The sequence below is a fragment of the Gavia stellata genome, chromosome 4 (assembly GCF_030936135.1).
Source record: "Gavia stellata isolate bGavSte3 chromosome 4, bGavSte3.hap2, whole genome shotgun sequence".
In the NCBI taxonomy this organism is placed as follows: domain Eukaryota; kingdom Metazoa; phylum Chordata; class Aves; order Gaviiformes; family Gaviidae; genus Gavia; species Gavia stellata.
Genome location: NC_082597.1, coordinates 42,461,905 through 42,587,222, shown reverse-complemented (window position 1 = coordinate 42,587,222; position 125,318 = coordinate 42,461,905). Strand labels below are relative to the sequence as shown.

General features: G+C 40.1%; 1 protein-coding gene across 8 annotated transcripts; it reads left to right on the top strand.

Annotated features, from left to right (window-relative positions):
- The first annotated feature begins 10,386 nt into the window (after positions 1-10,386).
- On the top strand, positions 10,387-109,444 carry KCNC2 (potassium voltage-gated channel subfamily C member 2). 8 transcript variants are annotated; one of them, XM_059816635.1, is made up of 5 exons: positions 10,387-11,022; positions 99,980-100,910; positions 101,237-101,365; positions 103,291-103,461; positions 107,365-107,501. In XM_059816635.1, exons 1-5 carry the CDS (start codon positions 10,387-10,389, stop codon positions 107,499-107,501), a joined length of 2,004 nt encoding a protein of 667 aa, XP_059672618.1. The 8 variants fall into 8 exon arrangements, with proteins under 8 accessions (XP_059672618.1, XP_059672620.1, XP_059672623.1 ...); XM_059816637.1 differs by lacking the exons at positions 101,237-101,365; positions 107,365-107,501 and adding an exon at positions 109,335-109,444 and having other exon boundaries at positions 103,294-103,461; XM_059816640.1 differs by lacking the exons at positions 101,237-101,365; positions 107,365-107,501 and adding an exon at positions 108,196-108,257 and having other exon boundaries at positions 103,294-103,461.
- Positions 109,445-125,318: the final 15,874 nt, after the last annotated feature.

The window sequence follows — 125,318 nt, the reverse complement described above, 5'->3', positions numbered from 1 at the left end:
GCTTTCCCAGACCCACGTGGTGTGCTCAGCGAGAGCGTCCCTTAGCAGCATCTGCAGCAACAGCAGCCCCTGAGCCTACACCTTCGCCCCATTGCTCCAAACTAGCCTTTTTTTTCCTCTAAGGAAGACATAGAGCAACTACAGCATTGCGGTTCAAAACAAATTGGAAAAAGATCTCAAGGGTATCAAACGTTGCTGAAATGTTTATAAGATTAGCATGGGCATGGCATGTTGTTTGACAACTCAGTGTAACTGTCAATGTGACCAACATGGTTTTACTCTGCGCTTCAGTATATAAGCTGACTTGTTCAAAGGCATGCGGAGACTCAAGAAATCAACTTGTAGTTTTACAACCTTACGTTATTTTCCTTATACTGAGATTGGCTACTAACTGAGAGTTAGTTAGGCTGTTTCTGCTGAGACTTCTCTACCTCAGTACGACCTTGCACAGCTCTTAAAGGCTCACTGGCACCTTGCCTCTGAGGAGGAAATGCTGATGATACTACCCGTGATGGATCTGGTATTTCCCATCTGGCTCTCCCCCATCAGGTAGGGTCATGGTCCGGTTTACAGATTATAGCAGAAATCCATGCCAGCACCTCTAACTTTTGCAAGCAAGACTGAAGCACAAGCAGAGGAGATGCAGTGTTTTTCTCTTGAGAATACTGTTCTGTTTCCATGGCAGTAGACGGCTCAGTCCAGATTTGGGAAATCTTGTCTCCAAAGTAGCATGAAAAAAATTAGGAGAGAAAAACTTGACTGCAGCTGAATGGAGGCAGTCAAAATTAATCAAGCTTGCATCCACTGAGATTGGGTCTGCTATATGAGACTGCAGATGCTATGAAGAAACTGCTTTGCTTCCTGCACAGCTAAGGTATCTGATTTAAAATCTGCCTGCCTCAGAGTGAGACTCTATGGGAGACTTCTGCCATTTGCACTCTAGGAGTTGCCCTTCTGACAGGTAAACTATAACTACTCACAGTGGGAAGACAAAACTATTGCAAAACATAATTATTAAACTTTGAATCAATAGTAGAGAATGAACTATTGTTACAAAATATCTTCTATACACGGATAATCAATTAAATGGCTGTTGCTGCAGGGATGCCTCAAAGATCATCAGTGCAAACATCTTCACAAGACAACCTATTAAAGCAGATCCCTTCCTTTCTTGGAGTACGTGTGTTAGGGTCTCTTACTAAAAATTAATGAAAATAATGGAGTTTGTTAGCCACAGAAAGGAGGAAAATGATAGATGACGTAGGTTTCCAGTTAAACTTTGGTGGAACGCAGAAACTAGGTGGAACAATGCCAGTCATCCGAAAACCCTAGCAGTCCTCTTAGTCTGTTTTCATTGATTTTGATGGCATGTGAGGGAGGGTTTGCTGACTTCCTCAAATAAATCACCATCATATGTGGGTTATGTATCAGACTTGAACTGATTTTTAGGAGAAGATCAGTAAAAGCTAGCATTAAGTAAAACATAAAACTGCTTCCAGAAAATTTAATAAGTGGACCTATTCTTTTAAAAACACAGACTAGCTGCTCAATAACAGTTTGAATATCAATTGAGGTAGTAGACAGACTTTGTGCTGGATGATAGATAATATAATTTACCAAAATAAAAATGTAAAGGTCTCTTACCCCCCCAACCCAGGAGTCAAATTATGTCCAACTGAATTTGATCACTTCAGAGACTTAGGAACTAAAGATTGCTTTAAGTTTCTTTGTAAGGTTGTTTAGTGGTACTTGTACAGTGCCCCTGTAAACTGGCTGTTTCTTAATACTGTCTTTGCCAATGAAATGAAAATGGCAGATGTTTCAGAGCAAACTATGCTATAGATCTGGGTTTTTTTGTTGGGTTTCTTTTTGCTTTTCTGAACAGACTGCTAAAATAGATAATAAGGCACTTCTGTTTAGACAGATTTAGTTCTTTCAGGGCACACTCTTCTGTAGCTGAAGAAAACTATTTGTCTTGGAAATTCTAGGTGATTGTTGATTATTTATATTATGGGAGCACTTAAGACTTGCAACAAGATGAGTACCTCATTATGCTGACACACAATTTTTATTATTGATGTGTTGCCCAAAAACTTCAGTCAAAATGAATGAGATAGATAGATAAAGAATAGAAAATTGCAGAAAAGTTGGGAATAGCATTTCCCAAAATTTTCATGAGGCTTGTATTCCTCTGCGAGCCACCTCCCAGCAGTCCTGCTGCCCAGACCTTGCTGTTTGCACTGAATGTGCTCAGTCAATATGATCGCATTTGAAGGAACGGGTGGGATAGCTCACATGACTGGAACGCTCTCATGGATGGCTATGCTCTTTTTAGGAAAGACAGGCCAGCAAGGCGAGGTGGTGGAGTTGCTCGTTATGTGAGAGAGCAACTGGAATGTATCGAGCTCTCCCTGGGGGCGGATGAAGAGCAAGTTGAGAGCTTGTGGGTAAGGATTAAGGGGCAGGCTAATATGGGAGGCACTGTTGTAGGTGTTTATTACAGGCTGCCTGATCAGGATGGGGAAGCTGATGAGGCCTTCTACAGACAGCTGAGAGTCGCCTCACAATCACGAGCCTTGGTTCTCATGGGGGACTTCAATCACCCTGATACCTGCTGGGAAGGCTACACAGCCAGGCATGTACAGTCCAGGAGGTTTCTCCAGTGTATTGATGATAACTTTTTGACCCAGGTGGTGGAGGAGGAGCCAACAAGGAGAGGTGTACTACTGGACCTGGTACTGACAAACAAAGAGGGACTGGCGGAGGACATTAAGGTTGGGGGCAGCCTTGGCTGTAGCGATCATGAGAAGATAGAGTTTAGGATCATGTGCAGTATGCACAAAATAACAAATAGGATTGCAACCTTGGACTTCAGGAGGGCTAACTTTGATCTCCTCAAGGAAATGCTTGGAAAGCCATGGGTTAGGGCTCTAGAGGGTAGGGGGGCCTCAAGAGAGCTGGGTGATATTCAAGTCCCACTTCCTCCAAGCTCAGGATCGGTGTATCCCTAAGAGCAAGAAATCAGGCAAGGGAAGCAGAAGGACTTCAAGGTTGAGCAAGGAGCTTCTGAAAAAGCTCAAGTGGAAGGAGGAAGTTTACAGTATGTGGAAGAAGGGACTGACCACTTGGGGAGATTACAAGAATGCTGTCAGAGTATGTAGGGATGAAATGAGGAAAGCCAAGGCCTCCTTGGAATTAAACCTAGCAAGGGAATGTCAAGGTCAACAGGAAGGCAACATCAGAGGCAAAAGGAAAACTAGAGAAAATGTGGGCCTGCTGTTGAACGAGACAGGTGCCATGGTGACAGAAGATGCAGAGAAGGCGGAGTTACTGAATGCCTTCTTTGCTTCAGTCTTTACTGCTCCGGCCAGCCCTCAGGAGTCCCAGACTTTGGAGGTAACAGAGAAAGTCTGGAGGAAGGAAGACTTTCCCTTGGTTGAGGAGGATCAAGTTAGAGACCAACTAAGTAAACTGGACATGCAGAAGTTCCAAGGGGAAGTCATGTCTGACCAGCCTGATAGCCTTCTACGATGGCATGGCTGGATGGATAGGTGAGGGGAGGGCAGTGGATGTTGTCTACCTTGACTTCAGCAAGGCTTTCGACACCGTCTCCCACATCATCCTCATAGACAAGCTTAGGAAGTGTGGGTTAGATGAACGGACAGTGGGGTGGATTGAAAACTGGCTGATAGATAGAGCTCAGAGGGTTGTGATTAGTGGCACAGAGTCTAGTTGGAGGTGTGTAACAAGTGGTGTTCCCCAGGGGTCAGGACTGGGTCCAGTCCTGTTCAATATATCCATCAGTGACCTGGATGAAGGGACAGAGTGTGCCCTCAGCAAGTTTGCTGATGACACAAAACTGGGAGGAGTGGCTGACACATGGGAAGACTGCGCTGCCATTCAGCGTGACCTGGACGGGCTGGAGAGTTGGGCAGAGAGGAACCTTATGAAATTCAACAAAGGCAAGTGTAGGGTACTGCACCTGGGGCGGAATAACCCCATGCATCAGTACAGGTCAGGGGCTGACCTGCTGGAGAGCCGCTCTGTGGAAAGGGACCTGGGAGTCCTGGGGGACAACAGGATGACCATGAGCCACCAATGTGCCCTTGTGGCCAAGAAGGCCAATGGCATCCTGGGGTGCATCAAGAAGAGTGTGGCTAGCAGGTCGAGGGAGGTTATCCTCCCCCTCTACTCTGCCCCAGTGAGGCCGAATCTGGAGTACTGTGTCCAGTTCTGGGCTCCCCGGTTCAAGAAGGACAGGGAGCTGCTGGAGAGGGTACAGCAAAGGGCTACAAAGATGATTAGGGGACTGGAACATGTTTCTTATGAGGAAAGGCTGAGGGGCTTGGGTCTTTTTAGTCTGGAGAAGAGAAGACTGAGGGGGGATCTTCTTAATGCTTATAAATACTTGAGGGGTGTGTGCCAGGAGGATGGGGCCAGTCTTTTTTCAGGGGTGCCCAGTGACAGGATGAGAGGTAACGGGCACAAACTTGGTCACAGGAAGTTCCATCTAAACATGAGGAGGACCTTCTTTACTTTGAGGGTGGCAGAGCACTGGAACAAGCTGCTCAGAGAGGTTGTGGAGTCTCCTTCTCTGGAGATACTGAAAACTCGCCTGGATGCATTCCTGTGCAATCTGCTCTAAGGGAACCTGCTCTGGCGGTGGGGGGGACACTAGATGATGTCCAGAGGTCCCTTCCAACCCCTATCATTCTGTGATTCTGTGAATGTGTTTTGCTGCAGCGGCAATGCTAAGCAGGTTGCTGAACTTGCATGCGCCAGTGCTAAGGGGAGCTTTGGAAAACAGGGAAAAGTGGAAGGAATTTGGAAGAGGAGCAGAAAAGAGATGGAGAAGATGTCTCTGGACGGAGCTGGGACATGGAACGGGACAGGCTTGAGTTCCTCTGTGGGGCAGAATCTGAGGGACACCCTGTGGAAGGAGCCCAGCTCCACCTCAGCCCCCAAAAGAGAATTGGCAGATTCTGTGCTGGAATTGCCTGAATCTGGAAACGTAAAAGAAATGGTGTAGCTTGTGGTATCAGAAGCTTGAGAAGAAGGGTGTTGCTTTGAAATCTTTCGAGCACCTGTGGGAGGACTGGAGAACAGAGAAGACGACGAGAACATACAGGTTGGTGTGCTCCAGGGTCTCAACTTACAGAAGAAGGGAACATGAGGATTTCCAAGGGCAAGTGCAACTGTTCGGCTCAGAGCAGAGACAGGAGCTGTGTGTGATACAGGGCTGTGGCTGGAGTTAACGCAAGGTAAAACGGGCCAGTCCCACCTCTACAGCAATGTCACTTCACATTGCCCTTCCCAACACTCCTTCCTTTTGAAAAGAGAAACTTGAAGCCTATTTTAATGTACGTAAAACTGTACACTTAACCATCTCCTCCCCACTGCTAGGGAAGGCCATGACTTAACCATGTAGCATGGGTTGGGCTGTGGATTAGGCAACGCAATTAGTGCTCACCTGTTTTTTTCTGCTGTGTTATTTGTCTTCTCAGGAGACCCCAATCTTGGGTTCCCTAGTTTTTCTTTCCTTGATGAATATAAAGTACAAGGAACTTTTCCAGTTTTTCATTTTTCAATGAGAGAATACCACATGCCCCAGAATTTCACACAGAATTGAAGATCTGGGGTGGGGGAAGGCAGATGAAGCACACCTGTGTGCATGCAATGCCTTGTACAGGGGACTCCTGCCTGCTACTGTGGGACTAACAGTAGACTGAGTTCATGACAGCATTCACATTTTGTCCATCTGTCTTGTCCAATCTTAGTTTTATTTATATTTTTCTACAGTAAGACCTTTTTGCACCAATTCTGTGTTATTGATCAAACCAAGCTTATATTTCAGCTGCATTAACTAAAAATGCAATCGTGCTTCGGAATTTAAAAATAATGATGACTTTCTGCTGGCTTTGTTTCCATCCTTGTCCAATGTAACTACAACATGGCTCCTTACAGTTGAATTTCACAGACGTTTACTTAATCTATTAATTCATTTTTTTCAATTTCAGACTGGGATTCTGACTTATCGTCAATGTACTTCAGTATAATGTGGCTGTCGTGTTCTGCAAGATCTGTAATGAATTAGTATATGTAATTGTAAATAGTAGAGATGATTATAAATAATAAGGGAGAACAGAAAAATACGTGAAAGAAACAAGTAGAAGCTTAATAAAATGTTAATGGCAGTGGATATTTAAAATAATTAATTCATTTACTTAATCATCAACTAAACTGATATAAATTGATCATATTTTGCCTGTGTTGCACCGTTTTCAATTATAATTTTCCATTATAAAATCGATTATTTTTTTTTGTTTCCCAATTACAACATCATATGAAAAATATGAAATGGTGACCTGCACTAGAAAAACTTGGTGGCATCTGCCTCTCATGTCCTCCTCAGGAAGACAGATGGTAGCTGGGCAGGTTAACCTTCCCAGGGACCCGCTAGTCAACAGGGACAGAGCTCCTCCGAAAGGTGATTCAGAGTATGACTGTAACTGGGGTACGCTGCACTTGTCCTCAAATTTGTTTTTCTTTTCCACAAGTTCTTTCTTCCATTTACTCTTTTCTTGTTAGACAGCTGGTAACCCAATGACTTTGCATTGCAGCGCTCAAGCTTGCAAGAAGAACGATTGCTCATAGTAAGTAAAAATGTTAATTTGGCCTGGGTTTCTGATAGCGGTCTTCACATCTAATTTTATTGCTTTGTTGGTTAAAACAATAACATGGGACCTTTCCTTTTGTAATACCTATCCAGCAGGGAAAATTGGTTGTGCATTGCTCAGTGTCACTCAGTTCCTCAAAGAAAGTTCCAAATCCTAAGGTACAGAAATGTTTCCACTTAACTTTTACATGAGTATGTTTGAGAGTAGGTGTAAATAGTTTTTGGTGGTTTTTTCCATTTGCAGATCTATTTCATCATAAAACTTGCTCAGGAGGCGCATTTCTTTCTCTTACGTATGTCTCATGCTTCCACTTTTATTGGAAGCACTGAGGAGTGCAAAAATTCAGGTCAGTCTCTTGTAGAGGGAAAATTAATTCATAAATGATACTACAGTTGCCTATGTAGAATATTGTCATTCAAGAAAATGTTGGTTCTGGAAAGTCGATGTCTAATTTAATTTCATCCTTTATTGAGAAGTCTGCCATATGCTGAAAATACAAGGAAGAGTGACACACAGGGAAATTAATAGCATTATATTTAGTAACAGACATGTTGTAGAATAGGGATATTTTGACATGACTGAAGGACTATTATATTCTGGAAGAGACCATTCTTTTCTTACCAATTGGAAAAATTATTTTGGTGGCTTATTCTTCAGGCAATAAAAGACCCTGTGTGCTTAGGAAGCCTGAAGCGTAAACAGATTTCTCATAATACATGCCTTTTTCACGGCATTGGCATTATAGGGTATGACTGTAATGTTTTTGTTTATGAGGTGCCATCCTTGTTAGGTTTCTTAGGTTGTTGGGTGGGTTGTGGGTTTTTTTTTTGAGGGGTGGGGTTTGGGGGCTTTTGTGTTTGGTGGTGGTGGTTTGGTTTGGTTTTTTTTTTGTTTGTGGTGGTTTGAGGGTTTTTTTTGTGGAGGGGAGTGCTTGTCTTGTAACTTGAGCACAGATGTGGGACTTGAGCAGACAGTGACAGTTCAGAGGGAAGTCCTGGTATTCTGTGATGATACAGTTTGTCTAGTGTTTTGGCAGCTACTGCCACCCCATGGTTTTCCATAATGGATGAATGCTGCAGAGCTTTAATACGTTGCATTTCTCCAGAAACTTCTCGTAGGTCAGAGAGAAGACAATGAATATTCATTTTGTCTTACTCCCTCCTTCGCTCTGTCCCCTTCTCAGAAAAATCCCCTCTGCAAAGAAAAGCAAGTATGGCATGAGCAGAGTTACTTTGGTTTAGGATGGGTGAGTCCTTTCCACTGGATTTACAACTATGTAATTGAATATTAATTTTGGCTCCCGGGAGTTTTCACTAACTGATTATTTCTGCTTTGGCAGGATATATTTTGCCTTTTTTTTTTTTTTTTTTGGAACTTCAAAACATACATCTGGAGAAAGCTTTTGAAACCCATTTCTTAAACTCCCAAAGCAGCAGCAACTTTGTGTTTACATCATGGATGCCACATACAGACAGATCTGGGTTAAACCAATCTGGTCTAAGCATAGTGTCCTCTGAGCATTGCTTCCAGCAGACCTTTGCCCTCCCAACACCAGCAAGTGCCCAGCCAAAGGCTCTGATGTGGAAGAGGGACGTTTCAGATACCATTATTCCACTCATTACCCTACTTCATGCCAGGGAATACCCTTGGGGTGGAGGAAGATTTTTTTTTTCTTTTGAGGAAGCGGCAAGAGGGATCACCTCTCTTTCTGTATATCTTCTCTCCGGGGCTAGAAGCTTCTTTCCCTTTGACCAACCCAGCTGCTATCAGGCATCAGTAAAATGGGCTGTAGAAAATAACTCAGCTAGCTTGGAGGCAGAGACTTTGGCATAGTCATTGGTCTTCCTTATACGTTATTGGGGACTCTCAACTTCCATCCCCCCCCCGCCGCCCACAACCTCCAATGTACGAAGTGTACTGCGTATGAAGTGTACCCACTGGACTGTATCTGTTTTTTCCAGCTGACATAAAAGCTGGATCCCCTCTCCTTGAGCCCTCCCTCCCCGATCCCCGGAGGCCGGGGCTGCTCCAGCTGCTGGCCGGCGCCGGAGCCGGCTGCGGGGGCTCCCGGGGCGCTCCCCGGCACCGTGCGCGTCCCCTTCCCCGCACGTCGAGGCTGCTGCGGGCACTGCTTGACCCAGAGCTGCCGGCACCGACCTGCCAGCTGAAGGACCCTCTCCCGGGTTCTCTACCTCCCTCCTCGCCGCAGTCACCTGTAGGCGCTGCATTCCTCCGAAAAATAGCTGTTCTCAGCCCCGATCTCTTCCCGCCTGTTTTCCTGAAGTGAACCAAATTTACATGTAGCGGGAGCGTTGGTGGTGTTGCCTTTTTCGGAGAGATGTGTTTGTTTTCGCTATCGCCTCCCTCGGCCCCACGGGACTGGGAGTGGGGGGCTGGAGGGGTAAGGAGGGACGGCTGCCCGGCCCCCGCCCCGGGGAGGAGCTTCAGCCCCAAATGAGGTGCGCTTTCACCTTTGGGTTCGTCTTCCCGAAGAGGCGCGGGGGTTACGGCAGCATCGCTCCCCGAGGTGCCCCGACCCGCCGCCCATGGCTCTGCTTCCCGCCTGCGATGCTCGCGCGCACTCCCGGCGTGGAACGGCGGCGTCTCCCATGTGAAATGAAGGGAGCGGGATCTCCGAGCGGGCGGCGGGAGCCGCTTTTGCGCGTTTCGCAGTTGAGCGTGGAGGGAGGTAAAACAGCTACCTGAAGGCGGAAAAAAACCCAACAAGAAGTAGTTCTCGCCCGGCAGAGAGGCGCGGAGAGCGGCTGGGAATCGGCGTCCGCCGTCACGCACAACCGGAGCCCGCCTGAGCGGAGGAGCCCCTTTCTCTCCTCTGGCAAAGGTAGCGGAGGGGCGGCGGGGAGGGAGAGGGGCTGGCGGGAGGGAGCGGGGAGGAGCCCGCGGCAGCCCGGCGCTGGTTTCACCGGCTCTTCCCCGAGATGCACGCTCGTCTTCAGTATTTGCCTGAGAAAGTAGCGAGCCGGGCTCCACACCGACAGCGACAGCCTTTCCCGGGGTGTGCCTGCTGCCTGAGCTGCGGGGGAGCGTGGTGTTTCTTCCCCCAAAAGCAATCCCGCCCTCCCAAAATAGGGGCGGGAGGCGAGACAAGCCCCTAATCCCTCTCTTTTCCCCCCCTCGTTAAGCTGTTAGGATAATAAAAGATAGATGCCCCTTAAATAATTAACCGCACACTTTCTGGTCCATCAGCTCGGCTCACGCAGCGCCGCGAGGGCGGAGGGGGTGGGGACGGCGGCGGATCCGCACGCGGGAGAAGCAGCAGTGCCGTTTCGGCAGCCTGCTTTCGGGGGCAGCGCGGAGAGAGCCCGCAGCTTTGCTCAGGGCGGGGGGCCGGGCGGGAGAGCCCTCCGCGGGAGGAGCGCGGCGGAGCTGCCCGGCGGTGGGTGGCGCGGGGCCGGGGGCGGGCCGGGAGCGCTCTCCCGGCGGTGCGGGGCGGCGGGATCGCGGCGGGAGGTGGGGGGGATGGAGGGAGCTGGGGCGGGCGGGGAGCGGCCCCCCCGCCGTGATGCCTGGGGGGCTGCTCCTTGATTTCTTCTTTCTGCTTGCGTTTAAGGCAGAAGCTCGTCCCCCCGCGGACCTGCCCGCGACCGGCTGTCCCCCCCGCCCAGCGACCGGCCCCCCCCCCCCCCCCCCCCGCCCCTTCCCCGCTGCCGCCTCCCGCGCCCTCCCCAGTCATGTCCGACCCGGAGCGATGGGGAAGCTCGAGGACAACGAGAGGGTGATCCTCAACGTGGGGGGCACGCGGCACGAGACCTACCGCAGCACCCTGAAGACCCTGCCGGGGACCCGCCTGGCCCTGCTCGCCTGCGAGTCCCAGAGCGAGTCCCCGGGCGGCGAGGAGCCGCCGCCGCCCCCCAACCCGCCGCCGCCGCCGCCGGCGGGCGGCTGCCCGGAGCCCGGCAGCGGCTGCAGCCCCCGGGGCAGCGGCGGCGCCAGCGAGTTCTTCTTCGACCGGCACCCGGGGGTCTTCGCCTATGTGCTCAACTACTACCGCACCGGCAAGCTGCACTGCCCCGCCGACGTCTGCGGGCCGCTCTTCGAGGAGGAGCTGGCCTTCTGGGGCATCGACGAGACCGACGTGGAGCCCTGCTGCTGGATGACCTACCGCCAGCACCGCGACGCCGAGGAGGCCCTCGACATCTTCGAGGCGCCCGACCTGCTGACGGGCGAGCCGCCCCCCGACGGCGACGAGGACGACCTGGCCGCCAAGAGGCTGGGCATCGAGGACGTGGGGGTGACGGCCGAGGGCAAGGGCGGGCGCTGGAGGCGGCTGCAGCCCCGCGTCTGGGCGCTCTTCGAGGACCCCTACTCCTCGCGGGCCGCCAGGGTAAGCGCCGCCGGACGGCGCTCCCGCCCGGGGCGGCTGGGGAGGCCGAGGGGCTGCCAGGGGCGCGCGTGCCAGGGTCCCATGCCTGGGGGGCAGGTGTGCGGGGCGCCAAGGGCCAGCTCGTCCCTCTTGGGGTGGGCGTGCAGAGGGCATGCTTCGGTGGGCCGCTCCACGGGGGTGACATCGGCCCCTGTGGGGCAGCGGCGCTTGTGCCCTCTGCCTCTGCGGGCAGTGTTGGGCAGTGAGGGAGCCCCGCCGTGCCGGCGTCCCCCCGTGGGAGTGTGAGTGGGGTGAGGTGGGACCTGTGCCCCGAGGAGCCTACGAGGGAGCCACGCTCGCCCCGCTGGCCTGGGTGGGGGTGTGGAGGTGCCACTTGCTGAGGTACCCGTTTGCGGGTGTGGGGAGGAACAGCCCCAAGGTGCCCTCGTCCTTTCTGAGTGCCTGCATGGAGGTGTCTCAGGGGCCGGGGCAGCTGGCCCCACCGGGACGCCATCATCTCTTCCCCCAGCTTTCGGAGGTCTCAGGTTTGGGGTGAGGTGGTGACAGCGATGCAGGAGAGCGACCTCAGCCCTTTCCCAGCTTCGCGCTCTCTGCGCTGGGAGGTGATCAGAGTTCAGCAAAGTAAGTGTGACAGGGGGTCACCCTGGCTCTCCCTCCATCGATTTCTCAGGGTGACCCTCACTGGCTCTGTGACTGAGGGTGTGGGTACAAGGCAGTAAACGATCGTACTAAGTCTCCGTTATTAGATAAGGATTTTAGCTTTTGATGCTGACTACTTTCTACTTTGATGATTTGGATTTTAGTTCCATCTTTTAGTTGCTGTTAGTGCCAGTGCAGGTTTGCTTTCTAACCCAGGGCTTTGGAGCAAACAAAAGGTTGTAATTCCTTTGAGAGAAATATACAGCGGTGCCTCAAATTTAGCAACGAGAAAAGCAACCACCAGCAAATCCTCCCTGCAATAGAAGAAAAAGAACTTGTAATTGGAAATGTTTGATTATAAAACGGTAATAAGTGTTTTGCAGTATATTTACCAGGATTCCCATGAAGTGTTCAGAGCTAAGCCTCATCCTGCAGAAAGTGCAGTTACGGTGGGTGTCATCTCCTGCTCAGTTCCACCGATTTCACTGGCAGTCTCATAGATGTGACCATAAGCATGTGGTTAAGTGACTTCCTGAACTGTACCCTATGGCCTGATGCAGTTTCTGTGAAAGTTAGCAACTCCTATGAGCTTAGTGAGGTAAGTTAAACAGAAAGTAAAAGTCCTTGTAGTTATTACTGTCACTTGCTGAATGGCAGTGTTGTTTATGTTTTTGAAGGTTGCCCACCAATACGTTGTCCCTTGACAGCTGGCTCCAGCTGATACTTGAAATACCTTTTTAATAAAGGATCAGTTCTGAAGAAAAACTACCAGAAGTGTCTATCTTTGCTCATCAATGACATACCCACGTTATTCGCATCTTAGCTGTCTGAATCCTAAAGAAAATTTGGCTGACGGTTACCTGACGAAATAGTGGTGTGCGCGGTGATTGCGCAGCAGGTTGTCTTTCACCTACTGTTTCATGGGAAGTTTCTGACAGCGTTGAATCTGCAGCTTTTACAATAGGGAATCTTTCAGCTCTGCTGGAGAACTAAGCAGTACGGAGTAAATGTTAAATGGAAGGTACCAGAAGAAATGGGAAGGTAGGCATGCTGATTGCAATTGCGCCCTGGAGTTGTAGTTGTCACTTGGGTTTTAAGTCCACTTCAGACCACTCTTTAACAGAATCGGCAGGCACTTGCTTTCCAAATTTTCCATCTGTAGTAGACCATCCTGAACCGTCAGTGGCTCGGGTAAAGATATTTCGAGTTTGCAAAATGAATGCCATAGTTAACACTATAATAGAAAATTGCGACACAGCAATATTAATCTCTTAGAAGATAAGGTATCTGCCTTTTTATAACTTAAAAAGTGGTTTTAAACATTATATTTTGATTTAAACCCCAGGCAGCCAGTGTAAGGCAGTGTCAGAGCTGTAACAACAGTGTCTAAATCAGTGTTTTCATTTTCTTCAAGGCTGCTACTCTGTACTTTCATCTTTCAGGTAGGGAGACAACTTTGAGAATTGCTGGCAAGTTTTAAAGCATTAAGTATATTTAAGAACTAGCATGCACTTAGTAAGCACTCTTGAACACAGTAACTTAAGGTGATGATAACCTTAGTTTGGAACTGAGATGTTACTGTCAATTCAACATTTTCCCACACCTGAAACAAAGACATTGTTTTCTGAGTATTCTGGCAAATACGCTTTTGTTGTCAGCTGAAATGATGACTAACTCTAAAAACATTTGAGTGAAATCCTGGCCTTACTGAAATCAAGACAAAACTCTGTGAACATCAATCTGTGCCTCTCAGTGTTAGCTACTGACTCATACACCACTTAGGTTATGGTGAGGCTGCTTAGTGGTAAACTTTCTTAATAACTGTGGTAATTTTTTTTTTTTAGCATTACTGCCTGATATAACTTCAGCAGTATCTTATCTGGGAAGTACGATGATTATAAAAATGGCATATTTTCTATTAATGAAATAGTATTTAATATTTGTGATTTTCTTTATCTTAAACTGTGATCTCTAAAAATAGAAATTTATAGAAATTCAAATATAAGTTGCCATGGTAACCTATTGGGGGATAGTGCATGCACAAGATTATTCTAGCAAGACCATCCAGTGATGTTATATAAATAGTGGAACTAGTTTGTTGACAAGAAGGTTTACTTTATCTGAGGTTCTAAAAAAAAAAAAAAAATTTCAACTATTAGTGTATGCACTTTGATATTCAGATAGCAACATCTACTAAACATGGTTTTTGTAAATATAAAATGTAATCCATATACATAAAATTGCTTTGAAACCTCTGAAACCAAAATTCCTTTGTTTCTCAAGTTCAGGAGTTAAGTCTGAATATTACTTCTGTTTTCATTTTATTGTTTTGGATTTCATGGACTGTGAAATGAAATTAAAGAGTACAGCGGTACTCCTTTCACTCCAGGCTTAACAGAGCAGTCATTCACAAACTGCTGTTTGACGGAATGCCGTTACGTAGATATGGAAAGCTCCTGGCATAAGATACTGCCATAGGAGGGAAAGCATTGGGCAACTAAATCTTTCTATGTGTTGGTTTAAGCATCTCGGAAACAGACTCTTAACCTTTTTCTTAACTGAATCATACATGTGTATTGTGAGTTTGGCTAGTTAATACCTGTAAATGACTTTGGTATCCTTTGGTGGCTCGTAAGTGCAAAGTACTCATTATGCTTTGGTAAGGTGCAAAGATACGTCTAAATAGTTTGTAAGAAAGTACAAGAGACATAATTAAGCACTGAGTTTAAAAGAGTGTCTGCAGATGCCAAGCAGGACCTAGAATGTCAGTGCTAGTCTCAGATATTATATTTCGAATTAATTAAGCTTTTAAGGCCTTTTACTTTTGAATAATAATTGAAACATGATGCTGTTTAAAGAAGTAATTAGTATTTGTCATTGATTTTTCCTAAGGATTATGGATTACTCATGTACTTAGTGCAGGAGCTCAAAAACAGCCCTGGGATTCATGAAGTTCATAGCTATATATCCTTCACTTTCTGAGAAGACTGTAGATCTGTTCGTGGATAAGGGGACAGCGCCTGTGAAGTTGGGTAGCTCAGCAGCGCGGGAATCAGTGTGGCCCAGGCCACTTGTGCAGGCACTGCCTGCAACACCCTTGCCATTTTCAGCAGCTGAAGGCAAGTTACACAACTCCTTTGCTGTATGGTCTTTATCTGTAGGAAAGATCATATTTACTTGGTTTACAAGGGAAGGATAAAAACTAATTAGCAAGTGTTTGTAAAGTTTGCTGTAAGTAAGTATTCACTGAAATGCAAATAAAACCACGAAAGCCTTGCAGTCTAGCCATCAAGATACTTATGCCTTGCAAGTGTTCTTAAAAAATACTGATCTTACGCTGCTGCATCATGACATGAGGAGCTGGACTTGAGCAGTGAGTGGTATTGTTGGATGGAAATACGAAGTTCCCATCTACTGCTTTACATGAAGTTACATTGTCAGAGATTCCTTTCAGTGTCTCGTAACATCTATACCAGCTTTGAACATTCGGTGAGGTTGGTTGTAGGAAGAATCAGCTGAAATGAGTGAGATGGGAGATGGAGAAAATATGATTTTATAGATCTCCTTGAAAGACTAAGGCTACAGAAATCATATTGGAGAGCATTCTTATCAAAGATAATGTATGTCTTTATTTGGTGGCTTGTTTATGTTTTCTCCAGGTACCTAGATACCTGTCTTGTACTATGGTGAATGACTGGAGTGGGTTATATTTTTAGGGCTTTGGCTGTTCGTGATGCAAGACATTTTATTTTTGTTGGAAGCAACACTGCTGGGATAGTCTGAGATACCGTGAATGGAGTGGTGAAGATAACGTTAATCTCAGAATGTATGTTTGTAGATTAATAGTGAATAGCAAAGTTTATTTGCTTTCTTAACAAACAGAAGGGCCCTTTAATTTATAAGTAGAAATCTTTACTCTGTGTTTTATTCAACAAGGAAAGTGAGTATACTTTAGATTTTACCATTTAATAATTTTTGAGTTATGCAGACATATTCTATCTGAAAATGATACAAAGACAATAGTACAGGTTGATAAACTGCAAAGAGGGTATTCCTTTTGCCATGTTGGTAAAGTGCTGAATTTATTTTTAAGTGGGAAAAGAGTCCATTCGGCTAAATGCTTCAAGCAGAATGACTAGTTTTCACCAGTTTAATCTATGGGAGCTGTTGTTTTTAAAGAAACAGCAAGATTCCTTCCTAATGAAAAAATCGTAATGCATGACTTTTACAGATATTCATACACTCTGTAGCTTCATGTGTACATGGGCTGACTAAATCGCATTGTAAGTAATTTTTATTAATTTACTTCTGTCATGCTGGCTTTTAAAAGTCTTAATTGGAAATTGTAGCTTAATACTTGATGTATTCAGCATAAACTAGCTTGATCTACCTTAAATGTAGATGGTCTCTGATGGTACTGACATATCGGTGAGGTAAAATCAGCAAGATTTCTGCCTCCCGAACTTGTGCGTTTTCTCTACAGCTGTTCTGCCTGATGCTGCGAGTGTTTCCATGGAAACAAGCCAGCTCTTGGCTTCCTCTTCCCATTGAAAACAGCCTTCTTGCTGTCACTTATTCAACTGGGAAAAGCATTTTGTTGTGGCTCTGACATAAATGCCACAGAGATGATCTGTCCTATCATTTCAGAAATAGATGCTGTTACGTATGTGCACATGCATACAGCCAGGTTCGTCTTCCAATGACTCTAAGATGATTCGGTTAATGGACTTAGGCTGAATTTGCTTTGGTGTAACTGGAAGTGGAAATTAGCTTAGCTTAACATACGCAGCCCAAGATAATAGTGGTGTGAGAAGCTTTTTTGGTTGAGAAATCTGGGAGATCACATTCCCTTCCTTTGTGTAGTTAATACGCAAGAAGTATCCTGTCACGTTTGTTTACAGTGGTAAAATTCTTAAATGTTTTACTTTGGGGATGAGAACTTATCTTCAAACTGATTAAGATGGTGGTGGGAGGAATAGCTCACAACTTCTGTATGGATTGTATGAATATTGTATGAATATTGTATGGATTTAAATGCTACCGTCGTGTGAGGTATCACATTATCATGCCATTGTCACATGATGCAGTCAGGATATGAAAAAAGTGACGTAAGAAAACTCGTATCTTCGAGGTTCCTATATTCCTAAAGTGTCTGGTACTTAGTCCAAGGTAAATGTATCAATCAATACCCTGTGGAGAAGTCAGCATTTTTGCTTGTTTTGGTGAATTTGTGTTGAGTCATAATCAAAGAAGTTCAGAACTCAGACTAATCCCAAATCCTTGATTAGTTTCCTTCGCTGGAGGAACTTTAAGATGTTTTAAGGGAAGTTTGTGTAAAACTTGCTTGTTCTTTTCTCCCTCAGTGATCATTGTCAGAAAGTGATTCTTCTCTTCCTATGAAGTTACCTTGCAATTGGGGTAGAGGGATCAGAGAAGAGGAAAGGCATCCCTATATAAATTTTTTAATATTTTAATAATCTCTTATGAAGTGCTGTCCAGTAGTTTTAAGATGGAAGAGACAAATTCTTCTCATTATCAAGTGCTGTTTCAGCGCTCTTCATTTCTCCAGAGACTCCTCCTGCTCGTCCTGTGCTTCAGACTCTTGGCTCATCTTGGGGAAACATGGTTTCTTGCAGCTACAACTGGAAAGAAAGGGTTTATGCTCTCTGTATTTAGCACTCGATGGGGATAGTACGTTCCCTTTTAATTCTCTTTACTAAACTCTTCTTTAGACCTCACTTCTGGCAACAGGATTTACATAACCTTATTGATTCAGTGTAGAAACTTGTGGGGATTTCTGCAGGTTCTTTTTTCTGTGAGTAAAGTAGTTAGGCAAATAAAATCTAGATATGGTAATATTTGGAATATCAAACTATTGGTTATCATTCTGCTTAGTATATTTCTTAGTGTGATACGGTTCGTTTACACACACTCATTCTTTCACAAGCACACACCCTTTCCAGTATAAATTAGTAATTGCATAGGAATGAAAATCTGTTTTGTAAAGCAATGCTGAGCAACGCTATTCAAGATTTCTATGTGGAGGGCAAATAGGGGAGCTACGTCCACTCTTATTAAGTGCACTGTTATTTCCAAAGAGCCTTTCTCCTGGTGCAAGGGCTGAAGCATGAGGATATTTCACACATCAGAAATACTTTAAAGTGGTGAACACAATATACAATTGTGGAAATGTGTGCAGACATACTGGTGTAAACTTAGCATTGACAATATTTATCAACATGATAAAAGGGATTCAAGTTGTAGTGATGACCCGGCACATTTTTTTCCCTATCCTGACATGCACATGTATATGTTGATATAACTAAATGGTAGTTTTGTCAGAGAGCGCTGTACAAGTAGCTGTAGAGAACAAACATGAAATCACGCTTCTTTTTTTTTTTTAGTTCTACAAATGTGCTTAATTAACATCTTTGTTGGTACTTTATGATGACTAAAGCACTTTTGAAGTAAAAACTCCACTTCCGTCTGTTAATCAGGAGTGTTAAAAATAGAATGCCATCAAATCTCATGAAATACAATTTCTTGTGATTTGCTTTACAGAATTTTTGACTGAAGTGGTGACTTGAAGCTTAAAAACCAAATTATCCAATTATATATTATAACCATGTGTTGTTCCCTCCCTCCCCCCCTCCCCTCCTGCCTTTAAGTTGAAAAATCTGAGATATTGCTGTGGTTTTGGTCTTTTTACCTGTAGGTTAATTATTACAGTGGTGTAATAATTCAGACCTTTCTTATTACAGACAGCCTTTTGTAGTTTCTTAGTGTTTCTAGGTGAACCTTAGATACCGGGTCTTTGATATGCTCCTGCAAAATGCTGTAAACAGAGAACAGTCTCTGACCCCAAGGCTGAATAATGTGGTAAAGTTCATTAATATGAGTTAAATATACCACACAATATGATCTAGTCTTATTTCTGAAATAAGTATCGTTTCTTAAGTGTTTACATTTTCATTAGTGTATAGGATACAAAATTTATATTTTTTTACTGTGCCTAGTCTTTGAAAAAGGGGAAGTATCCCTTGAAGTCTGTGGGTTTGGTTTTGATAATTTGTGGAGTACTAGCTGTATAACAGTAATCTTCTTTTTAACTGTTTAATCCTTATCCTAAGAGAAATGATTGTTCTTTAGGAATGACTTCAGAAATCAAATGCTGAAACTCAGTTAATGGCTGAGAAAATTCTCTTTCAGTGAATTGCACTGGAGAAGATAAAGTTCAACAGAGTGAAAAAGAAGGCTACAGTACAGTGCTGTGAAATGCTGCGTACATGGTGTTGCAATATTAAGGAGTGCATGCTGAGTTCCTGATGATTTTGCAAGGGGACTGTGTTGGTGCCTACTGCAGCACTAAGTGAGAGTGCTTAACCGTCCCAAATGGCATCCTGCTGGTGGGTGCTCTTAAGTAGAGGGAAGAATAATATCTTCTCATCATATTTCTGCTGGCCTAATTAATTTCTCAGATCATAAACATTCACAAAATATATTAGACTTTTATAGGCTGTCTACTATGAGATTGAGGGTAATCAAGTATGTAGTAATTAGTGTCTTATATAAAGCCTGTGCAATCACAGATTTCAAAATTTTTTTAAAGTAGTGGTAAAAATTATTACAGGTCAATGTAAAGGATGTTTTTAAAGTATACGAATGTGTGGGTATAAAATTTCTTCAGTTCTTAGACAATAACAAAGGGCTTGTCCTCAATAGTTATTATTCTTAAATAGGTACTCAAAAATTCTCTGTACTTTTCAGGCGAACTGTCTATTTTATCTTCTTCATTGGCACTTGGTAATTCTTTACCCATATGAATGCCAATAATTTTTAATAATTGGTTTCAGGATTATCTTAATTTTCACAGGATAATGATTGTTAGGAGCTGAAAAGGTAACTTAGATCTTTTTTTATATCATCCCAAGTGTTATGCAGGTGTTTCTCTGACAGGAATTTTACAGTTTAATCCAGATATGGGTTGGAGAAGAACCTTATTTGTCTTCCTGGTTTCTGATCACATTTGGGAAAGGAGTTTTCTTGCACTTTAAATTCTAGGTCTGATATCTACCTTCCATTTTCCATTTGAATTTTAGGATGTAATTGTTGTGCAAGCACATCTGGATTACATTTTGAATATGCTTGCATTAGTCTGGGAAATTATTTAAACAAATCAGAAAAACCTCAGTGGGAACTGAGTTTTGACCATTTGTGAGGTCAAGTTCTGGTCTTCCAACCTTCTTTTCCCTCACAATGGAAAATGAAGTCCTTTTACTTAATAATTATGATGTTTCATATTTTCATGGTTTAAAAAATAAAGTGAGTATAATAAATGACATCAACGGCTTTTTTTTGGGTAGAAGTCAAACGGGGTAGGATTTTGGTGCAGGTATTGAACGTCAGCTCTGCTGTATAACTCGCTATCTGTTCATTATCTAGTAATTCTTGATGTTAAACAAATTGATTTAAAGACCTTTAGGCCTCTTCATCCTTTGGCCAGTAAATTTTATTAATGGCTATATTTGAAACTATTTCAATATAGTTTCGAATTTGAGGATTGAGACTTTTGACAGCAGGCTGAAGTGATTTTCCTCCTTGCCTAGGTGATATACCTGTGCAGCTTTAAGAAAGTAATGGTCATGTTTGTCATTTGTTGCCAAAACAGGCATGTGGAGCTGATGTTTCAGTGACCCATTAATGGTCAACAAAATTGGTTTGATGTATTGCAGCTACAGGGTCTCCTTGGTTAGTCATTGCATGTTTTAAGTTGGTGCCTCGATAGCAGAACAAATGAGCTGGGGGAAATAAAAAAGAGAAAATATTTGATAAAAGGGAAGATTACATCTTGGTGAAAAATGAGCCGTTATAGACTGAAACAAAGAATGTAGTTTCATTATTTTAGTTTATTACAATATAGCCAGCCAAACCTTAAAACTGGCAAAGGCAGTTTGTGTTGCATGTCTGTTTTTTTTGAGTGATGTTCATTGCTTTAAGGATGGAGGATGTTGGTTTTCTTTGAACTGCAGGTTCATCTACTTATACTTCTTGTTGCAGTTGCCACTTTCTTAAAGTGAGAAAGGAATGTGTGGACGTGGCATTGTGGGACGTGGTTTGGTGGGCATTGTGGTGTTGGACTTGATGATCTTATAGGTCTTTTCCAGCCTTAGTGATTCTGTGATCTTTTCAAAATTACTTCTCTAAAGACTAGATTTATCACATTTTGGAAACAGCTACTGTAGGTAGATACAGTCTTGCAGCAGATCTCCACCTCAATCCAGGAGCTGTGACAGCTGCAAGCATGTCCCGAAACTATTTTCGGAGGCTTTCGGAGTTGGTTCTTAGTTATCGGTTTCCTCACTCTTCAGCCCCACCACACTGCATTCAGTATCTTGCACTGTCACTGAGCCAATAACTGGCCAGTTAACAGAAGTATTCTAATATTTCTGAATCAATGTCTTTTCCAATGCTTTTATAATAAAGTTAACCGTTCTGCTATGGTTTGAAGTACAACGATAGCTATAGATACCTCTTTACTGTTGATACTACATTTAGTAGCTGTGTTAGCAGCTTTTCTTTGAAAGCGTGATGGCATGCATCACTTATTGAAATGAAAACCCAGCAAAATTTCAATGATTTTGTATTCTGAACAATTTAAAGACATTTAAATTCGGTATTTGGTAGCAGAAATGTACCCATTAATCTCTAGAGAAGTGCCGATATAGTTCACGTTGGGTTTGTATTTCATTAGAGCAACCTACCTTACACTGCAATCCTGACAGATTCATGAGATGAAGGCAATGCTCTTTGAAATAATGCCTGCTTTTGTTCAAATATCAATAGTTAACTTTCTAAAGTAGTGTGCGGAAAATTATTAAACTCCTGTTTTGTGCTGCTACTGTTGTTTGTGTACTCCTTGAAAATACAAATCAGGAGGTGTGTATTAGTAATTATAATGAACAAACTTTGCAGCTCTTACTTTGTTTGTTTACTGGCAATGCTGTTTTAAAATAATAAGGTAATTGTCACAGTTTCTGATTCATACTGTGAGCAAAATGCTGCTTCGAGAAACCCAAGCCTTGTCTCTGGGTGGGAAAGTCTTGGCAATAGTGGAGGCTAAAGGAAAATGCACAACCCCTTAAATTCTTTCATTTCAGTTCCACTGTTCAGACAAGTACAGTGTGACAACTGTGTGCACTGCAGAAACGGGTCAAATTGGAATCTGAGACAAGGGATGAGGACATTTGTAGTCCTAGTGCTTTCAAATTTCTGGTGGAGTTTTTATCCATGTATATAAATATGGATGCAAATATTTTTGTGTGTGTGTATGTATATGCACACACACACACACATTTCTGAACAAATGCATATATTGGTGTTCCTAACCTGTAATTATGATAGTCAAGAAGATTTTTTTCTTTCCCCCATTTGTCCTTGAAGATTTTAATGAAGAAGGCTGCATTCCAGATATCATGACTTAATTCAGCGTTCCTCCTTTTACTTGTTTAACTCTGCTCCCAACTATTAGTTCAAGTAGAGTTTTGTAGACTGTCTGAATATCTTGCTTTATTAGGCTATGATAGGTCTATCTTACTGGTTATACATATATATTGCTATATTGGCTTATAGTAGTTTGTTAATCATATTTGATGATAGAAGTAGTGCTCCATTCTTTAAAAATTTTATCTCATGAAAAATGGGAAAAACTTGAAGCAGTTCTGTGAGTTCTGTAACTAAAGAAATCTTGCTTTTTGTGAATGTGTATCTTATGGGTGACTTTCAGGGCCAATTAAACTTTTTCCTGCACTTGGCATATTATAAAGTCATCTTTGAGTGCAGATTCGTTGCTGTCAGAAGGTTCTGAACTCACTTTGCAGCTTTTTCTCACTGAAGGATTTTGGGTCTCTCTGCCTAAATGGGTCCCTCATTTTCACAATCCTGTAGAGATTTAATTGTTTTAGAAATCTTTTGGTGTAACTTCATTATAAATGGTGAGCTGGTTCAGAGTTCTTAGGGGATTGGTAAGTCTTCTTTTTTAAAAAAAAAAAAAAAAAAGCACAACAAAACAACCCAAAAACCCCAACAAACCAAAACAAGGTGAAGTTGCTTTTCACTTGGAAGTCCTGACAACATAAGACATCTTTTCTCAAGAAAGCACTTACACTCGTTACATCAGGAAGTGTAACTCTGATGAAGTAATTGGAGCTCAAGAACAGGTTAAAAGAGCAAGCAGAGGCTGAAGGACTGTTGTGACTGGAAGGGGGTTTGACCCCAATGTAGGGAAATCCTTCCACAGTTGAGAGCTCTGCCTTTTGTGCAACAAATACTAAATCAAGATGGAAATTGTTTTACAGTGTTTTGTGCAGTCACTACTGCATTATGACACACATTATGTCATTTTAAAAATACTTAATTATTCCAAAGCAAACCAATGTTTTGTGGTGAACATTTTTTTTTTAAGGAAAACACCTGTAAAATGTAAATTAGGAGACTGTTCTTTCTGTGACTTTATTTCAAACATCCTACAACAACTAATTATATGGCTTCTATAGAGTTACACAGAATGGCTCAAAAACCTATAAAAAGGTCAACTTCTTCTGGTAAATTATATAGTCTTGCACTAGAACTGTACTGGTTTTTATATTGTAAAAAGCTATATATTCTTGATATTATTTTTATAAGACATTTCAAGAAAATCATGTCTCCCAGGGATGCAGCTTTCCCTTCTTCAGCTGTTGGTAAGGGGATATATAAAATACAGTCAGATTTGGCAATCATTTTCATCAGGTCATGTTGATAACACATACCATGATTTTTCATCTTTGAAGTGTTGCAACCTGTTTTATTACTCATTTATCTGTAATTTTTCACTTAGTCGTTTTTTTAGAAGGAAGAGAGGATCGGTTTAAGTCAAGTTCATACATCTCTGCTTCTTGAATATTGAATAAAGAGAAGCACAAAACCACAAACCCAATATTTAAATGGAAGATGCAAAAAGTCATAGTACAGTGAATGCTGTGAGTGGTGTAGGGATTGTGTTTTAGTTGGTGACTGTCAAATATAGGGCAAAGCAGAGCTTAGGTACTTTCTCAAGGAGGTTGGGGATTGTTTTCTGGTTTCTGTGCCTGAAAATTTAAGTATACATAATCATCTCATGGTCTTTTTTTTTTTTTCTTTTTTCCTCCCCTTCCATTCAGTGGTTCTATGGTGGGAGTAAACTGGGACTGTGTAGTCATTTGGATATATGCAGTAATGAGTATCAGAGGAAATCCTCATAATATATTGATAATTTTCTTTGCAGAGCAGAGTTGGAAGAGTGTATTCAGAGGAAGCGTATATCCCACACCTGAACAATATGGAAAAAAGAAAAATTTGAATTCAGTAAGAAAACATTGTCCATTTTGTGTACTGATTGAGGCAGGGTCTACATGGGAGAAGACTCTTCAGTCATGTTAGTAAAAATTGATTTATAGGATGTGAACACAAGGAAATTGAATTAAGGTGGGATTTGGCACAGATACAGTTTGTCAAAGTTTTTCCTCCAAAACTTACCATTAGCATTTCTGAAATAAAAGTTTTCCAGAATTTAATACATCTGAAAACAATGTAATTCTCAGTCTTTCTCACAGATTGCTGAATGTTTGCAAAGACATTTGGCATTCGTCCTGTGCAGTTTAATTCTGGCACAACAGAGTAGAGAGTCTTAAAATGAGAAATATTAGTCAATCTTTACAGTTGGCTCTGCTACCATTTTGATCTGCAGTATATTAGAAAGATTGTTAAATATTTTCAGTGATCTCATGTTGATTCTTGGTTGTGTTCTGTAGCTGCTTTTGAAGTGTAGATTGATGGTGAACGTTAGCCACCAGATATGGGGGGGAATGGTTGAGCTTGCTGGCTGTACTTCTAGGGGATACATTTTATCAGACTTTTAAAAAAAAAAAGAAAAAAAGGGCAAGATCCCAAAGGTATGCCCAGCATAAGCAGTACTTATGGTAGCGCTTAATTTTGTATTTCAGAAGCATTTGCATTGGTTAGTGAAAGCTAGTTGCTATTCTTTGCTTTGCTTTTTAATATGTTAATTAGTTGTGCTCAACTATATAGATGAGCAGTATTGGCTAAGCACATCGCAGTGTTCTAATTGAGTTACTGTAAATTTTGGTAAGAGATTTTTCCAAAGGAATAGGTAATACCTGTTCCTTAATTCTGAAATAACACCCATCTTTGTGTCCTGCTTCTCATGTACAAGAACTCTGAGTTCTCCCTATACAGATGAGTAAATTCTTCCTATATAGGTGAATGCATTTTCATGAGTAAGATGTTGTTTAACAGTTTATTGTGAAACAAAGCCAAACATTTTGCTAACTTGGTCAGAAGCCTGAATTGTTCTGTAAGGTGGAAGCCAAGAAGCGTGAGAGCATTGCCATCAAAACTGTTGAAGTGTTTTGAAGATCTGCTTTTACAGATCCTTGGGGGCACCAATGATGTTAATTTGATTTTTCCCTCTTCCCCCACAAATACCCCTTCCCAGTTCAGCATTACATTACTTTTACATATCAGGGAAGCTATACTGAATTATTACAGGATATTCATCAATAGTTGTGCTGGAAAAAAAAACATCTAGCTCTATCTGGCCAAGATTTGAGGATGTGCTTGAAGCACATGACAATATTGGCTGAATTAATTCCAAAAGATGGCAGTTGACAAGTGTTAAGTCTGCTGTGATCGTGGACAGGCAAGCAATTTCTTTATTCAGTTAATTGCTTTGGAACAAAATGCAGGATAAACAAGTAAGCTCAAATTCTTTTTCTACCTGAAAAGATCATTGCCTATAGTCTTGACAGGAGAAAGCTGCGTTTTTGGGATTTCTTCTGAGGCTTTTGAGGTTTGAAAAATTCTCCTCTGGTGTGTCGTTAATAGCTGCATAAGGCAGGGCTGGATTTCAGCATGATTCCTTACGCAGAGTAATGTTGGATCTTGAAACAATATACAAGATATTATTTAGAATCGAATGCACATTCCCAAGCAATAAACCAACTGTAAAGTATTTAGCAAGAGAAAAATTTATAGAATTATAGCTTTATAAATCTGACGCATATACTTTCTCTGCTGCACATGCACCATGCTGATCTTGTACGTGGTTCTGAATTTGGCAAAGCTGGTTCTGAACCAGGAGTGTAGGACAGATCTTGTTTAATGTGCACCATATAACTTTAAAAAAATATGCAGGGAATCCTGGACAAACTGAGCATTGTCAAATTGATAAGCTAAGTGGGCTAGAGGATTTGAGTGCTCCTATAAATAGGAAACCAATCTGAAAAAAATACGTTAAGACCTTGAGGAGAGAGGATCTTAAAGGAAAAATCTAATCAGGAGGTGCTGAAGAAAAATGATACTTTTGAAATGGCAATTAAATAAAAAGAAAGGATAATAATAATAAAGAGAAAAGAAAAGGCCTGTTGGGGAGGGTTTTTTGTTTGAAGACCCTCAAGTAAGGCAGGCTCAGGAAATTAGGGACTGGTGTTTCCCTGAAATGTAGGTTGTGTTGGTTGTAGTTGCTTCTGGATTTGTTTTGTTCTGCTGCCTAGGGAAGAAAAAATACATGTTAACAGTTTTGTAGGGTGACATATTTGCATTTATCACAGTCCTTGGGAATTCTTCAGCTGATTGGAATAAAGTATTGGTGAGGGGAAGGGAAAGGAGAAGGACAGGGAGAAGCCTCAATGCCCCTTCGTAAAGAGCTACACAGTCTTCTTAGGCATAATTATAGACTTGGTTCTTTAATTTACCATGAATCTCTCTGAAGCTAGATACGAATCGCAAAAATTCAGTGTACCTCTTTAAGCTTCAGAATGTGATCCTGTACATGCCTTTGCTTTTTATTTTTCTAGAGAGTCAGTAGCTCACAATCTTGACACTGCTCGTGCATAATCTCCCCATCAAATATGGTGCTTGTTCTGCAGTATTTGTAGCTTTTTAGCTAGGAGATTTTGAAGTTAAATGCCTGGAAATACGTAACCTATGTGGCATTAAGGTGTAACTGTGTTAGACAAAACACTTTGAGTTAAGTATGTACCCATATGTACCAACATTATGAATATTATAACATGGTGATTTTCAAGAAAACCAAACACTGGGGTTTTTTCAGTTCATAGGAAAGTGGAAAATAGGTCATGTTAAAGAGAAGAGGCTAATAAGAGTAACGTTTAATATTTGAAATTCAGGGAAACCACTAAGTAGCATAGAGAATTTTTTTTCTTTTATTTCTAGCTCATTAGTTTTTTACAAAATAGCCTTGAATAAAATTATCCTCAGGGAGCTGTAGTATACATCAAATCAAGGCTTTTTTCTATCTCAAATCTTCTTTAGGGCTGTTGTTGGAAGAACACTGGTACTGCAACAGTAAGAAAGTATCCTAATAAGGCTTTAAGGAACATCAAATACCAGGTGATTCTTCTACTTTTTTAAACAAAGAGAACATTTTGAAGTTATTGGAGGCTAAGAAAAATAGGTGAGCTATAGTCCATTGTGGGGCACTCTTCTGCAAAAGTTACATTTATGTGATATCAGGTAGCAGTGTTTTTTATTGTTTTGGGATAGAACCATAGAATATAGTGTCCAGAATGGCTAATGTCGTGCTCTGCAGAATGTGCTGGTTTTGGCTGGGATGGGGTTAACTTTCTTCATAGCAGCTAGTATGGGGCTGTGTTTTGGATTGTATGGGGCTGTGTTTTGGATTTGGGCTGGAAACAATGTTGATAAAGCAGGAATGTTTTAGTTACTGCTGAGCAGGGCTCACACAGCACCAAGGCCTTTTCTGCTCCTCACCCCACCCCACCAGCGAGTGGGCTGGGGGTGGACGGGAAGTTGGGAGGGAACACAGCCGGGACAGCTGACCCCAACCGACCAAAGGGATATTCCATACCATATGACATCATGCTCAGTATATAAAGCCGGGGGAGGAAGAAGAAAGGTGGGGACAGAGAAAAGGTGAAGATAACTGTAAATGATGGGTGGAACTTTTACAAGACAATGTCAAGTTTTTCTACATTTCCTGGTGCAGAGATTCCCCCCTTTTAATAAAGGAAAATAGGAATGAATTAGAAAATTAATAAACATGTTTCCTAAGCCTGTATTCCTCCTTTGATCTTATGTCATTTTCTTTGGTCAAAGGTAATGTCGAGAAGAAACTGTTCAACAAACCCCTCTTTTTTTTTTTTTTTTTCTTTAAATTTTCAGTGTAGAATGAAAAGGACTAAATTTTCCCTCAGCTGTTGTCTGGAGTACAGGAATGTGGTGGCCTCCAGAGTCCCAGGCTTGAGCTAATACAAATTTCTGGTTTTTAGTGTCTTAAAAGCTATCTGAAGCTTTGTAGTAGGGTCCTTTTTTATAGGTTTGGGTTTTTTTGTGTGACAAATTTATATTATGGCAATAAAAATGTTTTTGTGATATGTAGTGTTTATGATTTATAATACATTTTTATACTCACAGCAATGAAGAAGAGGTGGTTTGCTTTCTCATTCACTTAATGTGCCTCTCTGTAATTCTGATACTGGTTAAAGAAATCATGCCTGTAAGTAATCTAGAACTGGAAATCCTTTGCTTGACTATAGGAGTCTTTCTTACAATATTTTCAAGGGGAATTTAAGAGTGAACTGTTTCTGCTATGGATTAATACCATAAAAGAGTGCAATCATTGTCTGCGACTGTGTCATCAGTTTTCTGTCTTTAAAGATAGCACTGTTAATGCTATTAGCTAATGTTTGATATGAAGAATAAGAGACAAAAACGAGCAGAAGAACAAGTGACTTGAAATAACATAAAATGCTATGTTGCTTGACCTCTAGGATACATTTTTATTACTGGCTTTAGGACACTTATTATGTATCCATTCAATTAAGATGAAGACTCAGAAAGGGAGAGGAAGAACAGTAAAAATTGGAAATGAAGCTTGGAGATTTGTGGTACCCCTTTTCCTGAATTATAAATGATGGAAATTAAAGTGTCAGACAGTCTTGATAAACTGCTTTGTCTGTGTTCATAGTCAGATCACTTAATGAAAATTGGAATTATTTTGGAACAAACAGGAAGAAATGGAACAACCAAACATACGAAAATTGGTATGTGTGAATGATGATTTTATGACACCTTTCATCAGAGGTTCACTTTGGAATGCCTTATTGATAATTTTGTAGAAAGGAAAACTCTTCCTAGATACACACAGTCAGAGACAGTTCTAGTTCTGCACTAAATTCAGATTTTTCTTAACTTTTTTTATTCAAGTGTATGAATCATCATCATCCTTAGTTCATAAATTTGTTAATTTTTGGAACAAACTGATTTTCTTTTAGCTATTTCCTATTTTTCTAATTCACTTCTTTTTTCTCTTTATTTTTTTCCTATTTATGTTTTTCTTATCACTTGAGGACTTTCTAAATTTAAGTAGCCCAATGGCTCCTCTGTGGAAAGATTCATCAGCAAGGCTGCATTCCATAAGTGTGGGTCTTTACATCTGTAGAGCTAGTGGTAAATCTCATGAGCTTAGATATCTGATCCTGCAACACAGAATACGTGAGCAGAGTTTATACCCTTTTTTTTTTTTCCCTTTCAGTGGGTAATGTAAAAGAAAAAATAAAAATCTCTATAGACTAACAGCTTAGCACCGTTAAATATAATGAACAATATTTTTCTCTTTTCGAACACAGTTAGACTTACAAACTTAAAACTGCAGGGAGAACTGCCTCTACTTTTTTATCCTATCTGCAGATCCTTTACATCCCTATTACAGAATCCTCCACACAATTTCTGCTTGAAAAGTTCTCAAATGTTGTGGTATATAATTTTTCAGCTGGGCGGCCAGGAGGTGCAATTCAGAGCACCTAAAATTAGGAATCTGAAGTCCCCATCTTCTTAATAGTTAGAGATATAGGCCTAGATGATTAAAAATAGCTGAGAGAAATGCATACATTTGGACAGAGTAAATCCCATTTGAGTGTTTTAAGTATAATTCTGCTGTATGTGTGACTGAAAGAGGCATTTGTGCTCTCTACTTCATTGTGATACATTTGTTTTCACATAAGCTGTACTACTAAGAAATAAGCAATGTGAAAAGTGAAAAAAGAGTGAATCGTATTTGTGGCCTACATACAGAATTGGCACTGATTTAACTAAATTGTTTGCTAAAGCTGATTTACCTTAATCAGTGTAGCAAGCTTGTTTGACCATGGTTCAATCAGGTTAAGAATGCCCAGTACTCATTTAGCTTAGTTTGGCTTCCAAACCAATTTTCCCACACTTAGCAGAATGCACCAGAGGATAGCTCTGATGTAAATAAGTCAATTTGCAAACCAGTTTAGCTAAATTGGTGCAATTTCAGTGTGATTTCTGTGTAGGCCACTTGTGGTATTAAGGTGTTCAGGCTCTCATGAAATATCCTAGGAAACCACTGTTGCATGCCTAGAGCTATCAGTTTTGCTCCTGCATGCTTGATATGTCTGAGGTATGCTTGCTTTCAGTATGCAATGCTTTTCTTGAAATTAAAGTATTTGAGTGAAATCAGATTGTGACAGGAGTGTTGGGAGCTAAGAGAATTCTGAAGACAGGCAATGTAGACTGAAGCTATTTTGTGTTCGTGTTTAAATCACTGTGTAACAATAGTGATGATAAAGAGAGCAGTAGTCCACCAGGAAGAGTTGGCTAGGAAGTTGGAACATTTTTTTCTCTACAGCCTCTATTTGCAGTCATGAATTTCTGCTCCACAGATTCTACTCATGACCAAGCTTTAGTTTTTTTTTTTTTTTACAAGTAGACTCTGTAAGGTGATTAAGGAGTTGGCCACATCAAATCCAGAGTCATCATTTATGATTTCTGTCTCTCAAATCAAGGTTTACAAGCCTCTTATACACAAGAGAAGATGCCAGCCAATTTGTACCTCTGTATCTACACTCCCTGCAAAAGACTTACTTATACTAGTTTATAAATAATCCAGTGAGGTATCTAAATAAGCACAGGGAAAATAGAAACATTTATAGTGTGTGCTTGTGCCAAAAATACTTCAACTTTATTGAGACACCTATCTTTTTCTCATGGAAAATGATAGCAAGATTTTTACCTGACACTAGATCTGAAAATAGGTTTTGAAAAACTTGAAAATAATGATAAAAAGCTTCTGGAATACCCTCCAAAACCTTGAACTCAACCAGATTTTATGTTCCATATATTTTATATTCATTCAACTGTTTTTTCTTCTGAATTTGTCATGTGTTCTGATGTTGTGCCTTTTCATGTTTGTGCTCATGCAGATAAGTGCCTGTTTAATGTGCTTACGTCCTTTTCTGAGTCAGGCTGTAACATTTTCCTGTGGTGTGTATGTTTCATACATGGAAGTCCATTCAAATGCATGAAAAGCAGCTGAAATGCTGGGCAGTATTTATTACTTGGCCAGTAATAAATCTGTCCAAACTGCAGCTTAGAGGAGAGAGAAACTATTCATAAAGTTTGTTGTTGTTGGATAATTTAATATGGGGAAGGAGAAATAATGGGAAGGGGCAATGTTTTTAAGGTGTTGATTTTTTTTGATTTTTTTTTATCAGCTGTTAATACTGAAATTTCATTTTCAGTAGGAATCTCATTAAAAATTAGAAAAAAGGATAAGATAGGTTTAAATATTTTGATGTTGAGGGGAAAAAAAAAATTTCCCTGGAAAAAAACAGAAAAATGTCCATTATGGACTGATCTATATTAACATGTAGTATTACAGTGTGTTCCTCAAACTGAGAAGTCCATTATTTTTATTGCTCAAGTGACTGTCCCTGGTTAGACATTTAAGGCTTTCTGGGGAAGTAAGAAGAAAACAGGCAGAATTTAGAGCTCTCTGGAGGAGTCTTACAATAGCAGCATTAAAGGGCACCCTGGATGTCAAACACCCACAGCAAAACTGGCAGACTGCTCAGGTTGGAGAAGACTGTGTTGCGTGCTCAGGCTGCCTGAACTGTGTACCGGTACATCCGAGCCGTGTGCACTCTGACAGCAGTTCTCTGGAGAAGGTTCATTAATTTCAGAATAATAGTTGTCCTGTGAGAGGAAAAATGGAAGTCACGGCTCAGCATTTCAGCAGAAGTAAGAGATGTTCAAGGAGTTAAAAAAAGAAACCAAAAAATGGTATGCTTGGTGGTCTTGATGAGTTCGTTAAATCTCAGGCTCAAGTAGAGGCAAATTTTAGAAGAATGTAGTAGATGAGATTTCTTATATAAACATGAATATCGTCTATTAAAAGCCTGTGTAGATAGAAGTAGTGAGTATTTATGAACGTTTGTTGGGGTTTTTTGCTGGCATTATTCATTATGCAGAAATATGTCTCTTCTGCTCATTTTAGAGTTGGGACATTAGACTTAATTGATTCATAAGAAGGCAACATGGGTAATAAGCTATTATTAATATGCATAACTTACTAAGGTGAGCTTTGTTCTGGTGAATTAATAAGTGGATTGTAACAGAAATGGCCCAATTACCAGCAGAAATTTGAACAGAATTTCTTTGTAGACAAGTTATAGATAAATATTACCGATTTAGATTACTTTGAATTTTATTGAAACAAAAAAGCAAGTGGAGAAGAATGATAGAAGTTTCAACGTGAGGAATCACAATGGTTAACTTCTCCATAACAGCAACTGTTCTGAATTAATGGAGTATGACTGCATGCAGGCAAGGGAAGGACTTTTCTCTTAAAGGAAGAAGGAAGTATCATCCTTACATGTTCCACTGGAAAAAAAAACAAAAAACACTTTAAAAGGTGTCTCTGCAAGGGAAATCAGTTGCTTTTGCTTTGCTATTTGGAATGCCTACTCAAAATTTCTACTTATATGCTCCTGTAATTTGTGCCATGATGCATCTTCTTTACACTGCAAGTAAGATGTGCGTGCAAATGCTGTTGTCCAGGTGTCAATGACCTGTTGTACAAGTGCTTAGGCTTGTCCCGGGCCCTGTGAATGTCAGCCATCCTGCGGGGGCTGAGTTATCTAGTGCCAGTGGTGTGAGATTCTGCTGTCAAGTCCCACCTGGCTGGTGTGATGTCAACTTGCAGACCTGTATGAGTCTTTCTCCTCTTCTAGAGAATGTTGTAGACCTACTCATGTGTAGAGAGGGACCTTCCTTTCCCATACATGGGAGAATTGGGAATTACATCCTACATGCGCTCTCTCTCTGCACATAATACGAAGTCTTTTGCACAGCACTCAGTTTTGTCTTGGCTCTGTTGATGGAGCTAATCAGTCCCAATCCTATTTGCAAGGTTTAAACGACTGTTTCACTTTGAAAACTAAAAGCAGGAGAAATGCTATTTCAATTAAATAATTGCTTACCAAGATGAAAAAGTTATAAACTAGTCAGGAATTTAGACCAGAACTGTTCTTTGCAAGAGTAGTTACCAGTTGCAGGAAAATAAGTTTTTGAGGAGAAAAAGAGTTTGTACAACTTGCTGTCAGCCTTACGCAAGAGGAGTGTACTGGTCCTGTGTGTGTTCCCTGCAGATGTACGAGGAGCCCTTTTGCATAGTTACGACTCAAAGGGTGTGTTGTGTGAGGGAATAGCCACCAAAAAAATCCTTAATTGTATTAAACTTCTGTTCTAGTATTAAGAGAAATTTTTTTGCAGTCCTTATGCGCACTACGCTCAGTGCTGTTTCCCAATCACTGTAGCATGAGTTGAAATGAGTTAACTCAGTTCAGCAATCTGTTTGACGTGGTAATGAAGATGGACAAAGTCTGAGGTGCAGGCCTTTTGTACAGGAACATTAGCAGACACATAAGCCCACAGTGTAGGCTGGTTTTGTTATTAATATTTTTGCTCACAGGATTGTCAAGGTTAACTGCCTCCAGCAGAGGTTTTACCAGGAGCACTAAGTTCCTGATGCTGCTACGAGGTTTTCATCTGAGAGGTGCAGCAGTGTGTTTCACTGGCACTCACAAGGTTATAGAACAATTTCCGTTCAGAGCAATGCTGCTAAAAGGAGAAAGAAATGCTAAAGTAATGAAAGCACGCATCTCGAATATTTGAGGTTAAAAACTTCTTTGAATGATCAAAGCAGCAAATAATTCAATCAAAAAAGGGGGACACCCCCCCACACCCCAAAAATACCAAACCCGCCCTGGTAACTGTGTGACTGGATATGCTGATTTCTCAAATCAGCCCAGAGTTTGAGCAGTGCTGGGATTATTTTGGCAGCTATGCAGAAATGGGCACCTTGGCTTTAGTGTGATCATTCAGCTTGTGGTCTTCTGCCTGGGGCTTTGAAATATGGTCTTTCTGTCCTCTTTTCTTCACTGATTCCTCTGCCTTAGAAATTAATAATTGGCCAGGTGAATCTGGATACTGAATCCATTTGAATGTACAGTAGTGAGGGAGGTGAGGAGTGACCCACACAAGGACTTTTTGAACTGACTCTCCAGAATATGTATCATGAGGGGCTTTTTAGGGCAAAATTAATCTCATGGTTGTGTTCTATGTTAAGGAGACTTATTTCTTCAGCGGAGGAAGGGCTATAGTACCTGTGGTGAGGAAAGAGGCACGAAGGGTATTTAGAAAATGCATATCTGTGGTTGAAAGGGCAAAACAGGGCACCTCTACTCTCCCTTCTGTCTGTCCCAGGAGTAACAAGCAGTTCCAGACAGGTTTGTTGGGAGTGATAGACTGAATATGCTTCATAGCATTTCTAGTACGATGATGAACTTGCTCTCTGTTTGGTAAATCTGATTTTGCACCAGTGAATAACTGCTGTGGGTACAAACAATAGCTTTTAGACAATAGATTTTTTTTTTTTTTTTTGTAGTCGTAGTAGAGATGGTGTTTTGCTCTATATGTAATTTCAGCATGTATCCAAGGTGGCCATTCTTTTGATTGTGACCTACTGGCATTACAACTATTTAAATACCAAGCAGTCTAAAGGGGAAGTGGGAGAAGCGCTAGAGACATCTTCCAGTCCCAGGGAAACCAGGGGGGGGTCATAATGGGAAAAGGTTATTTGAAGAAGTCTGCCAAGGTGAAGGCACTTCTAGCTTATCTAACTATTTCTGATAGAAAACAGAACTTGAAACAGCATTTTGTTATGTCCATCTCTCCTACATAGAAACTCTACTTGCCATAAAACAATGGAAACTAGAATAAGCTGTTAATTTTTCTTAGTGTCTATTATATTTGGGATAGATAGAATAAGGTAAAGAAAGGAAAAGGAGATTAAAAAATGCATTTATTTAATTCACTCTTTGTTTATATCTATTTCGCTTTCTATCAATAGAATATGTTTGTATGAATAACAGTTTTCTTACTCAGATTTTCAGTGACTTCAAAGCAAATTGGCTAGTAATAATGGGAATAGAATTTGGCAAATGACTACCCCAATTCGGCAATAACATTTGTTAAGTCTGTCTTCTTTTTCTTTTTGCTGTAATATAATAGAGCTAGTAATCTGAATATATTTTCTCTTCAACGGAGAGTGATAACTACTATAACTATTAATGCAATGCCAGTCACTTAAACATGTGGTATTCAGTATGAATAATAGTCTTTCTTTTAAAACAATTTTCACTCCTACAGTAATAATTTCATTACTTACTTCATGTCATGTTATTATTAAATGGAGTATACCTAAATGCTCTTCAGAAAAGATATTGCTGACACTTTCAAATTAGTGTTAGGTCTAATTAAACTTCTGCCATAACAGATGAGGCATTTGGGGATTTCCAAATTACTATTTTTTTTAAATAGCAGATGAAGTGCCATTGGAACAGAGAGAGATAGAAACGCAAGTTGCTGAGACATGATGATTTGATCAATCACATGGAGCCTTTTTTCCTTGTGGAAGTGTTAAATGCAGAGTGCCAAGTGTCTCAGGACACAACTGAACATTAAAACTGTGACATTTGAATTTGTCTCTGGTCAGATGGAATGCCACAGAGGTTGATAAGGCAAAGTAAGAACATCTGATGTGTTGAAGCTGATGGGAGTATTGGAATGGGTAAAAGAGTAGGAGAAACCCTTTTTGTAAATCACTGTCTTCAAGCACAGAGCCTATTAAGTTTCCATTAGCAGGCAAGTAGTGTGATTCGGTCCAAACACAGGAGTGCTGAATGCCTCCTGTTGATGTAGAGGTGAATGATCTGGTCTTCCTGATAATGTGTTTTAAAATTAGTCTTAGGCCTGTGAAACGTGCCAAAAGAATACCACCAGATGTATATACTGGGAACAAATTTACTTTTTTCAACACTGAAATGTTTGAGAAGGAAACATTTGAGGAGTGAAAATGTGGATCTAGCTGCATCTGCAGCTCCGGAGTTAAGAGAAGTATCGACTGATTGTCTTTATCCTACATGCAATGACTAAAACTGCTATCATATGAGACTTTCTTTATTCCAAAAGAAGAATTAAATGATACTCTGGCTTTTTGTTGCTGAAGCTTTCCATGGCTCAGAGCTGTGGTTTTCAAAGGAGAAAAACTACATGCCAAATTGTATTGCATGCCAATAATGTTTCAACTCATTAAACTGCTTTGTGATTCCTGGTTGACAGATGTCAATAGTGAAATACATTACCTATCTCGTAAATTGCTGTAAACTGGGTTTAATGAATACTGGTGTAGTTCAGTGGAGCAACTCTTGTTTATACCACAATAAAAGCTCACTTTTTTTTCTTTACTGGATCTGTCAGAAAGCTGTTATCAGTATTTCTTGATTCATTTCAGGATTTTTTTCTCAGTATCACTGTCCTTTAATAAGTAGGAAAAAAGCCTCAGTTTTGTATGTGAGAATTCCATGGCTTTACTTTTAATAAATATTCACATCCTTAGTTTTCTGCTTGTGGATCAGACATTGAAAAGTATTTGCTTCTTTTGACTATTCAGTGGAAAATTGGCTTGGGAGAATATTTCAATTTTGTGAGGGAAAAGGAAATTATTATTTTATGTTGCACCAAAATAAAGTGCATAAGAGGCAGTTGCTTAAGAGTTTGGCATGAGGTTCTGCTGGGCATCTCTGGAAAGCTTTAGAAATGAATTTAATGTGGGATGGAAGCCAAAATGTAGTCCTGTTTATGGGACTGTGAACAATTCTAGGTTTAGTATCAACTTCCCGTTAAATGTTACTGTCACAACTGATGGAAGTATTTCCTAGACCCGATTAGGATTTTGATTTCATGCTGTTTCTTCTTATCTTGATAGCTTCTTATATAATTTTATGATAAAATAAGTCTTTTCCCACACTATTTATATTTTTTTTTTCTCCTAACTTATAGTTAGAAGTCTAAGCCACATTTCTTTTCATTTCCCTCATGCAACACAGCCCTATTTACAGTTCTGTCCCAGTCAAGAGCATGAAGGTGCTTCTAAGTCAGAGTCAAGCTAAAAGACTTGTTTATTGGCTTCATTATTTAGGCTAGAAGAAGAGCTGAGGTGATGACACACATACTAAAAATAATACATATTAGGTCACCACTGATCCCAAGAAATTCTAGCAGAATCACAGAACAGTTGAGGTAGGAAGGACCTCCTGGAGATAGTTTAGTCCAACACCCTGCTCAAGCAGGGCCACCTGGGGCTGGTTACTCAGCACTGGGTCCAATTGGGTTTTGAATATCCCAAAGGATGGAGACTCCACAACCTCTCTGGGCAACCTGTGCTAATGCTTGACCATCCTTGCGGTAAACCGCATTTTTCTTGCATTTAAATGTTGTTTCCTGTATTCTGATTTATGCCAGTTCCTCTTGTCCTGTCTCTGGGCACACCTGAGAAGAGTCTGGCCTCTGTCTTTCATTTTCACTGGTGCATGGCTGAGCTGGGTCAGCCCTAAACTTTGCTCGAATCATTATGATGTACCTGTATCAAATTGTTTGTATGGAGAGGCTTAAAGCATTAAGATACAGATCTTCTAGATTTTTCTAAGACCATATGGGAAAACAATATTCTTAGTATTCCATTTGGTGTGGTTTATTAGTGTTGCATTTTGATGAGTTTTCAGTATTTAAATTATTGCTCATTTGATTAAAAAAAGAAACAAACTGACTATACTAGAAGAAAGGTAAATTTCTCTTTCAGAGGAAACAGCACCTTCTTATTGCACATATTCTCTTCTGCTGTCTGTTAGAAGAAGTCTTTAGCTCAGTGAATAAAATTAATAGGAATTTATAAATCAATGTACTTCTACAGTGTCACTTTTGTGGCAGAAAAAATTGATAGCACAGAACAGGCCCTTAATAATGAGGGCCTAAATGGTTGCATTGTCATTTACAGGTGAATTTACTGTTAAAAATGTACAATGCAAGCACCTGGTTTTAGTTTTCAGCCCGTGGGAGAGTGGGGAATTTTACTTTTCAGCAAGGAAGCAATACAGCACAGAAAAGAAAAAGTCCAGATGTTTACTTCACAACATGGGGAAGAATCTTATTAACCTCGCCTGCCATGCAAAGGGTGAGACCATCGTTCTCCGTTAAAACTTGTGTGGCCCTCATGGGTTCATAATTGCCTGCGCTCTGACCAACGCATGTGAAATCTCCTGTTTCGCAGCAGCAAACGTTTCAATAAATCTCCATGAACTGTGAGCACAGCACACTAGCGATAGAAACCCAGCTTGGATTAATAAGTGGTGTTTGTGTTCATAGTTTCTTCAGTGCTGAGGCGTTTCCCTGTTAGTAGAAAATCTCAACAATTTGAAGCAGCCTGGACTCAGAGACTGCAGGTGGCTGTTGCCAAAGCTCATGTCTCTTGATGTCTTGTGTTTGGTGTCCTCTGTGACCTTCAGAAAATCACATTGTCTGGACAGCTTTTTTTGTGTGGCATTATCAACTCTGCCACTACTCTCCACCATTGTTCCGAAGCTACTAAAACAGTGCTTGAAAGCTCATTTAGCTATCATGGTGCTACTTGTGGCCTCAAACAATTCAGGATGTGTCAGCGCTTCCGTTTTAAGTCATGGTTTTCAGGATGTAACGTTCTTTCTGCTCTGAAATATGGTCGACAAAGTATGTTAGCAACCAGATTTGATTTTAATTAATTTGTTTTAACGGAAAGCTCTTGAGAGTGAGAGAGATTGGCTTTGGCTTGGGTTCAAAGCCTGCGTGCTTCCCACAGATTGCTGTGCTGCCTCATGCCAGCCAGCAGCCCCAGCCTTCCCAGCATCGTCTCTCCTCTGGAAGGCTTTGCATTAAGGTGAAAGAATAAAAGGCTGCTATGAGGGCCTTTCTTCTTTGAGTACTTAGGTTAAGAGCAACAGCCTTAGTTTCATCAATACTAAATGTCAAATTTGAATCTAGTTTTGTGGAAAATAAACAGTTCTGTCATTAAGACATTTAAACACAAGGTTTGCTGATTTGGCCAGTTCATGTTCTCTGCTAAAAGAAGAATATTTATTCATGAAATAGCTCTTGTATAGCTCCAACAGCATGATGAATAAAATTCATGTACTTCTTTTTCAGATAAGTAGAAATCATGTCTTGATTATTACTTAAAGGGGAAAAAAGGAGAATTAGGTAGAAGATTAGTTTCTAGTATCATGGTCTGCTCATTTTAAGCCAACAGATTTGTGTAGAGGCATGAGCCTTTTTATAAATAATTTTTTGCTGCCCTAATGGGTCATACGTGCCTTGAGGTGATTGCTCCTCGAGAAGAACGTGTACACTCAGACTGTTCAGGAGTTAAGGCAACAGGACATCAGCTTCTGCCGTTGTTGTCCTGCAAGAAGTCTGCAGACTTTGCCTGTGGAGGATAATTACGGTTCTTTTGGGAAGTAAAAATCCACTTTCTTCAGCAGCTGCAGAATATATGATTAGGTATCATGGAGCATTGCCTTGAATTATAACCAGTCTGATTGATGAGCCTGAAAATCTGGTCCTTTAAACTGCCTGCTGTTTGATTATGCCTCTCTGTCAGGATTTGGGATTACAGAAAATGGCTTCTAAGGGCAGAGGTACCAGAAGCAGATTGAAAGCTGCCCTTACACTTCAAGATATACTCCCCTGTGGCTTGTCAGGACTGTATATGCATGTATGTGTGTGCTGAGGGGAGAATGAAAATTTTCTGTTTACAAAGAAATGTAAACAAAACTAGGCATTCCTTGAGTATCTGCTCATCTGGGAGTAGTTGGGGATCTTCTGTGAAGAGGACAGCCATGGGTGGGTGTGCTTGAGGGAGTAATGCTCAGGAAGGGAGGGTGCAAGGAGAAACTTTGTTTGACCGCTGTTCTTATGCATTTCAGCTTTTTCACGGACTCTAATGGTAAAATCAATGTTGATGTAGGATGGCTTAGGCTTTGCTGGAACTAGGAGAACTCATGTTATCCAACAACAAAGATGAAAAATTTGTTTACGGTAGAGCTTGATAAATTTATGTATGGAATTGGTTGAGAAGGTTGCTAGAAATTGAACCAACTAGTATGAGTCCATGGGTGTCCAGCTTGGTGATATCCCCAAAGGAGATATGATTGGCATTGGTAGTGTTCATTTGTACCCTTTTTGTATGAATCACAGCCCACAGCTTGCTGGGATTGTCCCCTGACCTTCAGTTGTGTATCCTGTCTTCTCAGGGGTTTTTCTTTTTTTTTCTTTTTGAAGCATACAAGAGTGGCTGCAAGTAGGTAGGTAGGAGAAACTGGTGGGATCTGCTGATGCAATGAGCAGTACCGGTGTGTCATTGATCCCTAGATGGTTTGTCATGTTCACATGCTTAGAGCTGTCACTAGTTGTACTGCTAGGGGAGGATTCTCACCCAGGTTTGGATATCAGGAGTGGGTTAGTTGGTTGGTTTGTTATCATTTTAATTCCATTGCAGGATGGGGTCTGGGCCACTTCAGCTTTAGGTCTCTTCTATGACAGGAATGTAAAGTCTTCTTTTTTTGGGAAGGGGTTGATTTTGTTCTAAATAGAGTGTTGTAAAGTGCTTGTTAGCAGCAACGTGGGGTCACTTCTTTAAAAACTAAAATAAAAATCTATTGTCTACTTGCCTGCAATACTGATACTGCCTGCTTGGCCTGTGAGGGATTAGGCTTGATGACGCTGGTAACATGTTCTGTTCCTGTGAATGGGGGCTGATCGAGTGAGCCTGGCATTTCCAGCTTCTGAGTGTTTGATTTTTATGACCTAATTAACATTTTTAATGTACTTCCTTATGAGTGGAGTATGTAGTACAGAATATTGCTTTATGCAAATTGTTTTTTCAAAAATAGTGAATGGAAAAATATCTCATTCTTTTCAGTTGTAAAAAAAGCAACTTTCACATGTAGGAAATATCTACAAAGATGATACAAAAGGTTCTTTTTTCATCAGTGTGGACTATTTGTATTTTTCCTTGCGTATTTTACCTTTTTGTATCAATGTATTTATTGGGCAGTAATAACTTTGAAAGATGAAGCATTTACCTTAGGTCTTACACTTGAAGAAAACAAGCTATAAAAGCAACAGGCATCTGCTTCAACAGTTGTTCCATTAGCTACATTCCAGTCACTCATGAAATGTATCCCTCAAAAAAGTTTTTAGTCCTGAGGTCGATCTCTCTCAGAAAAGGGGATTCTCTATAAATTAAATAGATTTAATAGTCAGTCCTTTTTTAAACGTTTGCAAATTCACTTTGTGCCGAGGTAGTGCACAAATATTGCACCTTCTTACTCAGTAGGTCTTTTATTCAAACATATTAACAGATTTCTGTATTTAATGAGAAATTTTGAACTTCTGTTGCCACTACATAGGCTGCAGCTTTTCTGAAGAGGTGACTAATGATTGCTTTTTCATGTACATCAGTGAAGGAATTGTTTGCCCAAATGGTATTTATCAATTGTCTGTGAGCTATGGCAGTGTTTTATCATATAAATACATTTTCTCTTTTCAAAAGACATGAAAAACTGCTTCAGAATCTTCTGAATGGATCACTGGTCCAGGCTGTGTTTGGAAATAAAGCTGTTACCCTCAGAAAGTTTGGAATATTATCTAATTACCTACCATACTGTCTAACTTCCAACTATAAAACTCCTGGAAACCGACATCTTTCACACCGTCAGAGGTATAGCAGGCAGCATCACAGTAGCTTTTGGGCTGAAAAAGAAGTGTGCTGTGATCTGACCTGAGTTTGAACGGGTTGTACATGCAAATGTCTTGGGAAGGGTCTCGAGGTTGGTCCTTCCTTGGGGCAGAGATCAGTCTGGACACGGAGAGGGTGACCAGTTTATTGAAAGTACTTATTGTGGGCTTTTATGTATGGATGGATACAGATAGTAAACTGAGAAGTACAGTTTTCTCCTGTATTCCTTATACAATTGAAATTCTCATCAGAAGTGAGATGAAGATATTTAATTCTCTAAGTTTTGCAAACTAAAGGGTTGCTAAACTTTTCTTCTCAGCTTAGATTTCCTCCCATGGTTTTTATTTTTTACTTTACAATATTTATTCTCTTTTAAAGAGATGCTTTCTTTAGTTGCATTTTGCTCTGCTGTCTGACATTAATTCTGCCTTTTGTAGCAGTGTTTCTGCTTGAATTGGAAAAAAAAAGAAAATTCTCCAGCTTTCTTTGCCTGTTTTCCATGTGATATAATGCCTTTTGTGAGAGGCATTGGCAAGGAACTGAGGTGCAAAAAACTGTGAAATACATGAAAATCCTAAAAGCATCATATAAAAAATTGAATGTCTAAATGTATAAAGCTCACACAGCATATCATCCTACTACATTTTTAACAGTTTTTCCTGAGCAGTAGGCAGCTAGTGTTGGAAAGTTCATGAATATTTTATTCTGTGAGATGAAAAGTAACTGTGTAGCAAACATACAAGACCTACATTTTTTATTTTGTTTATTCCTTTTTTTGTTTTTTGTTTTCGTATGGGTGAATCAGCCTTTCATCTCCCACAAACCTTCTAAAATTATTCCCATCAACTTAGCGGTACTCATTGCTGAGGGCAGATCCCATCAGCTGGAGGTTACCTTAGTGAAGAACTGAGCTAAGCAGCATATCATGACTGTTTCTTTAGTCTTGGGGCAGTTTATGAAGAATAAAAAGAAAAGGGGGGGGGGGGAGTTCTGAAATGATAATGCTGAATGTCAACATTAAAATATAGTTTGAACTCTTTCTGCTGCTGGGAACTAATGTTCTGTAACCTTCTGAACTGAGGGCAGAAGCAGAAACCTGCGATGTTGGCAAATGGGCTTTTTGACAGAGCAACTGGCTGAAGAGAAACCAGCCATCCTATATGAGAGGTTTGTCCTAGTTTCGGTAGTCAGGCTGTTGTAGTTCTGCTAGAATAAAAATGGAAGAGAAATATGATTTACAGGTAGAAATAATACCTTTTCTTAGATCAGAAGGCATAGATGGAAGAAATAGGCAAGGCTTTGGCTGGGTAAACCCTTGTTCAGATGAGAAACAGAAAAAACAGAGATAGTACAGGTTGAAGACAGTTGCTGTGAATTTAATTACGTAGATCATCTAGACAATTCAGAGAAAAGGATTCTTCCTCCCTGTGGTGCAGAGCGCGCTGTTGTGGTGGATCACATTGTTTGATCTGGAGGAGGCAAACCTTAGGCTGGTAAAAATTGCTAACATACAGATTTTCCTTCAAGTCTACAGGTATGTTAGGGGGAATGCATGATCATTTTTCTCTGGGCAATTATTTTGTCGCCATGCTGGAATTTCTTTTACTGCTTGTTGACAGGCATCTGTTCAAATTATTATAATGCAGTTTTAAAATATTGTTTTATGGCTTTTTTTTCCCCCAAGGGCTCTTGAGAGCTTCTGTTGCCCTCTGCCCTTATTTTTTTTTTTAACATTTTTTTTCTCCCTTCCCCCCTTCCTTCCTTCCTTCCTCTCATAAATCTGCTTAGTTTACATCCCGCTCTCATTTTTCTATGTTAATCAGAGAGTTCTCTTTTCTGTGGCAAGATGTCAGGAAAGTTAACTGCACATGCCAGTACAAGTTCCTCAAATGCCATATCATATGCACGGTATCTAGAACAGAAGTAAAGAAATGATCTGTATGCATTGTAGTTGAAGGCAGCAGAAAGGAAAGCCTTCAGCAGCTGCCAACATATATTTAGTACAGATGCTAAAACCAGGCAATCATTCTGCAGCTGTAGTTCTGAGGTGGCCAGGAGATCTTCTGTAAAAATGGAAAAAATTCCATTTAAAAAAAATGGAAAGGCTAGTAACTGGTAATCAAATTCCAAAATGGTCCCTTGGAGCAGAACACAGATGCAGCAGGGCAGCCAAGAGCATCTGAACAATTCGTGGATGGTGGAAGTGGGCAGAAACCAATGGAAAAGAGACAGTTTACACCTGCTGAAGATTTGTCATAAGTCTGTGTTTTATTTCTGTAAATCCTAAAATGTACAATAGTATTCCAAGTGTGTTATCCCTGTAAATCAGAAGAAAGGATAAGCCAAAACACATAGAAAACATGTACAATATCCATAGCTCCTCATTTGAAACTGAGGATTTGAAACATTGTTTACTGTATACTTAAGAAAAGTTCAGGATAGTTTGTGACTTGTGTGTAATAAAATGTGTATGTTTACACATACAGCAGTTGGAGGAGAGAAGAGAAGGTTTTGTCACAGCCTGTTGAAGAGATAATATGTTGTTGAACTGTATTGGGAGCAGGAAACGCGTTGAACCTGCTGCCTTTCTTCCAATTCACATGGTCTGAAAAGAAGGCTGTACAAATGGGTCTGGGCTTGCCTCCCTTGAAGAGGCGTTTGCTTCACAGATCTGTCAATAAAGGTGAGCATTGCACTTACAAAGGTATAAAGTTACTACATATTCCCATTTGCACTCTTCCTTTTTTGTTTTTTATGTGCATACCTTTCTTGCAAGGGTGGTCGTGAGGATTAAATGCTGTGGTGTAGCAATGCAAGATGTGCTGGAACTCCCTGGGTCCTTCTTCAGGTTTTCAAGTCCTGATCGCTTTTCTTTTAGTACATAAGCTTGAAACTATTGCAAATCTTCGAAGCCTTTAGCCTTTTCTCTCGGCATACGTTTATACCAGTAGAGTATCACTGAGTATTACTTCATTACATTCATGCCCCCTAATGAACACTGACTCTGAAGGTAAAACAGATGGAATTTGTTTGCTTATGAATTATGCAAAATTAGAGTTTATTAAGTTCCTGCATTTTAATGGGCAAATGAGCTAATGGCTCTGTCGGTGGGCTGGGTACTACACAGTGTGTAGCTGCATAGATGGATACAATTGCTTCAGTGTGCTAACTATGCTTTCAAGTACACCTGTTCTGCATTGTGGTTTTCAGCTGGAAAATCTGCGTTCTGGAATCAGATTAGGTTTTGAACAAAAAAAGAGAATGGCTATAAATTTAGGTCAGAACACTTTTTCTCAGCTGAAAGAATGTACTTTTTCATGGAAGTTGATAACAGAAACAACTACTTGTTGAGAAATATAAGGACGATGAGAAAGTAAAGAGTTTCATATTGCATGCTAATGGATGATGAAAGCTGAAAATGAGAGAAATACGTGACATTTATTGGCATCACTTTAAATTTTGCAGATTGCATTTAATCAGAACCTGATTTGGCTTGAAATGGCTGTTTGTTGAAATTCCATTTTTGATGTTCTGAGAGACAGAATGTAAAGCTCCAATGACTCCTTTTTGGTTTAGAGGGAATGAACTGGAAAAGATAGGAAGCAGCAGATGACAGGTGTGTTATTTGGCCATTGCCTAACTTTTATTTACATTATTCACCCATCTCCTATGGGTTTCTCATCTTACTTTATTTTATAGCTGGACGAAGTTTGATGGAAGATTCTTTAACAAATCAACTTCCATTTTGGTTTTGAAAGACACTGCGCCAACCCAGTTTCATAATACTAGCCCAAAGGCACAAGAAAATATATTGCAGGGTATCTGGTAGTGTAGAAAAAGGCAATAATTAAGGTGAGAGAATTAGTCTTTTAAATTACTTTGAGTTTTCTTGTAAGCATGAAGAGTTTGAGGCCATGTAGGTGACTTACTAAAAAGAACCAATGTGTAAAGAGAAATAGGAATAGTACGTATTAGCAAATTAATGTTTAGCAGTTAATTAATCTTATAGCTCCTCCTCGGTGTGGGAGAGTCAAAAACTAAAAAGATGAGCCAAAGTATGCCTTTATATACACTAGTGCCAGTGCATTGACCTCAGTGTGATTGCAGAGCTGTAACAAACGCTGAAATGTGGCTGTTAAGAAGGAGCCTGAATAACAGTGTCCTTCTCTGCTAAGGGCAAAGGCAGATCCCCTTTCCTGCAGACATCAAAGATGACGTTACAGCTACCTGTGTGTTATCACTAGGATGGAGGTTATTATGACCACGGATACTAGCCGCAAGGAAGAATTATTCATCCATTTGTCATTCAGGTCTTCCAAAATGCTTTAGGAAGGTATTTAGAGTTAAGATGAAAAGCTTTGCTTTGAAATGAAATAAGGACGCTTACACATTTTTTTTTTCCTGTGGCACTGGTAAGCTGTAGGAGAAGACAAGTAACAAGCAGCTTGGGGAAGAGTGGAAACACTGAGCCACTCTGGTAGCTTCCAAAATAGTCAAGGATATCTCTTCCCTAACTCTCCATCACTACTTTGTGGTGATTACTGTTTCCTTTTGCTATTTTTATGCCAGGAAGAGTGATTTTAGGTGTTGATTTTGGTGGTTTGAAAACATTTTTTTTTCCCCTTCAAAAGGGGAGTGTTTGATTGCTGATACTGCATGATGCATAAATGATAAGCACTGATGACAGTTGCTCACTCACATTTGTCATCATTATGTAAACCGCCGTCTGTCAGAAATGGGCACCGTCCGAATAAAAAGCAGAAGAGCTCTGCTGAATACCAACTGCTAGGCTGGGCTGAGCTATGGAGGGGCTGGAAATATTGTCTGGTCGTAGACTCAACTTCTTCCTTTTGCGTTTGTTGCAGCAATTGGCTTTCAGATGAAATTGGTGTGCCTTGGCTGGTGACATGCATGCCTTGCTTCTGGTACTGTGCTCCTAAATAAACATTCAGCAGCGAAAAACTAAGCTGATGATGTAAATTGTTTCAAACATTGCCACTGACCGTGGTGGCTTTTACATCATGTTCACTGTGAACGGCAGTGCTATATTTGGGAGAAAAGTTGGACTACTTGGTTATTGCTTTTCCAACAATACAGCTCTGAAATTCTGCATCCGTCAGGCTTGGAAATAAGTAACGAAAGACTACTGTGGCCAGAATAGAAGGAAAAGACTAATGACTAGTCTGAAACAGGATGACAGAACTGTGTTCTGCTTTGCAGTATAGCATAGTTTGGAAACATTTCTCTGAAGATACAGTATTTTTGTCCAGTTAGTAAGAGATTAAGTTTGAGAAAATTCCAGTTAAATATATTAAAAATCCCTAATGATAGTTACAAATTGCTGTACAACCTCTTTGCTGTTCAGGTGCTTTTTTGCAAGTTTATCTTCTTATTTTTATGTTACAGCTAAGTAAGCACTAGTCTAAACCCAGTAGGGTAATATTCCACATTGGCCAGTATACACTAATACTGTAGTGATCTCCAGCTGAGACAGCTTCTACAGCAAAAGGGATTTGTCTTGTTCACAGCCTTTATGTTGCTGTAATGTTGAAAATTTTCAGTCAGAATTATTGATAGACTGTGAGTCTTGATTAAAAGAAAAAATCTTGAAACTTCCTTTTTTTTTTTTATTTCCTCTTGTCCTGTAAATTAGAGAATCATCGCAGAATGATGATGGCTGCCTCAACGGTGCTGCAGCACAGTGCATGAACAGGGCAGGAGACAAGCAAGGGCTAAATTTTGCATACTCTAGAGGTTTACCTCTCCATGTTGACAGTGATGCAATATGATACATCCTGCTCTTGATCACAGGCCATTTAAAATGTGATTAGTGCATTTAGTCAAAACTTAAATATAAACAGAAAATAACCATCCATATAAAAATACTTGTTGTGTGTGATTTTTTTCCCCTGGAGTAATAAATTAGCCAGTAAGAGGTTTCATGCAGTTTTGTGATGTTTATTAGCTACTGTGCCATACTGTACTTTAGAAAAAAAATTAACTCTTTTCAATTTTATGAAGCAGTAGAAGAACCTTTATTTGAACAGATTGTGGCCAGATGTCCCAGATGATGAGTGCAGGAAACAGTAATTTTAATTTTTAATGTGTTTTTAACCTTACTTCCAAAAATACTCAGCAGAATGAAAAATGTTTTTCATTGCAGTTTACACTTGGTCTCAGTTACCTGAGATTGCAGGTTTTGCATTAAGGAGTTTGGAAGTACAAGGACAGCAGTGCAGGGTACGTAGAGTTGGCCCTCTGGAGCAGAACTGAACAAATGTTTCATTATGGTGCACACAATCAGGTAGTTCCCAGTATCAACACACAGCACTTCCAACCTATACACTGGGGTCAGTTCTGTACTGCATACCAGCAAACAGCTACAGATTTTTCCCCAAGCCTGGACTCCACCTTAACCTTCTGTCTGTTTTTGACAGTAACACGAAGTCTTCCCTGTTCACTCCTGCATTATTTTATGTTTTGCTGCCAAGCCTTTCTTCTGGTTCTTCTTAATCCACCTGGAAAATCTACTTTTTCCATCTTTTGCCTTCTCTAGGAGACAGAAGGCTAGAAGTCAACTATATTTTCTTTTGCTGTACTTCCTGCAAACCCCTTTTACTCCTTTCCAAACTCAAGAAATCAGCTTCAAGCATAAAGGCCACCTGTATTTTTGTCTGTTGGTGACTTGACTCTGACACTAACCGATCGACACCATCATATTGGGTGTGATGCATCTTTAAGTAGTCTATGGCTATTGTGTCTATACTGTAATGCCTGTGCTTTGCAGTCTCTTTGGTCATCCTAGCTTGGGGCTTAAGTTCATGCTCAGCCTCAAAGTCTGTATTGTCTTTGCTTATTCGGTTTGGTTCAAGGGATTAGTCCTCTTATCTTGACATGAGAAAAGAGCCAAACTCCTAGTGGTTTTCCCTGGTTGGTGCTGTGTTTGTCTGCTTCATGGAGAACCTTCAACCAAAACATGAGCACGGTGTTTCAGACTTCGTAAGATCTTCATAAAGGGTCCAGAGTATTTCTAGCCTGTTGAAAACCATTTTCACTTGCTGTTCGCAAGGGATTTAGGATAAAAAGGTGGAAAAACCAGCTGAAAAAGACGTGTGAACCATTTGTGATCTGCTGACATAGTTAGCTGTCCTTGTGTGCCAAATATGCAAGTACCTTCACTCCAAGTGATTTTTGTCACATTTATAGTTAGGAAAAAATTATATTTCCAGTACTTTCCCAGTATCTAAAATGAACCAATAGTGTTCATTCTGTTCCAACACCTACAGTGGAGCAGCTTCTTTTGTGGTGAGTTTGTTTTCTTCTTATTCTTTTCCCTCTTAATTTTCACCTGTGAACTCATTCATAGGATTTGTTAAATCTTTCTGTAACATGGCACATTTGGTCTGACTCTAAGAAATTTTTAATTGTGCATTCGCTGGTGAGATAAAATAAGCAAGGGGAAAAATGGAAAACTGCTTTGCAGAAATGAACCTTATTACAGCTTTGAGGAAATGACACTGTAATTAAAGCTGAGACAGACATTTTATTCAAATCCCTTCTCTTCAGCTGTGCATAGCATATTGAAAATAATGTTGCGATAATTTATCATATTTAAACTCTTTAATGGACAGATTGTGGCGAGGATTTGTACTTAATTCTGGGAGAGAAAATAGAGTATTTCTGCTTCATATATTCAGACTTCTGTGAACTTTTGCACAAAGTAACTTGGAAACTGACTTTAAACTTCTATTTTGCGTCAAACTCCATGTGTACTATTTCCATGGATGTTCCTATGCAGTGAAATTCTGTCTTTTCCTCTCAAGAGCCAGAAAATTGGACTTTGGATTTTGTCATTAATACATATGATGTTCCATAATGATTAATGATTTATTTTTGCAAGAGCAGAAGTGGAAAGGAAGCAAACAGAAAGGGAAAAAAAAAGGATACAATTGACTAGGTTTCAAGTTCTTGCATTGCACCTGTGACTCTACCATCTGGAGACCTTCCAGATTTGGGAATTTGGAGGGAAAAAAAAAAGAAAAGAAAAAAAGAATATGAGTAAATATGAGCATACTTGCTCTCATTTCCTCCCATCTCAGCCATAATATGTACTACTGAGCTGGAAAAGTCATGAGATCAGACATTTTTGTTTAGTTTGCCAGCATGGGAATACTTGGAAAGAAGAGTTGCTGTCTTCTTTCTTTCCCTTGCAATTCAGTTCCAGTATGTCAATTACAGGTCAATTCTCCTTCTCATAGCTTCTCCCTCCCTCTCTTAAAAGCAGCAATATATATTTTTTAATTAGAAAAAAAAATAGAATAGACAGACAAAATATAGAATAAAAGTTTTGAAGAATGACCAAGACATGTTCCATAATTAGCTCTTCCCCTTGTTCTGGTCAACAATGCCTCAATTTTTTTCAGCCTTATTGCAGCCTTTTTTTGATGCCACCTTTTCATTTATGAGCAAAGATAATATTTTCTCTGAACACAGAAAACCAGTTCAGTTTCTCTGAACACAGTGAGAATCAAAGAAGCCCATAGGTGTAACCTTCAGTTATATCACCTGTTATTTTTCATTACAAATCCCTTTTTTTCAGTTGCTTATATTTTTGTCAAAATCACGCCATATCAGTATGTACTAAACTAATTTACAGTCCACAGAAGGGGAAATGTATCAAGCAGATCCCTTTCCCTAGCAAAGGGGAACTGTGTTTTACAAGGCTTATCCTTAAATGAGAAGCAAGTTATACGCAGGAAATAACAAATTTCATGTATACAGACAAAAAATATACAATAGTTGCAAAGATGCAAATATAAATCTTTGAAAAATCTAGCTTTTTTTTAAGAAGTGTGAATTTTGTGATGGTAAGTAAGAGGTAGTTACTTTTAGACAGGAAAAGTAATGAATACTATTTTCAGTGTCCTTTGTTGGTGTAGGGTCAGGGTTCCCAGCTATGGAAAGCATATAACTAGTGGTATGTAACCCTCTTCAATGTGGCTTGTAAAAGCTGCCTAAGCAGATAAGTGATATCTCATATTAAGTTTGAAAACCTTTGATGCAAGCCATGTAGGCTGAACTAAAATCCTTTCAGGTGAGGAGAAGGGTGACTTTCTGCCCTGTCTCCTGAATCCATACAGAGAGTTTTACTATGAGCTTTTGACTGTGAAAATTCGTGGTATATTGTCAAGTAGTATAGGTAAAATAGGGAAACAACCTTTTTTTTCCTGTGGCACACTTTGATTTTTTTTTTTAAATGCATTTTTGTTTGCAGGAAAAACAGCAAAACAACTACCACAAAATACTACTAAGCTAAAGGTATCAACTGTGAGGAACACTTTCCTAATGAATCTACTTTGCTTCAGCTTTAATCCTCTCTTGCAAGAATATTTTCGCAGATGGTTTTCAGGGAGAGCTTCCCCGGTACGGGTGCTGAGCTGGAGAGGAAAGCTGGCTGTATACCTGACCGGCAACTCTTAACAAGCTCAGATTAGTGAAAGGGTGAGCTCTTGTCATCACCTTGATCTCTAAGATGAAATATGTTGGAGCTCAACAGGTTGTTCTAAAAAAGCCTATGCATAGCAGCAGATAACTTATTTTCAATTTTTAGTGTTGGAGATGCAGAGATGTCTAAGATCATTCAGAGATAACTATTAATAGCACCATGCACAAAGAAGGTCTGTAATGCTTCAAAGGGATGCACAAAGCCTAAGGGGATGCTCAGACTTACTGCTGTGTTCAATTGCAGAAGAAAGTCATGAGGCTTGCACACTTCAAAAGTCAGGGCATGCAAAAGTTCAAGCAACCCACGCAAATTCACCTCCCCCCTTCTGCTTGTTCATTACAGTGCGTATAATTGCTCAATCAGTTTCATTTCTTCAGGGTGTTTTCCTTTAGCAGTTTAGAGATTTGATGATGTAAGCATGAACGAAGTTCTTAAATAATGTTTATTAGTATTGAGCTTTTTAGCCAAATAGATATGCAAGTTTTTTGTTTTATTGCTGCTGCTTTGCCTTTACAATCCATGTCTTTTTTGACCATGTCCTTGTCTATTAAAGATCCCTCTTGTCTATCAAAGCAAGCCTCTGTTCTCAAATGGCTGTGTGATACATAATTTACAGGTGCTTTGGTCTATTGGCAGCATTTTTGCATGCTGCCATAGCTGAAGGAAAAATTACATGTGAACAGTACCCTGTCTGCCAATATTTAAATATAATCTATTAAAAAGATTTTATTTCCATACAGAAAAGAAACATATTTCTTTGAAAACATAGTTGTAGGGATGGAATCTTAACTCTACGTGTCATGGTCTTCCAGTCCAACAAAATGACTCTGGCATGATGCAGACACATATGGGTTTAAACCCGGCGTAGTTTAAGCCCTCTCTGGAGCGTGTAAGGTGAGGTGAAAATATACTAATCAGGGCTATTATAGGTTTAAGTTCATGAGTATCAGCTTTTTCTTTGTGTTATGGAGGCTGAGGTACACATAGCGGTCAGAGCAGTTGTGTCTTGCAGTGGCTGACGTAATATGCCTTTACCTTGTCTAAGGCTCTAGCAAGGCTGCAATTAAGCCTTTGTATTATTATTGTTGTTGTTATTATTATTAAATAATAATAATACTAATATGGTTTCTGCGTTTTCAGTGAGAACACCCAGCCTCATTTAGTACACAGACCAACCTTTACCTCTGGTTTCAGTGGTGTCAATCCACATGTAGAAGCGTTCTGGATTTGAAGACTGAGGTCTCTTTTCTTTAACAAAATAAAATTAATCCATTATTAAATACGACCTCAAAAAGAAGGAATGTAATGCACTGTCTTTATCTGTACAGAGTCAGGTACTTTCAACTTAATGGCTTCAAACAGGTGCTTTTGGACATTTCTTGCAGAGTACTTTATATAAAGGGAAAGGCAATAAACTGGTTAAAATTATTACTGTAAAGGATATTTGTAATAAGGTGAAATAGTCTAAACAAATTTATAGTGACTGAATTATTTTAGGCATAAGTGGCAAGTGAAATTTGATAGATTTGACATGTACTAATTGCCTCCAGCACTTGCTGACTAACCAGTTAGTCGAGACATACACTAATGTCAAATCTGCAAATACAAGCTATATTAAAATACTTGAATTTATGTTCATGAACTATTCTTTTCCCCTGCAAACTGAGCCAATTTACTTCCAATGCCTTTATCACAGAATTGTTGGGTTTTGTTGAGACTACTGCACTTTCAGGCTCATTTTTTTTTATCGAATAGTTGTGTTGTTTTTTTCCTGTCTCCCAAAACAGAGAAATGCTAAAGCTAGTGATGAACTGGAATGTTAACAGTGAATGAGAGATAAGGCAGAACATTTTGAAAATGCTGGAATTTATATTTATGAAAAATTATTTTAGAGGAAAAAGGAAATGGTTCATAATTAAAACAAAGAAGTAAGAGTCAGGCATGGTCTTTTTTTCCAGCTCTGGCACAAACTTTAGGAAATCATTTAACGTTTTTGCATGTCTTTGTTTCCATGTCTGTAAAATGGCATGATAAAGGTGTACAGGAAAGCTAAGCTAATTCAAGGCTGCAAAGTGTTTAGAGACCTGTAGATGTGTTGGATGGAAACAACTGCAACTTATTTCAACATAAGAATTTACCTTATTTAAATTAACTTGGTTACCATGCTAATTAATTTTTTATCTAAAGCATAAAGCACACTATTGAGTGGCTCATGTGTATCAGTAATAACTTATAAAAAAATGGTGGAAGGAGCTAGAAATGAATCTTATTTTCATGTGATACAACAGAGATCACTTTGATAGTCTATGTTTAGTTTATTCCAACTCTGAAATAATTTTGAATTTCTACCAGGAATATGCAAAACTAATAATTCGCAGGCATTATCTAAAGAAAAGAAATGATCATAGATTTTCAGATAAAACAAAATCGAAATCCTGATTACTTGAACTCAAAAAGCTTATTGGGAAACCCCTGAGTTCCACTAACTTGCACAAGTTTTTGATGGATAGTCTGTCCCTTCCTGGCCATCCTACCTATTTGATTTTGGAAATGCTTTTAGAATTCTCCAGAGGTCCTGTTTTTTGGGGGAGTAGAGAACTGAAGTTCTTTGGGGGTACTTTGGTTGAGATGGTTGAAACAAAGTGTTTGGCTTTCAAATTTGAATCTGGTTTAACTTCACATTAGAGTGTGAGGTGGAAAGTAAATATTCTTCAATAGAACTGTCTTCAATTAAGTAACTTTTCTATTGAAAAACAACTTTATGTTCTAAAATATCTATCCCATTAAGATTGAGCATACAATTGTTTTTTATTTACTCTGGATTAGAACATTTATTGTCCCATGGTGAAATATTTAAGAGCCAGTCTGTGCAAATGAAACAAACAGCTCAAAATAAGTGAATAATGAATTAATGAGATGCATGTTACTTACTGAAGTGTCCCCAAGGGTTTATTGCCTTAGTGAAAAGAAAATGAAATGCTCTATATATTTTCCTGGTGGAAAATCAGCCAGTAGAAAGATACTATCTTTGCCATGAGTAATCTCCCATGGAACAAATACAAAGGAGAAAAATCTGAAGCCAAATTTGTTCTTCATCTAGGAAAAAATACTGAAAGTATCACGATTAGCCGCCTTCTAATTAAATGATAAGCTTTTACTGAGTTAGGCAAATTCTGTATATTTGAAAATTTTATCCCTAGCATATGGTTTATTATAGTTACTAATTCTGCTATGCTAAGAAATACAGATAAAGCAGGTGAAAGGAGGAAGTTATTTGAGATCCAGAAGGAAAGTCTTTTAGTGTTTTTTTTCAAGTCTGCAAGAAACCGAGGCACTTGACTGCAAGGTAATAGATATGAGGGAGGAATGAGCAACCTTTCAAAGTGCAGGCCTTCTGAATAGAAAAACACTGTGTAGATTTCAAGAAGAGGTAGTAACCAAATTGGTTCCACCTTTTCATAATCTGCGTTTATATGAAAAAGGAAGCCTCCTTCACCCCTAGCAGTAACTTTGAATGAGTTTAGGTTATATGATCCACACCCCTTACAATGTATAGAATAAGAATGAATCAGTACAGTGAATTGGCCCAGCATCGTGGTGATAAACGGGGTGAATTGTGCCAATCTTCTTATTTTTATATGAGAAAAGAAGAGTGGTTTTGAATGTCAGATGTAGGGGTTTAAGCCAGTAATCTCAGTCCTTCACAAGGCATTCCTATATGTCTGTAGTTTACTATGTCTCAACATTGTCAACTCTTAAAGGCAAAAATGATCAAGTGTATCTAAGGCTTTTCCCTAGCCATTTGTTTTATTAACGTCATACATGCTTTGCTTGTTGTTTCTTACAGTTTCTGCATTGCAACTTCAAAAGCCGTTTCAGTGTACTGGCCAGATAAAGCAATTGCTTAATAGATGCAAAAAGCTGTCTTATCAGAGCTAAGTTGCTCACTGCAACTAAGATAGAAACAAATAAAGATTCACAGGCTAAATAGGCTGTAAACAGGCTAAAGATGGTGGTTTCTGTAGCTTCCTGGCTTAATAAATGTGCAATATTTCATTGTCTCTGGTCCTTTAACTCTTAGAACTGTGGACATTTGTTTCATTTATGTAAAAATAGTTGGACTAAATGATTTACTTTCTTTTTACATCTTTAAAGCTAAGTGTGCAAAAGAGAGAAATGTCTTAAAAATTTATACTAGAAGAATTTTAATCACCTAAACCCTAGCTTTAAAAATGTTCATTTCTGTCCTGTTTAGTAGTGATTTGAAAATCATGGGTATTTAATTTGGAGAAGAATCAAAACAAGTGAACTTCAGGTTGGCTTTTCAAAATGGGAATTGGAAAAGCTGTAGTTCCTGAAAGAAAAACAAGTATTATTTGCATACAAAGGTCTTTGTCTGAATAGAACAGTTTCTATTAGCTTGTAATATATGGTTTCTTATACTGAATTTCTTTTGAAAACAATGACTTAAGGGGAAAATCTTGCAAGTTAAAATGCTTTTTAGAGACCCTGTCCTTAAAAATGGTAGATCTGAAGTGTAAGTGAAACCACACTGATTTTATGTGGTGCTACATAAAACTGTAGAAGACTATCCAAGCAGAAAGATTTGAAACACCATATGGACCATCTAGTATTAATATGCACAGAAAGTTAGCTGAATGATAATCTAAACTCATAGGCAGTTGCCTATAGCCACATTTTTTGATGTATCTCTAGAGAAATTCAGAAGAAATCCTTCAGGGGAAGACTTTCAGCTTTCTTATAAAGTTGTTTTCTTCCCCCCCCCCCCCCCCCCCCCCCCCCCCGTTTAAACATAGAAATTAAGAGAGGCAGATATCTGGGTGACAGCTGTTAGAAATAGAATGCAAGAATTTTTTATGAACGGGAGTGGGGTTATTCTTAGCAATTTATGTCAGGCTTGTAAAACATCTTTCACCTACTCATCCAGAACTATAATAAGAGTTTCACACTGAACTTGAAAGACAACAGGACTTTCAATTATCTTTCTTCCTTTTTGTTCCTAATGGATTGAACAACACCATGAACCTAGCTCAATAAACAAGGTAATTGCCAGTGCTGGAGAACCAGTGATTTCACCGTGTGTCTATTAACTTTATGGGGAAACAGGATTTGTCTGGCTTTTTAAAGTTCCAGCAACCTGGCTTCTAGTGAGAGTTACCAGCTCTTCTGGATTCTCCAGGGTGAAGATTCGTCTTAGGAAATAAACTGAAATACATACTGAATTGTTTATGGTACCTCTGAAACCCATGAAACCTTTCAGAAAGAACTTCCCCTAGAAAGTCCTCTTCTTACATTGAGTAGGGTCCCGATGGAGTCCCATACAGGACCTCGTTTGGTTGTGCTTAACCAGTAGGCCAAGCATGAACAGATTTAGTGTTAGAGTCTGTACTTAAGTGGAAAACAACGTTTAATCAGGTAGATGAAAGTCTGAAGAACCTGACTGATTTTAATCATGCTTCCCAGAAAACAAAATAAGCTGACTTTTGTCCTTAAGATCTTCAGATAGTTCATGTTCTACCCTCATTGCAACTTCCAGGAGCTATCCCTGAAGCTCTACACTTGTTTATCTGGCAGAGGCACATATGTTCATTGGAATATCACATGCATAAACGTCTTGTAAATCTCTTCATGATAGCGGTAGTGTGTTCTAATGATGATGATGATGCGCATACACACAGGTTAGAAACATAATTAAGAAAAGCTGAAATGTCTCTTGTAGCTCTGTAACTCCTAATTTCTCATTTTACATGGCTTGTGGTTGGGGACCATGCAAAATTGCTTCCTAGAGTCGTATAAATTGTCTTAACATTCTCCATGCAGGTCATTGATACGTGTTACTCCTTGTATTTAATCCTGTTGAAATGCTGATCCCAGCCAGCAATATGTGAGTGACGGGGTAGTACAGATTTAGAATAACTGGTGGTGGAAATGGTCAATGAGTATACCATTCTTCTTGCCTAGTCTAATCCATCTAAATGTTATTTGTCTGTATTTAGCTAGTGTCTGCACTCTCACCATAATCAGTGAAAAGAGTTACCACAGGATAAGACGGATCACTCTCCCGAGATACCTGTCTCTCTCCATAGGCTATGGAAGAGTAATTCTACTCTTGGTTCCTCATCCAGCATATTGCTTTCCTGAAGGCAACCCTGGTTAAGAATGATGTTTGGCAAAAGTATTTTTGTTTGTCCCAACTTCTTGAATTTTTTCCTGTATTATGTGCAATCAGATCTATATTCAAACAGCCAAGGGGATATATTAGCCCTACCAGAATTTATACTGTGAAAAATATAAACCTAGTGTATCTGTTTTGCTACTTTTGTTCTGATTTGAGCTTGGCTGTTGTGGCACTTCAGGCTTTTTGACCGAAATCCATCCTGCCCCCAGCATACCCCTGCCTGCAGACCTATCCAGGCTAGGTCAGTCACTCCAGTGTGTGCATGACTCCCCAGCTGAAAGAACTCGACATGTTTTCCACCTGAGGTGTAGACCTTGTTTTTTCAAAATAAAGCCTATCTATCTGCAGCAAGTAGGCTTTTTCCAGTTGCTTCTCAGCTGCCTGTTCTCCACACTAGTTATCTGCTAGTCACTCCGGCCTCTGCTAACCCCTCTTCAGGCACTTCCCTTCATCTTTGTTTAATGTTATTTATTTGCTGTCTCTTCTCCTCTTGTAACTGCATTGTTCACATAATACATTACAAACGTATTACAGATCATGGGTGCTCCTAAGGTAACTGTAGTGCTACTGCACTTCTGGGTACTGCAAAAACCCTACCAAAATCCTTGGTTTTCTTTTTGGTTTTTTTAAGTGCCTTGTAGCAAGAGCCTTTCAGCAGGTTTACTTTATTTTTCCTTGATGAGAACAAGAAACTCTTTTAAAATATGTGAACATTAGGATTCTGGAGAAGCTGAAATTGCTGCTACAGAGGAAAAAGGGGGTTTTACATGCTAGGAGTATGATAATTACAGCTGTGGGCAAGATTGAAATAATTCTTCCTGGCGAGCTGGATGGGTGCCTCAGGCTATGTCAAGGCTGAACAATTTCTGCCTGAATTGATCCTGGATCTGCCAGATCCTCCCAGGACTTCCAGCTTTGCATGCCTGGCTTTCCTTCTTGGGGAAACCTTCTGGAGGAGGGAAAAGAGGGAACTGTTGCGTATCTGGGTGTGGTGGGTTGACCCTGGCTGGACCCCAGGTGCCCATCAAGCTGTTCTATCACTCCCCCTCCTCAGCTGGACAGGGGAGAGAAAATATAACAAAAGGCTCGTGGGTTGAGATAAGGACAGGGAGAGATCACTCATCAACTACTGTCATGGGAAAAAGAGACTCAACTAGGGAAAACTAATTTAATTTATTACCAATAAATATCAGAGTAGGGTAATGAGAAATAAAATCAAATCTTAAAACACCTTCCCTTACACCTCCCTTCTTCCCAGGCTCAACTTCACTCCCAATTTTCTCTACCTCTTCCCCCCGAGTGGCACAGGAGGACGCGGAATGTGGATTGCAGTCAGTTCATCACACATTGTCTCTGCTTCCTCAGCGGAAGGACTCCTAACACTCTTCCCCTGCTCCGCTGTGGGGTCCCTTCCACAGAAGACAGTTATCCAACATGAGTCCTTCCCACAGGCAACAGTTCTTCACGAACTGCTCCAGTGTGGGTCCCTTCCACAGGGTACAGTCCTTCAGGAACAGGCTGCTCCAACGTGGGTTCCCCACAGGGTCACAAGTCCTGCCAGAAAACCTGCTCCACTGTGGGCTCCTCTCTCCACGGGTCCACAGGTCCTGCCAGGAGCCTGCTCCAGCGCGGGCTTCCCATGGGGTCACAGCCTCCTTCAGGCATCCACCTGCTCCAGCATGGGGTCTTCCATGGGCTGCAGGTGGATATCTGCTCCACCGTGGACCTCCATGGGCTGCAGGGGACAGCCTGCCTCACCATGGTCTTCATCACGGGCTGCAGGGGAATCTCTGCTCCGGCGCCTGGAGCACCTCCTCCCCCTCCTTCTTCACTGACCTTGGTGTCTGCAGAGTTGTTTCTCTCACAGATTCTCACTCCTCTCCTTTCCGGCTGCCGTTGCCCAGTTGTTTTTCCCCCTTCTTAAATACGTTATCCCAGAGGCTCTACTACTGTCGCTGATTAGCTCGGCCTTGGCCAGCGGCGGGTCCGTCTCGGAGCTGGCTGGCATTGGCCCTGTTGGACAGAGGGGAAGCTTCCAGCAGCTTCTCACAGAAGCCACCCCTGTAGCCGCCCCCCTCAAAACCTTGCTACACAAACCCAGTACACTGGGTCTTGACCACAGCACAGTTTCAGGACAAGTCAAAATAAATTCCTGGACCCATGAGTTCAGAAAAACTCCCATCTCCAAGTTCAGCCACAGCTTTAATGTGCAGGAACCTTTTAATCAGATGGAGGAGAATTCTTCTTTAATACACCATTAAGCCTACAAACCAAACTAGATTTTTTTTTTTTTCTGAAAAAAGTTTTAATTAGGATTTACTTTTATGAAACTTTTCCGAGGGCTGATATTTAGCTGAACTTCAGTCTACTGAGAAAGGGGACAACTGAGTGCTCTCTTGAAGACCCTTAAGCAAATGTTAATTGTCTACCCTTGATAAGGACAGTAAGTGCTTGAGGGGAGGTGCTGCCTGCAACCCTTGTGGTAACAAACCTAAGATTGAATAGAACACAAGGAAGGTAACCCTTGGCTAAAGTTAGACTCAAAGTGAGATGTTGCCTGTGAAAATCTGAGCTTAAAGCAAAAAACACACAATGGTTGGGGTTTTCTGCTAGCCAGAATATCTTCCTAATAAGAAAACAAGGACTGGCAGAATAGTGCTACTTTTAGCAGGAATTTGCTGCAAGGCTCAGGCTTGGACTGTACATGGAAGCTGTGACTTTCACTGTCTTCTGTAAATTTTATTTTATTAAGCTGTAAATGTTATGTGCGAATAACCATTTTAATGTTTCTGAGGCTATCTGCCACGCCAAATATTTAGTTCACCCTCAGATAAGCCTACAGACTGTTTAAATTCCACGCACAGATTTATTGCATCTAAGTATCTAAACATTGATACTGAATTGAGAAGACCTGTTAAAAATGTATGAATGCAGGCTTTATAATTTGCTTTTCAGTTGCTTTTGTTCCTAAGAAAACACTTTAAAGACAAATTTCTAGGAATTATTCCACTGAGAATTTATCAGCATCTGTGTCCTCTCTGCAGGCTCATCCAGTCTCAGGCCTTTTGAAAAATAATTGGTGTTTCAGAGTGGAGTGCTAGTGCAAAACCAAGTACCAGTCAAACAGCCTGAAAAGATGTAGGAATTGACGCAGCAGAAATATATACAATCAATTTGGGAAAATAGTTCAATGATATTTTTACTCACAGCCCATGAAAATGTCTGCTTTGGCTGTGTTGATGTTCCTGGTAGGAGGCATTAGCAACACGAGGTTTCCATGGGTCCAGCTATTCGTTGGCCAGGGGGAAAAATCACGAAGAAAATACACAGGGTCTGAGTAATCTTAGCTGAGTTTAGTGACAATGTTTCTAATCCCTAGGCAAAATCCTGCATGAATTAGCAAATAATTTCCTCCCCTTGCCCCAGTCTAAAACATGCGCTGTGGAAAAAGACAGGACCATGAACACTGCCATGTGTTAACAACAAGTATTTTCTGTTTCTTTTTGAAACAGACATGCAGTGTATCCAACAAGAAACTAAATTGGGTGTCTGAGCTCCCATGTGTACTTTCCCTTTTCAGGATGGCATAAGAAAAAATAACTGACCTTCAGTCATTTATTTGCAGACTAATAAATGAATGTGGAAACATGCTTACCTCTTGATTTTGAGCATTCCACCCTGAATCATAATGCACAATGTCTGTGTATGTTCCTGTCTGCATTGGTCACACTAAATGAATAAAGTTAAAAGTTTCAGTAAATTAATTTTTAAAACTGGTGCTTTATTAAAATGTCTATTGAATTTTTTTCTTTCAAGTCACATGAAGCAGAGAAGCTTCCACATGAAAGCAGGTTACCTCATGGGCTTTGGAGAAGTTCAGGGTCAGCACTGAAGTTTGTGGCAAGTGAGAACTCACAGAAAATTCACAAAAAAATGAAAGGAAAAAAGTTGTAACCGTAGAGTAAAAGTTGCACATGAGCACCTCTTAGCAACATAGTCCATAAAAGCAAGGAAGCTAATGTTAATATCAGCACCCAAAGTGCCTATCACTCAGATATCATGGCTGTATACAGTAGTCCCAAGAGCGAATTAAAAGGCAAAATAGTTCCTGTCTTTATGACTTGGTGGCAGGAGAGTTGTGGAATTACCCTCCTTGTTGTGCTTGTGTGGATCTGTCTGGAACACAGCAAGCCCCAGAAGGTCCATCTACTAGAAAATGAAAGGAAATGCTAATGCATCCGGTTTCTTATCACCCATATAATCCTCAGTTCCTTCTAGTAGATACGTTGCCTGGTGGTTGCTGGTATTTGTATTGCATTTTTCTTTGAGGAGACAGAGAAGAACCTCTGCAGCTGATGAAGTTAAACCACCCTGGACCTAGATCGTGCTTTGCCCTTTCCAGTGTTTCTGCGGGTGTGAGTTTATCTGTGAGTTTTTCCCCTGCAGCCACTTCAGTTTTTTCCCTCATGTCTGTTGCTTTTTGCACTTGTCTTTATGTACCTTTCACTCACAGAAGAGGACATCTCCAGCAAAACTTCCCACTTCTTCCGGCTTTTCTCTGTAGAACTGAGTACGTCAAACAGTTTACATGTTCCAGGACCATTATCTCTTGCCCATCTGGGCTGCAATGGTAGAAGAAAATCTTTACTTTAGGCTGAGATGCTGTGCCTCTTAAGAATGCTTATTTCTCTCCTCGGTCTATGAAGGGAACCTAGATTTAGATGTTTGTGGTACAGGCATCTACATTTCATCATTAATGCTTGCATAATGCTGCCTATGCTAGTTGTCATCTTTTTTGATTCCATATAAAATAGCCCAGTGATCCAGAGAAATTGGAGAATCAGCCATAAGAACAAAGGAGAAAGTAATTTTTCCAGATTTACTATTCTAGTATCATTTGATTGGTGAGGTCTAAGGATGAAAAGGAAGCAACTGGTTGGCAGGACCTGTTGGTTAAATGCTGTGTTAGAGCACCATGCAAAGTCATGCTTTGCCTGACTGCAGAGAAAGCTGACTTTTATGTAGCTGGGAGGAAGGCGACTGTCCATAGTGCCAGCATTCGTGTAAACAAGTTCTAGGAATCTGTTTTCAGAATGAGCATGGAGAACCCAAATTCTTGGGTTTGTGTGTGTTAGCTGATTGAAACCGCAAGGAACATTGTCCTTATGAATGAGTGAATGGTTGTGTGTGTGTATGTATATTTAAACTCTAGATAATGCATATATTTAGAGCACATAAATTATAATGTATATAAACTTACATATGTAATTTTATGCATGTATCTATTTTAGAGAGAGAGAAAGAATCAACGGCTGTGTAACTGCTTTATTTTCACATAATCCATGCAATCTACTCCCATTCTGCATGAGTAATAAATATTATGTACCTTTTAAGCATACAGCTACAGGGCTTAACAGATTAATTGCTGTAATGTAAAATGACTCCACTGTCCCTGAAGATCATGCTCTGTCAAAATTGCAACTAATTAAGGCATGTTGACTCTCCAAGTTGATGCAAGTAGAAATAACTATACACAAAGCTATATTCTTGTAATGAAGTCATTAAATAGCATTTTCACTAAGCTTATTCAGAAATTTCTTCCATGCTTTCATCAAATAGATAGTTACATTCTTCATCTAAAATTTTGAAGCAATTAAGCCATTACTGATTTCATGGATTCAAATTGTGTTAGAAACTCTCTGGGGCAGGGACTTGTCGCTTCAGTGTTTGCGAAATTCTGCTCTCATTGCAATTGAAGGTTTTGCTACTACCACAATTGAGTTAATAGCAGAAGATAGGAATCTTTTAATTTCATATATTTAGGATGTATGTTAAATAATTTATGGAGGGTTCTACTTTGTTTCTTCTGAATATGACAAATGTTAGCAGCGCTTTCTTAAAAATTGGCCATTTTCTCTTTTTACTTCCACATGTACTTCACTAACATGACGTGTTAATTTGCATCTTCCTGTGCACTTTCATACAGCCTTGTTTTTCTTCCTTACGTGAAATATTTGATATTTATCAGAGAAATAAAAAAACCATTTTAAATGCAAGGACAGTATGTACTAAACAAACAAACAAACAAAATCGATTAAAGCCTAGAAATCATTTAGGTAATAATCTATGTTTACATGTCTTTGTATTTGAATGAGTCCTGGTAGTTACGGAGAGAAAGAACTTGATGTTTAGGTAGTTGAATTGTAGGTTCTGAAGTATTCCCTACTGAATTGGTGGCAATTCATAACTGTATTTGGAGGAGGTGATAACTGCAGTATTTATGAGTATTTACAAGTCCTTATTGTCTGCTTAGCAGCATTCAAATAACAAAATGAACAGATGTCTCTCCCAAGTTTCTTAAAAAGAGCTCAAGAAGAGGTGGAAATGACTTATTAAGCATAACTAATGCTGCACAAACTACCTCTCTCTTTAGCATAGATTCACATTTGCATGGTGAGGTGATGTGGTTCTTATTATGAATAAAGCAAATCTGTTCCTTATTGCAACCAGACTGTGCTACATTTATAGTGCTAGCCCTTGGCATAATCTCTGTGGTGTATGCATGTTTCGGAGAGTTGCATGCATCTATTTTATCTTCAGGCTTCCAGGTATCCCCAGGTTATTTGGGGCTATGGAGAGGGGAGGCAAAACTGACTCCAGACTGATTGTTGTGGGGTTGCAGAGCATCAGGAACCTTGCAGAAATGAATTGCTGCTGACCTCAGCAGCTCACACGTTTTTAAGGGGCTCCTCTTCAGCTCAGCCTCTGCAGTTCAGGAGGCAAGGTGACTTTTGGGGACTGAGTCTCCTGACACATACCCCAGTCATTCTCTCCAGCTGGGTGACTTTTCCTAGTTGCTGATGCAGGCCTGTGATTAAAAGGCATTAGCTCAGAACGTATAGTTTGTTCTAGAGGTTTGTCTAATGCAATTTGTATAATGTATAATCATCCCCGTCTTGCTTATCTAATATGGGTGGAAAATAACTCAGGTTATGAAATTTGCAAGAGAGGCTTGTGGCCGCAACATTTTGAAAATAAAAATGCTTGATGGTTGTTTATGCTTTTGTTATCCTTTATGCAAATTGGCTGATGATAAATGAATGCAGTATTTTTTCTGTAGGCAAACGGAAAACATATTAGATGTGAAATCTTCTACCCTGCATAACTCTAGCTCATCAGTAAACCTGACTGAATGTTTACATCTTTGGTTTCTTTTCTGTGGTTTAGCATGGAGAATGGCAGTAATTGTTACTGCTGAAATAAATCTGTCACTACCTAATCATACTGTGTCAAATATACTGTTAAAGTAATGTTAGAATCCCTCTGGATGTGGGTGCTTATGTAGAAACACCCATCTCTATCTTTCCGTATGTTTCACATCCAAGGAGCTCTGTCTCTTGCATTGCCTCTCTGAATAATGCCGTGACAGTGTCTTCCTCTGTTTGCAGGGTTTCTTCTGCCTTTAGATTTTCTGGTATACCCCACCTCCTCCCTTGCTGAACAAGCCTTTAAATTCTGTGCTGGGAAATCAGGAAACTCTCCAGCTCCCACGTGGCTAAGCTATGCTATGTCCTGCAGCATATACCTTCTGCGCTCACTGTGTGGCACTTGGACTGCAGCTTCTCATGCGTCTACCTGTCTCACCTCATAGAGGAGCACTATTGCTCCTTCCCTTCGACTTGGACACATGCTTAACACTGCAGCTTCCTTCACCAGATGTGCTGTTGCCTGTTGACCAAGGGCTCCTTTGATGATGATTTTGATGCTGTCAAGGAACCAGTAGCAATGGTTTGCTTGTATCTCTGGTACAATGTAGGCAGATCATCAACAGGAATACCAAATGCATCCTGTTTAAAAATGCTGTGTTGTATCGAGTATTGAACATTTCTAGTCATCTAGGTTATTTGACTGGGTCAAAATGTGGTCAATGCTATGTCATTTTATGAGTCTGTGTATAATTTCTGTCCACATTTCCCTTGACAGTAATGGGAAAATCAGTGAAAACAAGCTGTTTAATGCATTTGTCATCTATGCTATTCAATGCTACTGATAGATGTGTTTCATACAGACCCACTTTAATTGAGTGTGTTAAGATTGACTTCATCTTCTTGCAAACTGTTCTGTTGCACCATAATGGTGTACCATCTCATAATTTTTATATAATAGGTGGTCATTCTTCATAACGTTTTTGTTCAGTTTTCCAAAACCTTGCCAGGCTAAAGTTAAAGCTCACTGATCTTCAAAAGTCACCTGGAAATCTTGTAAGAACTTGTACTTTTTCAAAATTTCAGTAAGTCTGGAAATAGCATGAGAAACAGGATTGTGTCGTTAAGGGCTTTTGTGGCAAGTAGAACACAGGAAGATGAAGGGGAAGATGGACTAACTGTCAAGTCCAGCAGTAATGGGAACAGTTAGGATCCTTTTAAGGAGCACTGCCTTTGCCTTTGGAGGAATTCTGTTTTCTTAAGTGTTAATACTACTGGAGATTTGAAAACACAATACCCACTCATCTGTCAGACCACTGGATGAGGCAGCATTGTTTCATGCTCAGCTTGCTCCTGTGCATTGGATAAAGCTCATACTGCAGATAGTGTTGCTAAATCTTTGGCAAAGTTCTGACTGTCCACCCTCTTCCAGAAGCAATTCTTACAGAGAAAGCCAGATTGATACCACTAGCCATTTCTGTTGTCTGTTTTTCAGTTCCTTATCCAGTAGATACTGATTCCTTTAAACTTTCCAGGGAAGTTGCAGTGGAGGATGTGGAAAACAAAGAAGTAAAAGAAGATAGTAAGAAGAGAGTAGTCTTGCAAGGAGAAGAAGATAACAGCTTTGTGACTACTATCTATGGTTACATTACCTATACATCTAATGGGTTTGAAATAATGTCATGGGTGTACAGAAGCAAAACAATTACATTGCAAAAGTTGGACAATACTGAGACAGAAGGTTATATGAGATAACATCTACAGGAAGAGACAAGAAAAGCCATCAATCAGTTTCTTAATTAGCAATGTGTTTTTCACACCAAAATACTGATATTTTCAGTAGAATCTAAACATTTTATCTGCTTGTGTGTGTGAATGTAAGTAAGTATTTTTGAGCAGCTTCCTCCAACTTTTCCACTCCTGAGAAACATCCTATATTTCTTTTAAAGGACTATTTAAGTTATTTTCAAATGACAGGAGATAAGGTAAGGGAAAGAAGCTATAGCTATTTTTCCACTGATGTTTTGGTGATTCCTTTGAAGAAATCAGGCAGTGACACATGGAAAGAGAGCCCTGTATACAAATAAATCATTCTTGACATATCCCTTGGGCAGCTGGCTATCTTATGCTATGCAGTGCACTGGGACGTACTATTATTATTTCCCATGTGATTATACGTGTGCATGTGCTGTCACTTTCCATTGCTGGAATAAGCTGTTTGAGCTGGATTGTTTCTGTGTTTAAATATTCCCTCTTTATTCATAAATGAAAAGTTGTTTTAATGCAAATTAAGGACTTACTGAATTTGATTAGCAAGGAAACGATAGAACGAGAGGAAATGGCCTCAAGTTGCACCAGGGGAGGTTTAGCCTGGGTATTAGGAAAAATTTCTTTACTGAGAGAGTGGTCAAACATTGAAACAGGCTGCCCAGGGATGTGGTGGAGTCACCATCACTGGAGGTGTTCAAGGAACATGTGGACGTGGCATTGCGGGACATGGTTTAGTGGGCATGGTGGTGTTGGGTTGATGGTTGAAGTTGATGATCTTACAGGTCTTTTCCAACCTTAACGATTCTGTGATTCTGTGAAAAATATAATCTTTCTTTCCTCTGTCCCATCTCCAGTTGTACAGCTAAGGGGAGTCAACAACCTCTAAGGTGATACCTTAGATGCTGGAAGTCGTGTGAAATAAAATGAAAAAGGTGCAGCTTTAGCTGTCCATTTCCAATTTGAAGGCCACCAATTTGAATGTGTTGAGTGTTTGAGTGTTGGCAGCTAGCACTGAAACCCAAAGGAGCTGTGTGAGCGTTCATTATCTCCCCACATCTAGACCTAAGGAAAGATGCCTTGCATGAAGCAGTAGAAAAGATAATTGTCTTTCATAAATCGCTGTGTGATGCCCTGTGTGGTTTTCAGAGAGATTTTGCTTATGATTTCTGCCCTTCCATGTCTTCTACTTAGAGCCTGGCTTTCCCTGTATTAAATCAGGACTAAGGCCATCTTTGACTCTTGATCATAATCCTATCTGGTTTGTCCTGGAGGGAAGAAGAGTCTGCTTACGTTTGTTTGTTCATGAAACGTCTTCTATCATATTCCTTTTGACAATTATTATTTCTCACTGGCTCTAGGTGCCTGTTGTGGGGGCAAACACAGTGTTTAGCATCCCTGTCAGTATAGGGAATGTAACATGTTCAATATTTTGCACAAGGAGTAGTAACCATTCTGTGGCAGATGGATTATTCTAGTAAATATTACTGAATTATGACTGTTCAGTTTTTTGTTGTTCACTGGGTGTTTCAGGATGTGCGTCGCTGTGGAAAGCCGTAGGGATTGTACAGGTTGGCTGCAGCGAGAGAGGGGCAGCTTCCTAATGCAGCAACTCCTGTTTGCCCTGATGTTGCTGTGTTATTTGCCACCCCTAACCACTAAGGTGTGGGGTGGGAGAAGAGAGGAGATTTAATCACCCAAATTCAGGCATTTCATTAACCAGCCGCAGCCAAGGTTTTATCAGACAAAGCCATATGTGTTGTATTGGCCTGTGGTAGTCCTGCTTTGTCACCAACCTGTCATTTCCCCTCCCGCATTGCTCCCTTTGCTGTTTTGCCACAAAGCTTTGTGCAGCTGTGCTATGAATTGGATTTGGAAATGGATGACTTGAAAAGCATTCAAGCTGGGAAAATTTAAGTCAGGCTTCTTATGAAACCACAGCCAAATTCAGAGGATAGTCTTCTGAGGAATGTTACGTAGTAAGTGGAGGGAAAGAGTGATTCCTTGACAGTGCTCCTTTCTCTACACAGGGAACTGGCTGGAAGTTGACTGGTGCAAAGGTGTTACAAAACGACATTTTCAGAGGAGCCCTAAGTCTGAATTGCCATTCTTTGTGGATATAAATATGGATTTTGTTTTAACATGCTTTCGTGTGCTCACAGAATATGTAGGGTCATGTATTTTGTGCAAACCAAGTTGTTATCAATGGCATGAGTGCAAACTGGATTTTTTTCTCGCAGTTCTTGTTTTACATTCACTAGTGCCTGCTCTCTTTGTGCTTTATGAGAGGAAATAATGTGACTTAAAGCTGTTTTTTTTTTTCTCCTGTAGCAGCTCCCTATGCCTGAGACTTCAGAGATTTTCCTCTTCCCCAGGCACTTGTAATGGCTTTTTCTGTCTGCAATTAATAGTCACTGTGCTTCGGCTGCAGCTGCTTCCGAGGCCCCTCACTGAGCTGGTGCTTTGGGCAGAGGAGGAGTGAGAAGCCCCAGCCTGAGGGGTTGCCTTCAAAACGCGCTTGGCTGGTGTACTTCAATCAAGTTTACCTCAAAGTATCTCTGACTGTTACTAGCTGTGCAGGCAGTGTTAGTTATCATGCTGTCAGATGTGCATGCTGGATCTGACCCATTCAGACCTCAGAAGGTTATTTCAGCCTTCTATTTTTAAAGTGTTTAAAAATAAACCGTGGCTTTGAGCTGCTGTCCAAGGTGAGGGGATGGCGAGTACGCCCTTCCCTGCTGGAAGCACAGCAGAGAGCCCATGGATTCAGCTCTTCCCACGTTGTCAGAAAGAGGTGAAGAAAACTGTGTGGTTTCCTGTCTCTTTTCTTCCCCATAATCAATTATCAGACTTTTTGACATGTTATGATACCAATTTCTAGGAAGGAAGACTGCTTTTGACTGTATGTGTTGGAGAGGTTACATAGGTTCTCTCTAGTGGGTGAAATTATGGATCCAGCCTAGTCAATGTTCTTCGGTAACTTCAAATCAGCCAGCAGCATTTCTTCTCTGTCTTCGCTTTCTCTTCTTTTAACCATGGGATCTGTCCTAATACAGTAGAGGCAGAGAGAAAAAATTGTTTCATATAGAAAAGGAAACCGTTTTAGGATTACAAATATTATTATACCAGAACATATATAACAAGTTTTCTTTGAAGTGTGAAATATGTGTGTATACATGTCTATATACAGATGGTAATTTGAAATTGTTTAGTATATGACGGTATACATACTGTCACTTCAAATACATGTTACAGAATTTTCTGCAGAGAGGGTATGGGGAAAGAATAGAGACATACCATTTTAACCCTTGTGGTTTTGTGTGTATCAATAGATTAACAAACAATTTAGAAGAAATTATTCAACTTTAAATATAATTCTGCCAAAGCCTCCTAAACAAAAAGGTGATTTTATTTTGAGGTCTAGCCCCAAGCATGTGTCTTAAGGACCATTGCAGAAATGTATGTTTTGTATAACTCATTATTTCATAGTTTTATTATTTCATAATGAGTATCATAGTGAGTCAACTGAAGTATGAAATTATGAAAAGCAACCATTTCAATACCAAAAAGAAAATGCACAATCAAAACAAGTATTTAAATGTCTTCCTTTATTCTTTGTTTACATGGCAAATGAAGCAATAGATAAGTGATATATCCATAAAAGAGTCAAGTAGGATTGAAATCATGTAAACAACATCTGTTATTTGAAGCTCTCTCTAAACGGTATCTTGTATGTAACCTTCATAGTCAATGAGAGAAACAATTGCCTCCTTTTAAATTTTTCTTTCATTTATGTTGTCCATCTAACATCGTCAGTTTCAGCCCCTTACTGAAGTGTATGTTCCCAGAATGGCAACCTCCCTACCTCTGTGGTCTCTCGTGTAAGGGATTCTGGTTGGTGTCACACTATCATGCCTGTGTCTCGTCTATGCTGTGAAGCACTCACTGTGGAGTATAAACCTTACTGCTGAATTATCTTATTCAGCTGTAGTAATGTACTCTGAGGGCCAGATGCTAGCACGTCACAGGCATTCGTGTAGGCATTTTATGGGCTGAAGTGTGCCCCATTTCCTGTGTAATTTTTATGGGATGTGCTTTTCGCTCCTCATGCCTGCAGACTGCTCATCGCATGAACTTTCTACATGACAGTCATTCATAGACGGCTTGTACTGTTAGTTAGACCCTCCTGCTCCATGACAGTGCCCCTTTTGCTGCAATTTTCCTTGTCCCTGGCTTCTCTGACCTTCTTTCACTCTTCGCAGCTCCCCAACCTACCAACCATCCCTGTATCATTGAGAAGACCTGCAAGGAGAACACGGTCCTGAAGAGGACTGTGTGAAAAAACAGGATTTGCTGAATGTCAGGAAAACAGTTACTTTTTCCCTCTTCCCTCCTCCCCCCATATTTTAAGAAGGAGGAGCCTGAAGGTGAGGAGAAATAGCCTGTCTTGGTCATCTTCTTAGCTTTGAACAGTGAAGTACAGAGACTCCTCAGCCCTCTTATTGACTGGTGGCAGATGAAACAAGGGAAGGAATGCTGTTTTAGAATTATATGATGAGTATAAGAGCTTTAATGGATTCCTTCCTTTCCATTGGCTCCCTGCTGCTTTCAGTGGTCAGTCAGAAATGCCACCTTCAACCCCACAAACCCTGAGAAAGGTGAGAATAGGATAATGAAAGGTGTTGCAAATGTAGTAGCTCTTCATGGCAAATTTGAGCTGAACGTTTCTAATCTTAGTTCATTTAGCATGCTCAGAAAGCCTTCTTGGTGTATAGTGTCTCAAAGGGCAAGAACATGTTTTGCATATTTTCTGGGCTGCAGAAAGGAAGGCACCTAGCCTTCTTATGTCTATTGATTGCTGTTAAATATTTGTAAGCAGGTGGAGACAATCTGTACGAGGGAGGTAAAGAAAAGCCTCCCTAGAAAGCGAAAGAAATTTCATGGAGTTATGATAAATGTATGGGAATTTCACTTTACAGTTAAAATGAAAATTAATACCACTGAACGTAAGAACTATTCAATATCTGAAAGCAAATTTAAAAGTCAAACCAAACAACGCTGCACCACTGCACTACAAAAATATGCCCCAGAATGAAGTCACTTCTAGGTCTCTACAGCAAGCATTTTTACATTGCTACAGAAAAAGCACTGAACAGAAGCATTCTTGCAGTTATCTTCTGCCTGACTTTTTCAGATATTATTTCTAAGCACACTGTAGCACTGTTAAAGATATAGATAATTAATCCCCGTTTGCCATGTGAAAAGCAAGAAATGAAAGCCATAACAGTTTAACTCACACTTAAACCTGCCTGTCAAGACTCAGGCTGTTTTTTAACCTTATTACGAGATGTTCAGGGATGAAGGACAAGGAAAGTAAAGCAACTAAACACTTTAAGAATTCTGAGAACTCCTGAGGCATTAGTTCGTTAAGTCAGACCTCCTTTCCCCTTGGGAGGCTTACCAGCTGAATTAAATGAGAAAACAGAGTGCTTTCTTCCATGGTGTACTCTTACTTTTGAAGCACTGGAGAAAGGAATTCATCAGGTACTGAATTTTGCTTTGATTTTGCTCTTTCAAGGCAAGCAGTATTTATTGTATTTTTGTTTTTCTTTGCTTTGTCTTGCATTGATAACTCCACAGGAAGATTCAGTCTGTGTATGTGTAGACTGAGGATGTAAAAGTAAAAGGGAAGGTATGTCCTCTGGGTGGAGAATGGATTGAGAGCAGCCCTGAGGAGGACTTGGGGGTGTTGGTTGATGGGAAGCTCAACATGAGCCGGCAGTGCACACTTAAAGCCCAGAAAGCCAACCGTATCCTGGGCTACATCAAAAGAAGCATGACCAGCAGGTCGAGGGAGGTGATTCTGCCCCTCTACTCCGCTCTTGTGATACCGCACCTGGAGTACTGCGGTCAGGTCTGGGGCCCCCAACATAAGAGGACATGGACCTGTTGGACTGAGTCCAGAGGAGGGCCACAAAAATGATCAGAGGGCTGGAGCACCTCTGCTATGAAGAGAGGCTGAGAGAGTTGGGGTTGTTCAGCCTGGAGAAGAGAAGGCTCTGGGGACACCTTGCAGCAGCCTTCCAGTACCTGAAGAGAGCCTGCAAGAAAGCTGGAGAGGGACTTTTTACAAGGGCATGTAGTGATAGGACAAGGGGTAATGGCTTTAAGCTGAAAGCGGGTAGATGTAGATTAGATATAAGGAAGAAATTCTTCAGCATGAGGGTGGTGAGGCACTGGAACAGGTGGCCCAGAGAAGTTGTGGATGCCCCAACCCTGGAAGTGTTCAAGGCCAGGTGGGATGGGGCTTTGAGCCACCTGGTCTAGTGGAAGGTGTCCCTGCCCATGGCAGGGGCGTTGGAACTAGATGATCTATGATTCTGTGATATGAAAAACATATTTAAATATTAGAGAATGAAGTTAACTAATGCCTTTAAAGGCTGGCAAAAATACATGATTTTAACTTGGATTTTATTATTTAAATGCTTCTAGTTCCTAATTGCTAATAATTTCTTTGCTTTGAATATTTAAAGAGCTATCTACAATGCAATGTTTGCTTCTTTTGAACTTCCATTAGTATTATTTTCTTTCATTTGTTCCAGAACAAAAAAGAGAATATAGAGTCTAAAGGTGCATGTGCGAGGCAACAAGTTGAAGTTCTCTTTCATGTGCTGTAAACCTAGAGGTATAAATAGATGTAGCTGTTCTGAAGGTCAGCAATTAAAAAAATTAATTTTTCACTCCATAGGGACAATATTTCACCTAATGCTTACACCCAGTGGTTATAAATCTGCTCATGTTAGTTTATACTGGTCTGCTATTTCTTACATAGGAAGAGTTCACCAAGCAACACAATAATCATCCATCTATTGCGGGTATATTAAAAAGGTGACAATTTTCCATTCATCTGTTTAATTTTGCCATTGTTAGATTCATATAGAGCCCTACTTAACTGAAACAAGAAATGCAAGATAACGTCACAGTAAAAATATATCTAGCTTAGGAAAATGTAGCAATGGTAGCACACTGAGGAAATAGGAGGTTCGTTGTGAATATTATTATTGACTCATTTATCAAATATTATGAAGGGGAATATTAATGTGCTGCCTAAGTTGGCCTCCATGTATCACAGTTATGTTCATGTATTTTGTGAAACCAGTTCATAAAAACATTCAAGAGCATGTTTTTTATAGGACTAGAGTATTGTGATTTATGCTTTTTCTGAATGAGTTTTTCTATGATAACCTGAATAGCTTGGTTTTAGATACGGTAATTTTGTAATAGCAGCTATGTAGCACTGTATATTTTCAAAGCATTGATGTGATGGAGAAAACATGAAGAAGCTCTTTGAAAAAGAGAGTGGTTTTAGCTTTTTAGTATTTGTATGGTCTATAGTTCCTTTTCTTATCTTTGAATTCAGTGGCATTTTACCTGTGGAACACAGGGGAGGATTAGACTTTGTTAGTAGTTCAGTCATCAGTAGTCAAAGTGGGAAGTAACCATATTAAACTGGGCTTGGGTAAACCAGAAAATGTGATGGCAGTGTTAATGTTAGAGACATTCTTCTGAGAAGTGACATAAGTGACTAGCGAGGATACTACACCTATCTGTTGAGCCCCAGCATGGGAAGGGAGGGAAAATATCACTCTGACCTCCTGTAAGTAAACTCATTTGACTGCATTAAGTGTCAGTTTCTTAATTTTTAAAACATGCAAAGATGAAGAGGTGTGCTGTGATGATTTACTAGTGTTTGTAAAAAACACACTGTGGCCCAGGAAGAAAGTTTGTTATGTTACAGTCACTCTTGCTCGCAGCAGTGTGTTGTCCCTCTGAAGATCTCACTCTCAGCCTTGAGGTCTTCTGAAAGGCTTCAGAGGTGAGAGTGCGCATTAAGACACCTTCCAAGTTTCCGATGAAGGGATCATTCCTGAAAAGCCAGTCTTGTTGGCAGGTCTCTGGAGAGACTTTAAAAACTCATGTTCTCTGAATCACAATGTCTAGCTTGAACAGGAGCAAACAAATCCAGGTTTGCCTCTGTTAAATAAAATTATGCTAGTGTAACAGGAAATATCACTGGTCTCTGGGGTTATAAGCACTCTTTAAATCATACTATATCAAATATGTTTTTCTCTTAAACTTTTCTTTGCACTGTTTCTCTAGAGCAAAATATTTCTTAATTTGTATTTAAAATCAGAGGTTTTGTTCATTACAGTGCTTTGTCACTCTAGTACAGAAGTTCATTTGTAGGCTTTCTATTAACTGATTGTTTTTCTACCCCAGGTTGTATATCTGTGTTTTAAATAGAAAGGAGTAAGCATCCAGTCATTCAGCCAAATAAAATGTATCTGAAGGTCAAATGAAGACAGCACATTTGTTTCATGACCTGATAAAATTGCGATGTTATTCCTTTGATAAAAATTTCTTCTGATCTGGCTTTAACGACACATTGGAAATAAATATTTTAAAACCTGCCCTTATATTACAATTCCCTTTAATGCCTGACTTAGCAGAATTCTTTCTTTTGACATAATTTTACAGCTACAAATGATCTGAGATGCAACAAGCAGAAACTATTCTGTTATGCTTCGGGGTCTGAGACAAACATTTTGATTTGAAAGTAAAAAATTTTAATGGGCATTCAAGGACATCTAAAGAATGTGATGCAGTCTAGCTATAGTGAAATGTTTCAGGGGGAAATGTTCTCCTCACTGTGATTTTCTTCTTTTTATTTTTTTAGTGAAATTTTAGAATGCCATAAACATTCAAAAATTTTGCATTTTCTCTCCAGTGTAAAATCTCATATTCAACATTTCAGACTTTCCTCACGTGATGTGAATTTTACATCTGTACTTCCCCTCTCCCTTTCCTAAAAATTAGGGTAACTGAAGCCTAACAAATCTCACCAGAATTGCTGTCAATGTCAAATCTACTGTCTTAAGAAATTTACTCTCTATGTATGAAGTATCTACAAGTTGTTTCAATGGTATTAGTATCCTGAGTGCATTAGGTATGAAGATGGGGGACATCTGCTCAAATGTTGGTGTCCACACAGAGTGGTGGTGGTGTCACGCTAGTGTCCTTTCGTAATCAATGGAGGCCAATGCCCACTTTCATGTCCTTTGGTTCAGTTCTAAAGGAGACATCTTTATGGGTCAGATGAATGGTAGCTTAAAATTGCCTCACTCTCTCCGTTGACTACAAAAAGAGGCTAGAAGGTAAGAATTCTATGAGGACACGCTATAAATGTGAGAGAATGTTTATTTTTTGAGCCCTAGTCAGCTTAAACAGAACAGAGCCCTTAAAATTCCCCAAAGGGGGCTGTTCTGGATAAGGAGGATATGCACATCTCCTGATGCCCACAAAATTATAAAAGCACAATAAGGAGTCAGCTGGTAATTTTGGGCACCTCCAAGCTCTAGTGATAGATGAGGAGGCTCTTTAAGACTGTAGTTTTGGTGGGTTTTGGGACTGTAAGTCACATGTGGTGTCTAAGACCTCTGAATTTGGCCTCATGAACCTGGGAACCCAAGAATAGTGGAGTTCATTAGCTAAGAAGAAATAGAAAACACATAGGTGCCAATTCAGAAAAATGAGCAAGTGCTAGATTTTAAACACAAGCTTATTTCCCACTAAGTTTGATGAGACTTACTAATCCTACAATAAGAGGAACTAACAACATGTAAGAAAACATCCTTTAATAAGACCTCTTTGAGATAACTTCCAGCCTGGTCAAAGATTCCATAACACTTCCCCTTCAAAGAAGATGTGTGTACACACCATTTTAGATACAGTAATTGTAAGAGCAGCTATGTAGCACTGTATATTTTCAAAGCATTTCAAAGCACATTTTCATAGTATTATATGTGGTTTCAACTGCCCTATCTCAGCACTTAAGAAACATACATCAAAGAGTTTTAAATCCTGCCAATCCTACCAGCTCTGTTTCCCCCTTTCTACATAATTAAGTTAATCTTTCAAGGCAAGTTGACACATGTAGTCACTTGGTTACAGGGATTTTTAAGATCATATTTCATATTCTTCTAACAGGCTAGTAACTGTGGTGAAATCTAACTTGGGAAATTTGCTACCTGGACTGACAGTTCCTTATTGTTAAATTCAAAATGCATATATGATGATTGATTTCTGATTAAATCCTTGTCTTCTGAAATGCTCCAGATAATTTATCTAGACAGTTTCTTTTGCAGTCAAAAATTAAGAGGGAATAATTCACTGTTACATGCAATTATTTGCAGTAATAGTGATTTGATCAGTAATATTTCCAGGATTTCAGACACTGGCAACATAAACTGCAAGAAAAAGCTATTATAGTTCAGTTTGTTATAATTTTTGTCACATTTAGCAGCTTTCATGCATTATTGGTTGAGCTGTGATATTTATAGGCAGCTTGAGAAACAAACAACTACCTACTATGGAGCGTGAAACCTGCTTTTAGTGACTGCTGGCATCTTGACTGATGTGCTATTATTATGCTTAAAAAGTGGTATATAAACAGTTTGCTGATGAATGAAGAATCTTTAATTGGGAGTTTGACCAAGGCCAACTAGTTATTAAGGAGAAGGTCATGTGCAGAAAATCAGTTCACCGATAAATGGCATGATTGTCTGCGGAATGAAATCAGGGACTTTGCATGACTGATTGCCAAAAGGGAGAATGCAGGAGGGGCTACAAGGTAAAAGATTTAGTATCATCACAGTGAGATGATGGTGGGTCAGATGCCGCTCCTGACACACCACTCTGAATCTGGACTTACTTCTGAAATTGCTGAACCAGCTTGGGTTTCTGTTCCCCCTGTTTTTCACTGTTGCTGAGCTGTTTCTGCTCAACGCTTTCTGGAGGGCACATAGCTATCTGTGTTTGTCACCACTTGTTCCTGCATCCCTGTAGGAGAAGCATCCAAGGGAGATGAGCCAGGGGAGGTGGGAGGGACTGTGACTAGGACTGGTTGCTGACCCTTGGCTCGCAGAACCACCATGAGCAAGCCTTTCCAGCTGGCACCAGGGGAACATTTACGATGAAGGACAGATGTAGGACTGTTACATTCAGTGGAATTAGTCCAGGCTCACAGTAGCTCAAGCGGCCTGTTGTTGACAATGGCACGGCTGTTGTTGCTATGAGAAACCAACCACATATTGGCAAGAGGGAAAGATTGCTGATTAAATATTTATGCCATGTTATTTACCTTTTCATTAGGAAAGCAAACAAATCAGTTGCCTATGGCATGGTCATGTTAAAGATAAGATGATGTATTTTTTTATTGTTCCTAGTGAAAATATGGTCTCTCTTCAGATGTCCTTTTAAAATGTCCTAAATAGAGGAACTAGCATGCTGTGGAAGTTGCAGAGGAGCCAGTAGTAATGGCACATTTTCAGCTATGTATATTTGCCAGGGAGGGATCCTATCTTCTAAACAGCAGCTCTTTCTCTCTGTCCTTTGTTGCCGAGTGTACAAAAGCAATTCCCAAAGCTGTTGCACTGACAGAAGGAAATGCTTGTTTCATTTCATGTTTTCCAGCTATGGTAATTGTGATAAGCTCCTTCCTCACAAATTTTCACTATTAACTCACCACCTGTGGACATGCCTATGCAATGGTACAAGCCTCTCATCTGATGTATGTACGGTTAGTGGTCTGAGTCTAAACTACATGTTCCATCCTAGGCTTTATGTGGGAGGTCGTAGATGTTTATGGAAAACTTCGTTTTGACAGTGGCACAAGTGACTGCCAGAACATGTGTGAATGGCTGTTACGTTAAGTAGGTACTGACAATCAGAGCAGATGTTCTGCCCATGCCCCATTTTTCCTCAACAAGCTGTCCACTTGAGGAATCAGGACACTTCTCCCAGGTGAAACATCGTAAATAACCATCTGACTGAAGGTCAGCTCTAAGAAAATGAATTACAGTCATTTGTGGTGTGTTTCTACACTGCTGTGCTAAGAACAGCTCATTTAAAGGTGCACTGCAGCTCCCACTTGTAGACACATTCCCTCAGGTAGACTGAATCCTGTTTTTCTGTTTCATTCCAATATCTAGCATTGATTTTGAAGGTCCTGATGGGTTCTCCCCTCTTCTTTACTTCTTTCTCAGTTTACCCAGTTGAAAAAATAAATAAAATTTAGAAGCTTGGGATTTATTTCCGCTTTCAGTGATTGTGGGTACATCTCTGTTACAGTAGTCAAAACATGGAATGGGTTATTATATTTTCTCTGAGTTTTCTCCTTATTAACAACGTGGGCTGAAAATGCAAAAAAATGTAAGAACTGCACAGAATATACAAACCCATGCAAGAACACTTACACACCCAGGAGAGGAAGAACTTTAGAAAATTTAAACCTTTGCCTCACGGTGTTTTTATCCATGACTTAGACCAATTGTCCAAATTACATGTATAGGAGAAACAGGAAATTTTGAAGAAGTGCTCCTTCAGTAGTGCATGGTGGCAGCAAACCTCTAAACTAAATCAAACTGCCATATTTGCAGGTAACTTATTTAAAAAAATTAATAGCACACTGAATTGAAAAAATGTTTTATTTTTCTGTATCAAGCATGTGAGCCTTGCTTTCCCTCCTAACCTGGGAATTCCTCCTGTCTCCTCCATGAGCTAGTTAGCACACATACGATAAGCAGCTCTCAAATCTAGCCTGAGGTTTAGAGTAAATTCATGCTGAAGATCAAAACGAAGCTTCTAATCACATGAATGCCATTAATTCAAAACATTTCTTCTGGCATTTCATAGACTTGGGTTGTAGCTAAGATAAAAATGTTACCAGAGGTTGAATAAGGCTGTGTTTACTTTTTCTTTTGTACTCAGCTACATTATTTGGTGTAATTATTAGTACTATTCTTAGAAATTAGGAGTCCCTTTATGAAACTAAAGTTTGGAAATAGCAACAACTGTTTGCAGTCTCCTATAAGTCATTCCAACTGGTAATCTTAAAAATGGCAGTGTCATATTCTTAGAAGTGCCTTGGGGAGAGCTAGGTAAGCTTTATTTTACTGACCTTTTCTGTTACACCAACCTGTCCACAGGTGCCTGGTTTACAGTGACAACTAAGTACTTTCAATTTGGCTGGTTTGGTATATGACGAGTTTCCAATGACTTGATGCATATATATCATCCAGATTTAGTTTAATAAACACTTTTATCATGCCAATAGCTTTGTGGAGAAGTTTAGCAGGGACATGGGAGAAATGGAGCTTTCTCACATACACTGTCACTATTCTGAACTTCATTTCAAGCTTACTTCTGAGCTAAGCGAGTAAGAGAATATTAATTAATGATTTATAGACCAGCATCTCGCTGCATGTCTGCATATCTTACAAGCCTGCACTGAATACATTTGTTGGACACTTTTAAGTTATATGAGCCTTTCCAAATTTACTTTGAATAAAAGAAAGATCTTAAGGTCCCTGTCACGAGCCGAATCTTGGATCATTTAACAATGGATTTCAGAGTCTGTTTTATTGCTTCTCTATAAATTTACTACACCTAGTAGCTTCAGAACAATACAGCAGCAGTCTGTGCACATTGAGTGAGCTTACACACACACAGGGGACACAGAATCAGCATCACATTACCTAAATCGATGTGTTTATTCCTGGGTCAGCAAGATTCTTAAGCACATGTCCCATTGAAACCTCTGTGTCGTCACATTGACTTCAAAGAATTGCACAGTCACCATCTTAGACGGTCTGACATTGCCAGGCTAGGTTACCTTATTTTGGCTTACTCTCCCATTTCCCCAGTTCTATGACATTGGGTTTCTTTCTGGTCTCAATTCTAACAGCATGAAACTCCATTGTTCGTACTAAGTTATTCTGTTATTACACCACTGCAGCTGCATTCATAACCAGGTCTTGTATGGTGATGATCAGCCACTGAAGGAGCACAAGCCTGAATCAGCTTATATTTTTGGAAGAGTGTCACTGATACCAGCTAGCATTGCAGGCAGCCTGGATCTGAATGAAATGAGGGAAAGATGTCTTTGCCTGTGCAGGCTGTTGCTGCTCTATGCACACATCATAGATGGGTGCATGTGTGCCAAACTAAGTCTTATCTAATGGCCTGCTGCCTCCCTAGTGCGCCTTGTAAATGCACATTCAACTGATAAATGTTCTTATTTTGCTCTTGCACGTGGCTTACCTTATTGCCTTCTATTATCTTTCATGGGCCTAAATTTTCAAATGGGCTGCTTCTGATCTCCGTGTGCATCCACTGATATATGTAAAATCTTGTATGACCATATCTTGCATGAGCCAATTTTATGCATTGTCATTTCTGCAGCCAAAAAAAACCCCAAATGTTTTAATATCTGGCTCTATTTACACAGAATTTTGGCTCATTTTGCTCATTTGCTCATTTTGCTCATTTGCTCATTTCCCTTTCATAAGGGAAGTTTTCTACCTACCCTGTATTCTTTCCTTGGAAATTGCAAGAACCACATGTGCTAAACCAGTTATGGCAATGTCAAGTTGTGGCCTTTTTAGCCTCTTGCAATGTGCATATTTCAATAACACAGAACTTCAGAAAACAAATATAATCATGTTTTCACATAGTACTGTTATCAGATAAGTAAAATAAAATAAGAAAAATACTTTAACTCAACTAGTACAGGTAGTGACTTTCTATTTAACTGTTCTGGTTGTCCAATGTGGCCAAGGATTTGTGACGAGTAATGAAATATAGCAGCAGTCAGTCCTTCTAGGGTGGGCACAGGTCTATCTACAAATGCACAAAACCGTTCCCAGCTTTCTTCATCATCAGTTTCTAACATCTGAGTATTTGGATCATTAGCCAGTGTTAGATAAAAAGGGATTTAATAATAGACATTTGAGTACTTTTTCTGGTCGTATCCAGCATAATTTTTCATACATTTGAAATAACCTGTTAATGAATATGAAGCTGTGAAATTTAGATTTTCACACTGTTGCTCATCACTTCATATCTGAAGTATTATATCACTTGATAGAATGCTGGTAGTCGAAATGTTTAATGAAAACCCTACAAGCGACATGGGGAATAAAACTTTATCTTTTAAACATAGACATATCTTTTAAACTCAGTAAGCAAAACTCCATCTCAGCTGCCTGACACATACTTCAGTTGGGTACATACATAAGTGTCCATAACCCTGTTTTTTACAAAAGTACTCTCAAAATCTGTTCCATATTGGTAGTCTTCTAAGAGAAACAATATTTCTTGCTTCCCAACTTCTTGCTATCCATAATTTCAGAACCTAGCTTCTACAGTATGTTCCCAGGCTATAATGTGTATCTGTTCCCCAGGATGACTATTGAGATTCAGCTGAAATTTCATGGCTGAAATCTGAAAAAAGGTGAATAATACATAAATAACTATTTTTTATTTCAGAGAGCCTCCCATCCTGGCACTGCAGTTATCTGTACCTGAAGGATTATCTGTTTCCTACTCATTTACCTTATGAATAAACTACAATGAACTTACGAACAAGAAAGGCCCCAGAATAAGGAGACTTGTGTAATGGCAACTGTTCAACAAGCCCTCTTAATCTTGGTAGTGATTTAACCCCATGTAACACAGAATTTTCGGAATCCCAGAAAATTTTTAAAGATTGGGCCAAAAAAGAAAGCTGTAACTGGCAGTGTGGGTAACTGTAAGAGCTGCACTAGGATATTATATAATGAAAGAAACAGTAGGTGAAATGTTAATCAGGTGAAAAAATTTCCAGAAAGCTATGACAGCAAGGCATGAGCTCTGGAAGCACTAACATAAAGCTTGCTATAAATCCCATACAGAAATGGAGATAAAAACCCAAGAGTGTCAGATGAAACAAACTGAGATTTCTACTGGTTTTATTTTCCATGAAGCTAAAGAGCTTTGTCAGATTCCGACATTCATGTGTTTCCCACAGGCAGCCTGGGCAAACAGTCCTCACCGGACAAGTCCTTTGTTCTGCTTATCTCTCCCTCTATCGAGTATCCTCAGTTCCCACTGCAGGCGGTGCTCGGTATTTCACAGGATTGAGCCTGAAAAGCTCCATATATTTGACTCTGATGGAGCTCCAGCCACTCTTTCTATTTTTTTATTTATTTTTTTTTAGAAATAGTATTGATGCCAGTTGTGCAACATGGAAAAAAACCCCATCCTTGCTTTGTCTCATTCTGTGTCTGATTTATTCTGGAGAGAAGCTCTTGTATTCAGTGAGTGTGTGGCCAGGCCGTTTGTCTGAAGGCCAATTTTTTTTCTGGGTTGGTGGTATAGTATTTTTGTGAGCTTACCCCCCACTATCACAGCAGCTGCACCTGGCAAGAGGACGCAACCCACAATCTAAAAAGCTCATCAGAACAATAATGTCCCCTTCTTTCTTGACAGGTTAATTAATTGTATGCCATTATATTTTGTGTGTGGTTTTGGATGGTTTTGATATTTTCATTTCAAGTGCGTTTCCCAGTAGGGTTTGAAAAGGCTGATGCATTGTCTGCCTGCCTGTCAGTTCAGATGGCGCTTGATGTAGAAAGAAGAGATGGAGAGGAAAAGAAAGAAATAGAGACTATGTTGGGGTGTTACAATTAGAAAATCTTACCCACTAGGAACTGGGGTAAAATCATGCTTATGGCTAACTGGAAAACAAAAATTTTGTTTGATGGAATTTTGGGGCTTTGCAGTCTGTTGCATAGCCCTTTGGAAGGTGGACTCCACGTCAGTCCAAGGCTGTAGTTTTGGGCATGCATTGACTCCTTAGAGACTTTAACATGGTCTTTCACCTCCTCTGTGAGCATCCTAAACCCCAGCTACTGGCTGTTTTGGTGGGAAGCCTCTTGTGGGAAGGAGACGGGGGAGAGCAGAAATTAAATTCTCTCCTGGAGAGACTGGAATTCCTAATGAAAATTTTGCAAACAGTTTTTCAGTGAATAACTGCAGTTTTTCACCTTTTGGATTGCATTATTTTAGAAATTAAAGTAGCAGCATGCAAATGATGTGCTAGAACTAAGGGAGTTGACCAGACATGATTTTTCAAACTGGAACATTGCCAGAGGTTGTATAACACCTCTTTATGTCCTCCCACCCAAAAATATATTGAGATTTATGGGATGAAGAAGTTTGACAGTTTTCACAGTTCTTGGTACGATCCACTGCCACAGAAAGTTTTAAAAGACTTAAGTGCCATATTCATGTATTAAGACTATCTTGCATAAAGAGGGTAACATATCAATGTCCACATTCAGCATAAAGGAAGATATTATTAGAAATGTGCTATTGATATGCAAGTGTGTAGGTTTGGAGGGCATCTGTCATATGGCCCAAGACAGGAGCTTTGTCTCCACAAATTGCCAATGAAAGTGCCAATCACTATGCAGTCCTTACAAATGCTCTCAGTAATGTGCAAATGTGCTGGAGTTGCTAACGGCTGTTACTGGGTGCTGCTTTTGTGTACCACTGTATGTGGCACCAGTGCAGAAAGCATGCCCTGGCATCGAGGGTTCAACTTCACATGAATGAAGCAGGTGCAAGTGGGCATATTTGAACCAAGAGGAAAAAAACAAACCAAAGCACAACGGACTTACCCAAACACCCTAACTTATAACTGGATGTCATTCACTGTACAGGAATTTTTCATTTCTTCTAACAATGACAGAGAAATGAGAGGTCTGAAGGTCTGGGAAGCAACCAGCCTCCCTGAGGCGTGTGGGAGACGGGTTATTTGTCTGAACTGCAATGATTTTCATCTCTCTTGTATACGAGGAAGCTAGAAATAGTCCTTTTTTTGGCACTGGGACATCTGGAGCAGTGTTGTGGCCTGGGAGCTGCTTGCCCTTGCCATGGTGAGATGGAATTGAGCTCAGGATCAGGAAGCACTAGAGGCACCTGGGGTCCAAAATCCCAGCCCACACAGTACAGATGGTATCATGGATCATTCTGGAGTACTTGAGCTAGGTGGAGGAAAAATATTCTGTACAGGTGAGTTTCTTTATTATTAAATTTATTTTAGCAAGTGACATCTCTTTTCATTGTTTTCCTCTAGAGAAGAGGGGGACTGGATTTGCAGACAGTAGTCACTACAGCTGTTGTGAAATAAGATGACTGTAGTTTCTTGCAATGCTTAAAATCCCCTTTGTAGCACCATTCTTCCATTTGTTGAGTGGACGTGCTGCTCTCAACCTTGGTACCTTGTGTGAACCCTGCATCATGCTCATCGACACCAGTCACTCCTTCTCTCTCCCTAGGGACCAAACTCATAAGTGCACTGAGAGACACACACCAAAGGTGCCTGTAATAAAAAACTGTGGGTCAAACACAATGATGTATAAGCAATCTGTATTTGAACTGGAAATAGCATGTATTATAAATGTATTTATAAACATAGCCTACGTAGTAAACCCTGCTCATGAATGCTATTTTTTTGAGCTGTTCTTGTGTTGAGGGCAGGGGAAATATCTGACTGGCTGGGATAACATTTACATTATAGCATATCCTTTACTAAAGGAAGAAACAGCCTTTTATTCCTAAAATGGAGCAGAAAGAAGACCTCTTTCTGCCGTGTGCTGCAAACCAGAAAGAACCCTCTGGTGCCTTTAAGTTTGCTCCTGTTTCCTCTGTCTTCTAGGTTTGTCACATGTAGTCTCTTAATGTGTCTCTGCTCTTGCTTGGCAAAGTAATCCCTAGTAGCTTCAGTCCAAAAACCACCCCCCCGCTCCCCCCCAAAAAACTCCAAACACCCCACCATCCCCTATTTCAATAAAGGTTGATGTTTTAATGAAGTTATTATCATTCTGAACATCTTAAGGGACAGAGAGTCTTAATGGTTAAGAATCGTTTGTGAGTTACAGTGTTTTTGTTAGGAATTAGGAAGCTGTAAAGAACACAGTCGCTACTAGCATCCTGCTAATTTTTTGGTTTTGTTTTCAGTTTCCCCAAGAGTTACCAGGGCAAATTTCATTAGACACCAGGGAAATGGGCTTTCATTCAAATCCTGAAGAAGCAAACCATCTGGAAAATTTGTGATGAAATGGCTTATCTTCATATTCTACATCTTGAACTGCAGAATGGTAAGAGAAGAGTGAGTAGGTGAACTGGTGAAAAAGAGCTGAAGAAACAAGGTGAAAATGAAGGCTGAGCTTGCCACCAGAGTTCTCTGCTTGTATGCTGTTAAATAAAGTGTTTTTTCTTGGCATGCATCATTTTGTCAAGATGTTGTATGACTGTCAGTGATACATAAACAAAGCGAATTTATTACCCTTCAAATGAGGACTGCAAAGCCCTAAATAAAAAACAAAGAGTTCCCTAAAGCCCAGTTTGCTACTTCATAAACACCACCAGTGACCGACCTCTGCTGGTATGTCACATGCATATTTCAGCAGCGACCACACTTGTAATTCTCTGTACAAGTAACCTGCTCCTTATTTAAAAGAAGTATGCAGACAGATGTAACCAGTCTTGAAAGGAATGTGCCTGCAGTAAATATCCCATGTAGACCTTAAACTGGAAAGGGAAACTGCGAAATGTGCCTTTGTGCAGCATTGTGTGCCACTCCTTTTGCAGATTATTCACAAACAGTCTCTAGTGAGCATGGTCTGCCTGGTAGTGGCAGCGGTGGCAATTCATTCTCCCAGAGTTCCTACTCCACGCGTAATCAGCAGCAAGATCTCAAGTCATGTCAAAGACCCCCTTTACTGCGTGATTTCCTGACTCTGGTCTTCGCCACAGAAACTCTCTCTAGACGGTTGCGTTCCCTTAATGCAAAGTTTCCGCTGCATGCTACAAACATTGCCTTTCATTGCTGTGAGGATCATTGTAAAGATACCAGCCCAAACTATAACCAGTGCAGAGTTCCCTTCCTTCAGATAGCCCGAAATCCTAATTGCATGGAGAAAGGACTGCCCCAGCCACCTCAACGGCATGTTGACTCTGATGCATAAATGATAATATAAGTATTGATATAGCTGGCTGCTTTATTGCAGATGAATTTTAGCCATCCAGGACATCCAAATGTTTATGCTAAGTTTACATTTCTCCTCATGCCTCTTTGTGTGGAGAATTTAATCAAAAAGATCCTGGAATGGGCCCACTGTGTATATTCTACTATTGATTTTTCATAAGTAAGCTATTAATGTAAGTTAAAAAGTAAATGAATGGAGTTTAGAATCACAAGGAAAAGGGTAAAGTTATTTATTTTTTTAGTATCTGTTATACCTCTGAAAGAGACAAGAGTTGTCATAAAAAGCAAAAGTGCAGCGGACAGTAGCTTTCCCCGGCAAGTTGGGAAGGCTGCTTCTGAAGCCTGCTGTATTGGGATGAATGCTCTTGTCCATCTCAGCACCTGGTTCAGGAGAAATATATGCTATGGTGGATTGACAGGTTTGACACAGAAATTCATTCGTCAGTTCTCCTGAGCTCACAAGGCAAGTCCCGTATGGTTCCCCTCTGCTGCTAGCAAGCTCCCTCTCATCGATAACAAGTTCTTGGATAAAAAAATCTTCAGCAGGATGATGGTCTGTGCACAACATCGCTGGTATTTTTCATTGTGCTAATTAGTCCCGCCCTGAGTATAAGGATTAGTGTCAGTCCCTAGGGCAAACTGGTGATAAAGCTCTAAGAGAATGTTTAAGCTAAATAATGTTGGCAATGCAGATGCTATTAAATAATAGGAATACATTTGATATGGTGCTCTATGCAGCTGCAATGCTAATGCTTGCAATGGCAATAGTTTAGAACATAATCTATGTATTAAATAAATATGTAAACTGGATTTGGAAATATTCATGGGGACCCTCTCATAAACTTGTGTGATCTTTTTCATAAGCTCTATCCCAAGATCTAGAGGAGGAACTTGAACTATCTTTCATCTCGGTTCTGCTTTGAACAGGGCAGGAATGAAATCTGAACGTCACAGTTGTCTGAGTATCCTAATAGCTGTCATACTGGTGGCTTTTCTCTTTCTTACGTTCCCTTTCTCAGTGCAGTTGAACTGTCACTTCTGCAACCCTGGATACAGGGGTAAATGGAATTTTAATGTATTAAAAACTGCAAGTAAGATACATGTGGTTTTTTACCTATCTTTAGGAAAACCTTCAACAAGATTCTGGGCAACTGGTTGACCCAATGAAATTTTTTTGCACCATGGAGCCAAAAGATAGATCTGAAAAAACAATGTGTATGTATGAACTAGTGTTGTCTGGGGTGATGTGCTCAGCTCCTGAGAGTCCGGATAAGCCTAGCTGACTACTGTTGCAATGAATAATTCACTGTCTCTAAATTTAGCTTTGATCTATGTGATTGTGTTGTGAGCTTGAAACATATTCACATACATCATGCACAGGAGCTTTAACAGCCTTACCCTTCCCCCTGTCATAAAAGAGCCCTTCTGACCTCAAACTCTTCTCCAAGTGCATCACTCTCTCAGCTGTACCAGGGTGTTAGGGTGCACAGTTCATCAATTTAGGTGTATCAAAATTATTTTTTTTAAATCTTAAAAGAGTTTTCAGAGGCTTCTGGAGTATCATCGAGGAATTCCAAGGACACTGTCTTGTCTGGCCTAGGAAAAGTTAAAGCTGAGATACTGTTTTTATTTTATAGACTATCCATTGATTTGACTACAGAAAGGCATAAATCTTCCACTGAAGAGGAACTTTTTTAATTTTATTAGATGGTAGATATGTTTAATTAAGATCCGCATTTATCCTATGCTCCCTTCCGCTTTCCCAGCATCTAGCTAATGTGAGGGAGGAAGCCTTCAGCCTCAAAGTGAGGCCAGGTTTGGAGGAAGAAATAATATCTTTCATTAGACCAATAATTTGGTTGGAAAAAGCAGATGAGTTTGCAGGCATGTGTGCCCTTCAGATTCAAATATAAAAGTCACAGAAACCACAAAGGGAGAGTATACCAGCATAAAAATCCTGGTTGTAAGGTTTGTAAGTGGAAGCAGAAAAGATACCTGAGAGTGGCTGGACCAGTAGACTGTGGGGTGGTATCAGTGCTGGAGCAGGAGGAAGGTGAAGTTGCTTCTGGAGTTGGGAAGCAGGAAGGTGGTTGTGATTTATGTCAGAGAAGGGCTTGAAGATCCTGCAGAAAAGTAGAGGGAGGTATAAAGATACAGAGGTTGAGACTAGGAGGAAAACAAAGTTGACTGAGCAAACAGCCTGGGACAAAGAGCCAGGGTAGCATGTGAAGTGAAGGCTGAGGCTGGAGGAGGACCCTGGAAGAGGGGAGGCTCATCAGCTCTGGAGAGAGAGCTGCGTATGAAAATAAGATTGGAGATACAGGACATGGATATACAAATAAGGTAAGAAGAAGTTCCTCAGAAGAAAAGAGGAGAAACGTCTGGGATCCAACTGTAAATTTGAGGACTAGAGCTGGGTTTGAGAAAGGGAGTGAAAGTCAGGGAAGACATAGTACCAGGGCAGGGACACATTGGAGTCTGAAATGCAGAAAGGAGCAAGCTATGGACACATGAGGAAAAAAAAAATCTGTGCTCCCTAGAGGCTTTTCATGTCAGAAGCAGGAGCTTGAGACTGCAGAGTCTCGGCACTGTGTGCTCTACCGTGAGTCAGTTAAACTACTGCTGTTGTTGGCTACCCTGCTAGTGCAAATGGTGGAGGAGTTTTGTCTACTGGATTGCAACTGTGACAGTTCCCGTAAGAAGCCGTAGGATGAAGTTTCTGGGTTCATCATTCGCTTTTATTAAATCTAGATTACTCCACAAAACCTGTTGTATTGGAAGCTCATCATTAAGACTACCATACCAAGCAACCAAGATTTAGGCAATGCCATAGTCTAGGTAGCCTATTCATTATGTTTTTGCTTTCCCATAACTAATTCGCAATCAAGAAACAAGGGTACCAGTTAATATCAACTGTATTGTATTACTGTGGTGTAGGTATGAAAAATTAAACCAATGCTGCTTAGTTAGTGTAAGAAAGAGCTTCCAGTCAAAAGAGACCTGGTAATCAGCTGTTTGAAGGCTCTGCATACGCTTTTGAGTATCGGAAATGGCTCCGTTCCTTCAATTTTTAAGAAGTAGTTTGGTAATTTCTATTCCAGCACCTGCACTAGAAGTCTTATTATGTTTTACAGGAAAGACACAGGCATGGAAAACTTGCAAATAATTCCAGTATGTTTTGATTAGATTTGGGATGGCAAAAAAAGGTTATATGGCTTGGTTATAAGGCTTCTCTGGTGGAAGCTAAGATGGGCTCTTTTAGAAATCTTAATGGATGTCAAGCATCAAAATCTTAAAGTTTTCTAAATTTACGCAAGTGTAATTTTAAATTAGGCCATCAGACTTCCTTTGAGTGAGAGAAAAAGTAGACATAAATGAGCCTGAGTGCTCAAGTGAGACAGAGATGATAGGGCTGAAAATGTTTCTGTAATTTTAATGGACATGAGATTTATGTACTAGGCAAACTACATAGAATTTTCATGAATTTGTCTTCTGAAGAATTTCTCTCTTTTCTCCATTTGTCTGCATGGGTGTGAAAGTCTATTAATAATAAATAGTATTATACTGAAGATTTTTTTTCCAGTTTTGACCCATTGAGCCAAATGAAACCTTTTCATGATAAATCAAGTGCAGAAAGAAAGATCCTGCCTGTGTAGTATTTCAAGTTCTCAGGTCCCAGAGCCTAATCTCTGCTGTAATGGTGTGAACAGCAGGTAGTCTAGGGGAGGGAAACAAAGCATACAGAGCAGCTCATCCGACTCAGCGTGTAAATTTGGGATTGGCTGAAATGGCTCCTTCAAAATCTGCCTTCTTCAGCCCTTCAGAGAATTTTAGCTTCTTTTTGGAAGATGCTCTTTTAGTAATAAGAAGCCTCTGAAGGTCTGATACCAGACCCAGAATATGGACTGAGAATTCCTCTTTTTCTCACCTTTGCCTGGACTCCAGGAAGAACATCCACTGCATTTTTGCAGCCACTAGAAGTATTTTGCCTGTTTGAGTGCATAGATTTATAGCAATGTTTAATGAATGAGTGGCAGTGGTTTCTAACCATGCAGACCTTTTCAATAAAGCAAGGTCAAAGTGAGCCTTGCTGATGCCTTTTTAAAAAATGATTGCTAGATTATAAGTGCCAAGTCTAGTTAAAAAAATCAGCACAGCTGGTTGCAAAACCTAAAACATTGCTGTGATAGTCACAGCTCAGAAAGATCACAGTGAAACAAGCTTGATAAATTGAAGCGGATGGGAAAAGGAAGCTTCTGGAGGCAGCATAATTGCTTTTCAGGCAGTTCTGCTGAGTCTTCAGGAGGAAGAAACAGGCAGCAGTATATATGTCGTGTGTCAGTATGACATGTTTGACTTAGCTGCTCAATGGGACAACAAATCAGATGATTTTGATTTGCCTAGTAGGAGATGGCACTGGTCATTTAGGAAATCAGTAATTTTCTTGGATGTGAGGCAACTGGGGATGGAGTACAAGGGAATGTCCTGGGCAGCAGATCAGTCCTGCCCCAGGGACTCCCACTGTGTGAAGTGTGGTCCCGACCCTGAAATGCGTTGTCACATCTTCTTTCCAGTTGCTCAGCAAAGTTTTCCATGCTGAGCAGCAGAACGTGTCTATATCAGGGCATGTTTGTAAACCCGTTTTGAATCCTTTGGGAAGACATATGTCACTTAAATGCAGTTAAAATACAGCATAATTTGTAACTCTGGTTTTCTTTATGATCTCCTTTAAAATGTAGATGTGCCTGAGATTTGTTGAATCAGTTATGTATCTGGGTCAAACTGGAGTCAGACTGCTGATTTACCTGACAGCTGAGTTAGAGTGACTTAATTGTGGACCTCGATTTCTGAATATGAAAAGAGGCATTCATAACCTTTTTATTTGTGCTCCAGCTGGTAATGAAAGACAACTGCTTTGTAAAACATTAACAAATGGGAAAAGAATGAGCAAGCAAGAGAACATTTGTGTTCCCACTACTATGTACAGATGGTAGCCAGTCTGAGCTGTAAATACTCCTGCACTATAAATCTATGCATAGCATATTACTTATAGGCTGTTCTTAAACAGTATATCAATAAAAGTGTATTGTTATATAGATTTTTTCATTCAAATATGAATATGCATAGAATTGTAGCAGCAGAATGTTAACTGTTAAAATGAATGCCAAATAATGTTAGCAGGAGAGAGTACAAATGAGGAAGAACGGTACTGGGGATTTGAAAAGAGTAGACTTCTCTTTCACAGCATGAAAACGAAAATATTGGCAAGAACTCTACCAACTGTGGCTTGATGTTGGTTGACAAATTATAATGGTCAGAGTTTCCCAATTAGGATGCTAAGGTTGGGCTGTTAAGTCTTTATGTAGATACTTAGAAACAGTTTAATGCTGACATTCCACCTTATCTCCTAGAAGAAGGATGAGTTACAGATTTTTAGAGACATTAAATTGGTCTTAGTGCCTGATACTTCATATGTCATGTTTTTGTTTTTCCTCTGAAGATTTATTTAAAATGCTATGTCTGTATCCATTCCTTAATCTTTGGAGAGTGATAATGTGAGAGATTATGATTTATGAGTGATGAAGCAAACTTGATAGTATATTTGCCTTGAGTTTGTATTTTAAATGCCAGTAGTTTGGTTAGTAGCTACTGATGGTATTTGGTTTCTTACTCGGTATGCCCAGATGCAATGTACTGAAAATGCATCACACCATAAAAACATATGTGACTTTTCCTTATGTTTTGCATGAAATGATAATTTTCCAAGGGGAGCTTATAGCTAAGGAAGAATAGCAACTTTGAGAAATAGAGTCGTGAAGAGACTGATGATGTGTTTGGTGAGATATTTGGGTTTGTGTAAAATGAACGTTAATATATAGATTTCACTCCACAGAATATTAAAGCATACAGAGAAGTAAGGTCATCACAAGAGCTCATCCTGAAATCACATTATGATTTTAGAAGCCTCCTGATAGCCAGTTGAAATTAAACAGAGGGAAAAAATCTATCATGTTAAAATCAGAAATGAGGACAGTCTGTCAAATCTAAACCCAGAGACAACAATCTTTAAAGCTGGAAGTGGTATCTAATTCTGTGATTTCATTCCAATGTTAGTTGCTACTCATTAGAGTGAAGCACGCCGTGTACTTTACAAATGCAGTTTCTTTTTCTGCTTCAGTAACAACCATAGTCAAGTAATATTTTCATTGAACACCCAAATCCCTCAAATTTATTGGTTTTTTTTTTTGTTTTTTTTTTTAAGACTTTGGGTTTATATGACTAAGCAGCTATAAAACTAGATTAAAAAAATCAGCATCACAGTTAGTTGTCACTGATTGGAAACAGAACGTGACATTAGCTTTGTTGCCTGTTTGACTGGGTCTTACTCCTACAGAACTAGGGGGATTCCACAAAGTAACTGGGGGTTTGAATTCCTGGAGGAATAAAAAAGGCTTGTGGAGAATATTAGGGGACAAATATATGGAAGATCTACAGGAACAAAGACTTTTCTTTCCTGAACCTTGAGAGAAAAAAACCTAAATATCAGATTATAATGTTTATGATGGGAATATTTTATTTTGGTGTAATCACTTATATCTGTCTTATTCTAAGAAATAGTGTTGATCAATGAGTCTTAGAGTACATATCAAGAAAAAATGTAAAATACAGTTTTGTAATGAATATATCTGACTAACTTTTTGTAGTCAGTGAGAACGGATGTGTTTAATGCATAGATTAGCTTACTTGTGGTCGGAGGGTTAGTAGGAGGAAGAAACTGAATCAGTTATTTTTTCAAATAATTTGTATCATATTCTGAACTATGAAAAGATGACACTTAAACTAAGAGATGTGAACAGTTGTCACTGGAAATCTATTTTTGATTTTTCAAAATGAGTGTGATATTAAAAAAAAAACCCTGCTTTCCTTTTAAGTACTTTGTTGTCCAACAGAAAAGTTACTCTGTTTTGAGGAGTCTGTTTAGCACAAATGATCTGTTGGGGAAGCGAAGAACTCATGACTGTGGAAACTCCCCCACTCTTGTTTTGGTCAGGAAAAGTTAAGTTGTTCAGTAAACTCTTATCTTTTGTAATGAAAGCAGGATTTTGGTTTAAATAGTGAGCAAGCCATCAAAGCTGGTTTCTTTAAGAAATAAAGCACAATCTCTTTTCTGTGATGGTCTCCCTATAGTTGTAGTTCTAGTCTACTAAGTTTGGTGGGGAGGATTATTGTTTTTTAAAAAATTGTTTTAAAGTCCAGCAACATGCATGTGTCAAGTTTTATAATGTGCCTGTGAAGATATTTATTTAAAACAACATTGTCATCTTTTTTCTTTAAAGGCAATTCTGTACCTGCATTAGAGAATATGAAATGTTGTATTTCCAAGGACTTATTAAATATTCAGTAGTTTTCTTTTTCTGTAGTCAAGTGTGTCAAGGGCAAGCCTTCTAAGTCCTGGAATGAAACTCAAATGAACTAACTGAACCTTAAAAGCTACTATTGAATATGCAACGTTAGAAAATATACATTACACAGTCAGGGGAGTTGAAGGAGGAGGTGTTGAGATCCAACACCAGAACAAGTTGTATCCAGACAGGATATAGAATCTTTCTGGGAAAATATTGAAATATTGTGAGAGATTTTATTCAAAACTTAACTATGAAACAAGAAGTAAGGGTGAGTGTGACTACCAACAATTAACTGTGCATTAACCTCTTCACTGACTATGACCTGTCCATCTTGGAATACTAAATAATGTGTAGAAATAGCCTGTTTTAAGGGTGCAGGATGGACAGACAAAGCATATCTTGAATATGGAGTACTATGAATCTGTTTTTATGAATATGAATAACACCCCCGAGTGTGAGGATCAATTTCTAGCTCTGTCGCTGTTTTATTTGGGCTGTGTCTAAGCTGATAAACCTTAGAATGACTCAAGTCAGGCCCTGGATCCATCACAGGACAGCAACAAGTTGTGCAACCAGTCCCGTGTCTGGGTTTGCACTGGAAAGGAAACTTTGGCAGGTAACCAGGTGCCTTTTCCTACTGTGAAATCCAGACATGGCCTACGAGACTGTTCTCGGGTCATTTGCAGCCACAATTTTTAAAGTGATCTTAATTTCTTGAAGGCACTTTAGGAGCTATGTGCAAGGTAAAACATGATATTGGACACACGCAAGTTCTGATAATCCACAGACTGCTCAGTTTGCAGTCCTAGAATTGCTTGTCATTTTTGAAATTGCTTTAAACTGTGAGCAACTCAGTTCCTGAATTCAAAATAGGAATCATAAAGTTTTCTACTTCCAACAAGTTATCTGCAGGCATCTGATACTCACTTTAGATGTATGTGCTTCATTAAAAATCAAGTTGTAGATGATAAATCCACTTACCGTGAACATTAGTGGAACTCAGCAACAGAGCTTGGCTGGTGATCCCATCAACTAGAGAAGCTGAGAGCTGGAGTCTGTACCAACTTTGTCTGAAATGTGATGCTGACACACATGAACAAAATTGGGTGCACACTGCCTTCAAAATGTGAGCAGAGGGAATCAGCAGGTTACTGAGAGCTTTACCTACTTAATGAGGAACGTTCTGCATGCTGTGTACTACATACGGAATATTTTTGTAACTTTTAACTGCTCTTTTCTGGCAAAAATGGACTGAAATTTTTATTAATTCAATTTGTATTAATTTCAATTTTGAAAAAGTCTGGTTTGTTGGCCCTGGAGTGTCTGTAGAACCATTCTCTCACTTAGAAAATTGTTGTCTCTCAGGGGAAAAAAAGAAAGCCTAAGTGAATAAAGATAATTTCATCTCATCCATTGAAACAAACAAGAAACAACTATTTTTCCAAAACTTTTAAGAAATGAGAAAAGGATCCTGATTATTTGGATCTTATTCAAAAATTTGTCTTCAACTTTTTTTCCAAAGGTTTTCAAGCCATGTGCTTGGGCAACAATCTTTGGTTTAAAAAAGGGAGTCAATGAAGCTGTTTTGCTCTATACAAAGGCTGAATTTCCCTTGCAACTAGTCAAAACCTAAGTTTTCAGAACTTCTCACAGTGAAAGGTTGCTAATGATGCAACAAAAAATTGTCTCTTGCTGTGACCTTTCTGAAATGATTGTCAGGCTAACTCCTTTTATATTTCTGTGCTTCATAAAAAACCCCTAAAGAGTTGTGTGTGGCACCCCAATTATTGTGGACGTTAGCAGGACTGAGGAATAGAACTTGGTTGATCTGATCCACCAGAGAATCTGGGAGTTTGGATCTGTACCGACTTTGTCTGAAATGTGGTGCTTGCCCACATGAACAAAAATGAATGTGTTTTTAGAGGCTCATTACCTTCGAAATGAGAGAAGGTGGAATTAGGATGAAGCAGAAGGAAAGCATAAAGTGAGGATACCACATGACTTAATTTCATTTCTGTCATTACAACTGTTTGTGAAAAACATGCTAGAGTCTTTTCAACATATTTCCTAGTATTATGTAATGTAATACTAAGGAAATATATTTGTTAATGTAAAGTAAATCCCTAAGCATTTTTCTTTGACTGATAAAATGTTCCTTCTTGCATTGGCCATTGCATTTTCTTCTTGCATTTTCTCTGAACTCTCTGACTATTGTAGTAACATTGTAGGTCTTCTTGTGTATGAGGCTTCACCATGCTAGGTGCTGTCCAAGCTCTATCCAGAATGTCCTGAACCAAGGAGTTTGCAGTTTAAAACAAAGAACAACAAGAGATAAAAGGAATGAGTGTCCTTGCTCAAAATTGGTGATGTATATGCTATTGTGTTCATGGTGAAATGTGTACATCTCATTGTTTTACATTGCTATGAATGGAAATTGTGGAATTATCAAGAAATCTGTCACCACATTAGTAATTTTTTCTTGCCTTTTTTGTTCTAACCTCTGAAAGATGATTACCTTTAGGATAACACAGTAGGATTGTATTGGGTCTGGCTGAGATGGAGTTTATTTTCCCTCATAGTGCTGTGCTTTGTATTGATAGCTAGAAGGGTTTTGATAACATTCCAGTGTTTTGGCTACTGCTGAGCAGAGCTCACACAGCATGAAGGCTGTCTCTCCAACATTCCCCCCTCACCAGTAGGCTGGGGGTGGGCAAGATCTTGGGAGGGGACATGGCCAGGACAGCTGACCCAAACTGACCAGAAGGATATTCCACACCATATATGAATACTGCTCAGCAATAAAAGCTAAGAGAAGAAGAAGGAAGGTGGGGACATTCGTTGTTTACGTTGTTTGTCTTCTGGAGCAACCGCTATGCGTACTGAAGCCCTGCTTCCTGGGAAGTGGCTGGACATTGCCTGCTGATGGGAAGTAGAGAATAAATCTTTTGTTTTCCTTTGCTTCCACGCCCAGCCTTTGCTTTTGCTGTATTAAACTGCCTTTATCTTGACCCACGAGTTTTTTTTTCTTATTTTCTCCCCCCGTGTCCTGCTGAGGAGGGGAGTGATAGAGCAGCTTGGTGGCACCTGGTGTCCAGCCAAGGTCAACCCATCACACAAGGATACCCAGTGGTTGCTTTAGGGATAATAAAGCACCGTTGAATGTAGGTGCACAGTTAAAAATTTGATCTGCTTTGCCAAGTGCCCAGTGCCAAGTGCACTGTGGCCTTTCACAGTGTCAATGTTGAGCAAAACAGTAATAAATAGCTTGTCAGACAGTTCTACTGATAGTTAATCCCTTGGCATTTGGCATTTTTATAGAAAGGATCTGAACCAGAATGGACTCTCTGATATATAGCCCAGAAACAGGTGCTAATTATTTACATACTATTAGATTCAGTGCACTGTTGAATGCATATCTGAGTTGTTAGTAAATTTTAGTTTGGCTAGGTTGAATGTAATTTTCTGTTCTTTTCAGAAAAATAATATTCACAGTTGTCTGAAATCACCAAAGTGTTGCTGTTAAGGAGGTTGCCTAATATATTCCCTATTAAAAGTTCCCATCCAGATTGCAAACTATAGTGCTGACTTAGCTTCAGTGATCTTCAACTTCCTTCCACAGATTAGTTTGCTTTTTCCCCCCTTCACTGTGTAGAAAGATGCTGGAGGATGCTCTAGGAGCCTCCCAAGGGTCATTCTTAGACCACCAGTGGCTTAGAGTCTGATAAATTCTCTATCCATGTAGAGGTTTTGCAAAGATCTGCTGAGATTAATTCGCTTAGGTTATATAAATCTGGTTGTATTTGCTGACTCTAGCTGTCTCACACAAGACTGAGGCTTTTTTGTGTATGTTGGTGTCAGGTGCCAGGAATAAATGAGCTATGAATGTGCAGCACTTTTGTAGTTAAGGCAAAGGCAGAAAAGCCTGTTTGGTAAAAATCAGCCAGACAGTGTAAGATTGTTTGCTTAGCTCATGACTGAAGTTCAGACTGGATGATGTGTTCAGTTCAGTCCCCGAGTCAGTCCTTTCTGAAAGGTAACAGATTTAGAGTGTTTGTAATAAGGGGCTTGGTGTAATAACTTTGTTTCATTGATTGAGGAAAGGAAGCCATGAACAAGCTGCAAATCTCTGATATAGGTAGATACACAGGGTTTTTTGATAGATAGATATATCTTATGAGTCTGAATATAATAAATTTGCCAGGCCTGCATTACAAATTTAACTTTATCTCAGAATAAAAGCAATTCTCTCTATGGGTTGTAGAGACAACATTTTGTTGTCTAACTAATGTTTTGTGTTAGAAAAATGCAACCATTCTGTATTGGACCGGCCCAACTGAACTCATGTGGCACACAATGCTAAATCTGAGTGCTAATACTGAATTCAGTGACTGATAACCAAAGTACACAAAATCAGTTTTGCCGCAGTGTTGCAGCTTGGATTAAAGTGACATACCAGAGGCATTCTTGCTTATGGTTGCTGTTCTGTCTCCCTTGTAACTAGATCTTTTCCATGAGATTCAAAATTTTGGTGTGGTAACATACCAGCATCTTGTTTCCACATTTTCTCTTGCCTGTACCACTGGAACCTGGACTGTAAGCTGCCCTTTCCAGCAGGGTGGTAGTAGAGAATATGACATTTTTTTCTATTTGCTGGGCTTCTTTAAGGTACTCAGTTTCAGGTTGGGAATTAACAGATTAAAAGAGTGATACCCTGAGTGATTTGTAAGTAGTATTAAGGGAAACATAAAACACATTAAGTTTATTTACTAAAATAAAAAATATTAAAAAGGATTAAGAGCTTGCCTCAAGCTCTGAGATCCCTATCATATATTTTTGTTTTACTAGCAAGTAACAGTTTAAAATTATAAAAATCCAAAGCCAAAAGACTTAGTCATTTGCTGCCATTTTGAAATAAATGTGTTTGTTTCTTGATATTACACAATGGTAAAATTTCAAGCTGCTGGGTATATGAGGAAGCACATAGGTGCTAGATACTTTGAAAAACCTGTTTAAGCATCTTTTTGTCTCTTTAGTCCCCTAACACCTTTGAAAATCTTCAAGTCTGCAGAGAGTTTTTTTCAGGATAATACTGGCTATAAAATGTCTATTAAGCTTAAAATCCAGAATAACAAACACATTGATAACTTGTTATAAATCCTGGCTCAGGGAGGGATTTAAACACGTCATCTATTCATGTACCACAGCATTGCTGTTGGAGTGCTAACGTGGTGGTAATGTATTGTCACTTAGAAGAAGTTAACCATTGTAGCAAAGGAACAACTGACCTCAAAACACCTTTTCATTTGGTGTGTTTTACTGGGTGTAAGAAAGTTTATCTCCCCCTACAGCTGTTTGGCTCAGTGTTAATTTTTATGAGATCCTGTCCTGGATGTTCTCTTTTCTTCAGTGCTTGACTGTGATGACTGAGTTGAAGATCAGACAGTAAATGATTTTTAAGTCTTTAACAATCCTCTGTGAGGGCTATCTCCGGGTTATTTAACTCTATTTTATCTATTAATTTGTCTCTACTAGAACTAAATTTATATTTCCCTAGTTGTTCGGATTGTTCTGGATTTTTAACTTTGATAGCAGGATTGTGGATCCTAACACACTGGCAAAGCTCTTCCACCGCAGTGAGAGAGGTTCTGCAAGGTTTACTCTTAGTCCTGTCTAAGAGTATAAGTGATGGATGACTGCGAATATAACAGGCTGTGCAACCAACTCTACCTGTAACATGGAAAGCATTTTCTATCAGTAAATATCCTGTGTTTGTGAATCCTTGAAAATCCAAAGGAAACCTGGTGTTTGGATCTGTTCCTAGGACCCTCTGAGGTGCCCTTCAGGCCAGGTGTGAATTTCTGAACCGTAATCTCAAGACCGTTACGGTCAGCCCCATTTTCCACTATGTGAGAGGTGGACAGCCTTAAATGTTGCTGTGTATGGGGGCTGTTTGTAAGGTGCCTTGACAACTGAATGGAATTCAGGTGATTTAGCACAGATTAAAGAATTTGTTGCCACTTTCTGAATGAGTTGCAGCCTGTCATGGTGTCCATCACCAAGACTTTTCCTGCTCCCAGACTCCTGGCCTATATGTGAGAGCTGTCCTCTGGCCTAGGTGCAAAGTTTTATGCATACAAATTCGTGAATCATTTTGGGATGAATCCGTAAAAGATTTATAATCATCACTGACATTGTTAGTAGAAATGTGAAGAGCTGTGTGGTTCTGATGTCTCTTTTCCCTCTTTTTGTTTCAGTTCATTGCCTTTGCCTCTTTATTCTTCATCCTAGTTTCAATCACAACCTTTTGCCTGGAAACGCATGAGGCTTTCAATACTATTATAAACAAAACTGAGCAGGTCATCAACGGGACAGAAACTGTGCTACAGTATGAAATTGAGACAGATCCTGCCCTGACATACGTGGAAGGAGTCTGTGTGGTATGGTTTACATTTGAATTTTTAGTACGTGTTGTTTTTTCCCCCAACAAACTTGAATTCATCAAAAATCTCTTGAATATCATTGACTTTGTGGCCATCCTGCCCTTCTACCTAGAAGTGGGCTTGAGCGGGCTCTCCTCCAAAGCTGCTAAGGACGTGCTTGGTTTCCTCAGGGTGGTAAGGTTCGTGAGGATCCTGAGAATCTTCAAGCTCACCCGGCACTTTGTGGGCCTCAGGGTGCTGGGCCACACTCTGCGAGCCAGCACCAATGAATTTCTGCTGCTGATAATATTCCTGGCACTCGGTGTTTTGATATTTGCCACCATGATCTACTACGCAGAGCGGGTGGGAGCACAGCCTAATGACCCATCAGCAAGTGAGCACACACAGTTCAAAAATATCCCTATTGGCTTCTGGTGGGCTGTAGTCACCATGACCACCCTGGGATATGGTGATATGTATCCACGGACTTGGTCAGGCATGCTGGTGGGAGCCCTGTGTGCGCTGGCGGGGGTACTCACCATAGCCATGCCCGTGCCTGTGATAGTCAACAATTTTGGGATGTACTACTCCCTGGCCATGGCAAAGCAGAAACTGCCAAGGAAGCGGAAGAAGCACATCCCTCCTGCTCCTCAAGCCAGCTCGCCCACCTTCTGCAAGACAGACTTGAACATGGCCTGCAATAGCACACAGGGTGACATCTGCCTGGGCAAGGACAACCAGCTGATGGAGCACAACAGATCATCAGGTAGGACCCCACTGGAAATGCATGCCCTCTGAAAACACTTTATAGACCAGTATGTTTGGTAGGGGGCAGAAAGCAGCCAGTCTTTCTGCCAGGAGAAGACATAGCTCCCACCCTTCTCCCCTCCAGTGTTTGCGTGTGTCAGTCTCATAGAGGACAAAATAGGTATAGTGATGTTCCCAAACCTCTATGTAGCTGGTCTATACAGTTTTGCTTGCTCTGTTGAGAATGCTTTCCTGCTGATGATATCAACCTTTTCTTTTGCCTGTTGTTTGTTGCGTCGTATGGATGTTTCTTGTTTTTCTGCATGACTGTGACTATTTGAGCAGCCACCATGTCCCACCCTGTTGGACTCCATGGTGTTTTGCCTCAGTGTCTGTCTCTTGTGTCAGCTTTGCCTGTGCCACACCGTGGCCTGTTAAGCAAGATCCTACAAAGAAGCAGTCATTTAAAAGGAGCAGATGCTTTACATCAAAAGCCCAGCACTCAAAGGAAATAAGAAATGATCTTTCTAGCTTTCTTTCCATTTGGCATTCTGCTTCCTTGGCTAGAAGAACTTCCTTTGCCTGTGTTAGATGAGACATTGCATGATATTTACTATTAATTGAATGATAATAGCATAGCTGATGTAAAGTTTGTCAAGAAAAATGAAAATGACAGCCCCTAGCAACATCATCGTTATTAGTGTTGATTTTTATGATTTATATTACCTTATTTGTTAGTGTTCCAAAGAGTGGATAAGGAGTATTTTGTGCTAATTGCTGTGAAAATGCATATCAAATGACAGCCTCTGCCCCTCCAAACCACTGCCCCATATTCCATATCTCTTCAAATTAAAGAGTAAATTTTATCTCTCAGTATAATTAAAACAAATTTTTTAGCAGCAAGGATTTTTTTGTTTGTTTCTTGAATGTATTTATTCTTAAGCCAAGAACAATCTGATTACAAAGCTGACATACCAGTCATTAGACTCCTGTTGGAAACCTGCTAAAGAATAATAAGAGCAAAACCAACCATGACTGGTGTCATTCAGTAATTGAAATTCATTTTTTGAAAAGAAGAGTCTGGAAAATTGTTCTCTGAACAATATCTGTCTTTGGTCTGTGGCTCTGTTATTGAACAGCATTTATGTTCAAAGAAGCTCAGTTTCCGTCTTTGAGTGAGTGCTTATAGACAAAGTTAACACAGCTTTTTGAACATCCTAAATATATTTAAGAGGATGGAAACCCTTGGAAGGACTTACACAGAGGGTGGAATATAGTTAGTTTTACAGAGCTTTGACTGAAACCCACTTTCAGACAACATCTTTAAAGTGTTAATGGCAACAGCTATTTCATGCCATCAGGTCCTACTAAAGGTACGCTGGAATGGAGAAGGCTCTGTGATCAGAGCAAAGAGACACTTCTTTGTGTCTGCACCTTTATTTACAGGGTGTTATAATCCTTGAAGTTAGAGAGAAAGCAGATATGCAAAAAGAAGCCATTTTAAAGTGTTAACTTTCTCTTCAGTAGTGCCACCGCTCACATCATGCACTGTAACTTTATTTCTGGTAGAGAATGCTATTAGAGTCACTAGGAATTCTGTGCAAAACTTCAAGGCTGAATATAGCCCTTTGCATTACCAGTTCACAAAAACACATGCTCAGATTTAAATGCAAAGGTAAAGCTGAAGTCAGTAACATGCCATTACGTGTTATGTGCAGAGATTTTTTTCTTGAAGTGTGGCCTGAATCTGAAATAGTAGATAATTTTAAAAGAGAGTCCTTTGGGAGTGCCAAATCAGGAGAGGTAAGAGTTTCGCTGTTTGACAAAATAAACTACATATTGACAAAATCAACTACAGCATTTAAAGTTGGGTACTTATGATGACATGCAGTGCAAGTGTGATGAGTATAGAAATGAAAGCTAAGTGTGTTATTAAACAAGTTTTAGCGCCAAATGTTGAAAATTTAACCCTCTTGGGGGAGGGGTTGTCTTTAAAATATGCTAAACAACATATGCTAAGCAAAAATGACTAACATGACCTCTTGTTTAGCAAAAAGGATAGCCAAAATAGTAAATATCCAAACTTCAGAAAGTTACAGTCCAAAATAGGCAACTAACTGAGCCTTGATTTGATTATTTCTTATTTCATGTTAGTTTAGTGTAACTTTACATGAGATTTAAAAGAACAGGAAAGTCAAAAGATAATTTGTTCTTGAATAAAAAATAAATGTTTTGCCATTTTGTGCTGATTAATAGTGAATTGCAATCTTGTTTTCTTCTAATGATTTACCTTATAACTATTTTTTGAGTGGTGGGAATATCCAGCATTCAGCATAAGCTCTTTGTGATGTCTCATTTCCTCATTCATTATTGTCTGTAAATGGGCATGGTGCTTTAACCAGTGTTATCAGGTGAAGACAGTGCAGGAAGTGAGCAGCCACTCTCACCTGGTGAAAGGCTCCCTCCCATCAGACGCTCTAGTACAAGAGACAAAAACAGAAGAGGGGGAACATGTTTCCTACTGACAACAGGTGATTACACGTGTGCTACTGATGGAGGGATCAGGAAAGGTATGGACTTCTTTCATTAGATCATAAAAGGTTACTCAGCAATGTGCTTGTGAAAAGCAATCTTAGAGTAAAATGATGTGCACAATGCTCTTAGAGGAAAGACTGTACTCACATGTATCTTTTTTCATTATTTCTAGTCATTCTTTTCCTGCTTTCCTTTTAGAAACACTCATCTCCTTTAGTCTTCACAGAATGTGCTTGATGTTGGACCCTCATTTCACTTGTGTCTTTGTCTGTCATCTTTAATGGAAAAGCCAGCAATTCAGACCTTGCTCATTCAACCGTTCATCACTCAATACCATTTGTCATTCTAAAAGACAAATTAATTATTTAGTAACTTTGGTCTGCAATTAATAACTTAGTAAAAATTACAGCTGAATACATTATACTTAAAAGGCTGAAATGTCAGAAGTAAGCAACATTTTTGTTCTGAACACAATAAAGTGTATCATATGAGATGCTATTTAGATTTCTTTCAAAGAAAAGTTTGAGTTTATAATGCCACAAATATTTCCTCTTTGTAATACACCACTGATGCTAAAAGGTGACTGTCTACCCCAACCAGAATTCAACTACAGTAAACAATGATTGATCTTGCAAAGTGCTAAAAAATGCCTTTCTAGTTATTCAGCCTCTTCAAATCCGATTACTCACTGTTCAGTAGGATTGCGTTCCCCAGGCAGAGTTTGCAAAACCTTCTGTCATTATATGTATCACCCATGTGAGTGATGGTGTGGCTATCTCATCAGGCCACAGCTGTCTGTGGCTGCAAACCTAACCTCAGGGTATAGCCCCAAAATCAGCAATGCCAGTGGTGGTCTTGCCATTTCCTTAGATAAGAATTGATCTGATTTCTTGGCAAATTGTATCATTCCAATAGGTTTCACATTCCTGAGTGCTGATGTGCAGTCATTCATTACCTCAGAGTTCATCTCCAGTACCATGGGGCACTGGACAAAAATTTTTGGCTGAGATTTTTCTGCCTTTTTTTTTTTTTTTAAACTTGCTTTGTGTACAGCCAACATAGCTGTCCCAGCCAGCCATAGACCCTAAAGGAATTCTCTTGGGTTATTCTGCAAATGCTCTTTTTACATTTCAAAAGCATGAGCTCAGTAGGTTAAACCTGTGAAAGCAGATATGCAACTTAGAGTTCGATGTGTATGGTATTTGTAAAGAGTATGATCGTCTCTATGCACCTGCATTTTACATATTCCTATGTATAATGTTTACATTAAATGGGACTTCATTGCAAACATGTTTTTGCACAGATTTAGGACACTTTCTACTGAGCGTGTATTTTGCACTCTCTTCTCAACAACTAGGATTATTTAAAATACCTCTAATGGTAAAAGTCCAGTCCTTGAGGAGGTCAGGAACACCTGAATAAGGCAGATTGCCATGGTATCTTGTAAGATAAGTTTCTTGACTTCTTTTAGGAATGTCAGTATAAACATGAGTGCTGTTCACTTGGCAGTAACCATCATTAGAACAGATCAGAAATGATAAAAGAATTTACCCATCATGCTACTAAAGACATATTCATATAACAATATGGGACCTCGTGAACATTTTCATTTCAATATCTAGATTCAAGAGAAAATTGTTTCATAGTTTTTATTAGAAAAATGTGGCTTGAGTTCAGAACTGACAGTTTCTCAATGAGAAATGTGCTCTTTGACTGGTTCTGATGATAACCTTAGTCTAGGCTGAAATGTTGTAGCCATTGGCTTTCAAGTTCATTTTATACAGAGTAGGGAAGTTAGCTCATGATGAGAAAACATCTTCTGGTAGCATCCAAATGGTTTTGAATACTTGAATTTAATTCACACATCAAGTCTACTACTTTTTAATTTTATTTTTTTCTTTTCTTTCTTTTGGTACATCCTTCTTGTTTCGTTGGTTCCTTTGTTGGTTCTTGGTTGTATTCAATGATCATTTATTCTGAGCTTTTTTGCATTAACACCTTATCTCCATCTCTAAGATGATACTGATTCAGAGCTGATCCAAACCCCACTAAAATACCTGGAAAGTACCAATTTTGGATCATGCCTCTATCTCTATTCATCTTGTGTATCTGGTTTTCATTTTTTAGGAGTTCCTGTTTTCTTTATCATCTTTACCATCTTCCTCTATCAGTTCTTTGCTTTTATCATTAGAAAAGTAGCAGGAGAAATATTTTTAAAAAATACTTTCCTAGTTTCTGTGTAAAAAAGCTACCTGATTATTTTGATTTTTTTTTTGTAAGCTTTATGTTTACAGGAGAGGTTAAATATATAAACTAGCATTGTGCTTCCCCTCAATTCCCCTTTCAAACATGATTCTTTCTAATCTGTGTAAATACTGATAGAAACTCAGAAACTGGAGGCTGTTTTTGAAATGTATCAGAAGTCTGTGAAGCATCACAGTCTAGCCTGCCCTTGCAATCTGGAGATAATATTGCACGATGTTTTAGCAGACATGAGGTTATACATTTGCTTTAAGTGTAGTTTTACAGTATGCAATTCTCAGTAGGTAAGAAATATGTTAATTGTTACTAGGGGAGAACCTAAGATATGATTTCTCCTGAAGATGCTAACAACTGTCTGTTAACTGTCTGCTATCTGGAGAGCTGGAATTTGAGCCAGTAACTATTTCATTAAGAAAATAATGCCTGGTGACATCCCATGTAATGTTTAGCTGTATTGTCATTGACATTTTATAGTTTCTGTGGGAAAAATCTCAGTATTTCACTGTAAGCAATTTATACCTGAATGTCTTAACCTGACAAATGCTTAGATGCATACTTGTCTTCAAGGAAATAGGTAGTGCCATTGAAATCAATGGGACTTCTCATGCTTGCAGTGAAGCATGTATCCATGTACTTGAGGACCAAGGTCCTGTCTGACTTCATTGTATTTCCTTGCTGATATCTCTCTCCAGACCAATGGGCTGATCCTTTTCTTCCTCAGTGGGCTTATCCAGGTGCTGTTGAAAATACTTGAGTATGAAGATAGTTATGCAGTGAATAGCAAAGCTTTTCCATCATTTTACAGCATAGCCTCTACAAGGTGAAAACAAACTATATGTAGCAAAAAGTAGGTAGCTAGAGCTCACAGTTTATGTGAACAGAAATGTCTGCAAGTGCAATGTTCCTTCCAAATTGTGAAGCATTATGTGGTTGCCTCATTTAATGATGAATTATTTACTACTTGCTTATGTGGATTAATACCATTTATTTCATTTAAGTCAGCTGGAGAAGGAGCACAAATACAGTGTTTTAAATTTGCCAATCAGGAGGCATTTGCAAATATGTCAGAGTCTGATATCTTATTATACTTTAATATTAGACACAAAGTCTTAGGGTTAATATTTCTGAAGATGGAGCTTCTTTCCCATATTATCATTCAGTTCTGTGCAGAAGTGATTTACACATACTGTATGCAATTTATCTGTTTTTTGTTTTTTTTTTTTATTTTTAAAGAAAAATCATCCTTTATTAGGAATTGGGTTTAGTAGAGATTATATAATTCTAACAGTTTTTATAGTCTGTCTTAATGGGTTTTTGATTATGCTTAGCCAGATAGCTCACCCAGTAACCCTGTTGGGATCCTTTATCTTGCACTCTGTGCAACCCGGCTGAAGCCAATAGAGCGGCACTGAGTGCAAGATGCGATGTGGAAGAGCAGGTCAGACCTCTTATGTGATGGTCTCTTTAATTTTCTGGGAAAGAATAGCTGCATTAATTTGTAAATAATTTTATTTATTAATATCTTTTGGTAGTAATGTGTCTCAGCATTGAGTTCTTTTGCAGGCAGATTCCCTCTGAGTCCCAGATAGCTCCTTGGATTACATTACATTGTATTGTTTGTCTTTGTCTATTTTTTGGCTGAATTCAACTGATGTCTGTGCATTTTCTCATACAAGGCTATGAAAAATCTCGAAGCTTAAACAACATAGCTGGCTTGACAGGCAATGCTCTGCGACTGTCTCCAGTTACATCACCCTACAGCTCACCTTGTCCTCTAAGGCGCTCTCGGTCTCCCATCCCTTCCATCTTGTAAACCAGATGGCATCAATCGGCTACATAGTATTAATTCAAATACTGTTTACCACAGTTAAACATAGGCTCCACAAATATGGTATAACTCCTTCATGATATAACTGTCAGTAGTAACAAATGCCACTTGGGTAGCTGAAGATGTTTTTCTTGGCTTTTAAAGGTTACCTAAGGTAGCGCTTCTCCTTTTATCTACTATATTGTCCTACTTTCCTGTGGCAATAAAAGGACAGTTAGTGGATGCCGTTGGCCAGTATATTCAATAAATAAGCATATTTTCAGGGAGATTTACTAAAAATAATGTGCTTCCAACTAATTATCAGTCACTCCATTGAACCTCCATTTCTTGTGACTCTAATCCATTCTGAAGATGTCTGGAATCGTGTCTTGGTTGCACACAATGTGACTTGGGTCTGCTCATTTGCATGGACCATCCTGTCTCCATCATCTGACAAGCAGTGCTGCCGATCGTGGAGACCACAGAGGGCTCTGGATGTGTGTTCTCACGTTGTACCATCCTGCTGAAATGAAAGCACTGATAAACTGGTCTGCATGTGGGATTGTTTTTCTTTGTTTAACCTTTTCCTTTAATTTTTAACAACCTACTTGTTTATGAATGGCTTTATTTTGTGATTAACTTACTTCGGTACTGGATTGCTGTATCAGAGTTCTGAATGTCTCCGGTTGTTTGCACACAGATAACTGCAAAGAGGTTGTCATTACTGGTTACACGCAAGCAGAAGCCAGATCTCTTTCTTAATGGCTTGGGGAAGGCACAAAACATGCAAGAAAGGTAAACGCCATCCAGACTTGCAATTTTAAGCTAGCAAGTGCTGCTTGGTACTGTAGCCATTTCACTACTCCAGGGTTCTTCAACATTTTCAGAGGCTGAGTACCAAGTAAAATTGAGAAGATTATTGGGGGCTTTTTTGTACCACTGTAAGAGGGTAGTAGTTCTCAAGTCGGGTTTTTGGCCAGCCTTATACCTCTGGCTCATGAGCTTCAAAAATTTCTTCAGTCAATGTTTTTTGAGGTGCTTTGTCCTATATGTTGTTTGTCTGTCTGTTTTGCAACCTGTCTACTGTATTCTCCATCTGTCTCCATAAAGCACAGAGATACTGTTAAAATGCCCCCATCTTTTAAGGCTAACTAAAGACATTTTTCTCCTTTTCTCTTTTATTCATATGGACTATACTTATGTGTATAGATACAAATATATATTTTTTTCAAGTGCAAGTTAGTATCATCTAGACTAACTCATGCGAGCACTCTGAAGATTTTTCGAGTGGGATTTAATAGCGGCTTTACAGTACTGACCGGTTGCCTATTGCATCAATCTTCCTTCTAGCAACCAGCATCCATTACAGTTTTGAAACTGTATCTCCTCTAGTGGCTTTTTCATTCAATATTAGCCTCTGTTTATGCAACAGGACAAATGCAATGGCAGATATGATGTTCTGGGCTGGTGAGGAAAAATTACCCTAAACCACAGAGTTTTAGAACTACATGGGGAAGACCATAACAACCCAAATCTTAAGAGATCCTTGAGATTGTTGAATAATCCCTGACTGTCATGTTTTATTTTTTGTTAGGAAAAAAAATACAAGTTATTGTTGACCATGTAACATGTTCTTCTGTATATAGCTTAGCCCAATAGCATGACCTGCATGTCAGAATTCTTGTACAATAATGTATTTATTAAAGTATACATTTCTGATATTGAGAGATGTACATTGATTTAGTTTTGGTAAAATATTGTCAATAGAGAGATAATTGCAAACAGCTTTTAGCAAAGGAATTAATATAATATCTGGTGCTGCTGTTATATTAACTACAGTGTTGTACAGAATTTATCATGGATTTTTGACTGCTGAAAAAGGGACAATGGAATTTAGCCATACCAAGGACTGTACTGGAAAGAGACTGCTGCTGCTGAATGGGCCCTGATAAACAACTCACACCTTGAGGAGGTCGCTGAGACTTTACTTGCAAAGTAGAGCTTGTTAAAGAAGATTAAAGACTGCTCATAATTACTGCTGCCAGAGGAAGGGGTGGTTAGTCACTGTTAATGAGTCAGCTGTAAATAAAATGTGTGTGCATGGAATTATCAGTTTTTATCTATATCAAGGAAAGCTGAATTCAAGTCATCGTTCCTAAGGCTCCATGCAAAGACCCACACCCCTATGTGTATTATTCCTGGTTCCTGCAGTAAGTTGTGCTGTGGATCATACAAAGACACACACTAAATAATGATAGTGATGTAAACTGCATCTGTCTTGACTTCTGTCATAATAATGGTATATTTTGCAAAGGTCACAAACATGAACAGAGTAGGTTTGCATAAGTCCTTGCTTTCTCAGTTTGTCATGACCTATATTTGTATGAATTCTAGTGTACATGCCAAGTCTTAAGTTTACTTTTCACTTTGACAACAGAAATGTGACTGCAGACAAACATCACTGACTTTATTCACAGCACACAGTCTTCTTTCATTGTTACCTCAAACTATAAGTATTATGAGAAATAAAATTCTGGCAGCAAGACTATTTTGGTTTTTTTTTTTTTTTTTTAATTCAAAGTGTTGCAAACCCAACATCAATGAGTACAAAAGATGTATTAAAATTATATCCTACAAATGTATATTTTACATAAAAGATATATTCTTTGATCAGCTACTTTCTGTGATTTTTGTGGTAAATGGATCTAGCCTATTCTATGTTTATGAGGCATTGTAGTGCTACAATGTGGTAATTATGTTCTCTCCATCCTACTCAGTGGGAAATTCTCCAGAAGCTGTTTTGTCACCCTGGTGTCCCGACTGTGGGGACCTTTCCCAGTTGTGAAACTCTGTATTGTGGAATTTCTGTGAACATGTCAAGGTGCATGCACAATCCTGGTGGAAACCAGTGGAAATGTAATACCTGAATTGGAGAATAAAAGGCAAAAGACCTGGGGAGGAACTTGGAACATATCTTCTGAAGTGGCTCATGCGCTTTCTTTAGCTGTATCGGTCCCCTGCCTGCCACTGGCCATCCCAATTCTCAAACCAGTTTCCTGGGGTACATGAGGAACTAATTCAAAAACTAGCATGAGCTGGCTTCTAAAACAATTTAAAATCTTCCTTCTTGTTAATGACACCATGCCTTGTGCGGAAGTTGTAATTGGGCTAGATATTATCAGACTCGAGGCAGTTTTATTGCATCCTGGTGTAAAGTCAACCTAAAAAGGAGGTCATAAATGGTTGCTTAAAACTCCTAATCCAATACTGTATTTGGGGCAACCAGTGAAATACCCAAATACACGAGCAGGGTGTTTGAGAGGCGTGAGGGAGCAAGTAAAGCTGTACACATGATCTGAGAGTCTGTTACCACAGTATTTTGGAAAAGGTGCTGGAATATAAGAAAGATCCCAGAAAACAGGATCAAGAGGTGTTCAAGTTTTGGAAAATGTGTTATAGTGACATACCATGAAAGCTCAATGTGCTGAGTTTGCCCAAACGTTAAAAGTTGTCTGTACTGTGACCTGTGAGCAGTACCCACATGAAGAAGAGGTGTAGCGTTTATCCAGGACAAGGCTCACAGCCAGCTCCAGTCACGCAGGTCTGATGTCTGTCCCCAAGCACCCAGAGAGAGGTGTCTGGCTTTCCGCAGTGCTACACGGGGACAGTGAGGAGCCCCAGATGGGATGCAGACAAGGTAGTGCGTTGTGTTGGGAAAGACTCTAGAAAACACTGACAGCCAGATGGTGTCTGACATCTTCTACTGTCTCTGGATGGTAAGGACCTTAAGCCTGAATGGATCCCCACTGACACACGACCTTGAGTACAGAATATCCTGATTCCACCCACTTATTTTTCCCGTAGAGAATCAAGCCCATGTTTAAATGCTTTCTTTTAAAACACACCTGGAGGACAAGCTGATGGTGAGTTCATTAACTATTCATGAGTCTTGGGACTGCAACCCAAATCTGACTGTTCTAAGAGGAAGAGTTGGTTTGGCACCAGCCCTCAAAGACTAGCCCGCTCCTGTTCTTCCCCTGCTTCTGGACCCAAGAAGGGGTAAAAGTGCATTTTCATGGGAGATAGGCCACCAAGGTTTAACTTTCTCAGACTGAGGAAGGCTTTGAACCTAGACTTCACTCTTCAGGGTAACGCAGTTCTTATGTCTCAGATAGTATGTAAAAGATGGGCAGCACATTTACATTCACTTCCTCTTTCGGCCATCCTTTAAAAATAAGTAGGTACAATGATCTTTTGTAAAGGGGGTCCTCACAGTGCTATATGCTTATGCACAGCAGATCTATCCAAGCCCCCAGAGCCCTTCAGCCCTGCAGAAGCAAAACTGCGCCTGGAGGAAGGAGTTTTGGGTCAAGCAGGAAGATGCTGTGTGAGTGTGGGTACCCTGGGGATCAAATACTCACCAAGGGCCAGTTGTAGGCATTTCTGGACCTGCTTTAAGAGTCCAAAAACTTATTTAATCCTTGTATAAGTAGGACTTGAGGGTTAGAAGTCAAAACTAAATAAAGTTAAACAAGCAATGATTTTAGAAACAATGCATCCGTTAAGACAATTTACCAAAGGCTGATGCTTGTTTGCCTTTTAAAGTTGTAAAGTCAAAATCTCAAAAATGAGCTTCTTTTTGAATGATAAACTAGTGCAACAGCAGGGTTGGTGCAAAGATCAAAAGCTGTGACATATTGTGGAGCTGAGCAGACAATGGGACCTTCAGACTTTGAATGAAGTTATTGTTCTTATGGGGCCTCATTCAGCACTGAAAAAACATTGCTGTTCCAGTGAATTTTGAGACACTGTATTATGAGTGTTACAGGTTTGTACTGTAAACTGGTGCCAGAATTGCTAAGAAGCATGCAGCTAATGATAATTAATATAATGCTGTGTGTCAGAGGGCTTTTCCATGTGTGAAACAGTTACTATTCCTAAAAGTTATCTTACAAAAGGTCTGGATTAAATTAAAACCGTTGGAAGGAAATTTAAGGAAGCCCCTGTTCAGATGGGTTGCTGAAAACTAGAGGGGGAAGAGACCAATCTGATGTGAGCAAACTTGCCAGCATATTTAATGTGAAGCTATGAATTTTAGAAGTTGTGAATGAATTGACTACATCAAAGAGGAGGGCATTTTATCATCAGAATAAATCATGCAGAAGTCAGATAAAGGAAATTGAAATGGAAAACTGCTACTAGATAGAGAAAATGAATATATTAATATGGTCTATTACAAGCAGTGGCTTGAATGATTCCATAATAGAGCCTTTGAATACTAACTGACTGAGAAGAAATTACAAAAAAAGCAAAGGTTTCTAGCAGGTTAAAGTTATCAGAAATATTAATATTTTTTTAATACATCATTTTACCCTTGGAAATACTTGTTATTTATTTAATTTCTAAAGAGACAAGTTATTTAGATAATGGTGGGTTTTAAAGTCAAGAGTTGGTCAAGAGCAAATACTGAGATGTTAGTGTTGCATGTTGGGTACCTAGCTGATGTGCCACTACCAGCATTTCCCTCCTACTTAACTGAATATCCCTGGGACATGTTGAAACTGCAGAGGTGTCTGATTCCTGGCCTCAGAGACAGGGATCTGTCACACGCTGGCTCTGCAGGAGCGCTGGGGTGTGCTCCAGCCAGGTGTGAGCGGTGCAGAGCTCCCGGCTTAGCAGCACAGCCTGCAGAACCACCCCAAGCTGTAGTCTACATGCAGCTCCTCGTTGCCTTTTGGCAAAATATGCATGCTTCCCCCACCCTCTGCAACCTCCTCCCCAAAACCCAGCCTTCTGTCACTTGCATTTTTTCTCATGAGCATGTTGATGAACAGCTGACAGATTTCAGATTCCTGCTTTCACAGCTTCACATTCACAGATGGCAATATTCTAGCATATTTAAAAAAAAGAAATTGGAGGTGGACACTTTTTGAAAATTTGGCACCAAAATGTTATGCAGTTCATTTAACATCTCCTGTATTATTTGCAGGTGGAAGACTGGAGATCAATTTAAAACCAGGGCCACAGTTAGGCTATACTGAAACTTTCAGGATGTGTTCATTTTCTATTCTGAATCTGGTTAGAACATTGCTGCATTTTACTATCACACGAAGCTCTCAGTTTTGTCCCCAAATGGGATTTGGAGATAAGATGCTAGGGCAAGCCAGAGAGTACTATTTTAAGTTAAATGTTTTCTCTGTAGAATGGTTGCAACTCCTATAGGACTGTAAACATGAATTCTAATATGAAGAAAAAGATATTGCTTGGGAAATACTGAGGCTGTAATAGATGGCTGTAATCCATCTTTGTCTTGCAGAATGGTACAGGCACCCTTTCTTTAAAACATGGAAAGCAGATGATTTTGTGTCAGCCTCCTCAGAGCAGCATTAGACCTGCATAAGATAATGAACTACTAAAAGAAGAAAGTGGAAGTTGTTTCCCTTGACCTTAAGACAGCTTACTTGCAAAAGCAGCAAGACCAGATTTAAGAAGCTTGGCCTTTGCAGTGAAAGAACGCAAAACTCCATCAATCTGAAGAACAGTAAACCGTAACCACATTATCCTATTAGGCTGAGGCTAAATATAGAATGGATTTTCAGTTTCTTACAGGGATTTCCTTGGTTTGTGACCAAATGCAGCACCAAGGTTTTATGAAAATCTTATTTTCTTCATGCCTATGAATGTTGTTGGTACAATGCAGTGTTTAGCACTCTGAAAGTCTTAAAACTATGCCATTGTTTAGTAGTACTTTTTGCATTTTGCTGGCATGAAAAATCAGGTTTCTTCTGAACTGGAACACTGGAAAGGGAGGTAGAGGGAGCGCTGAAGGACACGGTTTTCTTGAACTCTAACAGAATCTGCCGCATGTAACTATGACCACACAGAACTAAAAATACGCAGCTTTCCTTATGTCAGTGTCTTGACATTGACTGTAACTTTTCCAGTTCTGAAACTCCTTCCTTTTGGTTTATGTAGTTACTTCTGTTTATAACCTCTACTTAACCCTTGATAAGTTTGCTTTAAATCTGTGAGTAATGGAGCAATTATAGAGCTTAACAGCACTAGGACTGAGCTCAGAGAAGAATTTATGCACAAACTTAATAGGTTCGTCTGTAATTATTGAAGAGTTTTCTCAGTACAGGACATTATCTGAGCAAGTTCCCAGTGTGAAATGGTGTTACTATAATGAATGGCAAAACTGTCCTTGCCTTACTTAAGCAAGTCTAGGTCTTGGGAAGCAAGTGGTTTATGTCATGGTCGTTTCTAGGACATTTATCACCAAAATCTTAGTATTCAAACATATTTCAGCTGAAATAATAAAATAATAATAATAATAATAATGTGATTTATCACGGTGGTCACCAATTCTGGTTTGAGTACAAGTAGCCAAAAGGCTATACAGCTGCAGCTTTTATCCGTGCCCCATTTCCCTTTTCTCCATCCTCCACTGGCTGCTGCAGCTGCAGCAGAACGGCCCGTGCCAGTGCCTGGAGCTTCATGCTGCAGCTGGAAGGTCCAACCTCCACCCCCCCAGCGCAGGGGTGAGGAGGACAAGGTGATTGTCACCTCTGCACCCAACGCACCCCCAGGGTGTGCAGCAACACCTGTCCTGTGCATGCCTGCTGCCTACTCCAAGCAAGATGCTTGGGTTTCTCCAGAGCTAAAGAAGATGGATCAAGCACGTCCAGAAAGTGATTTTACCTGTATCTTAGATACCTCTTTCAGTATGGGTCAAATTGATATCTGCGAGTGCCTGTTGACAGAAAAAGTAGCCGGATCTGCCTCCCTCCTGGCGCGGGGGGCAGAGGCTCAGCACAGAGGCAATGTGCCCCTGCTCCAGTGCCTGCCCCTCCCGGTGCTTTGCCCACTCTTGCAGACGTGCAGTGCCAAGGCTACTTCATGAACGTTTCCCCTCCACTGTCCCAGAAATAGTTTCTGTTTCAGCACTTGCATTCTTCTCAAGAGGAGGGGAGTGTGCACTCAGAGCCTGCCCAGGAGGTGGCTCATGCTCAGGTGTACATGGGACTGACATGTTGCCACTCTGACTCCCAAGCTTTCTTCTCCTTTTTTTGTTGCAAGAAATACATCTCCACCCGAAACCATCCTATCATGTGAGCTCCAGGCGTACTTCAAAAACACTTCTTGGAAAAGTATTTGACTATCTGAGCAGCTTTGAGCAGAGTTCATGTTATTTGTTTGCTTTATTTTCCTTCTGCGGTCTCCTGAACCCACTATGTAGATGATTCCCTTGTTTTCTTTGCACATGCCTTCACTGCTCTCTGCCTTCTGCAGCTTTCCTAGCTTCAACTCTGCCCATCCTGTATTCAGGACTTACCCACATGCCTCCTTTGCCTGTCTCCTCATTACAGTGCAGCTGTAGCCTGCTGAGAGCTGCTGGGAAGGGAAAAGGTAAGTGAATTTGGACCTTAATCACAAGAGTAGAGGAGTACAGGACTGAGTCTGCTTGTGAAGCTGACTAAAACTTGTTGGAGATGTTGCCTTATGCAGTTGGGTCCAGCCCAGCTTGGAATTAATTTGCAAGTCTCTGCAGCTCCTTTTATATGGCCACCACAGTTGGGAACATTAAATTTTGGAACCACAAAGTGCTGCACAGCTGTCAATGAAGAGCAGTTTGCAACTGGAATATGGCCAGTGCCAAGGACACGCCAAAAAATGGATAGAGATGATTGCTTAGAAACCAAATTCAGAAATTAGATTTTCCAACCACATATTCACTGAACTATTGATTTACCAATCAATCTAATAGTACTGAGCAGAATGATTGGAATGCTGAATATACCATAATTTATCAAAAATAATGACGAATACTGACATGATTCTTTCTGCCCTTTTTTAAGGCTTACTGTAATACCGACTTTCCTTCAGACCCAAAGATAAATACAATGAAAATAGGTGCATTAGCTAAATTAACATCAGGGAATAAACATCCCTCAAAGGAAACGATAAGTATTTACTTTAAGAAAAGTTTTTATATTTGAGTCCTAGACAAAAGCTGTTCATTAGTTTTATTCAGAGTCCTCAGTACCCTTCACATAGGGCATGATTTCTAGACTTCTACTGTCCTTAATACCGGGAAGCCTGTTTCACTTATCTGTATTTGAATCTTTAGGCAGTAACTGGTAAGTTTTTGATTCAGTCATTCCTGCATTGCCTGTGTCTATGTAAAAATACTAGAAAAACCGTGTTAGATGCTTCCCCAAATTTTCAGGTAAGATGTTTTATAATGACTGGCAGGGCAGGCAGACATATGCTTAGCAACAGAGATGCTCCAGATTAATGGTCTGTAGTTCACAGCAGGTCCTTGGGCTGATTTGTGGTGCTAGCTTTGCCTCAGCAGGGCTGTTGCAACTATGTCTAAGCTAAAGAAAGGGGCTGGGACTGCAGCTATCTGACTCCCCATAAAGGTTTCAGCACGTGGAGCTGAGAGGTGTCAGCATCTGTCTATGGCCAGCGCTGGGATTTAATTCCCTGCCTCCCTAAAAAGCCCCTCCCAGCCCACTGAGCAGTGTGGACATCCTCTGCAGGGCACAGCTCTGGTGTTCCACCTGCATTACCAACAGCATTGCCAACACCCTTTCGGGCCGTGGATCTGATTTCACTCCTGCAGCCGGCCGCCTTGTTCGGGACCCAGAGCGGTGTGTGGGGTAAGTGCAACGGCATTCAAACCTTAGCACTGAGCTGTGCGATCCCTGAGAGAAGTTCTAGCAGGTCAGCTGGAATGTGCTGTCTGCCCAAGAAGCAGTGTTACACGGCAGCCACAACGCTGCCACAGCATGCGTCTGTGTCCTCTTGTCCTGGGGGTTCAATGAGGCTGTTTTCTCCTGTGGGGTGGGCTTTGCTCACGGAGCTGCTGGCAGGGAAGCAGAGCTGTGCAGTGAGGGCCGAACACTTCGCAACCCCCTCCCCCTTCCCCTTCGCCTCCACAGCTTCACAGAATAGTCGCTTCATCACAAAAATGTTTGAATAATGCCACATCTTGGTGTTTTACAGTACCATGTGCTCAGTATAAACTGTAAATTGTACCGCATGGCACAAGGCAGTGGGAGGCAGGGGATCGTCTCCAAATCTCTCTGCAGGAGTAAGCCTTTGGGAGATCAGCTGTAACTGATTTTTTTTTCAGAGGTAGAAAAGGAGCGCGTGTTGTTGCCCATTGGGTAGGTGGGTGGATTTGGAGGGTCATGCAGGTCCAGGTGGGCCTGAGAGGGGGACAGACGTGCGCTGGCTGGTCCCTGTGTCCGTGCGCTGGCCTGGCTGCACCAAGATGGAAGGGGTCTGTGGGTGTGGACCATGCTGTGAGGGCTCGAGACAGTATATCCCAAATCAGTCTCAGTCGCCAAATCGTGCTGGTCCTCAGCCGCCGGGGCTCTGGGTGTGGGCAGGAGGTGAGTGAGCTGTTCTGCACAAGGAGGTAGGCAGCTGCAGAGGCTGCAGGTCAGTGGGGAGAGCTGCTGCCAGGGCCTGGGCGCACGTATGGGGTGGTCCGGCGGGCTGCAGCATCACTGCCCACTGCCTGTCCCCTCCTGCTCACAGCCAGAGGCCTAGGGCCCTTTGCCACAAGGCTGTACCTCGCTCCTCCCCAGTCCCCGCGTTTTCTCTTTTAGGGCTTGATTGGGCTCCTACAGACCGAGGACAGAGCATCCCCCAGGATGGGGGCACAGAGAAATATTTGCTCCATGTGTGCGCTGGGTATGGGGAGATCCTCCTCTCCCGGGCATCACTGTAGCCACCAGCTCCTCTCCTTCCTACCCCGTCTTGGCCCCTGTGCATCCGCAGCAGCTGGAAATTTCAGGTCCTAATGAGGTTCTTTCTTCCTTCCCTGATGCTCTATGTAATGCAGTGTCACCATGAAGGTGACACCAGGTACATTTGTCACCACAACCAACCCAAAACAATGTGGTCAAGCATAAGGCAAAGGTGTATTTGGTCTGTTCATTTTCCCCATAGCAGCCCTCATAGTGCTGTGCTTTGTATTGATAGCTAGAAGGGTTTTGATAACACTCCAGTGTTTTGGCTACTGCTGAGCAGAGCTCACACAGCGTGAAGGCTGTCTCTCCAACATTCCCCCCTCACCAGTAGGCTGGGGGTGGGCAAGATCTTGGGAGAGGACATGGCCAGGACAGCTGACCCAAACTGACCAGAAGGATATTCCACACCATATATGACATCTGCTCAGCACAAATGGGACATCTGACCCCAGCTAACCAAAGGGATGTCCCAGACCACCATATGACATCATACTCAGCAGCAAAAGCTTGTGGTGGCTGGAGCTTGCCAGGGCTGCTGTTGCTTGGGGACTGGCTAGGCATCGGCTGGCTGGTGGTGAGCAATTTTTTGGGGTTTTTTGCACTACTTGTTTTTCTTTGTTTTGTTTTTCTTTTTTTGTTGTTTTTTATTTAACTTATTAAATTGTCTTTATCTCAAACCATGAGTTTTTCTACTTTTACATCTTCTCCCAGAACCTGCTTTTCGTTGTGTTTAAGGTGGTAACAGGGCTTGTTTGTTTGCTTGGATGTTTTTGCCTCCAATTAATCAGGCTTAAATATCCAATTTACCTTCTACATCATAGGAAATTCCTTTTTTTCCTTTTTTTGCAACTCTTTTCTCTTTCAAGACCAACTTGAGGCAGTTTCAAGGAGACATCAAAAGCATAACAGCTGATGTTGAAATGTGAGTGCCAGCTCACAGTTTTACAGCTGCATGTGGTCTTTAGCTTCATCAGGATTACAAGGCCACCAGTATTTCTGAATTAATTTTGCATAACTTCAAATGGGTTTCTGTTAAAAAGCATACTAAAATAATACAAGTGGCCACCTCCCCACTCAAAGGATTGAAACAAAAAATAAACAAGGGAGAAATTCTGTCCTTTCATTAGCACTGTGGATCTCTGGTAATGGGTTTTATGGACAATAGACTTATTGTCAGACATGCAAGGAAGGATCCAAGGAGCTCTCCCTCCTACCAGTGTTTGACTTCATGTTTCTTCTGCATCAGAAGTCCTGGCTCTGCAGAGAAAGGCAGTTCCCGGCTGTACTGGGATTTTGAGCGTGGATGCTCTGGTCCTACAAGCTTCTGCCCCGCTGCTGGTCCACACAACTTCACTCATGCGAAAACATCAGGCTGTTCTGTTCTTTAGCCAGGGAAAAGGAAACAGCAGGGACCGATGGATGAAAGCCAAGAGGCTAGCCTTTAGAACCCTGGGATTCACTGAAATCAGTAGTGTGTAGGCTCCTAAATGCTTCTGCATCTGGCAGATTGAGTGGGTCTGCTCCAGATGTGGGAACCAGAGCTCTGTTAGTCCAACCTTGGTCATTAAATTATTGCATTGTCTTAGCTTCCATGCCAAGTGACTGGGCCTCCGTTTCCTTCTTTAAAAAAACCAAACAACAAACAGGGATAATATTACTCACTCACTTCTGAAAGGTGCTTTGTGTATAAGGTACTCTGCAGGGGGAAGCTGGGACTCGGGTAAATGGTACTCTCAGCCTTTCGCTGACCCTGGGAGTAAAAGAGGGTAAGATGTATTTGGAAAAAGCACTTCCTTGTATGCACATACAACAGAACTTCTGTGAAGAAGCTGCTAGTCTCTTTGGTCACAGGTCACTCAGGAGGGTGGCTGATAACCTCTCCGACTTTGCCACACACTGAGCTACAGATGAGAAGGCTGCAGCAGGGCTGTGAGCGCTGAGGCACTGCCAGGGCTCAGGAGCTCCAGAGACCACTAGTTCCTCTGTCATGCCGCACTAGCATGCAATTAAAGAAAACTCTGTCTCTCCCAAGAAGGGAATTTTATCCTTCTCATCAGACAATGCAGCAAGTAGTGTTTGTGAGTGTGAGTGCAGGGAGCAATATGCATGCAGAGGGACTGCACATTTCAGAGCTTAGCACTGAATTTTTAGAGCTATCTGGGCTAGCGTGTTGTGCCAGGGGTTTCCATCGCAGAAAGCTACCCAGAAAGCACAGGGTAGCCACAACCCTGCCTGGCAGCTGTCACCACCGAGTTAGACTGCTCAGTGGCCCAAGCCAGCAAAGCCATGGCAGAAGACATCCCCTTCCTCTGGGGAAAGGCGTTTGCATTTCAGGACATGCTCTCTCAACATGTTGGCTCTTGGGCAGCATCCCCACAGACTCCATTCCCTCGGCGTATGGGCACTTCACAACTTGCCACCAGCTTTAATTTGGAAAAATTCATTCCGCCTTTGGAAGCCCTCCTCTGTAGAGCTGGATTACAAATGAATTTACCAGCACTTTCTTTTTTTTCTGGAGGAAAAAGAACAAAGGTGAAGAAAAGCTATACTTGCAAAGCAGTACTGTGTAGCTTTGAAAAACTGTTTAATGTAACGGTTGTCCAAAAACTATGTTAACAAGGAAATCCCAGAAAAAATAACTTAAGGAATCAAAATTAATGTAATCTAATGGATGTCCATTAGTGCATTTCCTTAGTTTTTGTATCCCGAGTCTTTCATCAGAAAGATTCCTATTTACTGTTTATAAACAATCAAACTACAATAATAACAAAAGTAACCCTTTTTAATAATCATCCCAAAAGACTGGTATTATATTTTTGTCATCTTGATCACACTGAGTTAATTTTTTCCCATCTAAATAAAAACTAGAAGAAGAATTCTGTTTTACTTTCTTTTAATATTTGACACTATCAAAATATATGTCTTTCTCTTGTGGAGTACAGAGACTGCTACACACTGGAGAGATACAAACTAATTTTTAACTGCTAGCATGTAAAGAACTGATAACATAATGTATTACCGGGCAATAATGAAAGAGGCTACGGCACCAACGGTGTTGTGTGGCCGGTGTCCAGAGTTAAGGGTTCTTAACCTTTTTGCTTTCCTCCCCCATGTATCAAACACTTAGTGAAAGCCATTATAAGGTGGTATTAACATGAACTATTTTTAACAAGCTCTGATGGCAAGCTGAAAGTAGCACATTGCATAAAAACTCTTCATCGAACTTCCATTTCAACAAAGTTATTTTCAGATCCATATGTATTAGCCCTGTCCGTTAAGACTGTGTTCAGCTGTCATTAATATCACTAAACAATTGTTGAACCTACTTTAGCTTCTGGGTAAGCTGTTTCCAGCGTGGTAGTTTTGACTCATCAGTTGGGACACATGCATCGTTCTGAAGAGGAACAGCACAGTGCCCCATACATCGGTCCTATTTTAACCGCGCGGAGGTTAACATGCTCCTGTTTGTTACACTGACTCTCTGCACAGGCTGAATCTGAGCAGACAATGAGTGCTGCAGAGAGATGAGCTCTTCTTCTGCAAATATGTGACACACAAACATTTTCGTAAGAAAACCCCAGTAGTCCTTAAAATATTCAGACAACCCTAACTAGTATAAACACTGTTTAAACACTCCTAATTGACACGAATACTGAATGTCTCACATGTTCTTCTATTCAAATCATAGCCCATCTTTTTTCTAGAGAAGACATTTTTTCCTGCCATGTAGGATTAGGAGCACAGTTTCAAACTAAGGATTTGAAATTTGCTGATGAAAGCAGTATGAGCACTATGAGAGGACATGGTGTTTGCCCACCACATGGTGACAGGAGGGATGAAAGATGACGGGGCTGCTTGGCAGGGCAGAACAAAGAGCCCAAATCAGCCATATGTGGGGCTGCTCCCCAGTCAGGACATTACGGAGCAATGTCAACAAACCTGCCTCTGCACTCTGGGGAAAAAAATGAACAATAAAAACCCTAGCCCTCCACCTATGAAAAAGATGAGAAAGATTTGCTTTTCAACCTTGCCCAAACCTCAGTGCAGCTTGTTCTCAGAACTTCATAAACGATACCTCATCCAAATTGGCTACATCAAGAGTTCATGTACAGTTTGACAAAAAGAAAACCTGGTGGCTCATGGCCAATGTAGAGAGCTGACACCGGTCCATCAACTGCAGAGCTTGGGGACCAGTATAACATACATCAGATCAAGGTCCACCCAGACAACGTCCCTGCCTTTGACATGGGATGCCCATGGTTCACTCCTCTCTTTGGCTGCTAAGCGCAGGTGTGAGAAGATCCAGATTGTTGCCATCATATTCATGGTCAGAGCAACGTTGAATTGCAGGAGGAACAACTAAGAAATAAAGAGAAAGATAAGGACAATAACCCTTCTTCAGTTTATGATGTGTTCTAATGTCTCACTCTGCCTCTCAGCCTTATACAAATGTAACTCTCCTGGCCACCAGAAGAAGTCTGTAAATGGCTTTGATAGAATCAGTCAGGCTGAGGGGCTGCGAATGCTGCATATTGCTTTATACACAGCCTTTCAGCTTCTGCCCACATTTCATGTGTTGATAAGGAAATCCCAGAAAAAATAACTTAAGGAATCAAAATTCATGTAATCTAATGGATGTCCATTAGTGCACTTCCTTAGTTTTCGTATCCCAAGTCTTTCATCAGAAAGATTCCTATTTACTATTCACCTTTCCTATTCACCACCAGCAAGGTAAGTTTAGAAATGTGACTTTTCCAGAAAACTCGCATGAAAGTGCACACCGGCTTGCAGGTTGGCCTCAAGCACATTTTTGTTCTTTTCCTCAAAACAGCATCAGAATGGCAGCTGCATTTTCAAATCAGAGTGGCCCAGTGAAATTTTCTTTTGAAATTGCATAGATATGAAAAGCACTAATGCAAGATGAAGTAAATATCTATTACTTATAATAGAAGACTGGAGCTGAAGATTAAGAAAAATAGAATTTCAGGAAAAAGCATTAGTGAATGCTGTCATGTGCAGACATCAGAAGCCACCGGTTAATATATGGTGTGCCAAGAACAGGCATCTTTGAAGTATGAACGTATCTTTGTGCAGAGCAGGAAAAAAACAGCAAAGATGCAAGAGAAAAATAACATGCTGAGACTCAAAGTTTTACTGTAACCCAGTCATCCAAAGTCTGCCCCTGAAAAGACTAATGTCCTAGAAACGTAACTCTGAAAGGAAATCTAGATTACCTGTCCAACTCTGGAAGTGAAAAACAGTAAAGGAGTAAATGAAAAGCTAATAATTCAGTACTAGAAATTCAGCTTGAAATTTTAGCCTTGCTTACTGCTTTTGGGGATATAAACAGATATAGAAAATTATTTCCTTGAATGGATCAGAGGGAAATATATATATATATAGATGTATTTTTTAATGTATTTAAAGTCTATGGATGAAATCTTAGGCATACGTTCTATTCTCCTAAATTCTTATTTTCCTCTTCTTGTAAGGTTGCTCCTGCTCCAAAAATGTTCATATTGATAGTATTTGGGAATACTACCTAACATAAGAAAACAGATCTGAATGTGGCTTATTGTGAGCGTGGAGTCCATGGGGTCTGTGAGCGATCCATGTTTCATCTGTCTGTGGTTATCTGTGATTGATTATAACAATCACATGCCCCAGTGGACTAGCATTTCTGGAATAAACATTACTATGTGTGAATTAAGTTTTTTTTTCTAGTCATGTGCATCCACAACTTTGCATTTTGCTTCAAAGGCCAGTCCAGTAAATATTCACTATCCTAAAACTTGCTTGTTCTTATTGTGATGATTCAAATAGTGCATTGAATACATATCATAATCTGCACAAAGGTGGGTTTCACTCAAATTAAACGGAGGTGCCAGTAAGATTCAATGACAGAAGTGTTTGTTTAAAGCAAATCCAAAAACCTCTTATGGGTATGACTCTAATAAATGCATTAAAAAATCGGTGCTGACTTATGTAAAATATTTGGCAGCCTACATCCATATCTGGAAAGGAGATTCTGCTAGTTTTAAAAAGTATATCTAAAGAAGAAGTATTTTTTTTCACCAGGTTAAACAAACCAATGCTTACTTTGCTCCAGGCAGCGACTTTTTCCCTTTTCTGTACCACCAACATGGGCTGTTTCACTTGACTTGTCTTGTATTTTGGCACATGTGACAAACCTGTAGACTTTCCATAATGCCACAATTCATCTGAGGTCAATCTAAAATGTCTCTGGTTCCACTCTGAAATTTTTCAATCCCTGAATGACCCTCACATAGCCTTTTAAATGTATCTTTCTGTAAGCAGTTAGGAATGATGCATCATTCTGTTTCTAGAAAAAAAATTAAAAAAAATTCCACTACTGAGAGCTCTGCCTCTCACTGATGCAAGGGCCTGAGAACATGCCCAAAGTAGCTTTTAATGGGGGTGCTAATTGCTTTAATTCCCTTCTGCCAGGCCTCAGCCTTAGCTGCACTCACTTTTCATCTGAGCTCTGGCACGCTTTTCATCGGACAGTACAGACAGAGTCTTTTACTGGTCCTTGTTTGCTGCACTTAAAGTATGGGTGTCTGGGACCACCGAGCCCCTCTCAGGCTTCCCACTTACACTGTCTGGAGGTGCAGGAGTTCATCCTACCCTTTGGAAGCAGCAATGCTTTCGTTATTTCCTGGTAATACTGGTCTCCTAGAAAGTGCCTCAGCATTTTTAATATGATCAGCAAAGGCCTTTGTTATCTGTATGTTTAAGTACCTGGGAGCATGCTGGTCTCCAGTTTTACTCACAGTGTTGTGAAAGTTGCCCAGTTCTCCATGGGGAGCTTAGAAAGCACATGTTGGTGTTAAAGGGTCTATGTGGCATTCACAAGACCTAACAAAATCAGTCAGCATGGGTTGATTAGCCTGTTCAGGGAACAGCATAATGCAGTTACATTTCCTCCAGCACCTGATACAATTTTTACAGCCTCGTACTATCACTTCTTGTGCCATCATCTTTGTCTTCTGCTGTCATAAAACTTCAGGATTCCTTCAGCTTCTTGAGCTCTTGC

Bases quoted from the DNA above. Each gene is read 5' to 3' on its own strand.
- KCNC2 (XM_059816635.1), top strand. From the start codon at position 10,387: ATGGGGAAGCTCGAGGACAACGAGAGGGTGATCCTCAACGTGGGGGGC. The intron at 11,023-99,979 runs GTAAGCGCCGCC...TTTTTGTTTCAG, and splicing joins ACTCCTCGCGGGCCGCCAGG to TTCATTGCCTTTGCCTCTTT. The intron at 101,366-103,290 runs CAGATGCTTTAC...TGGTGCTTTAAC, and splicing joins AAGCAGTCATTTAAAAGGAG to CAGTGTTATCAGGTGAAGAC.